The sequence below is a fragment of the Anticarsia gemmatalis genome, chromosome W (genome assembly GCF_050436995.1).
Source record: "Anticarsia gemmatalis isolate Benzon Research Colony breed Stoneville strain chromosome W, ilAntGemm2 primary, whole genome shotgun sequence".
Taxonomy (NCBI): domain Eukaryota; kingdom Metazoa; phylum Arthropoda; class Insecta; order Lepidoptera; family Erebidae; genus Anticarsia; species Anticarsia gemmatalis.
The window spans coordinates 9,534,194-9,678,372 of NC_134775.1; positions in this window are offsets into that span (position 1 = coordinate 9,534,194).

Below are 144,179 nucleotides of genomic sequence, written 5' to 3' on the forward strand. Positions count from 1 at the left end.
TTTTCGGTCATGTCTGGATGAAGACATGACGCTGTATAAAATTTCGAGTGAACTAAGATCTGGTAGATGATTAGCTATAGGGTAGATAGCGAATGTGAATGACAAGGACTCGCATGGATTGATTGTCTGTTTGTTAACGTGTGTGAGTGAGTGTGTTTGTTACACGTGGGCCACTACTTATATTTTGAGCCTAACTATGAAAAACGGTAAATATGTGAGTGAAAACTACTTTATCGTGTTCTCGGGTATTCTTATGCATGATCTAGATAGATTTTTATCCGATCGAAATATTTTTTTTTTCTTTCCCGAAGACTCCTCAAAAACAGGGTGTTTAAAAGCATAACCTGTTTCTTGTACCGATGAAAAATCAAGGTTAATGCTATTTATTCTTGACGTTTTGGAACTAATAAAGTCATTTGATGTCAAACTGTAGCGTATGGGGAGAAACTAATTTATTCGATTATTTTCGTGCACATAACAACCGGTTGTTTAACAAGACGTGTTAGGGCGGGCATTGTTATTATGGCACTCGACCTGTAGGATTTTGTAGTTTTTCCATATTTTAAACCAGTCTTTCGGTAAACTTTTGATTGTAAATCAATAAGAATTAACCATTCTACATTTTTCTAAAGACATTTTGCGCCGTGACAAAGTTTTTATAAAACATCAAGGGACTATTTGTTTCGAAGTGTTCGAGCGCGAAAAACTTTTTCTGGATTTGGTTCATCTTAAAGCATCCATAAAGTCGACTGACGTTTACTTTTCGACTCATGCGCATAGATCCTAGATCTGTGGTCTATCACGATTGATATGATACATGTATTTTGAAGCAAAACAATAGAATTTTCAAGCATTTGTTCGCACTAATCGGCGCGAGTACCTTTGCGAATTCTTGTAGAAAAAAAATTGGCTCATTTAGAAAAAAAACTTCTAAACGGAAATGTTCTCCCCAAATATTTTATATCTAAGAGTGGAAATAAGTTATAGGATTGTATCGATCTATTGATGTGTCAGGAAACGAAAATGCATAATTAATTTTCGCACAGCATCGATTTTTCCGGATACAACTGGTGACCTTGGACGACCTTCAGGAATTTCATTGGTGAGGGAAAAATAATCATGATAGAACTCTACATATTAGCGTTTTAAATTTTCAAAAGATCGGACTTTATCACCAAAATAATAAATAAATCGATATAGACACGACTGTTTCTATAAGTCACGTCGAAAGTCGTAAAAATATTTGCACAAAAATTTTAACATCCATACCATTTTCCCGCACACTTGCAATTTTCGATCGACGATATTGAAAATATTTTCAGCGCAGATTTCAAAACTTTCATAGGAATGTAGTAGTCAAAGAGGTCAAACTTTACGATGAAAAAACCAAATGGGGTCTCAAACAATCAGATTCGTCAAGGCTCAAAATATTAGTGACCTAAGTAGTATGTAAGTAGATAATTTTGCAATACATTACTAATTTTATATAAAATTTATACCTTTCCAAAAGATGTCCAGGCTGCAGCCAGCTTCTTATTTTTGACATGTAGCCATGCCGTGTAGAATATTTTTCAAGCTCGGTTTGTGAGGGATTCAGAAATAAATATAGTGCGCAGTTCGCCAGGTAATTTTATAAGCGTTGTATTCAACTGTGGCTCCTTATTTTGTCGTTTTAATTTGTTGTACGTCCTTGTTGTGGAGATAAAAGAATCCTTCCTTCTTGATGTATTAAAGTCAACAATTATTGTTTCAGATTTATGTATATATCTTTGATTTCAGATTCACAAATTGACGGTTGTAACGCTAATGTTGACCCAATATTTTGAATTATATCGATGAGTGATTTCTTAGTTTCGAACTTCAATAGTTGTGGAGAGTAGATTTCTTTCTTGAAGGTCTAATTGATTCTCTAGGGTGTCTAATCGGTTCTTGTATTCCTTGTTTTCAAGTTCTAGGTTATTGATTTTAAGCAATAACTCATTGTGGTGTCAAGACATAGTATCCACCGTTTTTTGGATTTCTTCGTTTTGAGCGGTGATGGTACTTTTTATCTTGTTGTGCCAAAAGCTCGGTAAACATTGCTTTCAACTCGGAGGTAGAGGAAGGTGGCGTAACGTCACCAAAGTTACGTTTTTGACGTTTAGTTATGTTGAAATAGTTCCCTGCCTCCGTCATACAAGTTTCATTTATTGCTGTGTCGGAGTTATAGTGTATCGTAGGGTTTGGTGATTTTAAGTTAGATTCAGTGGAGGGCGGCGAGCGCTGTGCAGACATCCTGCAACACTACGTAGCCAAATAAGTCGTTGGTACCAGGATTGCAGTGACGAGAAGAGGTAACGCACACGCCGACAAATCGAACTGGCGACACCACACTGTTTACGACTACGTATGACACTAGAGATACCAGGATCGCACAAACTAGTAAAGGGTATACACTTGTCCACGTTGCGTGAGTCATAGGGGCGGGGTCACCTTACGCTGGTTACGAATCGCGCTGTAGAAAGGCGGAGACACTTGCTTACGTGCTGCAGATGGGCGGAAACACGCGCAGGCTGGGTGGAGTAGTCTTCATCCAATGCGCTGCGCCCGGGTACCAGGATCTCACAGATACGAAGAAGATGTACGGTTGACTTGGTCAGAGGTAGTTCGATTTGCGGACCTCTTTACTATTTATGCACTCCTATTTTTTTTCGGTGAATAAAACTGTTTAAATTTATTATTTATATTTTTGCAATAAAAAATAGAAGGGTTTGAGAACACGTTAGCACCTTGCGGCGGTCCGAGGGGAAGGGCGGGCATGGAAGATACTAAAGTCACCGTGGTGGCTTTGGTTGATTTCTCGAACGCCTTCAATACCGTCAGTCATGATATCCTTCTTTCCATCCTTTTTCACCTTAACATATCTTCTGGTGCACTGAATTGGTTTTCCTCATATCTCAAAGGACGCCAACAGTCGGTTCACATCGGTGACTTATCATCGAGCTGGCGTGAACTCGATTCTGGCGTCCCACAAGGCGGCATCCTCTCTCCTTTATTGATCTCTATTTTCATCAATCTTCTAACCGAAAATCTTCAGGGTGCGTATCATCTGTACGCTGATGACTTGCGACTCTACGCGCAAGGAACAGTGGATTGTATAGCGTCAGTTGTCGGCATTATTAACGGTGACCTTGAGCACATTAAGTGTTGGTCTAGCAAGTTCGGTTTGGCTGTTAACCCTGACAAATGTCAGGCTATAGTCGTAGGCAGTCATCGCAGCATCAGTAGGCTAGGTCACATATCAGTACCACCGGTCGTATTTAATGGCTCAACCGTAGAACTGACTCCTACTGTAAAAGATCTTGGCCTTTACTTGGACTCAACTCTGAGCTGGAGAGCTCATGTATCTAGCGTTTGCAAGAGGGTCACTGGTATACTGCGGGTATCGTCTCAAAAACTTTCTTCCAACCACGACTAAAGCAATGCTTGTGCAGACCTTAATCTTTTCACCGATCGACAATGGTGATGTATGTTACTTCGACCTGAATGCAGATCTCCTCAACAAACTTTACCGCCTTCTCAACAACTGCATTCAATTCATCTTCAACCTCCGCAAGTATGATCATATATCTACTTATGCTCCCAGCTTAGGTGGCTGCCTATTCGTGAGCGTCGTAATTTACGTGCACTCACGACTCTCTTTTCTTTTCTCTAATAATCTTCTTCTTCTCTGTCCATCACACACTTCTGGGTCTGTCAACTCTTCTTTTCCTGTCCAATCTGTCTTATTATGGAACGTGCTCCCTCTTAAAATCGGGATGTCCACTAACCGTCTTACGTTTAAGAGCAAAGTTCGGGATCTCTTGCTAAAACAAGTTGCAGAATCGTCACACTTATCTTAGTTTGTATTTATGAATTATTGTATACTAGCTGACCCGTGCGGCTCCGCTCGCGTGAATGTCGTGTTGTTGCATTCGTTGCAGCTCACTCAGACCAAGATACTTTCAAAATAATTTATCTACCTACATGCAAATGCTTTAACAACTTTTTCGCTTTGACCTATCCTTCTGTCCGAACCCGTCTTCTCTCATGTTCCTGTCGGCGCCCGCGTACCTACCTGCTATGTAGCGTACGCGTATGGAACCGCGCTAAAGTTCTTCACCCGCGAAATCATGTAGGTATCTACGATGATACGGCCGGCGCGAGCGCCGCGTTAACCATAATTTTATATTCATAAGACATTGTAGATAATTTAATTTTACCTGTCATCCCGTCATATGATACATAATGCATAAAAAATTTGATGGACATTAAAATTTTAAAAAAATAAAACAAAAACAAATAAGTTTGATGCATGTTGTAAAATGGATTGCAACGCCATCTATGATGTGTATGTGTAAACTCAGGTTCTTATGAAATAATGCACTTTGAAATAAAATGAATTGCAACGCCATCTATTATATGTACCTATATGTAAACTCAGGTTCATATGAAATAATGCACTATGAAAAAAAAAAATTAATTATACAAAAATGTTTAAAAAATGCTAAAAAAGTATTTTGAATCGTAAAACAGTCACAAAAAGTCATTGTATCCGATGATGTTTGATCCCAAATAAAATAATGCACTATGAAATAAAATTTATATCAATTTCCACAAAAATCTAAGCTAAATCCATAGAAAATGTTTACAAAAACGTAAAACAGTCACAAAAAGTACTGTCTCCGATGAGGTTCGATCCCACACCAAAATGATTGTATATGGAACAATAAACCAATGCGCCACAGCGACGCTTAAGAAAAAACCTAAATTATCGCTTATATTTTTATGTTACCTGTGTACGATTTTTACTACAAATTTGCAATTTTCTAGAAAATTAAACAATTTTATGAGATAAAAAGTATCCTATAAGTTACTCCACTACTTATTCTATGCATATACCAAATTTCAGTGCATTCTATCCGGTAGTTTTTACGTGATAGCGACACACACAGACGGAGGACAGACAGACAGACAGACAGAAAAGAAAATTATAAATTGCAGATTCGGTATCAGTATCCGTTACTAAACATCCCCCATTGTTTTTTTTTTAAATATATTCAATGTATAGAATTGACCTCTCTACAGATTTATTATAAGTATAGATATATAGATATATGTCGGAGCGCCAGCATCGAGGCGCTATATCTTCGAACAATGTAATTAAAATTAGCTTGATTTGATTGTTAAGAAATAATTTAATGTAACGGAAACGTCAAATGTTTACACTTGGGTGTGGTCGGTACAATGTTGGTAACACAGGCAGATGACGGTTGGCATGTGACAATAGACAGCTGTCATTCGGAGGTATGATGGTTGGAACGTTAAGTGCGGTTAGAGGATTCAACTTTCGAACTCAAGGGAAAACGGTTGTTGCCACGTTGTACCGAACTCACCGCGTTTCTGCCTTGCATCCAGCTAGATCGGTTAAATCCTAGTCTATTTTTGTAATGTGATCATTGTAACGGACAAATACACCAGTGAGCTTAGTCTAGTGCGTATTATTTTGGACTATTCGCCATGACTGACTAATCTGATAGCGAGGTATCCCATATGCCTTCGATATCAGAAGTTAAATGTCAGGATACAAGCCCCACACAACACACCTTGCCCGTATATCAGAACTGGGATGAGAAGACCACGCACCACGTGCTTCGAACTTTAATGCACCACGTACTATGGGATGAGAAGACCACGCACCACGTGCTTCGAACTTTAATGCACCACGTACTATGGGAATTGAAGACCACGTACCACGTACTGTGGTATATGAAGACCACGCACCACGTGCTATAAACATAAACGCACCACGTGCTATGGACATCAACGCACCACGTGCTATGACATTAACGCACCACGTGCTATGGGCATCAAAGAACCATGTGCTATGGACCTTAACGAACCACGTACTTCGAACGTTACCACACCACGTGCTCCGAACCATGACATTAGTGATGACATGCTTGTACGTGCTATGAAGACATCAGACATCTTTATCGGCTGAGCTACGACTACCCCATCTTGATCCCGATAAATCCGATGTGGATGCACGATCATGGTTTTCTACCGCAGCCCTGTGTATCAACGATGAACATGATTATGGTGCGAAGCTAATGGATGCTTTGAGCCGTGCTTTGAAGGGACAAGCTTCCACGTGGCTGTCGACGATATCTTTTCCTGGAATGACGTTTAGTGACTTTAAGGAGCTGTTTATACAAAGGAAACCACAGGAAGAAGATGTCAACACCCTGGGCAAAGCCTGCTGTCACCTGCTTCCGCTGCCAGGAACAAGCCACTACGCATCTAATTGCCCGCAACTACGCAGTCACGAGGGAAGAAGCAACGTAAGCAGTGACGCCGGTGCAGCCAAGGAGAGACGGGTTGACCTGTGCATTATGAATGCACCTACTGGAATCCTACGCCATAACGGTGAGCAGTTTTCATTATGATTCTGGCACAGAATGTTCTTTAGTGAAGGAGTCATAAGCTTCCAAGCTTTGTGGTAATAGATTTGATAACAATGTAGCTATGATAATGTATAAGGTTGCGAGACCATTAGACATTATGTTGGCTGGTGATGCTGAACCTGAGGCTGAAAATTTTGCGATTGGGCGACAGCAGGTATTTATAAAAGTAGAGCTAGGTTGTATGAGCTTTATTCCATGAAACAGTTCAATTTTAATCCTAAATTTCTTGAATACGTTAGGAACTATTCAAAAATTTTTAAGAGAACTTGTGTTGCTGCTAAATCCTTACACTTAAGCAACAAAATTAAAAGCTCAGACAATACGATCAAAACCACATGGAATATCATTAACAACGAAACAGGTCGTGCTATCCAGCGCGAAAATAATTTTGAAAGTAAATGACACGATTATCACCAACAACTTAGAGGTTGCTCAGGCGTTCAATACTTTCTTCGCTAATATTCCCACAGCTACAACTAGCTCCTTGAATTCCTGTCCTGCCAAGGCAGAATGTTTACTTCGAAATAGTGTAGAAGAGTGTGGTAGTGTTTTTTTCTTCAAACATATCAACTCTAATGATGTAGTTAAGGCTTTTAGGTCGCTCAACTCCAAAAAAACACCTGACCTCTGGGGCATCTCTGTTAAATTAGTAGAAAGTATCATCCTGGAAATAGCCCCCCATTTGGCTTTAATATTTAATAGGTGCGTAGATGCTGGTGTGTTTCCGGACTTAATGAAACACAGTAAAGTAGTACCACTCTTTAAGAAGGGATCTAAGAGTGAGCCCAGCAATTTCAGGCCCATTTCCATCTTGCCTGCGGTTAGCAAAATCTTCGAAAAGGTCATATTAGAGCAGCTCGAAAGTCACTTTAACTCGAATCAGCTATTTCATGGTAAACAGTATGGTTTCACAAAGGGTAGGTCAACAATCGATGCAGGTATTTCGCTCGTCAAGCATATCTATGATGCTTGGGAGACATCCCAGGACGCCATTGGGGTGTTCTGCGATCTCTCCAAAGCATTTGACTGTGTCCAACATAATACGCTCCTTAGGAAACTAAACCACTACGGAATTAGGGATACAGCGCTCGATTTACTTGCGTCATATTTGAGTAATAGGATTCAAAGAGTAGATATCAATGGTGTAAGGTCTTCAGGTTCAGTTGTTTCTCTCGGCGTGCCTCAGGGTTCGATACTCGGTCCGTTTCTTTTTCTCGTATATATAAACGATCTCCCCTTTCAGGTGCAGGACTTATGTGATATTATATTATTTGCAGATGACACTTCACTCATTTTTAAAGTAGATCGTTCGAAGTCTTGTTTTATTGATATCAATAGTATTCTTGAACAGGCCCACAACTGGTTCACTTGTAATAATCTGTTATTAAATTCTAACAAAACTAAGTGCATTAGGTTCACTATGCCCAACGCGAGGAATTTAGGTACTAACATAGTCGTAAATGGGCAAACTATCGATTTGGTAGATTCGGCAACTTTTTTAGGTATCAGTCTGGATAGCAAGCTCCAATGGGGCACTCAAATAGCGCATCTCTCGGGGAGACTCAGCTCCGCCGCGTACGCAATCAGAAAAGTAAGACAGTTTGCTGGTGTGGATGCGGCAAGACTGGTTTACTTTAGTTATTTTCACAGCGTCATGTCTTACGGTATATTACTGTGGGGTAAGGCTGCTGATATAGATGTTATTTTTGTCTTTCAAAAAAGAGCTATCCGTGCAATTTATAGTTTAGGAGCGCGAGACTCCTTGAGAGAGCTTTTTGGGCAGATAGGGATACTGACGGTGTCATCACAGTATGTGCTTGCAAACTTGTTGTATATAAAACAAAATTTAGGGACTTTCGCAACAAATAGCGATAGACACAATTACAACACTAGAAACAGACACAAATTAGTAGGTCCCCATCATCGTTTACACAAGGTGCACAATTCGTTTGTAGGTCTCGGCATTCGTTTCTTCAACAAGCTTCCAAAGCACATCATGGATTTACCCCTGCCAAAATTCAAAGTTGCTGTTAAGGAACATCTCGTTAGGAAAACTTATTACAGAATTGATGAGTATCTAAACGACAATAGCTCTTGGGATTAGTCGCTCGCTTGATTAGGATTCTTTGAAATTAGGGAACTTTGCTATAAATTGTATAAACTCAGTAGCAGTAGGTCTAAATATTGTAAAATATGGGCAATTAATGATGCAAATAGGTGATGTTACGTACAATTTGATGTTATTCATAAAACTGTCACTTTTTTCTTTTATAATGTTCACAACCAGTGTGCTCACTTGCTGCCCATATTCTTATTATCACATGCTAGTAGGTGCTCCCAACATACGGTATGATCAGAGACTAATAAATAACCTAGCTATGTTCATTTAACTTAATTGACGTTTAGTCTATATCGCTGATTGTTGGCAGCTCCTCGCATGATCAATTATTGTATCAACCACATTGTAAAACTTTTTGGCGATTGAAAAGAGTGGCCGTGAGTTTCTCGCTAGCTCTTCTCATAAGGCTCTACCCCCTTTCCGAGCTAGTGGTAGATTCAGTAATTGTAACGACTATCATAAGTGTCAATATTTGACCTAAATGAATAAATGATTTGATTTTGATTTTGATTTTGATTTTGATTTTGACATTTATCAGATGATCAAGCAATTCAGAACATCAAGCGAGCTGCAGAGTTCGACAAGGTTCGTTTCGATAGGATTAAAGCTAGCTTGAAGCCTTTCTCTGTTGGAAGTTACGTTCTTTAGCAAAACGCAGAACGTAATCAGACCAAACTTGACCCCACGTACAAAGGTCCGTTTAAAGTCGTAGAAATCTTAAAAGCTACCAGTCTCTGGTATGTTTCGAAAGCCTTAAACTTAAATCGCACATACGAATACGCTCTCAACCGTTTTAGGAGAATGCCCCACAGTATTTGCGAAATTGACGATACTGACTGTGACAAGTAAAGGTATTTTAGGTATAGACTATAGAGCATTAATCTCCCTTGGTCATTTCAAGTAACCCACCTATTTAAAGATCTTAGCCTTTTAACCCAATGTGAGAGACTTAATCAGACGCTGAGTGTAGAGGTTGTCTTGAAAAGTCATTAACACCATCAGACGCCAGTTGGGCTGTCTTGAAGTGTAATATTGGATAGGAGGCGAAGCTTTCTTAATGTCTGCTGATAATTTAGTTTTTGTGAATGCTTGCGATATCCAGTCGTGTGAGATTCGCTCTGGCGAGAGGATCGACTTTGATGCTGTTGATACTGACGTGCCGTTGGCGAGTAAAGGTTTGTTGGTGGATATCTTGATATCTTTTAAGAGTTCCTTTACTAATGGTGTTCCTATTAAACGTGATGTAGAGTAACACTATTCAACCAATTTACATGAAAACGTTGCGTGATAACTGTGTTGAGATATCGTCACTTGGTGCAAGTGGCATGAGTTACTATCGCTTGATTTAGGTGATAGTGACGCCTAGTTGTGAGATATCGTCGCTCAATATAGTGGCATGAGGTACTATCGCTCGATTTAGGTGATAGTGACGCCTAGTTGTGAGATATCGTCGCTCAATAGAGTGGCATGAGTCACTATTGCTCGATTTAGGTGATAGTGACGCCTCTTTGTGAGATATCGTCGCTCAATAGAGTGGCATGAGTTACTTTCACTCGTTTAAGGTGATAGTAACGACTGAGGCCCGTGAATTGATGATAGGCGGTGGAAGAGTTGATTTTAGCGTATAGACTAATTGGTTTTCAAGTTTGGTTATGTGTGGTGTGTGAATACTGGTCAATGGTCTGTGTATTGTTAGATGATAGTTTATTGTGATGTAAGATTAATCATGTGAGAATAAAGATTCGCCCTGTAAGATTTGTTTTGTGTGAAGACTCGTACCCAAGTGAGTTAATCAGGATAGGCCGAATGGAGATACTCTGGTATTGCAAATGACTTTACTTTTTCAGGAGCATCACACAAGGACGTGTGACATGTCAAGAAGCGCCAGCATCGAGGCGCTATACCTTCGAACAATCTAATTAAAATTAGCTTGATTTCATTTATTCATTTAGGTCAAATATTGACACTTATGATAGTCGTTACAATTACTGAATCTACCACTAGAGTAGAGGTAGAGCCTTGTGAGAAGAGCTAGCAAGAAACTCACAGCCACTCTTTTCAATCGCCAAAAGTTTTACATTGTGGTTGATACAATAAATTGATCATGCGAGGAGCTGCCAACAATCAGCGATATAGACTAAACGTCAATTAAGGAAAATGAATATAGCTAGGTTATTTATTAGTTTCTCATCATACCGTATGTTGGGAGCACCTTCTAGCATGTGATAATAAGAATATGGGCAGCAAGTGAGCACATTGGTTGTGAACATTATAGAAGAAAAAAGTGACAGTTTTATGGTTAATATCAAGTTGTGCATAACATCACCTATTTGCATCATTAATTGCCCATATTTTACAATATTTAGACCTACTGCTTCTGAGTTTATACAATTTATAGCCAAGTTCCCTAATTTCAAAGAATCCTAATTAAGCGAGCGACTAATCCCAAGAGCTATTGTCGTTTAGATACTCATCAATTCTGTAATAAGTTTTCCTAACGAGATGTTCCTTAACAGCAACTTTTAATTTAATAAATTTTACCCATTACTGTCCCACTGCTGGGCAAGGGTCTCCTCCCGTAATGAGGGAGGGGTTAGGCCTTGAGTCCACCACGCTGGCCGAGTGCGGGTCGGCGACTTTGCATGCCCTCAATTAATGTATTAAACAAATTTCTTAGGCATGCAAGGTTTCCTCACGATGTTTTCCTTCACCGTTGGAGCATGTGATAATTATTTCTAATACACACATAACTTCGAAAAGTCATTGGTGTGTTGCCTCGGGTTCGAACCTGCGACCACTTGAGTGGGAGGTGTCAACTTATACCACTCGGCTATTACTGCTCTATATGTATATATAACTTTGAATTTAGGCAGGGGTAAATCCATGATGTGCTTTGGAAGCTTGTTGAAGAAACGAATGCCGAGACCTACAAACGAATTGTGCACCTTGTGTAAACGATGATGGGGACCTACTAATTTGTGTCAGTTTCTAGTGTTGAAATTGTGTCTATCGCTATTTGTTCTGAATGTCCTTAAATTTTGTTTTATATACAACAAGTTTGCAAGGACATACTGTGATGACACCGTCAGTATCGCTATCTGCCCAAAAAGCTCTCTCAAGGAGTCTCGCGCTCCTAAACTATACATTGCGCGAATAGCTCTTTTTCGAAGGACAAAAATAACATCTATATCAGCAGCCTTACCCCACAGTAATATACCGTAAGACATGACGCTGTGAAAATAACTAAAGTAAACCAGTCTTGCCGCATCCACACCAGCAAACTGTCTTACTTTTCTGATTGCGTACGCGGCGGAGCTGAGTCTCACCGATAGATGCGCTATTTGAGTGCCCCATTGGAGCTTGCTATCCAGACCGATACCTAAAAAAGTTGCCAAATCTACCAAATCAATAGTTAGCCCATTTACAACTATGTTTGTACCTAAATTCCTCGCGTTTGGCATAGTGAACCTAATGCACTTAGTTTTGTTAGAATTTAATAACAGATTATTACAAGTGAACCAGTTGTGGACCTGTTCTAGAATACTATTGATATCACTAAAACAGGACTTCGAACGATCTACTTTAAAAATGAGAGAAGTGTCATCTGCAAATAATATAATATCACATAAATCCTGCACCTGAAAGGGGAGATCGTTTATATATACGAGAAAAAGAAACGGACCGAGTATCGAGCCCTGAGGCGCGCCTAGAGAAACAGCTGAACCTGAAAACCTTACACCATTGATATCTACTCGTTGAAACCTATTACTCAAATATGACGCAAGTAAATCGAGCGCTGTATCCCTAATTCCATAGTGGTTGAGCTTCCTAAGGAGCGTATTATGTTGGACACAGTCAAATGCTTTGGAGAGATCGCAGAACAGCCCAATGGCGTCCTGGGATGTCTCCCAAGCATCATAGATATGCTTGACGAGCGAAATACCTGCATCGATAGTTGACCTACCAATTGTGAAACCATACTGTTTACCATGAAATAGCTGATTTGAGTTAAAATTACTTTCGAGCTGCTCTAAGATGGCCTTTTCGAAGATTTTGCTAACCGCAAGCAAGATAGAAATGGGCCTGAAATTGCTGGGCTCACTCTTAGATCCCTTCTTAAAGAGTGGTACTACTTTACTGTGTTTCATTTAGTCCGGAAACACACCAGCATCTACGCACCTATTAAATATTAAAGCCAAATGGGGGGCTATTTCCAAGATGATACTTTCTACTAATTTAACAGAAATGCCCCAGGTGTTTTTTTGGAGTTGAGCGACCTAAAAGCCTTAACTACATCATAAAAGTTGATATGTTTGAAGAAAAAAACACTACCACACTCTTCTACACTATTTCGAAGTAAACATTCTGCCTTGGCAGGACAGGAATTCAAGGAGCTAGTTGTAGCTGTGGGAATATCAGCGAAGAAAGTATTGAACGTCTGAGCAACCTCTAAGTTGTTGGTGATAATCGTGTCATTAACTTTCAGTTCAAAATCATTTTCGCGTTGGATAGCACGACCTGTTTCGTTGTTAATGATATTCCATGTGGTTTTGATCGTATTGTCTGAGCTTTTAATTGTTGCTTAAGTGTAAGGATTTAGCAGCAACACAAGTTCTCTTAAAAACTTTTGAATAGTTCCTAACGTATTGAAGAAATTTAGGATTAAAATTGAACTGTTTCATGGAATAAAGCTCATACAACCTAGCTCTACTTTTATAAATACCTACTGTCACCCAATCGCGAAGTTTGAGTTTCCTATTGTTATATAGTATGGTTTTCTCTTTGAAGATAGTTTTGAACTTGGATTCAATAATGTTGAATAACGATGTGTAAAGGTTATCCGGGTGTTCTTCGGTGTCGTCTAACTTCGTCATAGTACTAGCTATCTCACTTTTAAATAATACTAAACGATCCCTAGTAATGGGCCTACAAGTAATTTTCTTTAACCTATTATCTACCCTAACAGGAAATATAGCCTTCTGTCCACAATGGTCCGATGTTAATTCACTTAAGATTTCCCTACCTAAGCATTCGCAGTTGCAGAATATATTGTCCAAGCATGTAGCAGAATGTGCAGTGATTCTAGTGGGCTCATTAAACAAAAAAACTGAATTAAATGATTTAAACGCTATATACATACGTATATATATATATACGTTTGGCGCAGTGGTTTAAGCGGTCACCTCGCCGCAACAACCGTAGCGCCGCGTGTGGTGGGTTCGAATCCTACCCGGGACAAATCTTTGTGTGATGAGCACGAGTATTTGTTCTGAGCCTGGTTGTCAATTTATCTATATAAGTATGTATTTAGAAGTATATAAGTATGTTTATCAGTTATTTGGTTACCATAGTACAAGCTCTGCTTAGTTTGGAATCAAATGACCGTGTGTGAGTTGTCCAACAATATTTAATATTTAATAAATAATGACTTAAGTCTCGTACTAGTCGATGATTGCTCAAGTAAATTTACATTAAAATCACCACACACTACTACATACTTGTTGCTTATACTTAAACGTTTTAATATGTCCTCCATTATCGACAAGTAATTTAACAATTACTTTAATTAGACAGTTACGTTAATCACGTAGTTGCTAGCCAGTCCAAGACTGAAAGTATTATGGGAAATCAGTATCAATTTGTATTTATTATTGTTACTAAGACAGAACGTCCCGCGCGCGGTCACCCCCCCTCGCGGCGTCAGCTGACAGCGCTCGGTCGCGGTCGCACACATAGAAACGCCGCCGCTTCACGACGCCGTGTAACGACGAGCCGCTTCTATGTGTTCGTGCACGAGCGGTCACTCACACTACAAAAAAGCAAAAAAATAAGTTGTCCAAAAAAAAATTTTTTTTCGGATTCGTGATCAGATTCATGGGCAGTATCGCCTCCCAAAATATCACCAGCTATTTTGAGAAGACCCTATATATACAAACTACTATGTGTCGCTCTAGCTCGACACAGGAAACCTCAGCAGTGCGTTCTATTGACAAATTAACTATGTCCCTACGTTCTTTACATTTAATACTGTTAGCTACCATAATCAGTGAACCACCATGTCTAGCTTTGTTCCTAATATACGCACTAATAATTGTATAAAACTCATTGTTTATTGCTATTTGTTCCGTGTGTAGCCAATGCTCAGTTACACAGAAAATACCTACATTATGTTTTTGTAAAAACAATTCTACTTCTAATTCCTTGCTGGATAAACCTTGTATGTTTTGATGTACTAAATTTAATGAGCCTAGTTGTTTATCTATTGTCCTAACTCTCAGTTTAAAGAATCGGATACATTATTCGTAACCTTGTCGCTAACTACACTACCTATACATTTAATCACAGTATTGTTAGAATAACTACACAATACTGGGTCGTCCCTTAACCTAAACTGCGTTATAGCACCTATAACTGTGTTAATATTATAAACTAACAATGTAGCAATTTGTCGTTTGTCCGATCTATTAAGAAACATAATAATAATAATAATAAGCCCGCAGGGCACCTTGAGGCGAGGTGACGGGGAGTAGCGACCCCGCGGTACCTGAGTGCTCCAGGGGGAAGTCACCCTTCCTCATCTCCGGCTTGCCTTAGTTGGCTGGTCGGAGTGAAAACTTACGAGGAAGCGGTCCCCCGCCTCTGGCTTGCCTTCATTGGCCGTCCAGAGTGGAGTCGCGAGAGCAGAGCTCCCACTCTGTTCGGAGGACGGATGCTGAGCGTAAGTGGCTAGTGGGCCAGTGAAGCCGGACCCTCAGGGAGCAAATGATCTGAGTTTAACGTCCAGCGAGGCCTCTCCGTCCTTCAGCCGCTTACGTCCCTGTTGCCCCCTTGTTGCTACTAATGCGACTTGTTTAGGGTGGCCCAGTTTGTGAGTTGGCAAGTCTCCACCTGCCATTTTTACATGTTTTCAACATTGTTATCGGCAGGCGCCATAGTCCCTATAGATCCCCTGGTTTCCAGTTCATAAACACCCCATCCCAATAGCCCAAGTAGATTTTTTCCATTCGTTTTTCCATAGTTCCGCACAGTCCGGTAATTGTCCTTGGGTGCATTTTGTAGTGTAAACAGGGATAATCACCGGATTGCGACACCACACATTATTGAAAGATTAAAGCCGTCTAAAAAGGGCCTCTACGTGTTGGCTTCGGCCCCACGCACGCCTTCCAAATGTCCGGGACTCTCTAGTCCCGAGATAAAAAAGAGACGTACATAATTATAATAATAATAAGCCCGCAGGGCACCTTGAAGCGAGGTGACGGGGAGTAGCGACCCCGCGGTACCTGAGTGCTCCAGGGGGAAGTCACCCTTCCTCATCTCCGGCTTGCCTTAGTTGGCTGGTCGGAGTGAAAACTGACGAGGAAGCGGTCCCCCGCCTCTGGCTTGCCTTCATTGGCCGTCCAGAGTGGAGTCGCAAGAGCAGAGCTCCCACTCTGTTCGGAGGACGGATGCTGAGCGTAAGATGGCTAGTGGGCCAGTGATGCCTGAGCCTAGCAAAGGCGCGTGAGCTGAGTTTAACGTCCAGCGAGGCCTCTCCGTCCTTCAGCCGCTCACGTCCCTGTTGCCCCCTTGTTGCATTCTGAGCGACTAGTTTGGGGGGCCCAGTTTGTGAGTTGGCGAGTCTCCGCCTGCCATTTATACGTGTTTTACATTGTTATAGGCAGGCGCCATAGTCCCCGTAGATACATAGTTTTCCAGTCCATCAGCACCCCATCCCAATAGCTCGAGTAGTTTTTTCCCATTAGTTTTGCCATAGTTCCACACAGTCCGGTGATTGTCCTTGGGTGCATTTTATAGTGTGAACAGGGATTATCACGGGATTGTGTAACCATACATTTGAGAGATTAAAGCCGTCTAAAAAGGCCTCTACGTGTTGGCTTCGGCCCCACGCACGCCTTCCAAATGTCCGGGACTCTGTAGTCCCGAGATAAAAATAAGACGTACAAATAAAAATAATAATAATAATAACACTCCACGGACGCCACCCACACGATCTGGAACAGGCACACATAGACACTATATCATCCAATAAATGGCTCCAAACCGGCAACCTTTTCCCTGAAACAGAGGGCTTCATGATAGCCATACAAGACCAAATAATCAATACAAGGAATTATAGGAAATATATCATAAAAGACCCCACAATTACAAACGATAAATGTCGTAGATGTCATAGCCAACCAGAAACTATACAACATATAACAGGAGCTTGCACAACACTCACACAAACAGACTACACACACAGACACAATCAAATAGTCAACATCATACATCAAAACCTCGCACTCAAATATAACCTCATACAAAACACAAACACACCATACTACAAATACACACCTGAAACTGTTCTAGAAAATGCATCATACAAAATATACTACGACAGAGCAATACTTACCGACAGAACCATACACTTTAACAGGCCCGATATAACACTACAAGATAAAATAACAAAAACCACTTACCTGATAGATGTAGCAGTCCCCAACACTTACAATATACAGAAGACCATCACTGAAAAAATCAGTAAATATGTAGCGACTTGCTACATACAGCGACATCTACTGGGACCAGCGCGCAACCAACCACCACGCGCAGTGTGACTGACGTCACAAGTCCTAGATCGCGCTATCGAAGTTTGCACTGCAACTGACTATATATACAAGTTCCCGACTACAACAGTCGGGCACGATCACCTCGCCTGGTCGGAGGATTCTCCCTTTGGTTGGGGGAACATGATCACCTCGTTCCTCCACAGTGGTGACCCCGACGTGATCACGCGGCACATCATGAGCGGTTCCGGAAGTGATTCGGCAGCCACGGCGATGTCACAAGATGGCGAACATGTAACCATGCGCCGAAAGCGGAAATTGCGGAAATGGACACTACTCGTAGATGACGAATCATCGCCCAACCCAATGAAGACGAGGTTGAAGGTGCCTTCCTTTTCCCCTGAGGATCCAGAAATATGGTCATATTAATTTAATTTTAAATATAGGTTTGCGTCGCGACTTTCCTTGGCGATTTATTGTAGCCGATGTTACAAAGGCGATAATAGGTGTGAATTTTTTATCCCACTACAACTTAATGGTGGACGTGCGCAGTAAACAGCGGGTCGTAGGGTGAGATTTCCTACTTATTATCGCCCGTAGGAACGGTCTCACGCGGGGAGTGATGTAGCGTAGCTACTTTGTTACTTACATTTTAAACTTATAACTAACTCAAATTATAACTTAAATTGTATTACATTAAATTAAACTTATAACTAGACTATGTACAGAAACCTAAAACTAATATAAACAACTATTGTATAATCTATATAAGTACAGCACATTTTAATCATAACACTAGAGATGTCCGCACGGAACCTGAATTTCACGGAGGCCGAATTAGCGGCCGAAGCCGAATTCAGTTTCCCTGCACGGCACTAATATCCACAAAACATATTTCGCGCTAATTTTACTTTTCATTAATATTCATAAAAATAATGTTCTACAAACACAATGACATCTTCATTTTTTTGCATATGTTTAATGACATTGTTGTTTTGAACGAATGTCCACGCGCCGGCCGCCTGCCGACCCTTGTGACGTCACGCGGCTACCTGCGCGGGCGCCTTGCACCGAGATGTACCTCGGGGCGCGAGCCGCCGCTAGTCGACCGTTAACACCATTCGATGCGACACGCATGCCGAACGTTGCTCACTTGTCCGCGCGCTAAGTCTTTCGCGATCTAAATTTAACGCTGATGAACTTTCTTAGCTTAATCCATCGCTCATGTTATTTCTCTCCTTCTGTGCTGTGCTTCTTAATTACTTTTGTGTGCTGTACGCTCTTACTTAGAACTTTATTTAAGCTAAGTTGCAAATAAACTATTATTTACCAGAAAGCGCAGTTTATTTAGTGGTTGGTCTGGAACAATCCCTCCAACGCCACATTGGTTATTGTATAGCTACATCACACCGCAGACAACAAGCACCTCGCCCCGACTCACTGGGGACACTTCACCGCACACCGCACACCGCACACCGCACCTCTCCGACTCACTGGAGTTAGCGGCATACAGTTCCGACTCACTGGGACTAGCGGCATACAGTTCCGACGCACTGGGACTAGCGGAATTCGAGTTCCGACTCACTGGAACTCATCAATGCATGGCACTGGAGAGACTGACTGACATGAAGAGAAGATCGACCTACGGTCTGAGGGGGAGTGATGTAGCGGCTTGCTACATACAGCGACATCTACTGGGACCAGCGCGCAACCAACCACCACGCGCAGTGTGACTGACGTCACAAGTCCTAGATCGCGCTATCGAAGTTTGCATTGCAACTGACTATATATACAAGTTCCCGACTACAACAGTCGGGCAGCCTAGGCCCACCAGGCACGATCACCTCGCCTGGTCGGAGGATCCTCCCTTTGTGATGGAGGAACATGATCACCTAGTTCCTCCACAGTGGTGACCCCGACGTGATTAAAAGCAACCTTCACGAAAGAGCAGACCAGCAGCAGCAAACCTTCACACCCTCATCACTCCTCACTCCTACAGCAGCAGTTGAACGACTCCAGCCAGCATCTTCGGCCACACCAGGGCACTCCACGAACATGTCGCTCACGCACATGACTGGCATACCCTACGGCCTCAGCGGCATCCAACCTGGGCATCATCGTCACGCTACTCTGACGCACCCAGGGCACCGCAACGCTTCGTCTCGACTCACCGCAGACAACAAGCACCTCGCCCCGACTCACTGGGGACACTTCACCGCACACCGCACCTCTCCGACTCACTGGAGTTAGCGGCATACAGTTCCGACTCACTGGGACTAGCGGCATACAGTTCCGACGCACTGGGACTAGCGGAATTCGAGTTCCGACTCACTGGAACTCATTAATGCATGGCACTGGAGAGACTGACTGACATGAAGAGAAGATCGACCTACGGTCTGAGGGGGAGTGATGTAGCGGCTTGCTACATACAGCGACATCTACTGGGACCAGCGCGCAACCAACCACCACGCGCAGTGTGACTGACGTCACAAGTCCTAGATCGCGCTATCGAAGTTTGCATTGCAACTGACTATATATACAAGTTCCCGACTACAACAGTCGGGCACGATCACCTCGCCTGGTCGGAGGATTCTCCCTTTGGTTGGGGGAACATGATCACCTCGTTCCTCCACAAATATGCAGAGCTCAAAGACGAAGTCGCGAGGATCTGGAAACAAAATAAAGTTTATGTTGTTCCCATAGTTGTCTCTACCACTGGCGTCATCCCTAAATACCTCCATCAATGCCTGAAAATTATTGACCTTAAACCATCTACTTATATAATTATCCAAAAAGCCGCTATCTTAAAAACCTGTAGAATAGTTAGAAAGTTCCTGCAAATAGAAGAAAATGACATCACACCACATCACACGACAACACAAACATAAACTCACACACCCAGCATTCACTTGGTGTACACCCGTAAATGCAGGTTATACCAGCTCATGAGCTGAGATTAAAAAACCTTTACTCAAAATAATAATAATAATAAGCCCGCAGGGCACCTTGAGGCGAGGTGACGGGGAGTAGCGACCCCGCGGTACCTGAGTGCTCCAGGGGGAAGTCACCCTTCCTTATCTCCGGCTTGCCTTAGTTGGCTGGTCAGAGTGAAAACTGACGAGGAAGCGGTCCCCCGCCTCTGGCTTGCCTTCATTGGCCGTCCAGAGTGGAGTCGCAAGAGCAGAGCTCCCACTCTGCTCGGAGGACGGATGCTGAGCGTAAGTGGCTAGTGGGCCAGTGATGCCGGACCCTCAGGGAGCAAGTGATCTGAGTTTAACGTCCAGCGAGGCCTCTCCGTCCTTCAGCTGCTCACGTCCCTGTTGCCCCCTTGTTGCTATTTATGCGACTTGTTTAGGGTGGCCCAGTTTGTGAGTTGGCAAGTCTCCGCCTGCCATTTTTACGTGTTATTAACATTGTTTTCGGCAGGCGCCATAGTTCCCGTAAATTCCTAGTTTCCCGGTCCATAAGCACCCCATCCCAATAGCCCAAGTAGCTTTTCCCTTTAGTTTTGCCATAGTTCCACACAGTCCGGTGACTGTCCTTGGGTGCATTTTATAGTGCAGACAGGGAGAGTCACCGGATTGTGTTACCATACATTATTTAAAGATTAAAGTCGTCTAAAAAGGGCCTCTACGTGTTGGCTTCGGACAGACTTATAGAGACTTATAGACTTATAGAGTCCCGGACATTTGGAAGGCGTGCGTGGGGACGCACGCCTTCCAAATGTCCGGGACTCTATAGTTCCGAGATATGAAAGAGACGTACATAATAATAATAATAATAATACAAACTTTAGAAATGTACAAAATTAACCCCACAATTATAAAATTTTTAGAATCCTCCATGAAAAACTGGAAAACTGTACTAAAATTAAATCAACACGCCACATCAATAACCACCGAACCAATTTGTATCCGTCGAGGTATCTATCAGGGGGACGCTCTAAGCCCACTTTGGTTCTGCCTAGCCTTAAACCCTCTCTCTAGTCTATTAAACAATAGTAATGCCGGATATAACTTAAACTCTATCAATAGCCAATTTTCTCTAACTCATTTGTTATATATTATATGGATGACATAAAACTCTTTTCGAGCAATAAGGACGATATTTTCAAATTAGCAGACATAACCCAAGAATTCTCCAAAGACATTTGTATGGAGTTTGGAGTGGACAAATGTAAAATTTTATCAATCACAAATGGCCAAATAGAGAACAATACATACGCCCTAGAAACCGGACAAAATATTGAACCCATGGATAACCACAGTACATACAAATATTTAGGATTTAAACAGTCTACAAAAATACACCAAAAAGAAACCAAAGCAGAGCTCACAGCCAAATTTAAACAACGTCTTAACCTAATTCTTAAATCTCACTTGAATTCGAGAAATATTGTTAAAGCAATCAACACTTTTGCTATCCCTATACTCACTTACTCATTCGGAATTATCAATTGGTCACAAACAGATCTTAAAAACCTCCAACGCACTATTAACACACACATGACCAAACATCGCAAACATCACCCTAAATTATCAGTTAAGAGACTCACACTACCACGTAAAGAGGGCGGCAGAGGACTGATTGACATTCAAAACCTACACAACAAACAAATAACATTACTCAGAACATACTTTCACACTAAATCACAAAACACACCCCTTCATAAACACATCACAGACATAGACATCAAACTCACACCACTTAACCTACAGAACAGAAGCACGCAATCAAACGAAACACTCATCACCACAGAACATAAAATTGCCAAATGGGCTGGAAAGTCTCTCCACGGAAGACACCGAACCGACCTTAGCCAAAGCTACGTCGACAAAGAGAAGTCGAACGAATGGCTTAAGAAAGGGGAACTGTTTCCGGAGACCGAAGGCTTTATGCTAGCCATACAGGACCAAATTATTTTAACTCGGAACTATAAGAAATTTATTATAAAAGACCCTAACCAAGTATCAGACCATTGCAGACACTGTAATTCCGCCCGGGAAACAATCCAACACATCACCGGTGCTTGCAAGTCCCTAGTACAGTCTGATAACAAGCACCGGCACGATCAGGTAGCAGCAATAGTCCATCAACATTTAGCTCATAAATACAATTTTATTCCTCAGAAAATACCTTATTACAAATATAAACCTAATACTATCTTAGAGAACCAAACATGCAAAATTTACTAGGAATGAACTATAATCACGGATAAAACAATACATTACAACAGACCAGACATCACACTACACGATAAGAACAATAACACTATATACATCATTGACATAGCCATCCCCAACAGCCACAACATACAAACTACAATATCCGATAAACTCGCTAAATACCAAGATCCTAGCAATTGAACTTAAAACACAATGGAGAGCAGACACAGTCCATATTGTCCCAATAGTACTTTCATCAACTAGTATTATACCTAAATCTCTTACACAAAGCCTTAACATTCTTGACATCCCCAAACACTCACTAATAATGTCCTCCTAGCCGATATACGGCTACGGCGGTCAGTTTCATTGAACCTGGCCATCTGTGCAGGACTTTGTTTATAGTGCACAAGTGTGTGCACAATACACAGGTACACTCTCTATTCCACCACTCTCATAGTTTGGTGGGACGGATAACCGACACGACCAGTGAGAGGTCAGGCGCAGGACCGACGGCTTTACGTGCTCTCCGTGGCACGGAGGTCTTCGACCTCAACTTCCTAACTCCGGGCAATCTCTAAGAAATTCTTAACAGAAAATCTCAGAAAAGACTTTTTAGCCCGACCCAGGATTCGAACCCGAGACCTCTCGCACCGCAGTCGCATATACTACCGACCGCGCCACAGAGGCAGTTAAAACACTCACTACATCTACTACAAAAAGCCACTATTCTTAACACCTGTCGTATCACTCGCAAATTCCTCACATCCTCATCAATTTCATCTACTTTTGCTATTAAGCGTGTCATGCTTGGCTTTGTACATGTAACCTACGCCTTCCAAAGAGGGAGATAAAAAACGTAATTTTAAAATAATAATAATAGCTCACACAAGGATGTACTTACCTTAAGCCTAAAGAGTCCGACACTCAAAATCCAGCTAAATATCGCCCAATTACATGCCTTCCTACATTATACAAACTACTTACATCCATCATCTCACACAAAATTAACTCACATCTCACACACAATAACATCATTGCAGAAGAACAGAAAGGTTGTAGTACAGGATCCAGAGGATGTAAAGAACAATTAGTAATAGATACAGAAATACACAATCAAGTAAAACAAGCACATAAAAATCTATACTTTGTTTATATCGATTACCAAAAGGCATTCGATAGTGTCCCTCACTCGTGGCTAGTTCAGATTCTTAAAATGTACAAAATTGATAGCAAATTAATAGATTTCCTTCACCATACCATGGATAAATGGACAACTAACTGTATTACACCTGAACACAGCCGCCGGAACTGTTAGGTCCAATCCAATTAAAATAGCACGCGGTATATTTCAGGGAGACTCTTTAAGCCCGCTATGGTTTTGCATAGCTTTGAATCCCCTTTCTCGCATATTAAATAAAACAGAACAAGGTTACACAATACATAAAGACACTAACACTAAAATAACACATCTACTTTATATGGATGATATAAAACTATACGCATCTACTAAACAACAAATTAATAACCTTTTAGAAGCTACAGAAAAGTTTAGCGCAGATATAAAAAATGAACTTTGGAATCGATAAATGTAAATTAAACAGTATAGTACGAGGAAAACACCATAGCACCGACCCATATATATTACTAACACAACATAACTTACTTATAGATAAAATGGAAATTACAGATACATATAAATATTTAGGATATTCACAAAGCATAGGATTAGAACACACTAAAATAAAGGAGGAGCTAACTAAAAAATATACAGATAGATTAAATAGGATACTAAAAACAGAACTATCAGGAAGAAACACAATCAAAGCGATAAATTCATACGCGGTACCTATTCTAACATACTCGTTTGGAATAGTCAAATGGTCAGCTACAGATTTGGATAGATTAAATAGACTAACATGGACAACTTGTAACAAGCACAATATACATCATATACACTCAGCAACTGAAAGATTCAATCTTAAAAGAAAACTAGGAGGTAGGGGACTAGTCGATATTAAAGCACTACATAATAATCAGGTAAACAATATTTACTCATACATGCAGAATAAAGCTAGCACTAGTTCTATACACAAAGCGCTCACATTAATAAATACATCAGGGACACCTTTAAAACTTAATGATAGTAATAGAATAACAGAAGAAATAGTTACAGAGGACCATAAAATTAATAGTTGGAAACAAAAGTCGCTTCATGGGAAACACCCTCATCAATTACAGCAAGATCATATAGATAAAGAGGCATCAAATGCCTGGCTCTGTAGGGGAAATATATTATATATAAAGAAACAGAAGGTTTTATGGTAGCCATACAAGACCAGATAATAAAAACTAGGAATTATCAGAAATATATAATTAAAGATCCAACTATAGTTTCAGATAAATGTAGATTATGCCACAATAACCAAGAAACTATAGATCACATTACAGGAGGATGCCCTTTTCTAGCAAACAAACAATACACCGAAAGACACAATAATGTAGCAAAACAAATACATACATTGTGAGCACTAAAATATAAACTAATTGATAAAGCTGATCCATATTATAAATATAAGCCTAAAAGCGTACTGAATAATGAACACACTAAACTCTACTGGGATCGTGATATTATTACTGATAAGACTACTACAAATAATAGACCGGACATAACATTAACACTAAAAGAAGAAAAAATTACATACTTGATTGATATAGCTATACCAAACTCTGAAAATATACGAAAAAAATACACCGAAAAAATTCAAAAATACATTCCACTCGCAGACGAGATCCGCCAAATGTGGCACCAACACACAGTCAAAATCATTCCTATCATTCTTTCATCTACCGGACTCATTCCAAAATCATTGCACACTTCACTCAGAGAACTCGGCTTGCACAAAAACACATTCATTCCATTACAACGATCAGTCATCATCGACACATGCTCCATAGTCAGGCGATTCCTCACATCCACCACACAAACACCCACAACATTACACAATGAACCGAACCACTTGGCGTACCCCGTGATAGGTTCTCACTACCAGCATCATGCTGAGATTAAAAATAATTTACCCCAACATAATAATAATAATAATAATAATAATAAGCCCCCTAAAATCCTACCTTACGTCCGAGCCGAACACCAGGCCACGTGGGGGGCGGACATGCGTACAAATTAAACTTACGTAGCTAACAAGGCCAAGGTAACCCTTTAAAATGGAGAATGAGTAAAAGAATATATGATTTACGGTCGCTGCCCGGGGGTCGCCGGGGCACACCTGGGGCTGGTGCTGGATGTAGCAGCATGAGAACCATCGGCGGTCTGGAGTTGAGCAGGCGGGCTCCCACCGATAAAAATACGACAGCCGTCATCATCACTCATCCCAATAGCCCATCAGAAATCTCGTCACCATCAAGTAGTCTTTTTCCTTCACCTAGCTCATCCCCCAATCCATTCCAAAATCATTCTCACTCTGATCAATCGTCATCACCCTCATCATCACCACTGACAGTAGATGTTGTCCAAGAAGCACACGCTTCTCATGATGGACCCACTACTGCCAAATTACGCGCGAGAAGAAAATGGACAACTGATATGAACATGTTCATATGGCGCACCTACCTCATCACATCCAGACTTGAAACGCACACTAGAGGATACTTAGACCCGCTCCATAAAGCTTTCACAGAAAAATATCCAGAAATGAATGCATCCAAACAAAGTGTAGGAGACCAACGCAGAGCAATAATTAATAACAAATTACTACTCATAGACACACTAAAAGAAATAAAAGATGAAGTAGCCAATTATTTACAACACAACGACCAACCTCTCCCCACACTCACACAGGCTTCAACTAGAATGCGATGGTCGGATGACATAAACGAAACAATAATCCGACTCTATTATGAAACATCCGAACTCGAAACCAACATGACAGGACTCCGTAAAAAGCTTCACGATAAACTATCGAAACCTACCCACATTTGTCCCATATATCTGAGCAGAGAATTTCTGACCAAAGAAGAGTCATTGTCAATAACAAAATGTTGTCTGAAGACAGAATACTCCAAATTCGCCATGATGTCGAAACACAATTACGATCTAACACTCTCAATCACCCAAATACAATCCATAAACAACATACAGCCACCCAGTCATCTACTGAAGTCAAACAAACAGACTCTGAACATGCAAACCATCACTCTCGCAGGATATCCCTCACACAAATATTGAAACACAACACAGTCATGCAAATATTAACCTCTCTATAGACTACGCTAAAATTGATCAGCAATTCCGAACTACACTTGATACATTCAAAGAATCTGAACCAACCTCAAGACCATTAATACCCAAGCAAAAACCATCGAAAAAGTTTGCTTTAATAGTTGAACATCTTGACAAGAATATCCTCCCTAATTATTTAAATACTGAACAAGATTTTGTAACTTTCCAAACAATATTATATTCAGCAGCCCATACAGCCGTCACCTGTAATGGTACTAAACTAAAGTCTAATAGTAATCGGCCAAGAGTGTTCAAACCACCGTGGCAGAGAAGACTTGAAAGCAGAATAGATACATATAGATTAGAAGTAGCTCGATTATCTTATATTATATCTTCACGCTGACTCTCAAAAATCTCCAAACGATCTGAATTTAAAAGAAAACTATCTAAACTATAGAAACTTATGTACTAAATTAATAAAAGCTCAAAAAAAAACAATACTATCAGGATAAGCTAGAAAAAAGTAGCAACAATATTAAGGAAACTTGGAAAGCTATAAAGGAAATATGTAACATTAATAAAAGTAGAGATTCACCACAGGAGCTTTTGAAAACGTCACATACACCAGTAGATTCACTAAATAATGTAAATTCCTATTTCACAACGGTTGGAAGTACTTTAGCAAACAATATCCTTCTCAAAATGAACAAAAGTGACAAGGAATTAGCATCACAGGCAAGGTCTAGTCACGCGCCTACACACTCTATGTCGTTTTATCCTACAGATGCCGAGGAAATTTCTAATATAATTCTTGGTTTAAAGCCACACATTGCACCGGGTTGGGACAAAATAACATCTGATATACTAAAACAAAATATATTATCTATTATACACCCCGTTGCATTTTTATGTAATTTAAGTTTGGAAACTGGCGTTTTTCCATCTCTTTTTAAAAAAGCTGTAGTTTGTCCAATTTATAAAGCAGGTCAGAGAGATTTGCCTACAAATTATAGACCTATTTCACTTCTTTCAACGCTGGCCAAAGTATTAGAAAAGGTAGTTAATAAAAGGACAACATCATTTCTCGAAAGTAATAACATCTTACATAGTAATCAGTTTGGATTTAGAAGGGGAAAGTCTACGGAAGATGCTGTGCTCAAATTAGTAGAACAAGTGACTACGAACATGGATAAGGGTCTGAAGTGTTTGGGTGTGTTTCTAGATTTACAAAAAGCCTTTGATACGGTTTCGATTCCAATCCTTTTGACTAGACTTGAGAACATCGGGATACGTGGTATAGTTCTAGAATGGTTTAAAAATTACCTGTCTGGCAGAAATCAAGTCGTCCGGGTAGACTGCTACGTTAATAATAATGCCTAATGCACCTATGGAGTACCTCAGGGCAGTATACTTGGACCAACGCTTTTTCTGTGCTATATAAATGACCTCGCAAATGTTAACTTACCTGGCATGAATCTTATGATGTTTGCTGATGATACAGTGTTACTATTTCATGATAAAACTTGGAACACCGTAATAAAACTAGCTGAAATAGGACTATCAACTGTAACTACATGGTTAGAAGATAGTCTCCTATCGCTTAATGTTAGTAAAACAAAATATATGTATTTTAATAAATCACGCATCACCAAGCCAGAGAACCTAGAACTAAAAATCCATACCTTTCCTTGTAACCGCATAATTAGTAACACCAACTGCAGCTGTTCCACTTTGTCCCAAGTATCCAACATTAAATACCTAGGCGTAATAATAGATAATGAACTTACCTGGTTACCCCACTTGACCACACTTGCCTCTAGAATTAAGAAACTTATCTATATACTAAAAAATCTACGGGATGTAGCCAACATCAAAACACTAATACAGACCTATCGTGCGTTATGCGAGTGCTTGATTAGATACTGCATATGTGCATGGGGCGGTGCTGGCAAGACACATTTACTAATTGTAGAAAGAGCACAACGCGTCGTGCTAAAAGTCCTAATGCGCCTACCATATCGGCACCCGACAACTGACCTATATGAAGTGACTAGCGTTTTATCAGTAAGAAAAACATTTATTTATGAAAGCCTTAGAAGATATCATAAAGTTACTGTACCACATCTACCACCCTCCACAAAACGAGTCGATCGTTGTCCTGTGCCTTCTGTTAGCACCTCCTTTGCACAAAAACAGTACTCTTTCCTAGCTCCTACAATATATAATAAAATTGCTAAGTACTATAAAAGCAATAACATAAAAACAATTAACAATAATAAATTTAAAAAAATCGTTATACAATGGTTGGAAAAAATGAATTACATAGATGCTGAGAAAATATTAATTTCTCAATATCACAATACTTAAACTACAGATTAGATATTATACCTATATATATATCTATGTATATATTTCACATTACATACACAAACACACACACACACACACACACACAGATATGCCCACATACACATGCACGGACGCACACAAACGGACACGTACACACACACACATACACTCACACACACGCACACACACACAAACACACGCACACACACACACATAATAATGTTTTTGATTAAGTTAATAGTTATAGTTTTATGTTCACATTTTCTTAATACTCTTTCTGTTTTATGACAAAACATTGTCATGTTAATAAATAAGGGTGAAGACACTGGCATCTGTAACACAGCTTCGGCTAGCATAGATGTCAGGACAATGTATGGAATTATGGATATTGTAACAGATTTTATGTCAATAAAATATTTTTGATTTTTTTTTTTGAGTATTCAAAATAGTTTCATTAACTACAGTCAGCGTGAGTCATGTACCAAAGCCGTTCGAATCAACCTTTACAGCTACATACAAATACTTAGTTGACAGTTATCCCCGAGTAAAGTTTCTAACACCACGGCTCTCCAGCTGACGAGCAATCACATTGCTCACACGTGCATCCCTCTTGGACTACACTACGGTCTCCACAGACCACGACTTTCTCCAAAGTCGTGGTCAAATAAATAAATAAATAAATAATAATAAATAAATAAATAAATAAAGTCGAACCACTCAATACGGTCTCTCAAGACCACGACTTTCTCCAAAGTCGAACCACTTTATACTGTCTCTCTTGACCCCGACCTTCGTCAGTGTTAAACGCTCACCGCGCACCCACGGACTACTTGAGTTGCCTCAAGAGATACCGATTTCCACCGGGCTACGAATACGTATTAACAACTGATACGGTCGAACACAATACGGCCGAAAGAAACCTTCACTCGTTTGAATGCCTTCACCACAAACTCATCAATCTCATTATCATCAAAATCTATATCGACTGGTACACGACCTCTGACCAACATCTATCCACAATTTCAATAATTTCAAAAGCCTCTTTGAACTTGTTGTTACTACACTTTCAAATGCAACCGCACATAATTCTACGCTCAACTTAATCAACATAATCTTTAGTTTATCTGTGGTCAAACATGTCGTTAACCCGTAACGAAAAACTCAAAATGCGCTCAACATTTGTTGTAGTCTAGACCTGTACTTTCCACTACTATCCAGTTACGTCAGTCACAATAGAAGTTAAATCTTATTGAAGTGCCTCACTACTATGACTGTCCGAATTAACACATAAGACTTTTGTTTAATGACTACACGACATAAAATCTGTTCTGTACTAAACACTCGTCCAAATTCTTTGACCAATATCAGTCATTGCAACAACATTATTAGAACGTTTACCACTAAACGTAACAATACTTTATATTACCAACAAGCGTTCAGCACAAGAATCTTAAGGAAAGCGTAACGATTCACCTTTATGGTCATATGTACTCGATGCTGGTTGTACGACTCATACATCAATGCGCCGCTCGCTCGGCTCCCCGTCGTCACCTGGCCTGCCGCCGCCGCTACTGCCGCTACCACCGCCACTCGTTCCGCTTCCCGTCCTCATCCGGCTGCCGCCTCCGCCGTCGCCGCTGTCACCTCTAGCGTTGCTACCGCCATCGCCGTGGCCGTCGCCACAGCCGCTGCCGCAGCCGCCGCCGCAGCCACCGCCGCCGCCGCCGCCGACGCCGCCGCCGCCGACGCCACCGCTGCCGGTGCCTTGCCTTGCCTTGCGAATTTGATGTTCATGAAAAAAAACATCAATTCGTTTGCTAAGAATAGTAGCATTCATAACATTAATACCAGAAATAAGCACACATTAGTAGGTCCCTGCAATAGATTGCAAAAAGTATACAACTCATTTGCAGGTCTTGGTGTTCGGTTGTATAACAAACTCCCTAGCAGTGTTATGGATCTTCCCCAACAAAAATTCAAAGTAGTTGTTAAAGATCATCTTATTAAAAGGGGTTATTATAAGGTTGACGATTACTTAATGGATAAGAAAACATGGGATTAGTTAGTTACGCGTTCTACACAAATCGAGATTAAATATCTATATATTTATATATACATCTTTGCATTGTATAAACATTAATCAGTCATTTTAACTCTGTAACAGAGAGGTATTGCACGAGTCCCAGTGGTATTCATTATCTTTTTTTCATTGAAATGGTGGGCTCCCATGCCAAGGTTCGTCATGCTCACTAAAATGTCATTGCTTGCGGCGGCGTCGTGTGCCGGGTCACCCCCTTCCCTCTAATATGTGCGAAGGGGGTGACGGCTGGTCCACGCGTCATACTCGTGAACGGATGCTGCTTGGGGTGACTGGTCGTCCTGGGTTACCATTCATGAATGGGTGAAGCATTCATGGTTACTACCATAATTTTAAAGCAACTACGTTTCACTAACTGTACTTCCTTTACCACAGTATGCTCTTGAAATGTCTCTTATGATTTCATTACTTATATTATTATGTGGGTAGATGCTCCCATCATGCTTGCAATACTATTTATATCTTGTTAATTAGCACCTTAATATATTGATTTAATTTATGTTATGACCAAAGTGTATTCGGTAGTGTTGGTAGGTAGCAGCTACTTACATCATCAATGTTTTATACCAGCATAAATATTGTTAAAATCATTTGGCGATTAAAAAGAGTGGCCTGGAGTTTCCTGCCAGCTCTTCTCATTGGCCCTACATTCCGAACTGGTGGTAAATTCACTATCTGTATCATTGACTATCATTAGTGTTAGCACTTGACCTAAATTAATAAATGATTTGATTTTGATTTTGATTTTGCCCTAGCCGCCGCCACCACCGACACCGCAGCCACCACCGCAGCCCCCGCCGCAACCGCCGCTGTAGCCGCCACTGACGCCGCTACCGCGCGCCGCCTTCGCTGCAGCCGCCGCGCCGCCCCGCTCGTTCACCGGACGGCTATGTGGCCAGCACATTTGTAGCACACCATGGCCGCTAGTTGTTGTGGTGCTTGCTCCAACGATGAAGTATATCGTCTTGCTCGCTGTTAGTTCATAGGTTTCTTCATTTAGCGTCTGTTTTTTGCTTCTCCGGGTCAATCGTAGGCAGATCTTAATTTGTTTTTTTTCGTTGTTTTTGAGTTTATTTTGTTTTTCTTCTTATATTGCAGCTTATATTGCTCGAACATAGCTCATCAGTCTTCCGTTTCTTCACTTTTACTATCTGACACTGATCCCACTTCTGATGTCGGCGTTGCGGGTTTTTAATTGATATGATATGATCATTATGATGTGACGGAGGGGTGTGGGTTCTCTGGGTTGTCTTCCTCCATCATCATAGGTACTCATTGTGATAAACCTATTCATCGACTGTGGGCGTCGTGGGGTAGTGTCAGATAGATAATAAGTCACACTCTGCAATTGAACACTGTATAATTACAAATACACAGGTACACTAAACAACAGTTCTATCGTAATTATTCGTAATACAGAATGCGCGATGGTTCAGTGTCATCCACGCGCCATTCCTACCAAAACAAAAAAAAAATCATATCTGTCAAATCCGAACAACGCGCGCCACTAACTCCATCGAACGCCACTAGATGGCGTTGGCATCCTGCATACGACCTCATTCCGACTAAAGAGTCTTTATAACTCTTTTCATATTCCGACATATACAGGGTGTAACAGACGGTCTACCGAAAATTAAAAAAAATGATTCTAGTCATGATTCTGGTGCTTATGGCGTTGAAAATTTTCATCGCTTTTTTCTCGAATTTTCCGATTTTTTATGCGTTTTTTTTATTTTTCTGGTATTATTTCGTTAACACTACACAATGCAACATGAATATGAAAAAATAACCCTCATATTACTGTTTTTCACAAAAAACCGCGATGGAATAAAACAACGTATAAATTCGCTATCAGCTGTTCGCGCGCGGTCAACGACACCGCACGGGCGGCGGCCGGCCGCGACGGTCGACGTCACGCCGCAAGTACCTACGCGCGCTACACAGACACGATTACGCACACAGCGTCGCACTCACTAGTGTGCATAGTAGTGGAGGCGGGCGTGGCGTAGGCACATTTTATGCTGGGGCCACACTACCGGGAAATGCCATTAATTATCGCGTTAAAGGACGTTAACCGTAGATGTAGCCACGACTTAACGCAATAATTTGACAACGGCATTTACATTGTCGTTTGACATTAGGCGATAACTCAAGTGGCGGTACATCAAAGAGAATAACGCGAGAATTAATGCGATAAAGCGGTCACACTACGCCAGTCAGTGTGCGTCGGGAGCTCGACGGGATCGCACGTGTTTTGTATTTGCAATACATACTATGGAGTGGAGTAACGAGAAAGTAATTGCGTTTCTGGAGCTTCTGCAAACAGAACCATGTTTGTGGGATCCAAAACTGAAAAGATACAAGAATCGAGGATCGCAAAGTGATGCTTGGCGTCGACTGATGGAATTAGTACCTTTTGAAACAACTATTGAAAAAATAAAAAAAAGAAGGAAAGCCTGATGGGTTACTATAGAACCTATTTAAACAAAATTAAAAAATCTTTGAAAGTAAATTTTACGCCGTTTTATCGCCAAACGTCAAATCACGTTGGCCGTATTAAGTGTAGCCACCTACTTTAGCGCGTTAAAAATTATCGCGATAATTACCGCGATAATGGGCATTGGACGTTGGCCGCTAATGTGGCCCCAGCATTAGGTTTTGTCTTTAATTATTTATTGGGTTATACTTACATTTTAATGGATACTATTCAAAACAAGGCAGTCTTTCGAATTTGCGTACTTCGGATTCAATGAAGTAAATACTTGACTTAATACTATGGCTATAATTCGCCAAATAAGTATTTACTCAAAATAGTTAGGTACTTATTCACTTATTGTTTACTTAGTATTTGTTCTGTTAAAAATGAAAATGACATAATTATCCCGCTCTCCGATAAAAGGTACATTCATAAGTTTTAAAATGTGTGATATCTAATTATAACACGTGCAAATACGTACAGAACGACAATAAATCCTATTAACATTCTTTAGCGCAGTAAAAAATCTCAACGAAACAATTCAACATGTATCGCAGTATCGCACAACACGGCCATACTGACGCCGCGCGCGTGCATACCTACAGCCTTGGCCAAAAGTATTAGGCACCCCCAATAAAGTTACTACACTACCTGTGCTATTTGAACAATGAATAAATTAATCATCTGTTGAAAAGACAGTGATCCTGGTGTCTTAAATCACTATTCAGAACAATAAGCGGTACATTTTAGTGGCATACGTTACATCTGATGTAACAATATCAAAATATTATAATTTCTTAAATCTTTGTTTTTAATATTTTGTCATTCTGCATTTGGAAGTTTTAACGTAAAGCTAGAACATTTGTGGTTTTGTGATAACATCAAAAATCGCGATAACATCAAAAACTGCTTTAAAAAACGCGTTTATGCAAGAATGGAATGCATTTTCTCCAGAGTAATTTAAGAAATTTGTACGTAATAGGCCGACAAAGTTGCTTCTGTGATAAAATCAAAGGGTGGCCAAACAAAATATTGATGTTTTTATAGTATTCTAATGGAAATAAAGTACTTTAATTTTCATTACAATTACAATTAGTTTTATTTCTCTGCAATCTTGAAATATGCAGTAATTTAAAGGGTGCCTAATACTTTTGGCCAAGGCTGTTTGTAACAAAGATGGGATAGGCCAATATGGATGCTTCGTACTTTTTTCCGTGGACTATGATAGTTATGACTTATGATGAGCTAGTTTCTCTGATAAGAATATTGATGGATATTGATTGTTATCACTAAGTACTTTTTTTATGGATAAGTTATAAAAATGTTTCGTATTTATTTTATTAGCTTTAATTTGGTTTTATGTACTAAATATCAAAGTATTCGTACCTAATAAAGATTATTTTTGTGTGAAACAGTTACTGCAAAGTAATTTAAACATATATCAATATTTTTTGTAATGTTATTCGGTATTTAAATAAAACTACAATGCAAAGAGTAACAACTGTCACAAGTAAAACTAGTAACTCGTCGCAGTCATAGGTCAAAGTTTGTCATATAATTTTATTGAATCTACGTAAATTGTAATGCACTCGCTGGGTACCTAACTCGTCACCGAGTCGGTAGCGTGGGCGCCTGCGCGGGGTGGCAGCGGCGGCGAGGGCACAAGGCGGCACGTGCGCCTGCGCTGTGCGGTTTGTCGGCTCTCTTTGATTGCGGACGTTATTTGAAATTTGTATGATTGATGCAGTTCGTGCTTTTCGCTCGCGGAAGACGGATGTTATCCAAATAGTCCGTAAGCCAGGCGCTAATTTTCGTTAGTCATTTCCTCTCAGTCGATAATTCGTAAAATGCCTCAGAGAGTCGCATTATGACGCGTTGTAAGCGTCAGCTGCGGCTCCGAGGGTGGGTTGAGCAGTAGCAGCCGCCCAAACACGTAAAAAAAAAATTTTTAGTCATTTCCTCCCGATTAAAAACTTGATCAAATTAAAGTTAAACCAATATTTCGAAGAAATAAAATCGTCAGCTGGTTATACAGTGGTGGATTATACGTCAGCTGGTCACGCAAAGATGAAAAAAAAAAAAAAAGTTTTGTGATTTCCTCTCAAACGAAAATTTATCAGATGATAGCTTATGTATTGTTTTTAATAAAAAAATTAGTCAGCTGGCTGTATGTAGGTGGAATGTTTGTCAGCTGATGACCTTAAGGTGTAACGTAGGAGCAAAATAAATGTATCAGCTGACGTGTTTTCCCCCAACATACTGCCAGCTGATTGTTTTAATTACTTACAGGATCATGTCAACAATTAGTACAACTATTTTTTTTCGGGATGACGTACTTAAAATTATTCAACATTATATTTATCTTATCTTATCTTAGGGGTGGGGGTGCCAGTTAATGACTGGCTGACACTTCGACCATTTCTGATCCTTTGTGTCACCCCCTCCTTTGCTGCTCTAGACGTTGGGGGGCAGGGCAAAACTTATCAGTTTTGCTATGCACCCCACCGGAAGCAGCCTGTAGTCTTCTGGTTTAGGGTAACCGCATCCTAGAAGATCCATTCTTTTCCTTCCTAAAGCATCACACTCGCACAGTATGTGTTTCATGGTTTCTGCTTCTTCATTGCAGTGCCTGCATTTGGGGTCATCTATGGCACCTATTTTGTTTAACATGTAGTTCGTGCCGTAGTGTCCTGTGAAAGCACCAAGTATTTTCTTGATGCTGTCTTTGCTGAGGTTTATTAGGTTATTACTCCAGCTTTTGTTGACGTTATTTATGAACAGTTTCGAATGGGTTAGTCCAGATATGGCTTTCCATTCTTTCAGATGCTGGTCCCTGGTGAAGTTGGTTATTGCCAGTTTGACTGTCGCATCAGGTAGTCCAATTATTGGTTCTGGACCTATTGGGAGTGATTCTGATCCTTTCCGTGCAAGTTCATCAGCTTTCTCATTCCCATCTATGCCCGCATGGCCTGGTACCCAAACTAGCCTAACGTTGTTTGTACGACCTACCTTGTTCAGGTTCTTTATGCAATTCAGTACAAGTCCCGAATTGACCTTAAAACAGCAGAGAGCTTTAATAGCTGCTTGACTGTCGCTGAGTATATAAATGTCGCGATTTTTTGTATCTCGTTTTATAATCTCTTGGGTGCATTCGATGATTGCGTGTACTTCTGCTTGGAAGACTGAAGCATATCTGCCTAGGCTAGTGCTTATGCTGCAGTCCTCCGAGTGAACGCCTGCTCCTGTGCCGTTCTGCATTTTGGAGCCATCGGTGTACCATATCTGTCTCGATTTGGTTTGTGTGTAGAGACCTTGACTCCATTCTTCTCTCGTCGGAATCGTCATCTTAAAGTTTCTGTGAGTGACTAGTATTGTCTGTATTTTGTCAGAGTTCATATCTAGCATCTCTTTTAGATGAGGTTTTATGCCCATGTTTGTATGGTTGCACGTCATCATCTTCCTTGTCCCGAGGTTTGCATCTTTGAGTCTTTTCAACGCATTGATTGCCTCTCTTTGGACTGTAAGGTGCAATGGAGTGATTCCAAGTAAGGTTTCCATTGCCGCCGTTGGTGTTGTTCTGAAGGCACCTGTTATAGACATGCAGGCAACCCTTTGGATTGTGCTGAGCGCTTTCTTGCATGTCTCTTTATTGGTTCTTGGCCACCATACTACACTTCCATACTTGATGATGGGTAGGATCATCATTGTGTAGATCCAGTATAGTACCTTTGGTTGGAGTCCCCATGTTTTGCCATAGGCCCTCCTGAGCATGCCAAAAATTCTTAAGGATTTATTGGTTATATGCTCCTGGTGTTTTTCCAGGTCAGATCTTTGTCCAGTATGAGTCCTAAGTATTTGACCTGTGTCGACCATTGTAATTCTTCTCCTGCCATCTTTAGGCTTTTGAAGTTTTTGAGGTCTCTTTTCCTAGTAAAGTACATCGTGGTGGTTTTACTAGGGTTGATGGATAGGTGGTTTTCTCTGCTCCATCTTTCTGCTATTTTGATCGCTTCTTGTGACAACTGCGAGACGATCGTCGGAATTTTTCCGTTGACCATAATGGCTAGGTCATCTGCGTAACCTACCGTGTAGAATGGTCCTGTGTTCAGTTCTTTCATTAGCGAATCGACCACTAGGCTCCACAGCAGAGGCGACAGCACCCCTCCCTGTGGGCAGCCTCTGGTTGTTTTGATGTGGATTGTATCGCCAGCTAACGTGGAACTGATAACTCTGTTTTGCAGCATATTCCCGATCCATCTGCAGATGGTTGGGTTCACGCCATGTTTTAAAGCAGCATCTTGGATAGCTTCGAAGGTGGTTCTGTCAAAGGCCCCTTCTATATCTATGAAGGTGGCCACGCATATTTCTTTGCTTTCCAGTGCTGCCTCTGCTCGTTCTATCACTAGATGAAGAGCTGTTTCGGTCGATTTCCCTTGTTGATAAGCACATTGCTTATCGTGGAGTGGATTGTTTCTTAAAGGTCCGTCTCTTATATGTTTGTCAATCAGCTTTTCGATCGTTTTAAGTAGAAACGATGTAAGGCTGATGGGTCGATATGACCTAACATCTTCGTAGTTTGTTTTTCCCGGTTTAGGCAGGTATACTACTTTCACTTTTGACCATAGTTTTGGTATATGGCCATAGGCTAGGCATGCTCTGTAAATACGCACCAAGTGTGGTATTAACACATTGCTGCCTTTTTGTAGGAGTATGGGGTATATACCATCTGGTCCTGGTGATTTGTAGGGCTTAAAGCTGTCAATTGCCCATTTCAGAAGGTTCCCATCTACTATTTTCCTGGCTGTGTTCCATTCAGCCCTTGACGTCTTGATGAGATTTTCTTCGCTATGCGTTATATCTTCATCTGTCATTATGTTGATGATAGTTGAGCCTGGGAAATGTTCGGTAGCCATAATGCGTAGCGTTTCTTCCCCAGATTCTGTGAGTTTCCCGTCTTTGTTTTTGATACTGGTGAGCGGGCTCTCTTTGGCCAGCGATAGTGCTTTGGTCAGTCTCATGCTTTCTGGAAGCGAGCTAATTAGGCCGCAATGATCGGTCCAGGATTTGCGCTTGCTTTTCCTTACAGCTTTGTGATATTCAGTTAGCTTTTTTGAATAGTCACTGTAGTCATTTCGGGCCTTAGCTCTATTAAAGGCGATTCTGGTTTCGCGTTTTAGAGCCTCCAGTTCCTTGTTCCACCAAGGGACTTTTTTGGGTTTGATTTCTTTTGCCGGGCAGTTATCCGTCCAGGCCTGTGTGATCGTTTTCGATAACCGGTCTGCTTCAAGTTCTATATCCAGGGTAGAATTGAGCTTGCACTTCGGGTCACCTAGCAAGATCTTTAGATCTTTGCTATAGTTAACCCAGTCCGTGTGTTTGGGATTCCTTCTGATCGTAGCTGTGTCTACGCGAGTCGTCCCATAGTTAAAGCATATATATCTATGATCTGAAAGCGAGATTTCATTTGATACATGCCAGTTAGCGATATGATTGCTAGCAGTGTTAGTGGCTAGGGTTATATCTATTACCTCACCTCTCCGCGCATTGACGAAGGTAGGGCTGTTTCCTCGGTTGAGTAATTGTAAAGGAGAACTTACCAGATATTCCAGTACTTTTTCTCCCCTTCTATTGGTGTCCGAGCTGCCCCAGATCACGTGGTGAGCATTTGCATCGCATCCAATAATGATGTCCATCTTGTGCTGGATGCTGTGGTTAACCAGACCTTCAAGTTGTGTTGGGATCGGGTTAGGTTCCTCATAGGGAAGGTAGACAGCGGCAGAGATGATGGTCTTGCTGCTATCTTTTCCCCCTGTGTTGATCTTGACTGCCGTCAGATCCCTGTAGCAGAAGTCGTGCAGAGGCCATGCATTTACGCCATTCCTGGTGTATATGCACGTTCTCACACCGTTATTAGTGTTTCTGGAGTTCCATATTGTTCCTCCAGTGTCGTCTAATCCTTTGATTTCCCCTTTATATATGTAGGGTTCTTGTATGAGAGCAATGTCGAATTTGCCTCCTTTTAGGGCTCGTGCCAGAAGGGCCGTAGCCGCCTTGTTGTGCTGTAGGTTGATTTGAACGTACCTTAAACCCTCCATGTTGATGGTTGATTGGGGGCTCATTTGGTGGTGGAGGTGGGGGGGGCAACTATAGGTCGCCGCCCGCCTCGCTGTCTGGAGACGGCTCTAGGAGAGCGTCCTCCTCAAGCGCCAGGTTCCGCATTTCCCCAAAAAGGTCCTCAGTGCCAATGGTTGACACTGGGGATGGCGGGGCTCCAGGGGTCATGGGGCGCTGAGGTGGGTTCGCAGGCTCCGTCATTGTCGTTGAGGCGGGAGGGTCGCCTTCCTCAGGCGGCTCTCGTTGCTCCTCCCCTGACGTACTGGCCACCGGGGAGGCATCCTCTAGCAGTTTAAAAATGCTGAAATCGATGCCGGTGGGTAGCCTGTAGTCCCGGGCTTTGATGAACTCGGCCGAGTCCTTGTCCATCATGACGATTCTCCGCACCGTGAACTCGTCATTCTGGGTGTCGATGACTCGCCATTCCTGTGTTTTCAGGCCCGGGTTCATCTTCTCCACCAGCATCAGCACCCGCCTGTTGTCCTTTTCGGACGCGGCGCGCGACTTCCAGGCCATTTTGACCGGCTTCGGTAGGTCTTTGGCTGCCACTACTCTAATAATTTTATCCTCACCTACCTTTGAGCCGGTGAGCTCCTTCAGCCATTTCGCTGAGGTCTCATCGGCGCAGGTGAAGAACAGTGCCCCGGACACAATGTTGCCCATGTTGACGAGGGGCGGCGGACCGGTCATCGCCATCAGCCGGTCGAACATCAGGTCCTGCACTTTGTGTCCTTCCTTGATGGTCATCTTCCTTTCAGGATACCCTTCAAGGATGACCGCCATCCTGAGGCTGGCCGCAACGACGTCTCGGTAGGAGCCCTGGGTTTTTGGCTTTTTGGCCTCCCGGGCTTGCTCTTGTGACCCGTCGCTTACCTCCCTTGCACGTTTGGTAGGTGCATCGTTGTTGCTCTGGAGTGCCTGCAGCTTCCTCAGCCGACGATTACGCCTTTGTGCTGATGCGCTAGGGCCCTCCTGCGTGCCTTTGGGTTTGGTATTGGGGTCAGAGGTCGGTGGCCCACAGGGGCCCCTAGAGGCCACCCCGGTCCTTCCGCTCTGGAATCTCCCGCCACTGCTCCCTGGGGCACTTTCGTTCGCCGGAGGTTGGGTCGCCTTATCGACACCGTTCGGGCCTGTTGTGGCCCGTTCGGTTTGCCTTTCGGGCTTCCCCTCCGCTTTTGACCCAACTTTGGGGTTGGCTTTGGCTCCAGCTTGTCGTGGCAGCCCACAGGTTCTCTTGCGAGACACCTCGGTCCAGCTACACGAGTCGCTGTCGCCTCCGCTGACGCCCTCAGTAGTCTTTGCGCTTAGCGCGGTAGGTGCTTTCGCACTGGATTGGGTTTGGTTATTTGATAATTTATCCATACCTTTCTTTTATATGTGATTCGTCAGTCCGGCTCCTCACCCTCCTCGGAGCCCTCATGTGGGGATGCTCTATAGCACCAAGGCTACCGGACTGATATAGCTCCCCGAAGTGCGTCGCCGACGAGACTAAACGGTGCAAAAACAACTCACCTGTTACCACAACCTGCGAGAGGTCCTGCTCCGCCGTCTGCCGACTCCATCACTCCAGGAAGCTCGCCAGCATCCGTCTGACCGGATGCTTCAGCCGCTTGATCGCAGGTGGCTAGCCCTTGACCGCCCGTTTCGGAGGAAATCCAGACCAAAGAGGCGTGTTGCCTCCTGCCAGCCGCAGCTGACATTCAGCTCAACCCCCAGGATTCTTTCATCCACTCCTTACGGGTTCCCGCGCACGGCACAAACACGCAGGAGGTCAATTCTATCCACCATCTTGTCTGTAAGATGATGAACTCGCAAAGGTGTGACCTCAGCATCCTTGCGATAGGCGCCCAGTAGTTTCGGTTATATCCATTTCTGAGGGAACTGGACCAATAACAGGGCAAGCAACCACGGGAAGGATAACTACTGGACTTGCCTTAGGGATCTTCACGACTGTTGCGCTCTCCCCTAAGACCTCGCTCTCACAGTGCTTCTGATGGAGGCACTATGAGGGGTTTGTACTTATGCTACCATGCGTCTGTGCAGGCAAGCGTGTGAAAAGCAAGCGAGAAGCATGTCGTGATTATTCAAACTGCAAAAGCATATGCACATCCCCACCCCTTAACATTATATTTAATGTGCAAACTAAAATGTGAGGTTCTCAAATAGAGGCCACGCTGAAAAATATTTCGCTGCATTTTCAGGCTCATATTTCAGAACGTCTGGATAAGACCAGAACGCTGAAAATTCAGTTATCTAGTAAGCAACAACATACATAATTGTAATCCAAAATTTCAAGCCCGTAGGTCATTTAGTTCCGAAGTTAAGCGAAAGCAAAGTTTCGCATTTATGACACTTACTCATGATCTGAAAAACATTCATTTTAACTATTTCGGAGTGCGATGCTCGAAAACTGTTGAGAATTTCGATAAAGTGTGTAAACAAAAGTTGTAGACAATTTTATCATCTTTCATTATGTAGAAGACATTTTTTCTCTACGACGAACCGTTTTAAAGATACTAGTGAAAAACTAAAAAATGGGAACTTTAACCCCCTCCCCCCGCTCCGGCGCCCCCCCTAGAGGCGGGGATTTTTAGTATGTTTATTCTCTAAGCATCCTGAACCAATTTCTGAAGAAATTTCTTAGGATCCCTCTCACGCACTCTACACTTGCTTTTTTGAGCGGACTAATAGCCATGTCAGTAAAATTCTACAATAAATTACCTACTTGTTTAAAATCTTTAAATTCAATGGCATTTAAGAAAAAATTGTATAAATTGTTACTCAGCAACAACTTTTATGATGTTAAAAGTTTTCTAGAATTCAAGACATCGAATTAAATGTTAGTTTTTAAGTTTTTGCATGCCAATAATGGCAAAATGTGATTGTTCTTCAAGATAATTAACACCTGCATACCTGTATACCACCACATTTTTTGCAAATAAAATATATTATTATTATTATTATTATTATTTGTATGTCTGTCCATTATCTCGGGACTATAGAGTCCCGGACTTTTGGAAGGCGTGCGTGGGGCCGAAGCCAACACGTAGAGGCCCATTTTAGACAACTTTAATCTTTCAAAATATGTATGGTTACACACTCCGGTGACTATCCCTGTCTACACTAAAATGCACCCAAGGACAGTCACCGGACTGTGTTGAACTATGGCAAAACTATAGGGAAAAACTACTTGGGCTATTGGGATGGGGTGCTGATGGACTGGAAAACTATGTATCTACGGGGACTATGGCGCCTGCCTGTAACAATGTAAAACACGTATAAATGGCAGGCGGAGACTTGCCAACTCACAAACTGGGCCCCCCAAACTAGTCGCTCAAAATGCAACAAGGGGGCAACAGGGACGTGAGCGGCTGAAGGACAGAGAGCCCTCGCTGGACGTTAAACTCAGATCACTTGCTCCCTGAGGGTCCAGCATCACTGGCCCACTAGCCACTTACGCTCAGCATCCGTCCTCCGAACAGAGTGGGAGCTCTGCTCTCGCGACTCCACTCTGGACGGCCAATGAAGGCAAGCCAGAGGCGGGGGACCGCTTCCTCGTCAGTTTTCACTCCGACCAGCCAACTAAGGCAAGCCAGAGATGAGGAAGGGTGACTTCCCCCTGGAGCACTCAGGTACCGCGGGGTCGCTACTCCCCGTCACCTCGCCTCGAGGTGCCCTGCGGGCTTATTATTATTATTAATCACAGTATAAGAAAAAATAGGAAGCAATCAAGAATGGAAACAATAGAAAGACATCATAACTTTTAAACTCTCGCGTTGCAAGTTTAATGTATAATAGAATAGGTACGGGAAATAACGCGAACATGCAATTTACCTTAAAATGCCTAACGTTTCGGCGTAGGTTGCACTCGCCGCACAGTGGGCTGAAACGGTAAAGTTGGGACTTTAGGACTAAAATTAGTATTTTTGAATTCTATGTACTAATACAAATATTTTATGTTATTACAGTTTTTTTATATACTCAGTATTTTTCGAGTTATTGAGCCCTAAACTTTCTATGAAATATTAAGGGTTTTTGGTTTAATCTTGCATGTTTTAATATCGTTTTACAAAATGTAGTGATAAATATTGGTTAACATTTTACACCATTCTTATGACATCATTTGTTTATAAAGAAAATCAGCAGCGCGGTGACCCTCATTATCATGTCGTCCAATCAGAGCGCAGCAAAATGATGACGTGTCATTATGTGATTAGGTAATGAATAGCAGGTAAAAAAAATATACTGTTACATTTGAAATACCACCATTTCCAATACGCTGTTACACACGTCCTGCACTACAAGTGAACATGAATCTACAGCAAAAGTGTCTACTGCCACGTCAACTAATGTAAGTCCAAGAAAACCGTCTGGTGAATTAGAACCTAAGCAAAAAAAGAGACGTACAGGACATATTCATACAACTATGACTACAGAGGAAATATCTCATGCATGTATTATGAAATTGTGGTAATCAAGGAATAACTGAAATCCTCAGACACCTACATAAGTACTTCAAAATCTACAGGATATTCAGGACGACAAAAATAGTCTTTTGGGTTAAAATTAACATCCTAAATTTACTCCAGATGAAGCTATGGAATAGTTTTTTTGTGTCAAAACTAAAGCCAAATTAACAAAGAGGCAACATAATTTTAAGAAAAAGCATCAAAGAGAAAATGACAATATGTTTCCTTCGTACTACAAGGTGCAAGATGCAAAACAAGGATGTTACCCGCCAAAGGATGACATCACCTTAACAGATACAGCTGCTAGAATAAAATTGCAGCCTCTATTAGATAAAGCCGCCAAAAGGATATTCAAGCAATAGATATTAATAGCACAGAAAGTAAGTAGTTGACAATGATAAGCAAATGATGGTGGATGGTGTCTCAAATCAAACAAACTAAGCAAAAAATCACAACGGAAGACAGTGCTTTGACAGCTGATTCAAGTATTTTTATGGGTACTTTGGTACTAATAAAAAATAGAGTCATCCTATATTCTTTAAGTTTCAAAAGGAGAATAAGCCAACGATTTTAGAGTGAAAAACTAAATTGAAATGAATTGTTTGTGTTTGTGTGAGTGTATGTGTGTAAGTGGGTTTATATGCATAAGTGAGCGCATAAAGTCTACGGGTACGTCCAGGGTACATGGGTAATTTTATGTGTATGGAAGTGTTTGAGAGTGTCTGTGTATCTAATATATATGTGTGTGTATGAGAGCGCGTGTGTGAATATGGGTAGATTAGGCCTCTAGGGAACCCCACTAATAAAAAAAAAGTTCTTAGCTTCTCTACTTCAAGTATGTCGTGAAAAAGGGAATAAAAATTAATTACCTCGAAAATCGGAGAAAATGTGTGGGATGTATATCCCACACATTTCCCATAATTTGCCTAAAAAATAGCACAATCAAATACCGAAAACCGTTTTTTGAGAAATCTTGAGAATAGGAGTTATTCATGAAAAACCAATTTTCTCCATACAAAAATAAATTCAAAACGTCATAACTTTAAAAATATTAAGTTTATGCAAAAAAAAATCACAAAGAGTAGAAATGTCTTGTATTTAGTGGTAGATTCCAAAAACGTAATTAGTTTTCATAAAATCGCTCATCAATTTTCATGCATCCCTAAGTCCACTAGAGCTTGATTTCGTTCCAACGTGCGCCGTGGTCGCAGGCTGACTGGAGCAGCGATGCAGGACTTCGTGTATATGAGGCGGACGAATGTCCATCCACCCTCATAACTTCTGTTATGAGGGTATAATACTGTGAGCTAATCGATTACACAACCTCGCTATGTTTCGTAATCGGTTAGCTCACAAAATAGGGACACGGATAGTGTAGTGTGTGATGGCCGTTCCGTTTGTCATGGCCTTAGTTTTGTCGGCGTTTAGTTCGAGTCCCATCTTTTCGCTTTCTAGTGTGATGTCATTTAGCATTGTACTTAGTTCCTGTGGTGATTTGGCAAATAAAACAATATCATCAACGAATCGTAGGTGCGTCAAGAGGTCTCCATTTATGTTTATACCATAATCATTCCAGCAAAGGCTTTTAAACATTTGTTCCAATACCGATGAAAACAGTTTTGGTGACAATGGATCTCCCTGCCGTACCCCTCTTTGAATTTTAAATGTTTCGCCTTTTGTTTACAGCTGTACACAAGCCATGCTTTTCTTATAGATGTCCTTGAGTAGGTTTAAGTATACATAATTTTGAAATTAATGGTGATATGACATTATGTTATTTCAATTGATTTATAAGACAAAAGAGGCAATCTCTTGCAAAATAAATAATTCAATTGAAAGACACCCTAATATAATTAAGAAACCTAAAAATGTAATTAACCTAAACACAGGGTGTAAACGACGGTTAACCGAAAACTTCAGTGTTAATTTTGTGACACTACATGCGCGAAATTTACTTCAACCATTGTTCTCGGTAATGATTGGTTCCCGAGTTGTTCATTTTTGAGCGCTCAATGTATCATGAACAACGCGCACGCCTATGAAATTGCTTATTGTATTGTAGTTGCACAGTAGGTAGTTAGTTCACAACGGCGGCGCCGCGTGGCGCGCCGAGCGTCGACATACCGCGTCATGTCGTAGGTGGGCGGATTTTTTAAAACGTGTACCCTTTTTAAAACTAGCAGTTTAATTTTTTTGTTACATTTTTAAATATTTCTTTCGAAAATGTTATTGTTTAATAAATAAACTTTATTGAATAACTAATGGTTTTTACAAATATTATTTAGTTAATGAAATATAAGCGATTAAATATTCTTGTAGACGATTTTCAGTTCCACTGAGTAACATATTCAAAACCTTCCTATGAAATACATAACATAATTTACTGAATAATCACACTTTTATTCACTTACATGAAGGCCAATGAATTAAAAAAAGTGCAGTAATATCATCTACAAGAATGATTAACTATTGTAATCGACCTATTGTCTCCCCTGACTAACATTGTGACAAAGTGATAACCTATTTTTCTTTGTAACTATTTTAATTTCAACTGTTTATCTTTAATAAGTCCATATTAAAACGACCAACAAATTTAGTTTTATTATAATAAATGATATTAGTACCTAACTAATATAATGTCCTCCTAGCCGATATACGGCTACGGCGGTCAGTTTCATTGAAACTGGCCATCTGTGCAGGACTTTGTTTATAGTGTCCAAGTGTGTGCACAATACACAGGTACACTCTCTATTCCATCACTCTCATAGTTTGGTGGGACGGATAACCGACACGACCAGTGAGAGGTCAGGCGCAGGACCGACGGCTTTACGTGCTCTCCGAGGCACGGAGGTCTTCGACCTCAATTTCCTAACTCCGGGCAATCTCTGAGAAATTCTTAACAGAAAATCTCAGAAAAGACTTTTTGGCCCGACCCAGGATTCGAACCCGAGACCTCCCGCACCGCAGTCGCATATACTACCGACCGCGCCACAGAGGCAGTTAACTAACCTTTTTTTTTTTTTTTTACTTGGTTAATGCATGAAATTGCATCCCCAGCGCCCGGGGGAGCATTGGGGTATGTGGGGCTCTCCGAACCAGAAGGGCTAGGCCTACCCACTAAACCACCAAGGTGTTGCCTCCTCCTCGCCGCATAGTGCCGAGGCCACGGGAACGCCTTTAGGCACACATCCGCGACCCCGACGCGGCCGTCCACAATGTGGACTCCTCCACAGTGTGGGACGACACCCGAACACACGGGTGCCGTCCCCCCACTATGCCCCCTTGTGCAATGGCCGGAAAACTCCCCCGAGTTCGCCAGCCAGGGGGCCTTCGGAAGCCGGGACAGGCCACGCGCAGATGCGCAGCATGTCCCGGCCGCCGGCGGCGGAAAGGTGTGTAGGCCGCCGCAACCTTCCCTCCGACCAACGAGCCCGAGAGCGAGATCCCAACGCTCCCGGGCCCTACGGTCCCACCACCAGCCGCCATGGGTTAAGAGCCGGGTCCGACCGCCCGACCCCCGGCTCCCCACGGCAGCCCCACCGTTGCCGCATCTCACGGTGCGGCCCCGCCCAGTCGCGGAGATAGGATACATCCCTTCCTCCGCGACCAGCCCCTCCAAAACCGGCCAGACTGAGTCCACTCAGCCCAGCCGGCCGGCCGCTTTTGGTTCCCCGGGCTACAACGGTACCACCCAGACGGGGAAGCGGCCTCTCCTCCACCAGCCGCCATGGGTTAAGAGCCGGGTCCGACCGCCCGACCCCCGGCTCCCCACGGCAGCCCCACCGTTGCCGCATCTCGCGGTACGGCCCCGCCCAGTCGCGGAGGATGAGATACATCCCTTCCTCCGCGACTAGCCTCTCCTAAACCGGCCAGGCTTACGTCGCCTAGGCCCAGCCGGCCGGCCGCTTTGGTCCCCCGGGCTACAGCGGTACCACCCAGACGGGGAAGCGGCCTCTCCACTGGGTCCCTCTTGGTTCACCGCAACCGAATCCGCGGACTCAAGGTTGCGGCTACTAAGCCCCCCCACCACAGCAAGGTGGAGACCCGTCGGGGGGGGCAGTTAACTAACCTAACCTAACCTAACCTAACTAATATAAATGAGTAATTAAACCTTTTTTTTGTATTCTCAAAGTAATGGACACTCACATCAGTGGAATGCAAAAATTACTCAGTGGAAAAGTAAGGCTCTGATTAATATGGGCACTTTTTTTGGCAAATTCTACAGAATTCGAAAAATCAATAGACTCAATAGGTTAGGGAAAATAACTCAACCCGGTTTAAAAAAATATATAATTTGGAAAAAGGGAAAAGGAGGCTTTTCGAAAAGGCATACTTAATAGAAAAAAAACAAATTTGAAATTGTTCAAATGTTTATGTTTGAATAAATAACCTAGAGTTTAAATCACATACTATATCGTAAGCCTCATAGTTATTGCTTGTATTATTACCTGGATTTTTGCAATACTCTCTCGTTCTATCGAAATACAATCAAATTAATTTGGAAGATAAAATAAATTATTAAAAACACCGGTTTCGTGTGATTGACAAAATATTCACTGTGCATGCAGTTTTAGCGTTCCACTGAGTTACTATTCATTCCGATGACTAACGTTTTTCAAAAAGTTTATCAGTGGAACGTTACGATTTCGCACCAACGACATTAGTTTTTTATTTTTTTACATAATTTCACATTAAAAGCAACGAAACTTTGATACAAATTAGTAAAATATTAATTAGTTTATCGTATATTAAGTGCAAATTACTTGAAATATTGTTCATTTACCCAAAATCCGCCGTTGATCAATGGAAATATTTTTAGCACTTGACAAACCGCCCATTTTCATTGATATTTCTTTTGAGAATGATCCACGAAACAATGACGAAAAGTATTCCAGGGAGTGCACAATAATGTTGGCATATATTAGAAAGACTACTGGTGTAGTAGATTTTTAATATATCGCTTTTATGAAGCAGTTTCTCAGTGGAATTCCACCCAGGTCAAAAATTAAGACTTTCATTTAAAAAAATATTAAAATTCACTGAGTTGTTTTGTACGTATAGTATTTTGAATATAGATAATATAATTAATAAGCTATCAAATGTTAGGAGATTCGCTATCAATATATTTGTAATTATCTCGTAATTTTAATTTGTTGGTGACAAAACATCGGTAGGACAGGGTAAATATCGACATCTGCAAAACAATATTCATGAAAAAAATATTGAAATATTTAAGTAATTAGGACAATTTTAGTAGAAAAATATAGTTAAGTATATGTTTTTACTGAGGACATATAAAATAAATAAAATACTATCATGGTTATCGTTTAAAAAAAATGTAAAGTCGTAGGACATAGCAAAAATCGATGGTACACGTTTTAAAAAATCCGCCCAGGTACGTATGCATACAAACGCGTCTATGTGCTCACTTGTATGCAACGCTATCACATAGATAACAGTTTTACGTATCGTTTATTGTATTGTAGGCAGGCCTATATATTACAAAAGCTGTAACGTGAAATCAAACAATACTAGCAAAAAGTAACCAATAACAAGAAAGTGCTAAAACATTTGTTTTAGCACTTTCTTGTTATTGGTTACTTGTAGACAATTTTATCATCTTTCATTATGTAGAAGACACTTTTTCTCTACGACGAACCGTTTTAAAGATATTAGTGAAAAACTAAGAAATGGGAACTTTAACCCCCTCCCCCCACTCCGGCGCCCCCCCTAGAGGCGGGGATTTTTAGTATGTTTATTCTCTAAGCATCCTGAACCAATTTCTGAAGAAATTTCTTAGGATCCCTCTCACGCACTCTACACTTGCTTTTTTGAGCGGACTAATAGCCATGTCAGTAAAATTGTACAATAAATTACCTACTTGTTTAAAATCTTTAAATTCAATGACATTTAAGAAAAAATTGTATAAATTGTTACTCAGCAACAACTTTTATGATGTTAAAAGTTTTCTAGAATTTAAGACATCGAATTAAATGTTAGTGACCCAACTCTACAATTACTGGGTCCATCTCATAACTCTACTAAGAGCTTTACTTGGATTTTTAATTAAATCTGAATTTAAGAACAAACACAGGGAAACAGTATTCAAAATAGTTTCATTAACTACAGTCAGCGTGAGTCATGTACCAAATCCGTTCGAATCAACCTTTACAACTACTGTACAAATACTTAGTTGACAGTTATCCCCGAGTAAAGTTTCTAACACCACGGCTCTCCAGCCGACGAGCAATCACATTGCTCACACGTGCATCCCTCTTGGACTACACTACGGTCTCCACAGACCACGACTTTCTCCAAAGTCGAACCACTCAATACGGTCTCCACAGACCACGACTTTCTCCAAAGTCGAACCACTCAATACGGTCTCTCAAGACCACGACTTTCTCCAAAGTCGAACCACTCAATACGGTCTCTCAAGACCACGACTTTCTCCAAAGTCGAACCACTCAATACGGTCTCTCAAGACCACGACTTACTCCAAAGTCGAACCACTCAATACGGTCTCTCAAGACCACGACCTCCGTCAGTGTTAAACGCTAACCGCGCACCCACGGACTACTTGAGTTGCCTCAAGAGATACCGATTTCCACCGGGCTACGAATACGTATTAACAACTGATACGGTCGAACACAATACGGCCGAAAGAAACCTTCACTCGTTTGAATACGTTCACCACAAACTCATCAATCTCATTATCATCAAAATCTAGGTATATCGACTGGTACATGACTTCTGACCAACATCTATCCACAATCTAAATAATTTCAAAAGGCTCTTTGAACTTGTTATCTAATACTTTTCTAATACAACCGCGCATAATTCTATGTTCAACTTAATCAACATAATCTTTAGTTCATCTGTGGTCAAACATGTCGTTAAACCGTAATGAAAAACTCAAAATTCGCTCAACATTGAAATGCATTTGTACTATCATTATGACTGACCAAATTAACACGTTAGACTCTCGTTTAATAAAATTCACTGGCAGTCATTACCAAAACATAGACTACACAATTATTTTGTAAGTAATTATCGTTCAAAACAGGGGATAAATTTCAAAAGGATCGACCTCTTAATAACCACACAACATAAAATATGTTCTGTACTGAACACTCGTCTAACATCTTTGATCAATATCAGTCATTGCAACAACATAAAAACTTTAACCAGTAAATTTTGATGCATATCTTTGTTTTACTATTGAGCATTCAGCCACGGAACCATAAGTAAAATGTAACGATTCACCTTTATGGTCATATGTACTCGATGGTGGTTGCACGACTCGTACATCAATGCGCTGCTCACTCGGCTCCCCGTCGCCAATCGGCCTGCCGCCGCTGCCGCGCCGCTATTGCCGCTACCACCGTCGCTCGTACCGCTTCCCGTCGTCACCCGGCCGCCGCGTTCACCGTCGCCGCCGCTACGACCGCTAGCGTTGCTACCGCCGCCGCAGCCGCCATTGCAGCTGTCAGCGCAGCCGTCACCGCAGCCGCCAGCGCAGCCGCCAGAGCAGCCGCCAGCGCAACCGCCAGCGCAGCCACCAACGCAGGCACCGGACGGCTATGTGGCGAGGCTTGCCACATTTGTAGCACATCACGGCTGCTGGCTGTTGCGGTGCTTGATCCGACGATGATGTAGATGCTCGATGCTCGCTGGTCCATAGGTTTACTTCATGATCTTGCGTCTGTTTCTCGCTTCTCCGAGTCAATCGTAGGCAGATCTTCATTTGTTCTTGAGGTTATTGTTGTTTTTCTTCTTATTTTGCAGCTCAAACATAGCTCGCCATATTATGTTCGTTTCTTTTCTCTTACTATCTGACACCGATCCCACTTCTGATGTCGTCGTCGTCGTTGCGGGTTCATAATTGATATGATGTGACGGAGGAGTGTGGGTTCTCTGGGTTTTCTTCCTCCGTCATCATAGGTACTCATTGTGATTAACCTATTAATCGACTGTGGGCGTCGTGGGGTAGTGTCAGATAGTTAATAAGTCACACTCGTACAATTGAACACTTTATAATTACAAGTAGGTACAGTAAACAACAGTTATAACGTTATTATTCGTAATACAGAATGCGCGATGGTTCAGTGTCGTCCACGCGCCATTCCCGCCAAAACAGAAGAGAATCACATCTGTCAAATTCGAACAACGCGCGCCACTAACTCCATCGAACGCCACTAGATGGCGTTGGCTTCCTGTATACGACCTCATTTCGACCAAAGAGTTTTTATACTCTTTTCATATTCCGACATATAGAATAAAAAGTATAGGTCCAAGGACACTTCCTTGCGGAACGCCATATTTATTACATTAAAATTCAGATGAATACGGTACCATTATCTCGATTTTCGTTCATTTTATTGATTGAAAGCAGTGATAGCCGAGTGGTATAAGTTGACACCTCCCACGCAAGTGGTCGCAGGTTCGAACCCGAGGCAACACACCAATGACTTTTCGAAGTTATGTGTGTATTAGAAATTAGAAATAATTATCACACGCTCCAACGGTGAAGGAAAACATCGTGAGGAAACCTTGCATGCCTAAAATTTGTTTAGAACATTTCGCTCCTTCAATGCAAAAGGGCCACAACTAAAAAAAAAATGAAAATCGTTTTATTGCAAAAATGACACCTGAACCGGCTATATTTTATAGTAAAAAAAAAACACCCATCATTTTAGCTTATATTATGGCTGCACTGACTTACTGCCCTTTTTGCATTAGCTCACTTTGACAGGTAATGTCAGTGCAAAACAGCCACTTTGTGAGTTGCGCCCGGAGATTCAACGCAAATGCTCGTCAGTTGCGTGAAAAAAAGCCACAATCCAAAATACGTCTGTGTTGGGTGCCAAATTTCAAATTAATGTGATTATATTTTACAATACAAAACTGCCATATTTTGGAAAACGTCCTTTTTGCATTCTAACTATAGTATTTGTTACCATATTTTGTAATACAAAAGTGCCATTTTTCTGAAAACTACCGTTTTGCATTCAAACACTAGTATTTGTTATTATATTTTGTAATATAACAGTAGCATATTTTGAAATACGTCCCTTTTGCATTAAATTATTGTGGAATAAATAATTATTTTTAGCATGCTAGAATGGGAAGGCCATAAATATGGCCGTTTGGCATGATAATAATTTAAGTTTTCGTTAAAATTTTCAAAACAAAATTTAACATTTTGATGCAGGGAAAGGCAAGGAGCGACCCTGCCCTTTCAAATCGCCCTTTTAGCGGCAAGATCCGACTAGACCTTTTCAAATGCGTCTAGGTCATCCCGCCATCTCCGTTTAGGTCTCCCGCGTCTGCGATGACCATCCTCTGGCATTTAGTTGGTAAATATGCGGGCCCACGTTTCCGGATACATGCGGATAATGTGGCCGGCCCAGTTCCATTTCAACCTGGCGGTCTTCTTCCCTAAATCGGCTATGCGAGTTTGGGAGCGCAGTATAGAATTTTGGACGTGATCTGTTCTTCTTACATCTGATATACTACGCTCCATCGCTCTCTGGCTAACCTTCGGTTTCTACTTTCCGTAAGGGACCATGCTTGGGCACCGTAGGTTAGGACGGGTAGTATAAACATTTTGACGAGCTTCCGCTTTAGTGACAGTAGAAGGTTACCTTTCATTAGCTCTTTCATGGACCAGGAGCTCTTCCAGGCACTTGTGACACGTTTGTCCAACTCTTTGTCCCGTCGGTTGTTAAAAGAGGTTATCTGGCTCAAGTAAGTGTACTCGTCGACATAGTGTATGACGTGCCCGCCTACCTCGACCCTACGTTTTGTGTTGTTGGTCATAACCTGGGTTTTTGTCCGGTTCTTACTTAGTCCAATCTGAAGGCTTGCCGTGCTCAGATCTTTGAGCATTGATTCGAGTTCCAATGCAAAGGAAGAGAAGAGAACAATGTCGTCTGCAAAACGAAGGTTTGTTAACTGTTTGCCACTAACAACAATGCCTTTTGATTGCCGCCAGGCTCCTGAAAAATTTTTCGAGGGTGCTGGTAAGTAATTTGGGAGATAGCAGGTCTTCCTGTTTCACGCTTCTTTGGATTTAGAGAGATTGTTGTATATTGCTTTGATGAGTTTGATGTATGTAGCTTCGATTCTACATAGTATCTTCTTAAGGTCTTGGTTATGGAGTGATGATTCTGTGGCGGAATGACTGATGCTGCCAAAAGCTTTGGAATAATCCACGAATGCTAAATATAAAGGTTTATTAAAGTCATAAAACTTTTCTATTATCTTATTTCTTTAATACTCCTGCTGCACTCAGTCTGCCCGTCACGTTACCCATTGATTGATGATGATGATTGATGTTTAATTTTACTGAATAATGAAAGTTACGCACAAAGTTGATCTCTATTATATTACTTATTTAATAATAAGTAAAGATTTTTAATTTAGATTGTTTAATACAATGTTTTCCTGGTGTCTATTCACTTATGGTTTTATTTACTAATAAGATTTTACTTTTTGATACGGTTTTTTACCAAAAAATGTACAATAAACCATTTTTATTTGCAAAACTGTGTTTAATTTTTGACATATTTCTCATGATATTGGTTCAAATTTTGAATGCAAAACGGACTTATATGTTTTTTTTTCTTAATAGGTAACAGCTATTACAAAGTTTATATCGTAGATAGATAAAGCTAAAAAATACGCATCTAATGATATATTAATATCTTATATTTAATTAATAAATATATAAAATATTATAAAAAAACAGTTTCAAAAATTTGTTTTGGCTCTCCTGTAAAATTTATAGTTTTCGATTTGTGACCCTTTTGTATTCAAGGAGCGATTTATTGAGGGCATGCAAAGTCCCCAACCCGCACTTGGCCAGCGTGGTGGACTCAAGGCCTAACCCTTCCCTCATCACGGGAGGAGACCCTTGCCCAGCAGTGGGACATTAATGGGTTAAATTTAATTTTTTTTTTAAATTTAAATTTAAATTTTATTGATTGTAACACATTGTTGTCTATTGCTGAGATATGAAGAAATCCACTGAAGTGTCGGTCCTCGAATGCCAATCGATTGAAGTTTTTGTAGCAGCAGGTCATGAGAAACAAGATCGAAAGACTTGGAAAGATCAAAAAATAAGCCTGTTGTTATATTGTTATTATTGCTATTAACTATAATATCCTTGATTAATGAGAAAGTAGCTAACGTTGTTGATTTTTGTTTCTGAAAACCACATTGCTCATCTTTAATAATATTAAATTTATTGTAGAAATCTATAATTCTTTTATACATGCACTTTGCATATATTTTAGATATAATAGGTATAAGTGTAATAGGACGGTAGTTATTAAGATCAGATCTATCTCCTTTTTTAAAAAGTGGCTTAATTATAGGAAGTTTCAAAGCGTCAGGAAAAGTTCCACACGAGAATGACTGATTAATTAGATGCGTTAATATCTTAGATAATTCCACAGAAGACGCCTTTATTATTTTTGTATTTATTTCATCATATCCCTCAGATGATGTGTTATTTAGTGCTTTAATTTCCATTAGTACTTCATTTTCTGACATAGGTATTAGAAACATTGAGTTTGCACTGTATTTTTGATTCGTATTATGTGTACTTTGTTTTTCTGATGATTTATATATGGAGTTAATATAATAATTATTAAAAGCTGTGGCCATATCTGTTGGATTTGATACAACTGTATTATTTATTTTAATATTATCTATATTATCCCTAATATTACAGTTATTAATTTCGTCTTTAATCACAGCCCACGTAGCTTTACATTTGTTATCATTTTTATTTATAAATCTAATGTAGTCACTTCGTTATAGAACTTCATCTCTTCTTATTTTGCTTAAGCCCAAGATATCCCATTTTATATCTCTGAGAGCGTTTGTTAATTCTGCTAAGTTGTCGTCTGCTTTTAGTGTGAGGACATTTAATGAAGCAAATTGGACTGTAGTTTGGGCACTGTCTTTGTAGTTGTTGTCGTCGTTGATTTGGTTGTGGTAGCTATTTTCTTGCTTTGGAGGGTGATAGTCTCTTACTCCCACGGTGACCGGCCGGCTTGGGAGAGTATTTGGTTTTGGTGTATAATTTTGTTATTTGTTGTGCTCTGGTTTTCGGGGGCTGAGTGATGTTGGTTACTATTGTTGATTTTTGTCTGTATAAGAATTGGGGAGAGCTAGATCTGGGCTTGATCAGGTGTTCATATGCATGAATTTTATCTAGTTTATTTGGGCCCCTTTCTTCTCTTTCCTTATTATTTCCTTATAAAGGAGATTTAGAAGGGGAACGCTTCCTTTTGTCGTTTTTTTCTTCCTTTTCCTTTCCCTGTTTTGCCTTTTCCTTTATTACAATTTTATCATAGTGAAAGTGAGCTATGTTCCCTTTTTTAATCTCCTCTTTTTGCTGTTCTTTTAGTTATTTTCTCTTTACTAATACATCCTTTGGGAAGTTTTTTGTAGCATAGCTGTTTGTAGGGAAATACTTGTTGTTCTTCAGAATTTCAATTTTCCTCCAAACCAAGGTAAACTTTACCAATATGGGCTTTCGTTTCATGCTCCCTCTTTTCCCTAGTCTATATACTTCACTAATTTCTTACCTATCAAAGTTTTCCATTCTACCATTGCTGCCTACTTCATTAAGAGTTTTTAGAACAAGTTACATGTGTTGTGTATTGTTTTCCTATGTTTCCTCTAATTAGGGTTGCCATCTCTTAAATATGGAAACCGGACAAGACGCGTGAAAACCCCGGATTTAAGAGTCCGAAAGCCGGACATGTCAACAAGAAGAGCAACCGCGACGGGAGGAGTAGGGGAACGGTGAATAAACTTGGTTCGTCGGTTGATCGTGGTGTGCGAGCATAGTGCGTGTCTCGCGGGCAGCCCAATTTTTTTTTAATTATTAATTTTTTGAAACCCGGTCTACAAATGAAATCTTCCCCGGACGCTCCCCGGATGCCCTCTAAACTAGGACAAATCTGGGGAAACCCGGATGGATGGCAACCCTACCTCTAATCCATGTTATATCACATTGTTTTTCCTTACTACCCTCTCTCATTCGTAAGTATTTCTCTTAAGTGTAGATACTTCCTTTTTAAGTTTCAAATTTTCTTCAACTAGCGGAGTGAGTTTTTCCTCTATAGTTGAAGTTACGCTTTTAGTGAATGTCTGTGTCAGATCTTCAACTTGTATGCTAAACTGATACTTCACATTGCTTATTTTCTCGTCCATCTTCTCTAAAAACCTTTGTAGCTGATGCTCCATTTCCAGACTTAATAATTTTGGTACAATTTTTAATTTTGGTACGATTGTATATTATTCAGTTTTTGCTGGTATCATTTGTAAATGGCAACACTCATTAATGTTTTTAAACTCTCGCGACTAGTACACATAATATTATAATGCAACGGGTCTTATACGCGATTGAAAATTTAAAGGTTTGGATACCTTATTTGCTGCCCGACGTTTCGTAGTAAAAACCAAGTGAGGGTAGGCGTCGAAACTCGCGCCGCAAGAAGACGACGCTTAGCAGCCACATCAGTCAGCTCGTGACCACGGCAACACTCATGTCGAAATGTCGAACTGTCAATTGGCGTAAACACTAAGCTGACAAGGTTATTTGTTCAATTTAGTAAATCTTTTAAGGATAATGTTGTAATCAAAGTCGAAGTCGAATTATAACATCAAATAACGTTTGATGTTATAATTCGACTCACATATTTGTAATATCTTCCACAGGAATATAAGATATCGTTTTCTGCGCTTCTCCTTCATTGTCTATGGAAATAATACTTTGCATCACGTCGTTATCGATCTCATTATTATCAGGTGTCTTTTTTTGTGAATCTTTAGGAGTTGAAATATCATCACAAGATTCGCAATCAGTTTCTGAATTCTCTGTTGTATTATTAATATTCTTTGCCGTTACATCAGGGTATTCTACAACCTCAATATCATCTCTATCATCAAAGTCTAATTCTTGTTCATTTAATACATCGAACAATTCTTTCGTTTCTGGTGACATTACCCGAACCGGAGATGATGATTGATCTTCATTTTCCAATTTTTTTAGTAATGGAGATGATCGTACAACTACTGAAGTGTCAATTCTTGCATCAGAATTAGCCTCGTCTAAAATAATATAAATTGGAAATAAGTATGACATATCCAGCTAATTTAATATATTTAAAAAACAAGCAAAAATACCTTGTCTTAAGTCCTGCATTAAAGGAGTCAATGGAGAAAATGGGGGAGGAGAGATGGATGGTGGCTCATTTGTAAATAGAATTTCAGAACAGCATTCATCTGAAAAAAAATAAATATAGATACTTTTCTGATTTTTACTAACCTTACTTTTAGAATACCTACCTTTCATATTTAGGTACTTAGTTTAAAACAATAAAGAGTATCTAACGTAAATAGTTATGATAATTTCACTATATTGAAATAGTAAAGTTGAAGTGGTGTTAAAAAACATTTTTTTGTATAAAAACAACATGTATCTCGTATCGTATGTAAGGATTGGAGTAAATCGGAAAATATATATTATTTTTTATTATAATAACTTATATTAACCTAACATTACATACATAAAAATGAAAGTTTCTTACCTTTTGCACCCACCAGTCGATTGCCAGGAGATTTTAACATTATAACTTCTCGAAGTTCTAGTAATTTGCGTTTTTTAGATAACAAACTCATGAAAACTTTCTGCAATAGAATAATAAACATATTTATAAAAATCTAATTAGTTATGTCGAATATTCTCTTATAACTTACATAGCATTCCGTGTAACGAGCACAACAGTTCAATTTTATTATTTAATAACCTAACTATAAGCAAATTGATACATTTCTGCGTACTTACTTTTTCCTCATCATCACTCATTATAACGAACCACAATTTTACACCTGATACTAGTACACTATAATAAAAAACACACACGTTATGACTAACGTACAACAAGTAAACCGACTCAATCTACGAAACACACGAGCGAGACTGACGAGTTCCGACACGATCTGTTGAAAGAACGAATGTTCCGATTTTTAGTAACTACCTACAGATCAGCTTTGGTTCGACGAATTTTATGCTTTATGTCATTTATAGTAGAATACAAATTACCCTGCGCTTAAAGTTGATTTTAAAGTTTATTGTTAATAATTATTATTAAGTAATAATTTTTAACAAATAATGATAGTTGATAGTACCTAATTATTAGGCTTATCCTTCCGCTTTCTATTTGATATTTTGTAGATATTAAATTAGTTTCATAACTATTGACAAAACAATATTATTCTACATTCACACTTAACATACCTACGCATTTTGACTTCTATGGGCTGGATAACTCAACATATTCGATAACATTATTATCTTGAGATAGCGTGCATAACTAGACAACTGCAAATATAAAGCTTGTGCTTTATACTTAACGAACGGTCATAACTTGATAACTGTTTTTATCAATTTAGACATGAAAGTCCATAAATGTATATGTCGAGGTATTAATACAGACATGTTCTAACTTATATTAACAATTAATTGATAATTCGAAATGTAATAGTTCATATACAGTAACTTAAAAATTATTTATTAATTGAATATATAATTTTGTAGAATATTTTAATGCCTCAATTTGAGATACATACTTGTGAACAAGAACTATTTTAACAACTGCTTATGACTCGCTTATAAGTGCGACTTTACGATGTAAGAACTAATACATAACTCAAAATATTCTATATCATTAACTCTTGAGAGCGTGCATAACTAGACAACTCTAAATCTAAAGTTCGCACTTTATGCTTAACGAACGGTCATAACTTGATAACTGTTTTTATCAAATTAGACACGAGAGTCTATAAATGTATATGTCCAGGTATTAACATACACATATTCAAAACAACATTAGCAATAAATTGATAAATCGAAATATAATATTATTTATGCAATGACGTAAATATTATTAATTGAATATATCCTTTTGTCAAATATTTGCTGCTTAAATTGGAGTTATTTACTTATGAACAAGACCTCTATTTTAAGATTTTTTGGACATCTCGAGTTAAGTTTTTTTTAACAATAAGGTTTAAGGTAAAGGAAGCGTATAAGCTAAAAAAAAAAAAACATCATCTCGATTTGTCAACTTATTCACGCCCGGTACGGATATATCTGTTCTCAAAACCAAGGCAACTCATTAATGGAACAACTAGCTAACTTCTCGAATAGCATATCTAATACTGTTCTTAGGAACCCAGCGGATACATTTCTAATATTGGGCGATTTTAACCAGCCAAACATAATCTGGGAACCTTCGGACGATGGTTATCTTCGTCCAAACAACATGCAGGGGCATGTACAGACCAGTTTTATAGATAATATTACAGTCTGCAACTTGCGCCAATACAACCATCTCTGCAACATTAATAATAGGATATTGGACCTGGTTCTATCAAACAGCGATGTAACGGTTACTCATTGCACAGATCCTTTGGTGCAAGAGGATCCACACCACAAAGCACTTTGTGTTTCTGCCGATTTCGTTCAGCTGAATAACTTACCTATTTGCCCACGTGTCATATTCATGTATGGTCAGGGTAATTATGGCGCGATTAGTGATGAAATGGATCTTATCGACTGGGATCTGGAATTAAACTGTAGGTCGCTTGAAGATGCTGTAACATACTTTTATGATACCCTTAATAAGCTACGGAATCAATTTATACCCACTAAAACCGTCGTGCAACATCGCAAATATCCCCCATGGTATAAAAGTCCACTATTAAAAATTATCAAAGAAAAATCTAAATTTCATAATAAATACAAAGAATATGGAAATCTTGCAGATTATCAGGCATTCATTACCTTGCGTAAAAGGGCCAAAGAGTTAGAAAAAGACATGTTCAAAAATTACATATCAAAAATTGAGTCCGACATAACCAAGGATCCCCGAGCATTTTGGAGATTTGTCAAGTCCAAGAACCACTCAAACTCATATCCATCAACTTTAAAATGGCAGTCTATCAACTAACAATGGTGAGGATATCTGTAATATGTTCGGGGACTATTTTTATTCAAATTTCAATGAACAAAGAGACAACGGCGGCATGAGCCAGGCGTATCACGCTGACGGAACCAGCGGGCTCGCACAAGATACTGTCTCAGATATCAGTTCCGTTGAGATACAACAAGCCCAGGTGTGCAGGCTTCTAAAACTGGTGGATTTAAACAAATCTGCAGGGCCTGATAACATCCCGCCCGTTTTCATTGCAAATTGTGCTGATTGTCTTGCTGTCCCACTCTCTATACTATTTAAAATATCTCTTGACTCAGGTGAAATGCCTACGATTTGGAAGTCGGCGTATATAACGCCAATTCATAAAAAAGGCCCTAAGGAGGTGGTGGAGAATTACAGACCAATATCTAAGCTATGTGTGTTCGCTAAAAGTGCTCGAAAAAATTGTATATAAACAACTGTATCCCTCAATTAAATGCAGTTTTAGCGAGCACCAGCATGGATTTCTTAGAGGTCGCTCCACTACATCAAATTTTATTGTGAGCAGTGATTATATATCGGCACATATGTCGCAACGGTCTCAAGTTGACGTTGTTTACACCGACTACAGGAAATGTTTTGACCGTATCGATCATAGAATACTCTTAAGAAAATTGACACAGATAGGAATTCGAGGAAATTTGTTCAGATGGTTTTCGTCGTACATTGTTAATAGAAGCCAAATAGTTGTGCTGAATGGGTACTCATCCAGAGCTTCGTGTGTCCCCTCAGGAGTGCCACAAGGATCTTTGCTTGGTCCACTCCTGTTTAACATTTTCAGCAATGACATCGCTACATGTTTTCAGGGATCAAAGATTGTTTTATATGCGGACGATATGAAAATATTACGGCCAGTTAATACTACTTAGGACGCCGTCTGTCTGCAGAACGATTTGAAACGTTTCCAAGCTTACTGTACAACAAATAAGCTGGACCTTAACGTCTCTAAATGTTATGCTTGCTCTTTTACACGTAAACCAAGCGCTATCATCTATCAATATGAGCTTTCGGACACTGTAATAACAAGAGTCAATTCCATTAGAGACTTAGGGGTTACTTTCGACTCAAAACTTCTATTCGATGTACACATAGATAACATCTTACATCATAGATAAATCTTCCAGAGCGCTAGGGTTTATTTTCAGGATTTCCTCTGAGTTTAATAACGTCAAAACAATGAAAATTCTCTATTGTGCTTATGTCCGTAGTCATCTCGAATATGCCTCAAAAGTTTGGAATCCGAATTACCAAATTTATATTAATCGTTTGGAAAGCATACAAAGAAAATTCCTTAGATACATTCAATATCGATCAAACACATTCTCACCCAATTACTACTCTCGTTGTAAAAAATTTCATATACTTCCATTGCAAGAAAGAAGGAGAATAGCAGATGTTTCTCTCTTAAGGAATATTATGAGTGGATATATTGATGTCCCTGAGTTGGTGAGCGCTATAGGCCTGCGAGTACCTTCTGCATTTCTGAGAAGATCTCATCTTCTACATACACCTGCAGTCAGAACCACTTACAGGCAGAATTCTTATCTAATCAGAGCGAGCCGCACTTACAATGCAGCATGCCAGAGCGTTGACATTGATCTTTTCAATATGAGTAGCAAAAAATTTCTTAAATTAAATAATGCGAAATATCTTTTCGTTCTTGTTGCTATTTAATATTGAAACTTTTTACTTATATAGTATTTATGTACTTTGTGTTTTGTTTATGTTGTAGTCAGTATATATCGTATCAGTGAAAACTTTTAATTGGCCTTAATCCTTTATATTTTATTTACTGTATATAATAGCTAGCTGTAAGTTTTCTTAAATTGTAAAATAAAATAAATAAAAATAGTATGTTATTATCATGCCAATTTAAAAAAAAATACCTCTAAAATAAATAGACCGACCTGGCCATCGCATGATTTGATGATTAGTACATATGTATCACACTACACAGCACGACGAGAAGTTAATGCTCCTGAAATGTTAATGGCGAATTTGTGTTTTCTTGCGATGACCAAGTCGATCTATTTGTTTTAAAGGTATTTTTTTTTTATTGGCATGATAATAACATACGTAATAACTTAAGACAGAAGGTCCTTTAAGTAGAGACTGAATAGATTAATCGACTTGGTATTATATAGATCTCACAACTTTTTACGGCGAGACTTGAGGTTTTTACAGAATGTTTTTGATGGCATCTCACTTCTTTTTGTAGAGCGAACATAAGTCCAATTTGTATGGAAAGACGTTTTTTTTTCAAAATTCAACATATTTTCCTATGGGAATGTTGTTCAGTTTCATGGGCTAAACACCCTTACCCACCCTATACCCCCTCCCGTTATGCCTCATATAGTAGGTACCTATCTACACCTATTTATTTTATTTTCTACAGTAATAAAGATTCATTAACTGCAAATGTAACCTTGTAATCCTATACATTTATATGGAATTACAAAGTTATTGTTGCAGTTAGTGTATTTAGAAAACTGGACCGAAATTAGAAAATATTTAATTTTTCCCATGATTAAGACACTAAACCCTATTTGTATTCTAAATTTTAAGCTTCTAAGTCTGCTAGAAGTACCTTAGACTTTTGATGATCGGTGAGTCAGTGAGTCAGTGAGTCAGTGAATCAGTGAATCAGTGAATCAGTGAATCAGTGAGTGACAAAATTCAAAATTTTATACATAATTCAACTCAGTTGTGCGCGCGGCCCTATGTGTGGGTAAACCTTGTACATATTACAGTGACTTTGTGTGCGTGACAAAAGGTACAGTCGGGTACAAATACAAATACAGTATTTACGGGTTATACACGGGTTCTTAAAAAAAACAATAATTTGCTAATTCAATGTTTATTATTCTGAATCGCTACTTGAAAAAACGAATGATGAATTTTCGGATCCGCTGCTGTCACCTAAGTTAATTATGAATTCTGACTCCATGTCAAAATGTCTAAGGTATTCTTCTTCTTTCTTTTGTACATGTCGACAAGTATTACCCCACATCCCTTCATCAATTTGATTCAAACGTTCATTTATTAGTTTCATTATTCCCGTCACATTTTGGTCGATATTATGCGAAGCAATATAATTTTTTAAAATTCCCCACACATTTTCTATGGGGTTAAGTTCAGGATGATATGGTGGCAGTCGAAGAACTTTTATGCCATATGGCTGCAGCATGTCGTCAATCTTGTAACAGATATGGTTTTCTTTATTTTTTTTAATCAAATCATACAGTTCAATTTTTTTCATATCTTGATTAAAAGCTATATTTTTTTCTGTCAGCCATCTCTGCATTTCTATTTTTTTGGAATTAGAATTTGGAGCTCTGTCATTTTGAACATTATGGTATGAGGCATTATCAAGCACAACCACAGAGTTAGGTGGAAGATTCGGTACTAGACGTTCTTTTAGCCACTTTTCATAGTTTTCTGCGTTCATGTTTGAATGGTAATCACCGGAAACACTGTTTGCTTTGTATGTCAATAGTGCGTTAGGTACAAAACCTTGTTCTGAACCAGCATGCACAATGATAATTCTTTGCCCTTTCGACAGGTTTCTCTTTAAAGTTGGTCCATCTTTATTACCCCATCCTTTGTTTTGCACATGATTAGTTAAGATATAGCTCTCATCTGTATATACGATACACCGATTTTCTTGACGATATCTAAGTAAGTTGTTCAGGTAAGAAAATCGTAGTTTTTGCATGTCATGCCGCTCTATAATAACACGTCTGTTATCCACAGTTTTTCGCCATTTGTATCCCAACTTTAACAAAGCTGTACGCAGAGTCGAAATACTTCCCTCATAATTAAGTTTCTCTTGAAATATTCTTTTCAACTTTAGCAAGGTAGGTAACTCGCGATATTCTAAATGGTAATTTTGAATAGTGGAACGTATAACATCAACGTTAAAGTTGTCTAATTCTAACTTCTTTAAACGTTTTTTACGGTCTTTATGCGGAGATTTAAATTTAGAGTCAGATTCCTTTCCTTCAGCCAATATATTAGTTATTGTTCTCTCTGATACCCCCACTGCCACTGCTGTTCTTTTCCGTACGCTATTTAAATGTTCACTTAGTTTCGATATTAAAATTGGACTTGCACTGTAAACTGGATCACTTACTAGTTCCAATATATCTCTCGCATCTTTTTTCAAAAAATCGTATACCTTAGCAATGGTTTCTCGAGTCTAAAACAATAATACGTAAACATCAACAAGGACATAATTTTTCTTATATAGAATCATAATAAATATAAATTATATCTAAATTTAAAACTAACAAATATTTACCTGACTCCTTAAACACTTTCTCCGTGAAGAACTGGACATTTTTGTAACGACTGTACCCGTAAGAAAAAGCGTTATGGACACGTCTTGCTCGGACGACGACTGGCGCGTCACTGTCACACAAATGACAGTTGTATATTTACAAGCGCACGCACACAAAGTGCTGCGCGCACAACTGAGTTGATATAACTATAACTAGTTGTCATTCTTAAACTACTGGTTCAAATTGACTGAAATTTTACATATACCGTGTTTATACAATGACTGATTAGTTGCTGAAAATCCAGGCTTCTTGTTTTATCCACAACGAAATTATAGGGGTGTCAAAAATAACCCGAATTGCTTCGAGAAAAGGATGTTACGGCCGTGCCGCTTTTTTTTTTGCTCGACTTGCGGGGGCACTTCCGTGCCCCCAGATAATAGCTATTTAATCACTATGACTGTAACATATATACATAAATAGATATTTAATCATAATTTGTGTAGAACGCGCAACTAATTCCAGGATTGCTTATCCATTAAATAATCGTCAACTTTATAATAATCCCTTTTAATGAGATGATCTTTAACAACAACTTTGAATTTTTGTTGGGGAAAATCCATAACACTACTGGGAAGTTTGTTATACAACCGAACACCAAGACCTGCAAATGAGTTGTGTACTTTTTGCAATCTATTGCAAGGACCTACTAATTTGTGCTTATTTCTGGTATTAATGTTATGAATGTCACTATTCTTAGCAAACGAATTGATGTTTTGTTTGAATAACATCAAATTCACAAAAATATACCGTGATGCCACCGTCAGTATTCCTATTTTCCCAAATACCTGCCTGTTTATCCGTTGTCGTGCTTAAGCGTTTAAATTATTTGTGTTCTTTGTTACATTATACGTAACAGTGTCCTTACAATCTAAATTATCAATAATATTAATCACAGTATTGTTAGAAAAACGACTAGACAATACTGATTCGTCCCTAAACCTAGGTTGTGTTATATTACCTATAACAGAGTTAATATTATATGCTAACAAAGTAGCAATTGAATGTCGATGTTTATAAGAAAAAAACATTCTTTCTTTTGCTAAATAAAAATTACTAATAATTTTATTAGTGTCAAAAAATAGTAGTCTATCACTATGATGACTTGTTATTAAATGTAAAATAGCATTCAACTTGTGAATTTGTCGGTTCTCATTCTCAGATAGTGCGTCAGAGTTGTGAAACGCACATAATATTAATTTTCCTAAATTAATAAACTACTTATACTATGAATAACATCAGCCTTTCTTAAATCTATACTATTACCAATCATAAGAATAATTGGGGTGTCTTTGTCTTAATTCATAGTTTGGATTTTTTCCACTATTCTGCCTAACTTAAGGTTTTGGTAGCGGTGGTTGGTCACTTTACAATAAATGATGTTATTTAAAAGTGATCCAAAACCTAAACCTATCCTATCTGAGAAGATTAATACTCTGCAATAATTAGTGCAATGCGTTCTCAATGTCCTATTCTATCATTATAAAAAATAATTTTATAAAGGAGAATGCTCAAAAAAAAAACCCAGGCTGTACACAAAAGTTATGTAACTCAAAAAATAAGTTATACTGTGTAATTGAATTCCCAATGTTTACCTCTATCAAATTCGATGGCTGAACATACTATTTTGCTATAACTTTTCAGTAGGGGTTTTCAATATATTTTTATATTTTTTAAATAAGTTACCTATATAAATGTTTAATCTTTTTTGAGTCACGCATTTTTAATATAGGTTTAGTGATAGGGACTAGGAATCTATTTAGAACTATCACTATAATTAGTTACGTGTGTTCACGGTGTGTAGGCGAGTAAAAGAAATAAGCAGTTGGTACTCACAACATATATTCACGAACACACAGAAGAAGGTATAAGAAGGGTTCACAGGCACACAGAAACACAGAAGAAAGTACAGCATAGAAGTAAGGCACAGAAAGTCAAGCACAGGATATAGAATAGAAAAAGCACAGCGATATAAATTACAGATAACAATTAAATAGTGCGTGGGTAGCGGAGGCAAGCGGTGCGTGCAATGAGCGTGCGCTTCGCGTCGGACAGTAGGATCTCGACTGGCGACTCTCGAAGGTCAGCGCGCGGGCGCATCCTAAGCTCCGCCCCAAGGACGACGTCACAATGCGCTGGCGATGCGCGCGGTTCCGTAATACAATTCGACCAGCTGGCACGTCATTTATCCGGCGTTCGGATAGATGCAATTTATGACGTGTGATAATGATGGTGATTGTATTAATGAGGTGTAAATAAATATTTTTGTTATTGTTTTAGTTATTATATTAGTAAAGTATTGTAAATAATTATAAGTGTGTTATTGTATTGTGTTACTGTTAATTTATGTAAAGTGTAATATAATTATTAGTACTTGTTAATATAAAGTTAGTAAATGTAGTTAGGCAGGTCGCCACATAGGTATCATGTAACTAAGTTACAAATTAAAAATATTAAAAAATATATTTTTGAAAAATGAGTCATCATCACCAGGTCATTTATGTCCCCACCGAGGGGCACGAGCCTCCCCTCTTAACAAAGAGGGGGATCAGACCTTAGTCCACCACACTGGTCTAATGCGGGTTGGCAGACAATTGGAGGGCTATTATAAGGTAGAAAAGTGTTGTCATGGTGGTAGATTGCTAGCCTATAGCCTATGAAGCACCAAACCCTTCCATCCCTCTACTGACTTTTGCAGTATGCACGGGAAGAAATGCAGCTGGCACCTTCTATGTTTTTTTTTCGCTCTCAATCCAGCATGGGAGAAATGAGTGATACTGTGTAATTAATTCCAGATATTTACCTCTATCAAATTCAATGGCTAAACATATTATATTGCTACTAGCTGACCCGCGCAACTTCGCTTGCGTCACGTAAGAGAAAATGGGTCAAAATTTTCCCCGTTTTTGTAACATTTTTTACTGGTACTCTGCTCCTTCTATTCGTAGCGTGATGATATATAGCCTATAACCTTCCTCGATAAATGTACTATCTAACACTGAAAGAATTTTTCAAATTGGATCAGTAGTTCCTGAGATTAGCGCGTTCAAACAAACAAACAATCAAACAAACAAACTCTTCAGCTTTATTATATTAGTATAGATTACTTTTACTTATTATAGATAGAATATAATTATTTTATTGTTAATTATTTTTTTTAAATCACAGTTCCATTCAAAGTAATTATTTATTAGTATTAGATATTTACTTATACAATTATATTATTCAAAAAATAATCATTGTGATGAATGTTTGAAAAATATTTATTTTTTAAATTCACCTTTTAAATAGTAGATAATAGCAAAAAATAGTATTTAGCCATCGAATTTGATAGAGGCGAATATCTGGAATTGAATCACTCAGTATCACTAAAATTCTGAGTTACACACCGTTTGTGTACGGCCTGGGTTTTTTTCCCATACATTTCGAGCATTCTCCTTTTTGTAATAGTTCAAAAGTTATAAATTAGGCAAAAAGGCGAATGTGCACATGAAAGTAGCGTAAATAGGCGAATACAACAGTTGGCCTTTATACGGTGCGTAGCGAACTCCGCGGTAGCGAATCTGTCGATCGATATGATATTTAGATCATATTAATAAAAATAAGTTTTTATGTGTTTTTTGATAATTTGATCCGACAAACTATGTAAAAAGATGAAATAGCACGTTCGCCTCTTTACTTGGTACATTTTATACACCAATGCCTTCGCCAGCTATGTCACTTCGGCTTCTTCTATTGATAATGATCTTTATTAACAACCAGATTTCTTAATTTCTACACCAAAATAAACACAAAATGAGGAATACCCGGTAATACGAGCTGAAAGTCCTATTGTATCTAGCGATAACAAATCGAATACAATGAGCGAATCAGCTCATAATCAAAATCAAATTATTTATTCATTTAGGTCAAATGTTAACACTTATGATAGTCATAACAATTACTGAATCTTTAACTAGCTCAGAAAGGGGGTAGAGCCTTATGAGAAGAGCTAGCAAGAAACTCACGGCCACTCTTTTCAATCGCCAAAAGTTTTACAATGTGGTTGATACAATAATTGATCATGCGAGGCGCTGCCAATAATCTATACTAATCTATACTTATCTATACTATAATATTATAAAGCTGAAGAGTTTGTTTGTTTGTTTGTTTGAACGCGCTAATCTCAGGAACTACTGGTCTGATTAGAAAAATTCTTTCAGTGTTAGATAGCCCATTTATCGAGGAAGGCTATAGGCTATATATCATCACGCTACGACCAATAGGAGCAGAATACCAAATGTTACAAAAACGGGGAAATTTTTGACCCATTCTCTCTTATGTGACGCAAGCGAAGTTGCATGGGTCAGGTAGTCAATAATATAGACTAAACGTCAATTAAGGAAAATGCATATAGTAAGGATATTTATTAGTCTCTGATCATACTTAACTGGGAGCACCTACTATCATGTGACAATAAAAAAAATTGTTACTTCACAATGATCGAATAGTGAACTATCTTTCAATTTATTCTTTTTTCTATTAGTTTGTAAGCAAACAATGACATGTCTGGGCTTTTCCAATTGTGAAGCTGTTTTAACTGACCAAGAATGCTTTGTCGTTTTAGGCAGTAATGTATACTCATACAAATCCCAATTCCTTGAAAGCCATCTGAATAGATTCATCTTTTTCTAAGTGTTTTAAAAGTGTCAGTCGTTCTCGATCTGAAACTTTTATATGTGGTACCCTCCACTGAACTCTTTGTATATCTATTTGAAAATGAGCGATATCATCAGTAGAGGGAAAGGTACCAATTATGGAATATGTCCTTAATATGGAATACCGTAAAGCCTGCACTACACTACTCGCGAAGTTGATCGAAGTTGAACGGATACGATAGTGTAGAAGGGCACTTCGGTTCGCTTCGTGCAACTTCGCCTCGCCTCGGACGACTTCCATTCGTTGTCGGTTTTTGCGCCCGAGTCAAAGGACTCGAAGTGTCCCGAAGTTCGAACACGAAGTGTCTTACTACACTACTCGGCTCACTTCAGTTCGCATCGAGACGTCATGAGCACATGTTGTATTCAACGTTCCGTAGCCAGTTCACAGGACACGCTTAACAGAATTTTTATAATGAGCTATATACAATGGACACAAGAACAAACTCTCTTGTTCTTGCGTCCATTGTATATAGCTGTCCAACTGTCTCCTAGTTCTGTTGCGGTGCATTGCAATCATCCACCATCTTCTTTTTCTCCATTTCTTTTTAATTTTCGTTGAATTATGAACACTCACGTAGTTATAATACGCGAGAGTACACATTGCAACGGCAGCTGCCACTAGAACGTCATCCATGATGCCTATCGTGCGGACGCCGGGCGACTGAGCTCCTCGCGAAGTTGCCCGAGTGTGTAGGCACATACTTCGAACTTCGATCAACTTCGAATAGTACTTCGTCGAGGTAACTTCGCGAGTAGTGTAGTGCAGGCTTTATATTGCTAAAACTAAACGCCACAAGTTTTCCAAACGTGTGTCATGTTACACCTCCCGCTACCCGTGTTCGACGGCCAGTGCGCTTGCGGCTTTCGGCGGCAACAGACGCGAGGGAGAGCGTGCGACACTGCTAACGCAACATTGATTGAATATTTACGTAAGTTTTACCTAAATGTTATCTTATTATTTTTACATGAATATTTACAAATAAATTGATAAGTATGTAACAAAAGTATGTAGTTTTTGAATGGAAGTGTTATTGAGCGAAGATTTAATATTGAAAAGTATTTACTTTTATTTTCTTTCTGCCTATATGTTGTTCGTAATATGGAATATCGACTATATCTATCGATGCCCCCAAGCTAAGTCGGTAATCGAAAAATCTCAATTTTACAGGAGAAAAGATTTACTGATTTTATTAAATATCTTTTGAACGAGTAGAGCTATAGCTGTCATTGATGTGTTAACAGAAAACTAATTTTTGGCGGAATATAACAATAACATTAAAATTAAATGCCTTTTATTAAATACCTTGTAATTAATAAAAATAAATAATATCTAAAAAAAGAAATATAAAAGATCACAGTTAAAGTTTTTGCGGGGTTATTGCCGTAATTTTACCACAAGAATAACTCGTAACTTCATATTATGGACTTCTACTGCGTTATTTTTTATCGTAAGGCTGATGCGTAACATACTTTTACGGAGTTATTGCGGTAATATCCAATCATTGCAGATATGGCATTGATATACAGTATGACTGGTGAGATACCTTCAATAGTTATGGAAAGTACTCGGTACTCGATTCTCGTTAACTTGATATAAAAAAATATAAATTTCTCTAAAAATAAGTGAAATTTGGATATTATACTCCCTGAGGCAGTTGTCCCACCAACAGCGAGTAAAAGATTAACTATCGACTATTTTCTCGCTCAAGAAACGTACAATAGATATAACATTCCGTGTAAATCCAATTATTCCGCAGTAAAATACTGGACTCTCGGTGTACTGTGTACGAAGTTTACTAAGAAGTTATTTAATATTTAGTTTTTATGTTATTTTATTTCATGATATATGTTCGCATACTATTACGTCCTCAAATATTGAAGGTATCTCACCAGTCATACTGTATAACATAATTATTATGAGGAAAATTAGAATAACATTGTTGTTGTTACCAATTGATACCGACTTTTTTTCAATAATAAAAATGTAATGGTAGAAGGCGGAAAAGATAAAAAAAATAATGATTTCTATTAAAATATAAGTAATATTTAATAAAACCACAATTGTATTTGGCACTTTAAATAAACTAACATTTTTTTCTAAAAATAATACTTGGACTCAACTTTAAGCTGAAGAGCCTAAGTTTCTAATGTTTGTAAAAGGGTCGGCATACTGAGGGCTCTTTATCGTCTTAAGAACTTTTTACCTTCTAGGACTAAAGCTATGCTTGTGCAGACCTTAATCTTCCCTCTGATCGACTATGGTGATGTGTGCTACTTTGACCTGAATGCAGATCTCCTCAACAAACTAGACCGTCTTCTTAACAACTGCATTCGATTCATCTTCAACCTCCGCAAGTATGATCATATATCTACTTATCGCTCCCAACTTAGGTGGCTGCCTATTCGTGAGCGTCGTCACTTACGTGCACTCACGACTCTCTTCTCTTTTCTCTCTTCTTCTACTCCCCCAGCCTACCTAACTCCCTACTTTCAATATCTGTGCGACAATCACAACCGTAACCTCCGTTCCTCAAACAATCTTCTTCTTCTATGTCCATCTCACACTTCTGGGTTTATCAACTCTTCCTTTCCTGTCCAATCGGTTTTATTATGGAATGCGCTCCCTCTTGAAATCAGGATGTCCACTAACCGTCATACGTTTAAGAGCAAAGTGCGGAATCTCTTGTTAAAACAAGTAGCAGAATCGTCACACTCGTCTTAGTTTTTATTTATGTATATTTATTATTCATAATATACGAGTATATATATTGTATAATTCAGTATATAGTTTATTTTATTATTTATTTATGTATATGGGTATATGTATTTAATATTTCTTATTTGTTAATCATAATGTATGTATAAAACTATCTATATTTAAGTACACGTACATACATGACCTTATTTTTATTTATTGGTAAACCTGGTTCTTAACGTCCTTTATTTTTATTTTTTTAAACACCTACTTCTTTCAATCTCTGCATCACCCTAAGGTAGACTGGTAGATAATGCCTTTGGCATTAAGTCCGCCTATATACACATGTATATGAAGTTTAAAATAAATAAATAAATCAAATTTTATAATCAACTTTGAGGTACATAAACTCTCCCATTCAATCTTCTTCAGGAGTATTTTCATTCCCAGTTTCTGAATGAGACAGGGATTGATAGAATGAGTGGTAACTCTGAGGAATAGCTCCACTTTTATATAGACTCATAAGGTCTGTATGCAAAGCTTTACTTATTGGTATAGGTTGGTGATAAGGGCGTTGCAACTGCACATTATCGCAACATACAGTTGCATCTTGAAAACACGCATGTGTGTTTTCTTCCTCGTCGTCTAGCTGAGGTAATGTGAAGCTCTGAATGCTTCAAAGTTACATTTAAAAAATAACTTTCTTTCTAGGGAATCGACCACGCTTACCAACTTCCATAACGTCCGCCCAGCGGATTACATTTCCATCGTTATTGCACCGTCAATGCTTGTCTTCTACTCCCTCGTTTTGACTGTGTCCGGTTTCAAAAAAGCGATGCGTTATAGAAATGCCAAAAAATTTGGCAGCATACATAGTGAAAATGTACCGTTTTTTTTTCTATTTTAAAAAAAGATAATAAAGCACTCCCGATCTCTGAACTGCCTCTTAGCTATTTGGTAATGCCACACATAACAATATCCTATTTTACGTACGGCATCAAAAACAGTAAAATTGTAACATGGGTATTCCCTTTTGTAATGAAATATGCCTACTTCTGACTGAGGCACATTTAACACTTTCTGCAGGTCAAACACTGCTACTGTGACGTTATTTTTGTCAGTAGCTGTCTCTATTTCTGTTTTTTTTTTTATAGCTCTTATTTTCTCTTTTTTGTATCAATGGAGTCTTTGTTTTTCTTCCAGGCTGGCTTAAGAAGCGTTATCTGCTAGTTCATAAATGGAGCATGTGAAGCACTGGTCTTTTTTGAGTTGGAAAAATGAGTAGTTATATTGAGTTAAAAACTGTTTCGTAATGTTTTTTGTTGCCATTACCACCATCAGTGTAGTTTTGTTGCGTAAACCATTCAGAATAAAATACATTTTGGAATTATTCAAGATTCCGGAAAGATATTCCTGATTTAAAGTCGCCCTCACATATTGCGGCTCAACTTTAGGATATTATTCAATACGACATGTGTTTTAACACAAGTTTCTGTCGCACTGTCTATTTTGTTAGGTCTATTGTTATGTCTTTCCCGTTTATCTTAAGTCCTTCATCTGCTTTCATAGCTTTTTCAATTGCCGTATAAACGACATATTCTCCAATTATAGTCTTTAAAAAATGTGTTTTACATACAGGAATTGTTTCATTATTTGAATCAGGCAAAAATAAATAATTGTAAGTTTACGTGCGGTTGTTTAGCGTCATTTTTGTCATATCTACTTATATACAACCATTGATGTTCGCGATTAGTTAGACTATAAAATTAATCAAATATAGCTTGTCGTTCTGATGAACTAAGTTTTTGGCTACAACCCTTTTTACACGCGCATCGGGACCACCTGTAGATTTTTCTGGATAGTTTTTTTTGGAATTACACCCACCCTTCGTTAGCTTTGTTGGAATTTTAAAAGATTTTATTTTTCTTACTACGCCACTCACTTCTGACATGCTTGCGTTTTTTAGCTAGTTATGGAATATGTATGTTAAACTGTATTCAACAATAACTGTGTACTCACTCTTACTTAAAACGTCATGAAAATTATTTACGCCAATAACCCGGTAAATGTACATATATTGCCTAAATAAAATAGGAATTGTTTTTTTGTATGAAAATATAACAGGTTTTTTCCCAATGTATATTTTTATCTAAATTCCGCACAATAAACACGTGTGTCATGATATTTTTGTAAATATCATTAGGAAAAAATTGCCAAGGTGTATCCTAACCCATAGATGCCGAAAATGACATAAAAGCATAAAGCCCATAATAGTAGGGGGAAGATCGTTACCCCACGTACGGTTTTCACATTTTATTTTATTACATTTTTATCTTTTGATGAATAAATTAATGGGCATCTTTAATTCATAGTCTAACTATGTGAGATTCATTAAAAAAAAATACAGATAGTTTCATTTAATGTTTCATCCACAATTATGATTTTAACTAAACCCGGAATATGTACGAAGGTGCCCCAATCATGGGATACCTTCGTACACTCTGGTGTACTTGCGAATAAAACGACAAATATAAATCAAAATACTTTTATCAGTCCAATACTCCTTGCATAACATCCTTTATTGCTGACTGCATGGATTCTTCACCTACAGCCTGTCCACTTGTCTTTTCTGGTTTATAAGTTCGGCCACGTTGCAGTGGAAAAAATAAATAAGTTGATATTAAAATATATACGTACGAACATCAACTATAGCAAAACATAGGTAAAAAATAGCAATTAGCACACTAATACACTAAATCGTTACAACTTATCAGTTACATGGGTACATATGTACGCGTTCAAATGTGCCCCATCTAGTTCTGTCCGAATGTACCCCACTAATCAAATAACTACAAAATATATCCTTTTTCAATATTAATAGAAAAAAGTTATAATTAAAATGTAGGAAACGTATCTTGAGTATATTTTGCTACTTACTGAAATAATACTCTACACAAAAATTTCTTTTATCTACTGTAACAAAAACCAAAAACATTGATAAAAAAAATTACTCACCGAGCACGAAAACATGTTTGTGCCTGTGATTTCACTTTCACTGGTGCAAATGGCGCGAAACTACATTGAAGTGAAGATGGTACCGCGACTCACGCAAACATACAAAAACAAGATCCTACGTTGTTCTATTCGAATATTATTTTGACTGTATGTATGTATGTGCCTCGCGTACGAGGGGCAACGATCTTCCCCTACATTACCTAGTTATTGTTTGAGGGCGTCGATATGGAATCTCGAGTTTTAATGAGGTGACTGAATATTTTTCTCTATTTTACAGATATATTTGTGATCAACATGGTCCCGCCAGTGAAGAAACGAAAAGCATGGGATAAAACCAATATGAAAAATGCAATCAAAGCAGTGAAAACTAAAAAAATGGGTTATAAGAAAGCTGCACAGCTGTTTAACGTACCTCGGACTACCCTCTTTAGGTTTTGTAATTCCTATGAACCAAACATTGACTGCCGCCCTGGTCGTAGCACAGTTTTGGGACCTAATATTGAACATATGTTGGTACAGAATGTAAAACAAATGTAAAAGCGATATTTTGGGCTTACTCGAAACGATGTGAAGAAAAATGGCGTATCAATTAGCGGTTAGAAATAACATAAAACATCCTTTCAACAATAGAACAGCTGGTCGTAAATGGTTGAAAGGGTTTTTGGCAAGGCTAAAGAGCTTTCTCTGCGTCAACCTACTGGTACATCATTTGCTCGAATTAAAAGCTTACAAAAGAAAATGTTAAATCCTTCTTTGATTTACTGGAAAAGGAATTTGAGTCATTTAAATTTCCACCAACGAGGATCTACAATGTTGACGAGACTGGGCTCAGCATAGTGCAATCGAAGACACTAAAGGTTTTAGCAACTAGGGGTAAAAAACAAATTTGTGTCCTAACTTCTGCTGAAAGAGGGTCCTTCATGACAGTTTGCCTTGCAATGAGTGCAGCTGGTGACTTTGTTCCCCCCCTGATCATATTTCCGAGCAAGAAAATGAATGTTTTACTCATGATGGGAGCACCCATTGGTGCTATTGCGCGTTGCCATCCGTCAAGTTGGATCCAGGCGGACACTTTTCTTGATTGGTTTAAGCATTTTATCCAGCACACAAAACCCTCAAAAGAAAACTCTATTTTGTTAATTTTAGATGGCCACTACAGCCACACACGGAATATAAATTTTATAGACTTGGCACGTGAGAGTTTTGTTACTGTTATTTGCTTACCGCCGCACTCAACACATAAGATGCAACCATTGGATATAACAATTATGGGTCCTTTAAAATCATACTACAGCAAAAAAATACGTCAATGGCTTTTAATTCACCAAAGGCCTCTTAGCCCTTTCGATATAGTGGAAATATTTGGTAAGGCTTATTTGAAAATACAAAATGCTGAGTTAGCTGTGAACGGATTTAGATCAACAGGCATTTATCTCATCAACAGAAACATTTTCACAGATGCCGACTTTATAACTGAAGAGGATGAATGTAAAATTGACGAGACGTCTACACCCGGAGAGCCAAACCTTGTCATAGAAGATGTATCACCCAAAAGCCCAATAGCCCGTTCGACCACGCCCACCAATAATGAAAATATTGCCCAAAAAATGCTTATTACTTCTGAAGATATTTTACCTTACCCTCAATTAAAAAGAAAAGTGTCTAATCGTGGCAGAAAAGCTGGCAAGGCATGCAAAATTACAGCATCTCCTTATAAAGCTCAATTGGAAGATAGCTTGTCATCAAAACGGCACAAGCAGCAAAAAAAAGTATTCCCGAGCCACAGCCATCAACAAGCGGCAGTCAGAAATATAAGCGCAAGAGGAAACCTATCGTGGAGTTAGTAACATCTTCAGAAGAATCTTCAGAAGAAGATACCATATCTTTGTCCAGTGATTCTAGTGACGATAAGCCACCTGTTCTACAACCTAATGATCCAAATGCCGACGCTGAGTGCGTGTATTGCTCTGGGGTTTTCAGTGAAGACAAAAAGGGAGAAGAATGGATTCAATGCATCGCCTGTAGACAGTGGTGTCACGTTATATGTTCCGGAGCAGAATCTGCAGATTTTATCTGTGATTTTTGTTTGCAAGGTTAATTTTAATATTTTGTTTTGATTAACTATACGTGATCCTTATGGAATACCCTATTCCATATTAAGGTCACATTTTTAGGATGCGTGATTTTAGTTGATTTATTTTACATGATTATTTTAGAGAAAGTGTTGATTGTTTGTTGATTTTATTATTATTTTTCAACAGTGATTATGACTGCATTTATTTGTAACCCATGAGACTGATAAAAATAAAACGTTATTACTGTTTTTTTTTTTTGGAGTTTGTTTAAGTATTCCATATTTGGTCCGTTTCCTCTAAAAATAACACTGTTTAGGTTAGAGTTACTTCTATTCCATATAAGTTCATGTTTGCAGTTTATCACAATTTATTTAATGGTATTACAGCACAAAAATGATCACTTTGAAATCCACCTAAATTCCAACCCCATAAACCAGCAACTTTATTTTCTGCTTCATTTAATGAGATATATGACTTTATTGTTGACGTTATTCCCGATTTTTTATACGGTCTATTTCTATACCATTTGTTTCATATCTGATGTCTTGAAACAAAAACATAACAGGATTGTTAGTGAACGTAACAGTTTTCGTGATCGGATTCCCATCTTTGCCGAAGAACTTTGCTTGACCTTCGATGTAAATTGAACTGGCTGATGCACATAGCGGTGTAGTGTAACTTCTTAAATCTGAAGGATTTATTATTGTATATTAAAATGTATATTTATAGAACTTAAAACTAGAACTTAAAACTAGAACTTAAAACTAGAACTTAAAACTAGAACTTAAAACTAGAACTTAAAACTAGAACTTAAAACTAAAACTTAAAACTATTAAAAATTTATTACAGATAAAATTATTCTAACTTAACCTATTGTACTTATAACTAAATTACATAAAAAATAAAATCAAAATTATTATAACATTAAATATTACATGTCGACAAACATACCTATTCTGTTATTAGTTAGCGAGATCGCTAGTGGGCGGAGTCAACGCAGCCGAACTTACCCGAACTATCCCGAGCGCCGGCCAATGCCCATGCGCCGCGCAATCGTTCGTTGACCTCAGCAGTCCGCTCTGAATACTGTTTGACGCGAGACGCATGCCGCTTTAATAACCGCGACTATATGTTCTATGTTGTATGTTCCGGCCTATCGTAAATCTAATGTTAGCATCCTTCTGTGCTGAGACTATTATATTGTGTACAAGCCATCAATAAACTTTATAAAAACTTTTACTTCCGAGTGAAATCATTATTCCTCACTTCCTACCACGTACACTAAATTGGTGACCCCGACGTGATCAGTAACAACAGGTCCTTCAATTCTAATCCAAGAAAATCGAGAAGAGACAACGTTACATCAATCAAACAGGAAAATACGTGACTTGATCTGCCTTCCAAAATGAGTAAGGTTGCACAAGGGTCTAGTACCACCGATCCAGTTGTAAAGATGGACACTGGGGTGGAAGTACAAAGAAAAGGGACAAAGAGGCTAATAGACCCTGATGATGTAACCCAAGTGTTACCTGATCCCAAGAGGCCAAGAATAGCTCTGAACAAGCCTCTCAAGGCAAAGTGTCTCAAAGCCATCCTGGAAATGTACGCCTCGCTTGTTACATATGTATGTACACCAAAAGGAGGCGTTGCTGCAGATAAAACAATGGTCTCTGCAGTGATCGCTTCTATCAATAGTTCAAACAACTTCATGAATATTATCTTTGCCTGTCACAATTTGCGTAGGCAATCATCAAGATTATCTTCCTCCAACCTGATAGTGAAGTCTTCTCAGACTGATTTCAAAGTGTCTTTAGATGAGGGGGAAACAGTAGTGCTGCGGACTGAAGCCCTTGACCTGTGGGACTCTATAATAGCAAAATATGGGCTTAAGTACACAGAATCTGATGAAGAAAACAAAGATTGGATAGGGACAATTGGGCCATTTATGGATTTCTTTTGTGGTTTCCAGTTGAGATGGACAGAGCTGAGACTCGGACATTCCACTTTCCCAGTCAAAAAGGATGGGGACACCATTGTCTGCTTCCCTGTCTCAAAATACGGTCTTAATGGTGCTCACCATGTACTCCTTGAAGGGTGCAGCTTTCCACCTGAGAAGAGGTCAAGCATGGTACAGTCTCTGGGTCCCATGACAGCAATGATTGCTATGCTCAGGTCCGAAGATAAATTTAGGAACAAGTACGAGGCAGCGGTGAAGAGGGCTATGGCTCACATCCCATGCATAGATGATATTATTAGTGTCACTAAGAACCAAAGGAGGACCGTAGACACCGCACAACTGTGCAATATAATCGCAGAAATTCTATTGATAACCACTGCGAGACAAGCTACGCGCATGTTCTTTCCTATCAATTTTCTATATAGAGCCCATCATTTGGTCCCCGATAGTGACAAAGACGCTTTTCTTGATTTCTTCAGTTTGACAGGGTCAGGGGGATACTACGCATATAAGCTACTCTGTGAAGATCAAGAGAAAAACAGGTACAAATTCACAATGAAAACTAAAATGACTTCAGAGGTCCTGTCTCAAGTCACTTTCCATGCCATGTTTGGGACCTACAAGGAAGACCTTGGGGTGTTGTCTGAGATCACCTATCTCAAGAATTGGTTTACCAGGGAGCAGATGGGCAGGAGTTTCCAGGACCCAATAAAGAACGGTACCCCAAAGACCTTCGATCTCATAAAATTCAACAAATATTCTAAGATGAGCTGCGCTAATCACGTCGGGGTCAACAATTTAGTGTACGTGGTAGGAAGTGAGGAATAATGATTTCACTCGGAAGTAAAAGTTTTTATAAAGTTTATTGATGGCATGTACACAACATAATAGTCTCAGCACAGAAGGATGATAACATTAGATTTACGTTAGGCCGGAACATACAACATAGAACATATAGTCGCGGTTATTAAAGCGGCATGCGTCTCGCGTCAAACAGTATTAAGAGCGGACTGGTGAGGTCAACGAACGATTGCGCGGCGCATGGGCATTGGCCGGCGCTCGGGATAGTTCGGGTAAGTTCGGCTGCGTTGACTCCGCCCACTAGCGATCTCGCTAACTAATAACAGAATAGGTATGTTTGTCGACATGTAATATTTAATGTTATAATAATTTTGATTTTATTTTTTATGTAATTTAGTTATAAGTACAATAGGTTAAGTTAGAATAATTTTATCTGTAATTAATTTTTAATAGTTTTAAGTTCTAGTTTTAAGTTCTATAAATATATATTTTAATATACAATAATAAATCCTTCAGATTTAAGAAGTTACACTACATCTGTATATCCTTTTTGAAAAGTGCCCTTGTACTTACTTATACGTACATAATCGTCTACTTTAAACTTACTTTTCATACTTTTCACGTTTTTCGACAAACTTATATATCTTTCCAGTAGGCGTTTTTTTATTTTTATTACCTACATCTGCAGGCATTTGATCAATTGTTCTATGTTTAGTATGATTATATTTATAGACAACATTATCAAGAGTATGATATATCCATTTATAGTTTCCTTTTAAACTAAATTCTTTATACAGCTTGGATTTCAGGGTACGGATAAACCTCTCAACTATTGAAGCCTTTTTGTTGAAAATGTTGAATAATGATATGTTATCATAAGATTTTGAAATGTTAATATTGTTATAAAATTCAGTCCCATTATCCGTTTGCAGATTTTTAGGCACACGTCCTTTGTTTAGCAACAACTTGAAAGTGTTACTTATAACAAATATGTTCTTAGATTTCAAAGGAAAAGCCCATGCGTATTTCGAAAATGTATCAATAAATCTAAAATTTTTGTTTTTCTCAGAAATTGATTGCATGTCAATTAAATCCATAGATCGTCTATATCTTTCATGATAACGTGTCTTCGTGAAAAGTTCACTCTTGCATTTTTATGAATTTCGTTGACCACATCGGCTTTACTCATGTTTCTTTTTGTCTCAGTTTAATTATGCCTCTTAGCAAGTTCTATGTAATACTGAATAAACGCCACATTATTCTTACTATTTATTCTTTAATAATACCAGCTTCCTTTAATTCTTCGATTATTGATAAAATTTCGTTATCGTGATTTGAATCGCCAGCATCTTGACGCAACTAATAATTGCAATCTCTCAACCAATTCATTAGGGTCATCCCAATATACTAAATCAGTTTTATTTTTGTATTCCTTAAGCTTTGGTAAGTTTTCTCCAAAGGAGAATGGGCAAAATAGTATGGAGCCTGGGCGATCCGCGGCCAAACTTGATTTTTTGTTTTTTTAATGTAGTTTAGTCCTATAATTACCGTGTAGAAGTTTTATTGCCGCGACGCACTTATATGACGAACAAAATACATTTTTGTTTTTGAGCACTTTTAATAGTATAAAAACATATTTTTGGCTCATATTCGGAGATTAAATAAAAAGTACTATTTATATTATTGCATACAAATGTAGACATTATTAATATTCGAACAATCATAACATGTAAATATATAAATATCGTAACAAGTAAACATCTTGCTTTTCTATAATATATTCACTGAGACGACTTATCTGTCTTGAATGCTCAGCTTAAAAACGAGGCGTTCATAGCCAGTTGCGGTCACTGGTCGGTAAACGATCTGTTGGTAAAGCAACCGTTGGCGCGGTCATTCTATAGATGGGTGACCACATTGTGGTATTTGAACTGAGCTTCTCCGTGCTTCCGAGGGCACGTAAAAAGTCGGTCCCGGTTGTTGTCAACTAAGATAACATTCGGGCGGCTTGAACAACTTTGAAACTAGGTGAACCATATGATAGATAGATACGAGTTACGATTATTGTTCATTTTGATGGCATTGCAATCGTTATAAGAAGATGTAACGTTATTACACAACATTAAATGCATTACAGACACGAAATAATTGTATTTGTTCTATGAAATTCCATTATATTTACATGTCAATATATTGTTTCCTGAAAGGATTGCAGCGAAACGTTCTTAGTAAAAGTTGTTCCTAGTTATCATTACTTTAATTTGACACTACTTTCATTAATGGCCGCCGACCGCCCAGGAGTGCCCATTCTCCTTTAGTGGGAACTTTGTCATTGAATATTTCTGAATACAATGGCCTGATGATTGCACGGTATTGTGTTCCTTTATCACCTCTTATTTGACCATGAGGATTAAAGTCTCTTTTATGCGCATTTGTAAAATGTAGCATATCCTTATAGACTAGTTTGTCTTTGTTAGATATTAATTTTAAATCAGGTTTTCTTCGAAGTAACAGTTCTTTAAGTCCAGGGGTTAAATTATAGGTTCTGTCACCGATTTTAACTAAAATGACATTATCCCTATTCAAGTTGTCTATTTTAGAAAAGGATACTGCTAAATTACTCATCCATAACCTCTTATTTTCACTTCTTATCCCAAACGGTATATTTACACCACCATAAATGTAATGGATATCATAACCTTTAATGATATTCCTAGGTCAGCGGGTAAATCAACTTAAGGTGACTTTTCAACTAGTTAACATTGCATTTGAGCTAGTGTTGATGTCATCAGATTCAGTGTTTTTCGTATTGTTGAGAGATGTGTTTGCCACATTCGTATTCTTCATAATGGGAGTATTCGAGTCAACTAGCATTTTAAGAGGATCAGCGACAGGTTTTAGCATTTTATCGAGTGATAAGTTCATGGTATATTCCTGAGTCTTCATTTGTTTTATTTTATTCTTTATGGAGTCTACGGACTTCATTATTTCTTTTTTAATATCTTTATCCATCTTACATTCAACGACCGGATTCACATAAAGAAGAACTAATACTAATTTACTTTGTATGTTATTCATAATTATATTAGTTTGTATTCCATACTTCCATCAAATTTAAAAAATATATCAATTTTTTCTGTGTCTGCCATTATTTAATGAACATTTTTTTTTCTTTATTTATTTAAAGTCGCTTTTAACCAAGGTGAGCAGCGATAGCCGAGTGGTATAAGTTGACACCTCCCACGCAAGTGGTCGCAGGTTCAAACCCGAGGCAACACACCAATGACTTTTCGAAGTTATGTGTGTACTAGCTGACCCGCGCAACTTCGCTTGCGTCACAAAATTTTCCCCGTTTTTGTAACATTTTGCACTGGTACTCTGCTCCTATTGGTCGTAGCGTGATGATATATAGTCTAAAGCCTTCCTCGAAAAATGTACTATCCAACACTGAAAGAATTTTTCAAATCGGGCCAGTAGTTCTTGAGATTAGCGCGTTCAAACAAGGAAACAAACAAACTCTTCAGCTTTGTAATATTAGTATAGACTAGCTGACCCGCGCAACTTCGCTTGCGTCACTGAAGAGAATGGGTCAAAATTTTCCCCGTTTTCGTAACATTTTTCGTTGCTACTCCGCTCCTAATGACCGTAGCGTGATGTTATATAGCCTATAGCCTTCCTCGATAAATAGGCTATCTAACACTGAAAGAATTTTTCAAATCGGACCAGTATTTCCTAAGATTAGCGCGTTCAAACAAACAAACAAACAAACAAACAAACTCTTCAGCTTTATAATATTAGTATAGATTAGAAATAATATACGATCAATTGAACTTCTGGAAGTTCGATCATTATTATATGAGTTGCATCATTCGAAGATACAATTTACTAGGTAGTCCTTTAACCTACAAGGCATAATTCGCACGTTTTAGAGAATCGATTTTTAAATCGTTTTTTTTTTTTTTATGTTGCCACACTATCCCCACTTCCCGTTAGGTGACCGTTGTAACTTCATTCTGTTTAGAGACAAAGTTTTTTACTTCGGTTATTGGGTAGGGTGGGACCTTGTATCTTCGAATGATGCAACTCATATAATAATGATCGAACTTCCAGAAGTTCAATTGATCGTATATTATATGTTCGTTGCATCATTCTTCAGATACAATTTACTAGGTAGATGTTGAAAGACATTTAAAGGGGTTATGTTTTAAAAAAGAACACACATTGTTGTTATAGAAGTAAGGAACGTTTATTTGTGGTAAATAATACATTGTATAATGATAGTTAGTGAAATAGCGACATGTATCGTGAATTGTAACTACGTGTTAGGTAGTTATTACTAAACATTGAATTAATCGGCTTTATTTAATACATTGTCTTTTGATTTAATTGTTAATTCTACAGACTGATCTAGCGTATGCTCCTTCGTCTGTAATAGGGCGATTGTAAAATCGAGCAAATATTAATGATGAGCTGGTCCAACCAGCAGTCTTCCTAATGGTATCAATGCAAACGCCTGCGGAGGCGGCCGCCGAGGTGGATGCGTGTCGGGTGCTGTGTGCTGTGAATATGGAAATGTCCACACCACATTCAGCGAGAGTTTGTTTAATCCAGCTACTGATTGTTTGGAACGAAACAACTTTATGTGGTTTTTTATAGCTTATTAATAGGTTGTTGTTACTTTCCGTCCGTAGCTGTGATGTAACTGATAGATAATCATCGAGAGTTTTTGCAGGACAAATGCGTGGGTTTTCCGAAAAATAGGGTAGGTAGAGCACTGTTTGCTCTCTACCTGGTGCCGAGGTCTTTATTATGTCGGATATTGGTATTCTTATACCGGAAGATGTTTTAGTTATATTGTTAAGCTTTATTAATGATAATGTTTGTACGCGATGAGAGGTACACAAGGCTAATAAGATGGTTAGTTTTTGTGATAATTTGACAAGACTTAAGTCTTCGTTAGGATACCATAAAGAGATACGGTCTAGGACAAGTTTTGTATCCCAAGTCATTGCATATTTAGGACGTGAAGGTTTTTGTCTATAAAAGGTTTTCAGTAAGCGCTTGACTCGTTCATCTGAACCCACATTACTTCCGAGGAGTAAGGAAAGGGCAGACCTATGAGTATTGAGGGTACCATAAGAGGCGCCTTTGTTGAATAAATCAACAAGAAATGTAATGACTGATGATAATGGGGCGTCATAAACGTTAACTGAGTTCTCAGTACAAAACGACCACCATAATTTGTATGTGACTGTATGGGACAACTTTAAATAATAGTCTGATAATGATCTGATAACTGATTTATTGGTGATTAGGTACACAAAGTATAACTGATATAAAATAATAATTGATGATGATTGATTGATATAATATAAAATGATTGCTAATGAGCACACGCGACAAGTGCTGAACGTGAACTAACTAAGTATACAATTAATTAATGTGAATGAAGTAATAAAATGCGCACGCGTTGCAATAATGCTTAGTAGGCTAAATATTGTATGGTTGCACCATACATGCTCCCGGACAGGAGATGAGGAGAGAATTTAACTACAAAATAAATGAAAGGAGTATGGGCGCTGATGTATGAAGATTGGTTTCACATTATTCTTTATTGTGTCGTCATGAAACTTACCTAATTTATAGTGCTTATAGTGTTCATCAAATAACAAAAAGAATTACGTCCATAGTTCGCCGGATTTCCGAATAAAAGGCTAGCGAAGATCAAAGTAGGTTATGTTCTACATATGCAAATACTACATATTTTTAGTCATTGTCTTGATTTTAAATAACTAATTTATTTGTATTGCATTGATGTACAATGCTAGAACTACTTGTTTTAATTATCTGTCAGTTTCCTGTGGCACCAGCCGCCAAGTGACCCGCTACCACTAGACCAATTACTGTTGTCACATATTATATTTGAAACAAAATGTACCTATTTATAGAAAAATATTCGTCGTCTCCAAACTGACTAGTGCCTGCCAATATCCATGAGTCCTCATATTGCGCAGGATGGTCAACAACAATCTTGACAGTCAGGATATTGAGGTGCATAAAATAAAAATACAAATATAAACAAAATATCTTTATTGATTTTCATAAACATATTCATCAAATATATCATCAAGATAACTGGCTGGGGCAAATATATCATTGTATCTACCCCAACCTAGATACCATGTCACGGCCATCACATGAGCACAACAACCTATGGTTCTATTTCCTACCAGACAGCTGCAGCAATAGCCCTTGATAGCGTCAATGCTATTAGACACATTTTCGTCTCTACTAATTAATAAATATGTGTGATAAGTTCTGCCGCCAATATGCCTGGACTTAATTCTGCCTCTTAAAAGATAATTATTGATACCTAGGATGAGTGGAACATCATCTTCAATTTCATTATTGATTTCTAATGTGTAGGTGCCATTTGATCGCACATGCTCACCATAGTATGAACGAGCTTGCTTTAGTTGGTAGGTTCCCAAAGCAAGCCTTTTTAAATCATCTATGGTGAGCCTCGGGAACTGATTCAAATGTGGGTGGTGAGCATCAATGGTCTCAAAAGTAGCACGTCGCCTATTAAGATTTTCAAGCCTTATTGTGTTCGCATTGCGAACTTGCGAACTTCGCAAGTATGTTATCTACATTTAACCTTTGTCTAGCAATGGCTAAGTACGTGGCTGCCTCAGGGTTGTCATTAATTACCGGGTGGAATTTATTAATTAAGGCACAACCATTGCGGAAGTCTGACATTAAATGTTTCGCAGCCTTATTAAAAAAATCTTGTCGAAATAATTTAAAGTCCCTTTTTAAGCGACCATTGACTACCTCAACCACCCACCTCCACATTGTAACACATCTTGATTTATTTGCTTGCAGTGTTGTAAGTTGATGTTCACCCTCAGACAAATTCTCAGGCATATGGACTTGATAGCCATATTCTAGAAGTTGTGGTGCCACATCCCTAAACCCTCTATCTAGAATAAACACATCTCCCTCCCGGAAATAGCTCCTCATAGCACCACTACTATCTTGAAACTCTCTGCTCATAATAGTAGCATCATTTACTGTGGCTTTGTAGGGACCTAAACAATCTAGAATATGGCCATCACAACAAACTATCATAAAAGGTTTAACCAAGTTTTGGTATTTATGTAGGCTGTAAGTGTCTTTTTGAAATAAATAGTTACTACTACTTTGCACATATACATATGTACCATCACATATAACGATTGCCGGTTTATTGACAGCATCAGCGTTCCCAAAAAGACCCTCTGGAATTAATCTATTTCTAGAGGCAACATCTGCTATAGTCATATGGTTTAAACCTAAATGTAATGGCGTCATGTGTTGGCTCATGCAATCTCGGGCCTTTGACATATTGTTTTTTTCTAATGTTCTATGTGACATTCCAAATAAACTGCTTAATCGCTCATTGCTATCACCAGTCCTCAATTTCACTAAATAAATACTTAATGCCACACTTGCAGAAGGTACTTCAGTTTCCAGACTTCCCATTTCAGCTAGAAGTTCTTGGAACTGAGTAGCTGTCAGGCCTAGCCAATAATGGCACAGATGTGGTGACATCATATTGATATTGTTGAAGTCCAGTGGTCTCAAACTAACTCTCTCCATCATGTTGAGCATTTGATCCATTTGCACTGCAGTAAAATCTCTGAGATTTGAGTCCAGTTGATCCCAGCTATTGGTTTCCAAATGGTATCTGCAAATCCGTGCTGCAGGTGGGATATAGAACCTATAGCGGCTCAGTAACATTTCTTTGATTGCAAGAGGAATCAATAAACGTTCTATATTTTGGCACCCAGAAAATATACAATGTCTAGAGGTCGACAAAGCACGTCTATGTGTTTGTGAAATTATCCGGGTAGGTTCTTGTACTAGAGGCTGTGCAATAACAGCTTGTGGCAGCGGAGGAGGCACTGGCACATGAGGTGCATTTGGCTCATCAATTTCCACATGTGGATTAAAATCTTGTTCAATTTGCCTTTGAACATTTCTCCTTGCAGCAGTCCAACATGCTATGCACACTGAAGTCAGACGAGGGACCTGGAATAAAATATAATATTTGTACTATTTATTTCCAATTTCTACACATAACCTCACCCCTACACTACTCTGGGATGCATTATGTTACATCATAAATGTCAATAACATGGTTACCATTAATTAATGGTAACGAAATATGGTTACAGACTGGATTGGTAGTTCCTGAGATTAATAATTGTGTTCAAAGCAACACAATATATGAAATACTCTTTAACTTCACAATATTATTGTAAATATATCTGAACAGCTTACTAGTACTAAGTTCATTTTACATAAACTAGGTAACATAAATATTTCAAACTATTTATTCAATGTTTCTAACACATTTTCTAACAACACATTACCATGTATATTATAAAAAAATAAGATTATTATAAAATATGTCATATGGCTACTTACCAAGTGAGGTACAGTCTGTGTTATTAAAATGCTTCTTTCTGGGGAATTATGCTGTACTAGGTGAGTACGGGCTCGTAGAATAGATACACCACAAGCAAGGCACACACTCCAAGCATAGGTGGTGGTGATGCTACTCCTTCTGGTACTTGTTGCAGTATTCTGTAGCACTCCAAGCAAAGGCTGTTGTCAGGAGACACCTAATAAACAATATTACTACATATAATTTCACAAATCACATTGGAGAAGTAACTTGATTAGTGTATTATAAAAAAAACATATTATTTGCAATTATTTAGTGGTTTTGTTATTGACTTTGGTTAGTAAGTAGGTACCTACACTAGTACAATATAATATGGTATATTTTTAATAGTATAGTGTATTTCTACGTTTTAGTTTTAGATCATATGCTTTAAATGAGCAAAAACTGGAAGAGTACTAAAGACACATAAATTGCTAAATAAGTACTTACCGGTGTTGGTGATATCCAGGCACGTAAAACATTCACCATTTGCTCAGTTGCATCTTGCAACGTACGCCGGCGTTGGTGAGACAGCCTCATAGAACAATTAACACACCGTGATCGAATATCATTCATATTGGTTTCGGTTTTGTTCACAAACAAAATACACGGAAAGTCTCTATCTTGAATATTATCGATTTCTTTAGTTACGGAGGAACTCGAAGATCGCTCGACGTAAGGTAAGAAACGATAAATATCACAGAAATCACAACGAACGAACTCAAGCGCACGATAACGTAAACGCAGGAAACGTTAGTAAACAAATTATTGTTTTTGATTAGTGTTGTCAATCTCGGTGTTGCCAGTTATTTTTTGTTATAAATCGATAATCGATAATGATCTAAAAAAGGTCGCTGGGACTAACTGGGCTCGGAAGGCGGAGGGCCGTGTACTGTCGCGCGTATTGGGAGAGGCCCATGTCCAGCTGGACTGCGATAGACTGATTGATTGATTGATGTGTTTGATTAGATTTTAATAATAAATATAACGTTCTAAGCGGCTGTGCCTGTGCACAATTGCTTTCATAGCTAAACTCACAGTCGCCATTAAGTTTGCATCGACCTATATCAATGATAAAGGGCCTTACTTAATATATTAGCAACACTAGAGATTTTTTACCAGTTGTGTTAATATATTATTTTGTGTGTATTTTGTATAATAACCTCAATCAAATGAATCAAGAATCTTAGTAATCTATAATCGATTTTTAATTTCCAAAATAAATCGTTATTTGAAAATGGTAATCGATTTTCTGTAACCGTTTTTTATTTTTTATTTTGGCAACTATGCTAGACTCTGACAGAAGTAAATCTAATTGAAAAATAATTTGAAAACTTATTAATGTAGCTTTCTATACCCGGCGAAGTTATAATTGACTATTAATTGGAAAAATCATTAAAATCAAAACCATATTTTTTGATATCAGTTTGATTTCAACGCAAGTTGAAACCATGAACGCCCATACTCCTTTAACAAAATAGTGATTGAATCTACACATTTATAGAAGTTTCAATATTAATGATTGCTTAGAATGATTATTACTATGATTTCTTAAAAGTCTCTATTAAAGTCCTTTTGATCACGAGATACCGATTTAGGGAATACAGGTGACGTAGCCCTGTTCTGTTTACGCGCACTTAGGCTACCCGAAATTGTCTTTAATTCCACTTCACTGGGTCCCGGTTGTTCATGAATACACGAAACACTGATAACACTAGCACTTGCACTCGTCGGATGATTCCGGCGCGCTACCAAGGACGCGCCGCGCGCACGCCGCACGCGCCGCCACACGTACACAGCAGCTGCTATGGCCACTGCGCTCACCACTAGGTAGATGACCGTATAGTGATGCACGTCGTGATAGGACAAGTTATCTGCTAGGTCTTCCTTTGATTTCATCTGAGCCAGCTGATCATCAACCTGTTTCATCAAAGCTTGTCGCTCGTGGTTCTCTTGATCCGTCGGGTCATCTGCTGCACTTATCGGTATCGTCAAATTGATAATGTTATTGATGGGTGGTATCTCAATCTTGATAATATCTGCTTCAATATTCAAAGTATTGTGCAGTTTTTTATGCGAATAAATAGTATATGTTGCACCTTTGATGACACATGCACTTCCGAGCGTGATGATACCTGCCTTTGTTAATTGTTCGGCTGTAACTTGATTCTCGCATATCACTCGCACGGTGCATTGACCACAACAAATGTATAAGTAGGTGTTTATGTTATTAAGTTCCGTCCAACTGTTAGTACACAGCTTCGATTCCGTTTTGCATTGATCTGTCAGCTGATCTTTGATACACAGATTTTCGTCTGATCTCATTTGATATATCGGACGTTTTAGAGGACAAATCAATGTGTCTGTATCGTACTGGACGCAGTTATGTACTTCGTTCTCTGACATTGGTACATATGAATCTTTTTGTATATTGCTAGCCAGGCGATCTGCGATGGGAATTATGTTGATCATATTGATTCCAATTTGCTGAGGTATTGGTATGATTTGATACAAATCGTAGCTATCCCTACTCACCAAAGGAATTTTGACTTCAAATATAAGAAACTGTTTCATGACTCTTGCTTTGGTTTTCAGTAAATAATACATTTTTGGTAAATCAGACTGGATGTTATCAAATGGTAGGGCCAAATCTTTTGCTAATTGACCCGTTATAATATTAAGTTCATTTTTAAGCTGTTCAGGTGTCAATAAATGGAAATTTAACCTTCTGTAGTGAATATTCATGATAGTATCCACCAGGGTTTCCTGAATGGTTTTCAAACTCATCAGTACATTATTAGCGATGATTGCTGAAATACTGAAGCTGGTTAGGAGATGGGCCTCTTGGACTTCCTTGTTCAGAGTATTCAGTCCCTTCTCTAAACTCATTAAATGCTGATTAAATGTTTTTTGATGTCTATTCATCGCACTTTCAAGCCTTTTAATAATGTTGTTCTCCGCTTCAATAATAGACGTATGATTTTTCCATAAAGATACTAGGTACTTCTGATTGTGCCTAATGACTTCGATATCTTTTTGGTATTGCTGTGCAAACTCGTCGTCTCACACGCCAAACAAACTGTGCGTGATGGTACCAACGGCATTGAAGGCCACGCTTATGCCGCGTATTCTGTGTGAACTGCTGATCGAGCAGCATGCCATTGTAGTGTTCAAGTTCAGCGCACCCGTGACGTAACTGCATAAGTATTGTGTTACATTGCGATATGTTATTCGAGTTTGAGCATATGCTATCTAAATGATTGACATATTTGTTTAATAAATCCGTGCCTTGCCAATAGGGATTCATGTCATAGTAAACAATTAATTTCCATTCGTCTCTTTCCAGTTTCATGTTTGAAATTTTGTCGAAATAGAGACTTTGATTGCTATTTAAACTTGCTAATTTATATTCACATCTGGCGGGTGATATAATAAGCATGAATAACATGAGGGCCAGGTATATAATATTACAAACTTTTCTTGGCTTGAATGTTTTGTCACCTGATGCTTGTGACCTATTCACTGACGTATTATTATGAACAGGTTGATTTGTTGATTCACTATGGGTGACGGGTAGTAATGATACTTTATTGATTGGTCTCTTTATAAAGCCATTTTTTGTTTTTATTGATATCACCCGAACACAACCATCCTTTCCTGGATGCAACTCGACGATTCTACCGAGAGCCCAATTCCCAGATGGTAGATTCACGTCATTGATTATGACTATGTCGTTGATTTGTAGGTTTGATTGCTGTTGTTGCCACTTGCTGCGGGCTGATAGTTGACAAAGGTATTCCGTTTTCCACCTTTTCCAAATATCATCGAATATTCTCTGGGTGAGTTGCCACCGTGTTCTGGCATCTCTTTCTGTTTCAACTATTGTAAGAGTGTGGCCGCTTGCTAGGAAATGCGATGGAGTCAGATAATCCATGTCTTCCGGATCATCACTCAAAGCGCATAGAGGTCTAGAGTTGAGACAAGCCTCTATCTGTGATAATAGTGTAGAGTACTCCTCATAGGTCAGTTTTTGCTCGCCTATGACTCTTTTTAAATGGTGTTTTAAGCTTTTCACAGCGGCTTCCCACAACCCTCCAGCGTGCGGCCAGGAAGGCGCATTGAAGTGCCACTGAATTTGCATATCAGTTATAGCGGAGTAGAAGTCATTCTAGTGTATTTTGAAGATTGATATATTCTTGATTTAATATTCTGCTAGCTCCGACAAAATTTGTCCCGTTGTCACTATAGATATGACTCGGGGCTCCTCTCCTGGCTGCCATTCTTCTTAGGGCCGCTAAGAATGAAGCTGAACTTAGATCAGAGACCAGCTCCAGGTGCACAGCCTTTGTTGCCATGCACACAAATACTGCGATATAGCCCTTTGTCGACTTGATACCGCGATACCTTTGCTTGATTTCACGTCCACGAAGCCAGTGAAGTCGACTCCAGTGTGATTAAAGGAGCGCGTTGGGTTGCTGCGTGATGCAGGCAAGTCTCCCATTATTTGTGTGTGCTTGATAGGGTTATGTCTTCTACATGTAACACAATTGCGAAGGCGTTTTTTGACGGCTCGATTTCCGCCTATAACCCAAAATTCTTGACGAAGCCAGGCCAGAGTTAGCCGAGTTCCTCCATGATAAGTCATTTTATGACCTTGATCTATTAATAAATCTGTCAGATGTCCGCTATGGGGTATGATTATGGGATGTTGCATGTTCCGATTGATTCTTGCGTTGCTTATTCTGCCACCAACCCTTAATAATCCGTTGTTATCTAAGTACGGATTTAGATTAAGTAGATTGCTTTTGGAGTCTACTTTGTTTTGCTTTTGGAGATTAATAATATCCTCCGCGAACTCACTATGCTGGGTTTGCTTGATGAAAAGGATCTTTGCTTTTCTTAACTCGGTAGTCGGATAGTAAGATATGTGGGTTTTAACGACGCTTTTGATAATGCCCGTAGTATCCACCCAAGTACACGAGTCGCCTTCGTAAAACTGCTATACTTGCGTATTATAGTGCTAATTACGCAATCTTGTTCACTTTGTGTTGCAACGTTGATTTGTGCATGTTTTTTCGACTCTTCATTTGTATAGTACAGACATTGGTTCGATTCCTGATTTATGTTAAACGATGATAACCACTTTGGTCCAGCCCACCAAAGGGAATGTTTTTCGAGCTGTTCGGCAGATATGCCTCGACTAGCACAGTCTGCAGGGTTATCAGCAGACTTGACATATCGCCAGCTATCTGTTGGTATGATTTCGGTCACTAGCTTGACTCTATTAGCCACAAATGGCTTCCAACGGCTGGGGTCTCCCTGTAGCCATCCTAGGACTGCTGTAGAATCCGACCATGCGAAAATAGTGATTTGGTGTCCTGTTAGACACTGTAAAACTGATTTCATTAATTCTGATAATAAGAGAGCTGCGCTTAATTCCAATCTTGGCAGCGATATATTTTTGCTGACTGGTACTAATCTTGCTTTTGCTGCTACCAGTATGATAGATGATTTTTGATCGTTTTCGTTGTGATGTTTGATTCTACAATAAATCACACACGCATAGGCCTTTGTGGATGAATCACAGAACCCATGCATTTCAATGTTTGCATTTTTGCGAGTCTCTAACCATCTGGGCAATTTGATGTTATTGATATGTTGTATGTCTTGAGTAATTAAATGCCATTCTCTGATTATTTCATCGGGAACTTGATCGTCCCACTGAAGCTGTAATTGCCAGACTCTTTGGAATAGTAACTTAAGTTTGGTGGTAACTGGGGACCACCACCCCAACGGGTCAAATATCTTTGATATATCTGACAAAAGTGATCTTTTAGTTACTGTTTTAGATGATAACATTGTGATTTTGCTGATAAACGTAAATTGATCTTCATTCGGGTTCCATCGCAAACCGAGAGTCTTTGTTGACTCTTGGTGTCGAAAATCGAACACTTCATTTGATACGCTGACGTTATTCAATAGCTCGGTCTTATTTGATGACCATTTTCTGAGATTGAAACCGCCTGATTTTAGTAATTCAATCAAATCTGCTGTAATTGGTTACTTTCTGATAAACTGAACTGGCCACTTAAAAGGTCATCCATGTAAAAATCTTCTTCCAAGACTTTCGCTGGTGCTGGGTACTTGGACCGTTCGTCATTTGCTAATTGTTTGAGCGTCATCATTGCTAGGAATGGCGCTGCTTTCGTGCCATATGTGACGGTCATAAGCTCATATTCGCATAAATGCTGATCGGGAGAGTCTCGCCAAATAATCTTCTGATATTGTGTATCATCTTTATGACAATAAATCTGCCTGAACATCTTTTCTATATCTGCTGTAAAAGCAAATTCATATTGCCTCCATTTTAAAATCAATCCGAATAGATCTTGTTGTAAATTAGGACCACGATACATTAAATCGTTCAAACTGAACCCTGATGACGTTTTTGCTGACGCGTTAAATACCACGCGCAACGCCGTAGTACTGGAATCGGCTTTTATTACACAGTGATGTGGTAAATAATAACTCAGCGAGTTTTGGGTAGAAATGCTCCTTTGCATGTGGCCTAATTCAATATATTCATTTATAAATGCTTTATAGTCGTGATGTATGTTTTTATTTTTAGAAAATCTGCTCTCTAATTGATGAAATTGTGCTATGGCCCTGTGTCTTGACTCTCCTAATTGCTCCTTGATATTTGGTTTTAATGGTAATCTGACGACGTAACGACCATCTTCTCTTCTCGATGTTTCCGACTTGTACTTCTGCACACATTCATTATCTTCTGCTGATAAAGTATTATTTTCGACGATATCCTCAATCGCCCAAAATTGCTGAATGTCATCTATGTTGTTTAAAACGACATTACACTGAAATGATCTTACATTCCCGCTCAGAATCCAGCCAAAGCGCGTTTGCTGTGCCACCAAATGGGATTCGTTTTGTTTGATTAAGCCATCCATTATGATTAGTGAGTAAACGTCTGCTCCAAGTAGTATATCGATGGGACGACTGACGTTATACTCTGGATCGGCCAGATGAATGTTTTCAAGGCAGTTCCATGCGGGTTGGTTGAATGATTGATTCGGTAAATTGCTTATTAAATGTTTCATGATGAATGCTTCAACTTTTAAAACACCTTTACAGTTATTTTTCTGTGTTCCGAGACCAAAGATGACACCCTTACATGCTTGACGGGGAAGCCCTAATCTTTGAGCAGCATTCTCGGAAATAAGGGACAGTTGCGACCCCTGATCTATTAAAGCTCGCATGAGATGCCATGTACCATTAGCGGCTTTTACTTTTATTTGCGCTGTTGCTAAAAGTGTTTCCACGATGTTTTCATTTGATACATGTGTCACATTTTTTCGCTGTTCTTTCAAATTCGATGCGCTCGGGCCGGAATTTGCGCAACTGGAAGTTGAACTAAAAGTTTCATGTAACAAGGTATTATGATTACCTTGGCACGTGCGACACCTTTTTTCAGAAAAGTATGTTTTACCTTTATGATCATAAAGACAGTTTTTGCATATATTTAACTTTTGTATTGTTTTATGTTTCATATCCGGCGATGATTCTAAAAATGTTGTGCAATTAAATAAGCGATGATTTTCACTGCAAAGTGGGCACTTTGTTGACCTTGATTGTTCATTTTTAGTTGTAGAATATTTTTTAAATGATTTGTTAGAATGGTGTGAATTTGATTTGTTAAAATTATTCCTGTTGGAGTAATGTTCCATCGATGGTTTGTTTTGATCTTGCTTCGGCGAGTCCTGTTTACGCCGAGATGATTCTAAAGATGTAAATTTGTTTTCCAGGAAGTCCATGAAATCGCTTAATTTGGGCAAATCTCTGGGATTTTTCAATGAGTCCATATAATCACAATGAGTCTGAGAATCTAGTTTTTGGGACAATATATATAGAATCATTGGGTCCCACGTTGTTACATCGACTCCTAGGTTCTTGATTGCATTCAAACATTCGTTAGTTGTGTCGTACATCTTCTTGATAGGCATAGCTGATTGCTGATGCAGTGTTGGTAATGATAAAAGTATATGCATGTGGGAGCTAAATATTAACTTGATATTATTGTACCTATGATTAAGTATATCCCAGCATACTTGGTAGTTTTCCGTACTAATACGAAGATGTTGAACGAGTCTCTCTGCTTCTCCTCTCAGTTTCCCCTTTAAAAACTGCATTTTTTGGGCATTCGATATTGATCGATTGCAGTGGATAGACTCGGTAAACAAGTCCTTAAAGGGTACCCATTGATGATAGTTACCACTGAAGGTTGGTATTTCCATTTTTGGTGTGCTTTTTTCACGGTGAGATACGGACCACATCTTTGTGTTGATTGATTTCTTGATGTTCACATAGAGTTTTTCGTATTTGCTATACGAATGATCATACTCTTCATTTTCCTCGAATAATTCGCTATCGATTTCCCAATGTAATGAGTCAATAGTCGACCATCTCGTTTGAACTGTTTGTAAAATATCCTCAAATTCCCATTTTTCGGTCATTCCTTCGAGGTCTATGTTGGTGATAGTACGCGAAAACGCCTTGAAATTACTATTCTGCTTACGCAGCATCTCCTCTAACTTGCTCTTATTGCCTTGCGAGACATGATAACTCGGAGACTTGAAGCTGGTAGTAGATTGATTTTGACTACCTTCTTGATCCTTACTCTGCTCCGGCTCAGATGTTCTAGCGTCCGGTTTTTCGATCGAAGGGTTGATAGTAGAGCCTGTATATTGTTGAATGTAGGCCCGCGCTTCATTGTAAAAATTCTTAGTTCTCTGATACTGATTTTCATAGAAATAAGTGTAATCACGTTCATCAAACTGTGATAATTGCACATGATTCGACTGAAATTCCTCCCAATATGTATCTAGAGTCTGTAGACGCTTTTTGATATAAACAGGAGTCTTACGCTCGGGCCCATCCTTCTTGAAATTGCGCAACAACTGCTCCATGCCTTGCATGAGCTGATTTTGAGTTTCAAGAAGATTTTCCATTTTGATAAGGCGGTATCTGCTGCTTTGTTACCTGGTGACGACTGATACCTCCACGTGGCTGATACAGGAGAACACCGACACACACACGATACACTGCTTAACCGCGCGCGATGGGTCCCACCTCACGGAAGGCTCGAAGGACCATAAAGTTGTATGGGACAACTTTAAATGATAGTCTGATAATGATCTGATAACTGATTTATTGGTGATTACACAAAGTATAACTGATATAAAATAATAATTGATGATGATTGATTGCCTCCGTGGCGCAGTGGTATAGGTCACCACGCCGATACCACTGCATCGGGAGGTCGTGGGTTCGATTTCCACACGGAGCAGTTATTTGTGCGATCCACAAATAATTGTTTCGGGTCTGGTTGTGCTTTGTGTCCGTTGTTTGTATGTTTGTAAAAGTCCCCGCGACACAAGAGCAATTCTTAGTGCGGGAGTTGTCTTTTAAAAAAGAAAAAAAAGAAAAAAGATGATATAATATAAAATGATTGCTAATGAGCACACGCGACAAGTGCTGAACGTGAACTAACTATACAATTAATTAATGTGAATGAAGTAATAAAATGCGCACGCGTTGCAATAATGCTTAGTAGGCTAAATATTGTATGGTTGCACCATACAGTGACCGAATATTGTTTCATAGTATTTTCTGATATTGATGTCAACATCAGATCTAGAGCTACTTCAGGAGTTCCTAGTATTGCAAATGCCGTCCTGAGAGCTTCGCGGCCCCCAGAGAAAGGCTGCGATAAAGGCGATGGCGTGATCTGTAATTTGAATACAAAAGATCTCTATTAGATTGAAATAATACAATTTCTGAGGTAAGCATTCTTTTAAGAAGCGGGAACCAAGCTTGCCCTGGCCAGTAAGAAAATACTAAAATCCCAGTTGCTTTGTCATTTATGATTTTTCTTAGGCATTTTAAAATGAGAGCGAATGGTGGAAATGCGTAAAAAAAAATATGTCATGCCAATTGATGGTGAAAGTATCTACTGTTATTGCGTTAGGGTCCGGTTTCCATGAAATGTATTTATTACATTTGGCATTGATGCGAGACGTGAATAAATCGATTTGAGGTTCTCCCAAAGTTCGAACTATCTTTTGGTATGCCCAGTCGGATAGTTTCCACTCTGTGTCATTAATTTTCCGCGATTCTTAGTCCGCTTCTACGTTTTCATGAGTGTTTATATATGATGCGAAAAGTGAAATGTTACGCATCTCACACCATTGCCATATTTCTTCAGCCAAATTGTTCAAATGTGGGAATCGGATTCCACCCATACGATTAATATAGCATAGAGCTGTTGTGTTATCGACCCGTAGCAATATGTTGCAATTGGAAAACGAGCTAGCAAAGCATTTTAGTCCAAAGGAAACGACTAATAATTCCAAATGATTAATGTGGAGAGATGATTCTTCATCTTTCCATCCGCCATTTGTTCTTTCACCATTACAATAACTACCCCAGCCTGATTTCGAAGCATCCGTAAATATTTCCAAACTGTATTGCTCATCTCTTCTTAACGCATTATTTGTAGACATTGTGTGTTGTCCCCACCAATGTAAGTCAGGTAAGATTTCATTTGTCAATTTTATTTTTGCTTCGTAGTTTTTGTACTTTTGAAGCGCCAAAAATTTTACACGTTCGAGATTTTTAGTGTATAGCCAACCATACTTTACTGCTGGGCAAGCAGCAGTTAACACCCCGATAAATTGTGATAGTTCTCTAATAGAACATCTAGGCAAAGTACTAAATTTTTTATCTAACCGCATGATACTTTCGCGTTTTTCATATGGTAAGCCTAGCGTCATATTTACGGTGTCATATATGAAACCCAGAAATTTACAAATTTGTCGAGGTTCGAGGTTGCTTTTATCGAAGTTTATGACAAATCCAAGACATTGTAGTACATTAAGGGTCTTATTGACATTTTTTTGACAAACAATGTACGAATCACCGATGCATAATATGTCATCTAGATATATTTCTGACACGTAGCCATTGTTACGTAAATAATTCATAACCTCTCTCAAAAGTTTTGTGAAAATTCGCGGCGCCACTGATAACCCGTAGGGCATTGAATTAAATTCATAGTGATTACCATCAAATTCAAAACGTAAATATTTGCGGTGATTTTTTGCAATTGGTACTAATAAATAGGCTTCTTTTAAATCAATATTGGCTAAGTAACCGTATTTTGGTACTAATTTAGCCGCGGTTCGATAATCTTCCATTTTAAAGTGGGTAGTATCGATAAAATTATTTAAAGATTTAAGATTTAGAATGAATCTTTTGGTACCGTCGGATTTTGGGGCTAAAAATATACTTGAACAAAAGTCGTTTGGTGACCTACTACATGGTGATATTGCACCTAGTTGTAACAAATTGTCAATAGCAGTTAACATATCCGCATGATCTTGATTACTAACTAAATTACTCGGTTTTGATACTTGATTTACTTCCTTGCAAAACGGTATCACGTAGCCTTTCAATATCCAACTAAGTACCTCGGGATTCTCAGTAATTTTTAGCCAACAATTGTAAAAGTGGTGGATTCTTCCAGCGTGTACCGTTATTGTTGACCCGTCGCACGCGGTTGCTTGCTCTGGGTTGACGACGATTTCTGCTGGGGTCCCACGTCCTCTCTGCCCTCCCCACCCCCCCCTGTTCGACGAGAAGCGAGGAGGGCCCATCCAGTTTCTCTGCTGTCGGGGTCGGCTAGTAGATGGGACGTTCGGTGGTGTCTTAGGCAAGGGAGGAGGTTTTTGATCTGCAATCCTTGCTTTTCGATAACTTTTGTGGCTTTAATTTTGTCGGACAACTTATTCCCGAAGAGTAATTTGTCGCGATCTACATCTTATACGATGTTTAAGAAGGCTTTATCCAACCCTGGGGTGATAAGTTTTCTTCTTGCCTCAGTTTCCGTGTGGTGTAAGTCACACAGGATACGACTGGCATCGCTGATGAATTTTATAGCTTGAAGCCTTTCTTTATTATCTATGAGTAGCTCTAAACCCTTGTTAAGGGCTGCGATACCTTGGCCAAGCTGTTGTTGTATTGCCTCCACTCTTTTTGTCTCGGGTACGAGTACTCTCGGCTATAGCTGCTGAGATTTCTGGGTTAAGTTTCGGTGCTTGAAGTAGCTGACAATTCTCTGGTATTGGATATTCTTTTACCAGTTTCTCTTTGGTTTCCTTGTTAATACCCTTCCTAAGAATGGGTAACCACAAGTTTGTCAGTTTTTCGTATATTTTTGGGCCATATTTAGGAACCTCTTCGATGGCCTCGCCCAATGCCGTGAGGATATCCGGGTCTAGTTCCGGTTCTGGAAGCGACGGCTCGGGATCCTCGGCCTTATTTCCTTCGTTTTGGTCAATGGGTTCTAGAGGTCCTGATGCCGAACCAGGGTCGATGACATTTTCGACGTCTCCATCTACAAAAAGCCACAATTGATGTTACTATGATGACCAAAAGCATTTTTGCAAATGGCGGGTACAACGAAATAATTTGTATAAATTAATGAAATTATTTTGAGGATAACCTCACTTTAATTGATTTATAGAGAAATTGCCTTTGTGAGAATACACGATTCACCTCTAGGCTTTTCGTACTCGGCTCAGTTTGTCATTGTATTAGCTATTTGACTAATACAAAAAATTCCATGTGTTAACACTCGGTTAACCTCTAGGAACAGGTTTTTTGCCGTCGTGATGACACTCGGTCAACCTCCAGGCGTATCGGGCAACAACAACTATAATATTACTGATTAATTATACTTATATTCACTATAAGTGTAATATATACTGTATTTGCGGCGACCTTCCAGTTTTTGAAGTTTGCGTCGATATCGCTAATTTTTTTCTTCTTCACTGCGTCTTTTCGGCATATTTAAATAAGCACTATTTGTTTGTAGTTAGGCACGTGCGAACGCTGCCTCGTTCGGAAAAAGAATGAAGTTACAACGGTCACCTAACGGGACAGTGTGGCAACATAAAAAAAAAAAAAAACGATTTAAAAATCGATTCTCTAAAACGTGCGAATTATGCCTTGTAGGTTAAAGGACTACCTAGTAAATAATACTATCACATGCTCAAATGGTGAAAGAAAACATCGTGAGGAAATCTTGCATGCCTAAAATTTGTTTAATACATTTATTGAGGGCATGCAAAGTCCCCAACCCGCACTTGGCCAGCGTGGTAGACTCAAGGCCTAAACCCTCCCTCATTACGGGAGGAGACCCTTGCCCAGCAGTGGGACAGTAATGGGTTAAATTTATTAATATTTATTTTAACAACTAAGGTACAATACAACGACCACGAGAGTTATTTATTTGTTACAATATATTATCTACAGTTAAATTAAAATTTGTTTGTAAACATTAATCTTTTTAAGAAAATACAAAGTTTAACTTGAACCTTCTTGGTTTAAACAATCTATTAAATTAACAGGGAGTTTACATACACTTTTCTCGCAGTTATACGCCGTACATTCTACCAAAAGGTGGTAAACTGATAGTTCTTGTCCACATTTGCATTTGTTTTTTTCAGATTTGGTAATTCAATGGATATGAGTCATATTAGTATGACCAATGCGTAATCTAGTTATTATTACTTGGTCTTTTCTATAGGCAAACATTAAAGGGGATTTTTCGAAGATAGACTTCCTGACATTAAATAATTTTGTGGTGTTGTCCTTGTTCCAAAGTTGATCCCAGGAGGTTCTAATTTTATGCTTGATATGTTTCCGTACGTCTGTTGTTGTTGATTTTATTATAGTATTTATATCATTTCCATTTGCGGCGTTTCTAGCTGCTTTATCAGCTTTTTCGTTGCCTTTTATTGCTTGATGACGTGGAATCCATATAATTTCAAAACTGTAGTTATGTTTTAAAAGGTCAATTATTTTCTGTTTGATTTTAATTATAAGCGGTGTTAAATTTTTGCTATTTATGAATGCGGATAAACATGATTTAGAATCAGAATAAATTACATAAGGAGTTAAGTTCGATTTATTTTCAATTATTGTCAAGGCTTTTAGAATAGCTAAAGCTTCACAACTAAAAATTGTAGTATAGTCCCACAGCTTATAGTGGTAACAACTATCTTCAAATATTACGGAACATCCGGCTTTACCATTCATTACCGAGCCATCCGTGTATAAGGATTTGCAGTAGGTATGTCGATTGCTTATTTCATTAAATAGTATTTTATACCTACATGTTTTGTGGTGTTTTGTCTTTGAAGTTTTCTGTTAGTTCTAAGTTAATTGGAAATTGAAAATCCTCCCATGGTCCATAGGTCAATTATCTTTTTGTTATAATTGTTGGAATTTCGCATTCTATCTCATTTAGGTATTTTGATGCCCGAGTTCGTAATGGTTGATGTAGATTAGGTCTGAGTTCTTATTCTGAGTTAACAGCTGTGGTTTTTGTGTAATAATCATAAACAGGATTTTCAGGTTGACATAAAATGTTTACAGCGTACAAAATTACAAGTTCTTTTCTTCTTAATTCTAAGGGAATTTCTGCAGTTTCAGCCAAGATACTTTTTATTGGACTAGTTTTAAAAGCCCCTTAACCAAGACTGATAGCTGTATTATGAATACTTTCTAATCTATCCAGTGTACTTTATTTGCACTATCATAAATAACCGAGCCATAATCAATTTTTTGTCGAATAAAGGCGTGGTAGGTGTTAATATATATAGGTATTTTCTGTCTGCTCCCCATTTTGTAGATGGTAACTTTTACTATATTTAATATTTTGTTACATTCGGATTTAAGTTTATCTATGTGAGTATTCCAAGACATTTTGCTATCAAAAATTAGACCTAGAATTTTGAGACTCTGTACCTCCTTAATATTGTATCCATTTAATGTTAATTGGCAATTTATAGGTTTATTTCTTTTTTAAGTTAAAATCATATATTCAGTTTTAGTTATTGAGAATTTAAAACCCGACAATTTAGACCATTCTTGTAGACTATTGAGTGTATTTTGAAGAAGTTTCAAGGTAGGTTTTAATGTAATTCCACTACACATTATAGTAAGATCATCTGCAAATAAAAATCCCTTTACTGGTTTTTACACACGAAAGAACGTTATTTGTTAATCATTATGTACATATGTATAAACCTATCTATATTTAAATACACGTACATACATGACCTTATTTTTATTTATTGGTAAAACTTGTTCTTAACGTCCTTTATTTTTATTTTTTTAAACACCTACTTCTTTCAATCTCTGCATCACCCTAAGGTAGACTGGTAGATAATGCCTTTGGCATTAAGTCCGCCTGTATACACATGTATATGAAGTTTAAAATAAATAAATATAGCAATTAAAAATAAGATTACGCTGAGAACAGAACCTTGAGGTAAGCCATTTTCTCCTTTTTTAATCCTAACTCTAATTGATCGTTTTGATAGAAAATTACTTATGAATGCTAAAGTGTTTCCCTATATGTCCATATCTTGCAACTGATTGCAAACCCTGTCTTTCCAAACCATTTTATAGGCTTTCTCGATATCTAAAGCTACAACAACTGTATAATTATCGTTTGCAAAGCTGTCAAGCACTTCATTTTCAATATTCATTAAATGGTCAGTTGTTGATCGAGACTGGCGAAATCCATATTGGAACGGTGAAAGGTAATATTTAGACTCTATATACCATCTTATTCTTCTACTAATAATATTTTTTTGAATTTTAGAAAGATTTCAGGTTAGCGATATGGGTCTATAACTGTTTTGTGAGCTTGGAAGCCTTCCTGGTTTTAGTATTGGGACCACTAGCGCTTCTTTCCACCTATCTATCTTTTTTTTCGTGTGGCAACCCTACGGTTAACAGCTGATTTGAATAGCTCCGTGTAATTTTTAATTTAATTTTTGTATTTTAACAATTTAAAGTATCAAAATACCAATTTCACACTAATTTATTATCGATATATATATATTTCAACATAATTAGCTAACTTTTACAGTACTTATTGTGTAAAAATTGTGTAGTGCAAATTTGGAGAGTAACAACTACCGGCAACCGGTAAAAAGTTTTTAAATACTTTTATTTTGTGCATTTACCGGGATTCATTGTCGTCTTTTTAAAGGTAACGTAATATTTTAAATTATTTACTTACATTAAACAGTTCTGTGGTGTAGTTGCACTTGCTACTGCACTTTAATATCTCACAGAACAACATAACCTCCCATTGTTTGTTTGTGCCTCTTTAGGTGTAGGTACCTATTATTTTTTAGTTTTGTTAGTTTAAATAGATATATTTTCACTATGATCATGACTCGCAAGGCCTTGGCTCGCCAGGAGGAGACCAAACTCCAAATGGCTTTGAGGGAATTGAAGGCCACCAAAGAGAGGTACAATCAACTTAGTGGTGAAAGAGACGACAATGAAAAAGAATTGTTAGAAGTACTTAGTAAAAACGACAAAATTAAGAAAGAAATGTCAAAGTTGCACTCACAGTACAATCATGCTATAGACGAGCGGGACAGGCTCCAACTCATTGTTGACAACTTTGATGAGTGCCGGAATGAATACGTTTGCGCTTTAAATAAGATAACTACTCTGGAACAACAACTACATATAGCTAATAATAAAATATCTGATTTAGAGGACTTCAATACCACAGTTGTAGCAACCACAAATCAAAGCTTGTTCGATGAGTTGGTGACCCCCGGACTGGACTGTGCTACAGTAAATAATCTTCATCCTTCAGTGATAATAGATTTGACAAGAGATGATGAGCCCATTAAGAATTGTAGATCTGTGAGGGTTATTAGCTGTAGCAACAAAAAGCTTAAGAAATACATAAAAATTAAGAAATATATTACAAAGGTGAAGAAACAAATAAAAAAACATAAGTTCTTCATCAATTGTATATCTCTAAACAGACAAAGATTGCAACTTATTGACCAATTACACATGTATTCATTGGAGTTGGACAATGTTTCACTGCAATATAAGAAAGACACAAGGGCTCTGCGGTGTGAAATTGACCGCCTCCATGAATCCCTCAGTGCCATAACTAACAAATATGAAATGGCAGAAAAACAGAGTAGGGAGCAGGTATTGGCGATTGGCAGGCTTGTTAACTCCTGTGAGTGCAACAACGACCACAACACCTCATTGCCAAAACAATTAGTCAATTCTAGGCCGTCGTTACCCTGTCAGCCAATGCCTGCTCTTTCCTCCGTCACAATAACAAACACACCTCCAACTCCTAGTTCACTCAAACTAAACAAAAATGATAAAATAGTTATGTTTAGTGATGAAATTGGTAAGGATTTGAGTTCTTATATACTAAACACAAACACGGAGCATTCAATAACAAATTATTGTACACCTAACTTATCATATGGTCATATTTTAGATAGAGTTATTAAATCTGACTTCAAACAAGACACAACGTTAGTAATTTTTATTGGTAATAGGGGAAATGTAAACAGAAAGAAGTTTATTGACTATTTTGAATGTTTATCAAAATTGAATGTAAACAAAATTGTATTGTTTGCACTTCCTCTTAGTAAAGGCTTGCCACAGGAAGAACTTAATATTAGGTCGAATTTAAATATTATTATGCATAATCTGACATGTCAAATTAATGGTAATTATTATAATAAATTTCATTTTATTGACACTAACAGGATTGTTAGTAACTGTTTATATACGACAAAAGATAGTTATTATCTTTCTTATTATTGTAAAAGACAAATAGCAATTTCGCTATCATATTTTATTTCTATAACAGCCAAGAACTTGGCTAAACAAGTTGCTTCTATTGAGCAACATAATATTGACATTTCAAATAACTTAGCCAGTAATTTGGCTAGTAATTTTGACATTCCAAATAAAAATTTTGACATGAATGTTGACATGACATGTAATTTAAATTAATTCATGAGACAAAAGAGGTAACCTCTTGCAAAATAGATCTATCAATTGAAAAGTGCCCTAATATAATTAAGAAAAATAGAAATGTAATTAACCTGGTGCATCAGAACATTAGAGGAATTATGGGCAAAGAGCTAGAAATTGAATTGTTCATGAATTGTAATTGTATTGATATATTTTGCATAACTGAACATTGGCTAAAAAGCAATCAATTCATGTTCAACTTTAATAATCACCAGGTTGGCAGTTCGTTCAGCAGGGAACATTCCATACATGGCGGTTCACTCATTTTAATTAATAAACAGTTAAAGTACAAGGAACGCCATGATATTGTTTCTCTCTCTGTTGAACGGACTACCGAAATAGCTTGTGTAGAAGTAGAACAGTTTATTGTATTGAGTGTATACCGGCCTCCTTCAGCATTGTATGATAGTTTTGAGAGTATTATGGAAGATGTTTTAAATAAAGTAACTAAGTTGAACAAAAACCTAATTATTTCAGGTGATTTTAATATTAATTTATTGGAAGAATCTAGTTTATCTATTAAATTTAAAGCTCTTTTTCAATCATACAATCTGAAGTACTTGTTTCTGGAGCCAACAAGAATAACTGCCACTACAGCCACATGTTTGGATAATGTTTTTACTGATATGATAGTTAATGATAAGAAAGTAATAAATCAATTAGATTCAGATCACTGTGGTCAATTTATTTCATTTACCTATAAGAATAAACACGTGGCTAAAAGTAAAATCACAATTGTACCCAAAACCGCAAATCGTTTTGAAAGTTTTAGAAATAAACTTGCTTGTAGTATACCATTTTTAAATCACCACAGTAATCCTAATGAGATATATAATAATTTTTTTAAAATATTTTGTACTGAATTTGATTCAGTATTTACTTCCAGAACGGTTACGGTCCAAGATAACGCTACCTTTAGTGAATGGGCTACTATAGGTATATATAAGAGTAGAAGAAAACTTTTTGAGCTCTATGAGGAGAGGCATTACAACAGATGTGAACAATTTCAAGAATATGTGAAAAATTACGCAAAGTTATTTAGACACGTCTGTAAATTAGCTAAGTCTCGTTACTTGAGTTCAAAGATTAAAAATAGTAATAACAAAATTAAAACGACTTGGAGAATAATAAATAGTGAGACTGGAAATGTAAAGGGCCAAGATCGTGAGTTCCGCTTGAATGTTGGTGACAAAACCATCTCGACGGACTCCGATGTGGCCACAGCTTTTGAAGCGTTTTTCACTGACATTCCAGTCTCGACTACCAAATCTTTGAACTCGTCACCTACTGTTGCTGAATCAATATTAAAAGAAAATGTTAATCCCTGTAACGCTATTTTTAGGTTTGACTATGTCTCGCATGTAGACATTATAAAAGTTTTTAATGCTATAAATGTAAAAAATACTGCAGATCTTTGGGGAAATTCCGTAGTTATTACAAAATCGATTATTGACATAGTTGCACCCCAATTAGCTGTAGTATTTAACGCGTGTATAGATAGCGGTGTGTTTCCTGATCTAATAAAGAATAGTAAAGTGATACCATTATTCAAGTCAGGCAGTACATCAGATCCCACTAACTTTAGACCTATTTCTGTGCTGCCAACATTCAGTAAAATTTTTGAAAAATTAATGTTTGATCAGTTGCTTTATTTCTTCAGTAAACACAAGTTATTACACAGCAAACAATTTGGTTTTACTAGGGGTCGCTCCACTATCGATGCCGGTGTTGAGCTTGTAAACCATATCTTCAATGCCTGGGAAAACTCACATGATGCTCTAGGCATATTCTGTGATTTATCCAAGGCGTTTGATTGTGTCCCGCATGAAACTCTAATCAGGAAACTACGTCACTATGGTGTCAAAAATACGGCTCTGAATCTTCTTATCTCCTATTTAGATAATAGGATTCAGAAAGTCGAAGTGAATGGCAAACGATCGGCGGGGTCGGTAGTCAAAATGGGGGTGCCACAAGGTTCAATACTTGGTCCTTTTTTATTTTTAATTTACATTAATGATCTGCCTCATCTAGTTAAAAATAGCCACGAGATAGTACTATTCGCAGATGATACTTCACTCTTATTCAAACTAAAACGCCAACAAATCAATCTTGACGATGTGAATAGTGCTATCTTTAAAGTGGTACATTGGTTTGACGTTAACAATCTGCTTTTAAACGAGCAAAAAACTAAATGTATTAAATTTGTAACACCTAATGTCAAACCAGTGAAAACTTTGATAAAGATTAAGGAAGATGAGCTGGACCTTGTGGACACAGCCAAATTTCTAGGTATAACAATAGACTCGAAATTACAGTGGGGACCACATATATCACAATTGTCGAATAGACTTAGTTCTGCAGCCTTTGCGGTTAGAAAAATTCGCCAACTCACTGACATTGAAACAGCTAGGTTAGTTTACTTCAGTTACTTCCATAGTGTCATGTCCTATGGAATTTTGCTCTGGGGTAACGCTGCCGACATCCAAACCATCTTTGTGCTGCAGAAGAGGGCTATTCGTGCAATTTATGAATTAGGCAGTAGACATTCACTAAGGGAAAAATTTAAGGAAATTAATATATTGACGGTGGCAGGTCAATATATTTATGAAAACCTAATTTATGTACACAAAAATATCGCACTTTTCAAGAAACATAGCGATATACATGACATTAATACACGAAACAAAAATAAACTCGTTATTCCAACCACTAGGCTTCAAAAAATAAACAAATCCTTTAGAGGTCAATGTGTGCGTTTCTACAATAAAATCCCAAGCGAAATTCAAAATTTAAGTTTCAATAAATTTAAATTAGTGATTAAACGAAATTTATGCCTAAAAGGCTATTATACTGTTAAAGATTATTTGGACGATAATAAAGCTTGGGACTGTGCTGCTTCTACCAAGCTTGTTTCAAAACTGTTATAATACTCTAATGTACGATGTTTTACTGTGTCCTACCTATAAATATCCTCTTTACTTTTTTTTATTATTACAACTAGTTTTGTTTTAGGATATGTGACTGTTTTATTAACTGCACACAGTAAATCATCAATAGAAAATCTGATAATTATATTGACATTTTAAAAGAGCAAGCCGTGAGTTTCTTGCCGTTTCTTCTCACGAGCAACCAGCTTTCTCGAAACGGACAAAAAAACTACTGACTGTTTCAAATACTTTGTGAAAAGTTTACGAAATAAAGAATATTTTGAATTTGAATTTGAATATCAGGGAATAGCTGTTTCCTCCAAATCTATACTAATATTATAAAGCTGAAGAGTTTGTTTGTTTGAACGCGCTAATCTCAGGCACTACTGGTCCGATTTGAAAAATTCTTTCAGTGTTAGATAACCTATTTATCGAGGAAGGCTATACGCTATATAACATCACGCCACGGTCACAAGGAGCGGAGTAGCAACGAAAAATGTTACAAAAACGGGGAAAATTTTGACCCATTCTCTTAGATGACGCAAGCGAGGTTGCGCGGGTCAGCTAGTGTAGGTATAAATTTGGAGCAGGTAATCTAGCCCAATAGTTGGTAACTGTTTAATTATAGTATTCGGAGTATTATTAGGCCCAGGGCTAAAATTTCCTAATTGGGAGAGGACTAGAATTAATTCGTGTTTAAAAATGTTTTTATTAATTGAGTTAGAATTGTTCGTAGAGTCAAAATTTGATTGTGATTCCTGATGGGACTTATATGTATAAAACTGTTCATCGTAATTTTCAGAGCTAGAATTACTTGCAAAAGTATCAGCCAGTGTATTTGAAACTTCAGTAGGATTAGAAGTGAACGGGCCAGGGGACTTTTCGAGTATAATATTGTTGAACTTAATATTGCGTTGATTAAGTTTTTGTATCTTTTGCCACGTGTCCCTAATAGGAGTTTTATTATTGATGGAGGAAACCCATTTCTGCCAACTTTCTTTTTTGTTTTCTTTAAGTAGTCTTCTGTAAAACGCCCTTTTTTTCTGATATTCTATTTTATATACCGAGTTTGGATCATTTCTAGCGTATTTTTTAAATAGTTTTAGTGCCTTATTTTTTTTCTTTGAGAGCAGTTTCACACTCATCGTTCCACCATGGTAAATTGTTGTGTATAAGGGTTCCGGATGTTTTAGGTATTGATTTGTTAGCTGCTTCTAATATTAAGTCCGTGAATTTTTCCAGTAAGTATGTCATTGATTGAAAGGTCGGATGAGTCATCCAAAGGTGGTAGTTGAGGAATATATTGGTTGATCTCATTTCTATACAATAACCAATCAGCCTTTTCAAAAATCCATTTTTTTGGTACTTTCAAGGATTTAGGGATGTCTTGTGAAATTTGAGGCGTAATTAACATAGGGAAGTGATCGCTGTCATATAAATCGTCTAAGGCGTTCCATTCAAAATATGAAGCTATATTTTGTGAAGCCAAAGCTAAATATATTACTAGTTAGACATGTTCCTCATAAATATGTTTTAAGTTCACATCATCTTGTTTAAATACTATAAGAAAATTTGCATTATCACGTAACAATTGCTTCGGGATTTTTGAATAAGTTTGAGGTAAATAGAAACAATCGATTTCTTTAAGTCGTCCCATACAGAAATAATCTATACTAATCTATACTAATATTATAAAGCTGAAGAGTTTGTTTGTTTGATTGCTTGTTTGTTTGTTTGTTTGTTTGTTTGAACGCGCTAATCTCAGAAATTAGGTACTGGTCCGATTTGAAAAATTCTTTCAGTGTTAGATACTCCATTTATCGAGGAAGGTTATAGGCTATATATCATCACGCTACGACCAAAAGGAGCAGAGAACCAGTAATTAATGTTACAAAAACGGGGAAAAATTTCACCCATTCTCTTTTACTAGACGCAAGCGAAGTTGCGCGGGTCAGCTAGTTATGAATATTTGTCTGCTTCTCAGTTGCAACGTCGCCAAGCTTCACTTGGAGCCATAACATCTTTGTCATCATTAAATTCATAGAATTCAATCTGTGGAATTCTTCTTATTACTTCACTTAAAAAGCGATATTTTGGTCGAAAAGAGGTTTTAGAGTAAAGATATAAATTTTTGAATTTCAGTCCATTTCATGTAGCCCTAAACTGATCATAACATTTGTTTTTCCGCAGTTGGATGGCCCACATATTATACAACGTATTGTATTTGGTAATAAAGGGCTATGCCTTACGTAGTGAGGAGAGTCATTAAAGCATATATTATTAACATTCAAGGATATGGGCTGCTTGATCAACTTCATCTTGCCTATTAATATTATCACTAATAAACATACCAATGTATACCCGCACAAAGTCTTACATTTTTGTTCCTTAAAATCAATATTCTTTATCCCCTCAATAACATTTATTTTGATTAAATGACGGTGTGAGGTAAATTAAGTAAATTACTCGTAAGGTGATTCGCATAAAGATATAAATAAAATTCTGAGTAAAGTATGTTCTTTATTAAGCTTACAAGAATCATTACAAAATTTAATGTTTATAAAATCATGGCATACATCGTACAAATATAATATTTATTATTCTAACATATGCGGTCACAATGGCCCCAAGGTAAAGTGTCTATTTGATTAGTTTGAACAAGTCTTTTATCATCTATTCTATTTAAAATTACTTTATTAACTTCCTGTGAATGCAATACATGTTTGCTGGATTTTATCATATTCATATATAATAAAATTCCAAAAGGTTGGAAGGATCTCAACTTGTCCTTATTTAAAAAAAAAACGAAACTTTTTAGCAGATAAAGCTTATTATAACATATCTAAGTTCTTAGCAGAAACGGAATTTGTTTAACGTACTTAATTATTAAGCCTAATAACATTTTTATTACTGTTTTACTTACCTAATTCTTTGCCATTTATTTACGGATTGTTTAATAGTTTATAACTGTACTACTGTTTTACTTACATTGTGTTTATAGTTTTTGTTTCTAGATCTTTACTTATTGTTTTGAATTCTGTAAATATATTTTTAACCACCCAGTAGGAGGAGCCCCGCGAAGCGGGGCTCCGGCGACATCTCGACATCATCAAGTGAATATAGGTAAAAGTTCGAAATAAAAGAATTGTTCGGACTTTTACCATTGCGAGTTGGTAAATCTTAGGTTATACCGAAAAATCTTATGATTTACTACCGTTCGGGCTTTTACAGTAACATATATAAAGTACTAGCTGACCCGCGCAACTTCGCTTGCGTCACTTAAGAGAATGAGTCAAAATTTTCCCCGTTTTTGTAACATTTTTCGTTGCTACTCCGCTCCTAATGACCGTAGCATGATGTTATATAGCCTATAGCCTTCCTCGATAAATAGGCTATCTAACACTGAAAGAATTTTTCAAATCGGATCAGTAGTTCCCGAGATTAGCGCGTTCAAACAAACAAACAAACAAACAAACAAACAAACAAACAATCAAACAAACAAACTCTTCAGCTTTATAATATTAGTATAGTATAGCACAAACGTCGGACATGAGTTCTATAAATTAAAAATGTTACCAATATTCTAAAAGTGACATGTATCGCAATTTATTTGAACTGGTTACTTTAGAAATTAAAATAAACGTATTATTCCTTAACATTGGCAATCACTGTATGATGGGCAATGACTATAGTGGTTACCCTAATCGTTTCACAGATTTCTAAATGACGTGCTATTTGATATTTGACACAAATAGGTTTTTTCGTAGTGAAAAGAGTTTAGACTACTTACATTCTAGATTCAAATTTAGAGTGATTTATCGAAAACGTATCTACGTACTGTAATAACAAAGGTCAAAGTTGACTGTAGTCGTAATACATCATAACACGTCGTATGCGTGTTTAAAATGTCCTAAGTGCAATTTTGACGATAAAGATGAAATTCTTACTGTTTTGACGGTGTCATGCGAATTATCGGCAAAATGGGTCATGATTCAGTTGGTTCGATAGTACCTATAATAATATTCTGAATCCAGACGGGTAAGCAATGGTCAGTCTATAATAAGGTATTATATTTTACACTGTAAACTGGTACGGATACAGACGAGAGCGGAAAAAAAGGTAACCACAGGAAATCAGGCCTGCCTGAGCCTGTGTCACATTGTGTGCTCTTCGGGTCCCTTTCGTAAATAACCATTTTTATGTGTAGGTGTGTAGGTAGTGCTTCGCAATTCGTGTGCTCAAACGAATAAGCAACAGTACGAAATTCACGCGAGCAGAGCCGCACGGGTCAGCTAGTAGTAAATATTAGTCACCTCGCCGCAATAACCGTAGCGCTGCGTATGGTGCGTTTGAATCCCATCCGGGACAAAACTTTGTGTGATGAGCACGAGTATTTGTTATGGTTGTCAATTTATCTATATTGTCAATTTATCTATGTCGGAGCGGTTTAGATGATAGTGACGCCTAGTTGTGAGATATCGTCGCTCAATAGAGCGGCATGAGTCACTATCGCTCGATTTAGGTGATAGTGACGCCTAGTTGTGAAATATCGTCGCTCAATAGAGTGGCATGAGTCACTATCGCTCGATTTAGGTGATAGTGACGCCTCGTTGTGAGATATCGTCGCTCAATAGAGTGGCATGAGTCGCTATCGCTCGATTTAGGTGATAGTGACGCCCCGTTGTGAGATATCGTCGCTCAGTAGAGTGGCATGAGTCACTATCGCTCGATTTAGGTGGTAGTGACGCCTTGTTGTGAGATATCGTCGCTCAGTGGAGTGGCATGAGTCACTATCGCTCGATTTAGGTGACTCATGTTCGCGTTAATTCCCGTATTCTATTATACATTAATAACCTTCATGGTCGCAAATTCTTGGTGGTAACGGACTGCAGTTCCCTACAGATGACACGCAAACACCTAGATCTGACACCACGTGTCCATAGATGGTGAGCCTTTTTTCAGGGCTTCGACTTTGTTATTATTCGTCGTTGAGGTAAGCTTATGTCTCATGCTGATACGCATCCGAAGCAGATACGTCTGAAAGACGTGTTTCGCTATTCGGCGCACTAACGAGGGTTATCGCAGACCAGGGACGATGTTTTGCTAGTGTCGAGACTTCAAAGATTACTGTGAGTCGGTAAATATAAAGCTCCACTTGTTTACGACTGGTAGCTCGAAAGCTAACGGTCAGGTCGAGCGCACGATGAGTAGAATTAAAAATCTACTTACGGCTGCTGAAACAGGTAACCGTTCATGACAGGATGCTCTACCTGATGTGCAGCTTGCACTTAACTGCACTCAGAACCGAGAGACAAGAGCCAGCCCATTGGAGTTCTTAATTAGTAAGGCACTTCAGGCACTTCAGGCACTTAACGCAGTTCAGAACATCAAGCGAGATGCAGAGTTCGACAAGGTTTGTTTCAATAGGATTAAAGCTAGCTTGAAGCCTTTCGCTGTTGGAGGTTACATTGTTTAGCAAAACGCAGAACGCCCAACTAGCACACAAGCGCTATAACAAGCTGCACAATGGCCGGTTAAAGGATTTTTATAACGCCTTAGGCTCCTTTAGTAAGAATTATAGTAGTTATATAAGCGGCTACAGATCTCTTGTAGCGTCAAATAGGCCCATACTGTCCAGCTTATAGCTCTAAATTGGATCTACAGTAGTCGTAAATAGTAATTATAATAGTACGTAGTATAGTAGTTATACAGGAGCGCTAAAATAAGATGAAGGTGGATAATCGCGCTACAAGAGCTTTTTCGAAGTCTCGTGGCGCTAACCGGCTCTTGTACGGAGGTGGTTAGCGCACGAGCGTTCGAAAAAGCTCTTGGAGCGCGATTATACCACCTTTATCTTATTTTAGCGCTACTGTGTAACGGTTATAAATGCTAACGCTCTAAATTAGTAATATGGTCGGTTTATTATGGTGTAAACTAAATATATTGTATTAAAATGAATCATCAGTGACAAATGAGGAGACATTTTATTTTTACGGATTGGATTATTAAAATAACAAGTAGTCTATCGCTTTTATTTCTTTGTGTACGTGATATGAAAGTGCGAGTTCGTTTGCTGTCAATATATATGTATATTATCGTCAATATTTTCATGTGCCCTCAAAATATTCAGTTTTAAATGCAAAAATTATATAGATATGTGGATTTGGAAATTGTATTTTGAACATAAATAAGACTTTGAGGGTTGCAGATGATTTAATTAGGGTTATAGGTAATAAAACATGATTTTAATTATGTTAACGTTACCAGGCTATAGATTTATATGATCTTCAAAAGATCGTAATAACCTCAAAAAATATGTTTACCAAATGCTATAATGGCGTCTCGATCAAGCAGCTCTCAGAGTTGGTTACATCTGCTCTAGCGCCTTAAGCTGTACAAAGGCTCTAGTGTTTGCTGTTGTAGACTTCAAGGTTTTGCAGTTGTGGCATAGGAGTGCTTCAATATAACTGTTTTGGTCGCACACCAGTGTTTTACTCGTACTTTAAGGGGTCAGTCGTTGAATATTAAAATGGTTTGATAGTCAATTTATAGTATGATTCTTTGAAAACAGTTGACAGACTGAACCACCACCAAAATAAATAAATAAATAAAAATAAAAAATAAAATAAATAACAAAATAAAATAAATAAAATAAATAAAATAAATAAAATAAATAAAATAAATAAAATAAATAAAATAAATAAAATAAATAAAATAAATAAAATAAGATAAAATAAGATAAAATAAGATAAAATAAGATAAAATAAAATAAAATAGAATAGAATAGAATAGAATAGAATAGAATAGAATAGAATAGAATAGAATAGAATAGAATAGAATAGAATAGAATAGAATAGAATAGAATAGAATAGAATAGAATAGAATAGAATAGAATAGAATAGAATAGAATAGAATAGAATAGAATAGAATAGAATAGAATAGAATAGAATAGAATAGAATAGAATAGAATAGAATAGAATAGAATAGAATAGAATAGAATAGAATAGAATAGAATAGAATAGAATAGAATAGAATAGAATAGAATAGAATAGAATAGAATAGAATAGAATAGAATAGAATAGAATAGAATAGAATAGAATAGAATAGAATAGAATAGAATAGAATAGAATAGAATAGAATAGAATAGAATAGAATAGAATAGAATAGAATAGAATAGAATAGAATAGAATAGAATAGAATAGAATAGAATAGAATAGAATAGAATAGAATAGAATAGAATAGAATAGAATAGAATAGAATAGAATAGAATAGAATAGAATAGAATAGAATAGAATAGAATAGAATAGAATAGAATAGAATAGAATAGAATAGAATAGAATAGAATAGAATAGAATAGAATAGAATAGAATAGAATAGAATAGAATAGAATAGAATAGAATAGAATAGAATAGAATAGAATAGAATAGAATAGAATAGAATAGAATAGAATAGAATAGAATAGAATAGAATAGAATAGAATAGAATAGAATAGAATAGAATAGAATAGAATAGAATAGAATAGAATAGAATAGAATAGAATAGAATAGAATAGAATAGAATAGAATAGAATAGAATAGAATAGAATAGAATAGAATAGAATAGAATAGAATAGAATAGAATAGAATAGAATAGAATAGAATAGAATAGAATAGAATAGAATAGAATAGAATAGAATAGAATAGAATAGAATAGAATAGAATAGAATAGAATAGAATAGAATAGAATAGAATAGAATAGAATAGAATAGAATAGAATAGAATAGAATAGAATAGAATAGAATAGAATAGAATAGAATAGAATAAAATAAAATAAAATAAAATAAAATAAAATAAAATAAAATAAAATAAAATAAATTAAAATAAATATAAAAAAAAAATCTGTAAATTATTATTTAATTTTTTTTTTATATAATTTTCAGTAAATATATTATGATAATAATTTTAAGCTTTAGTATAAAGGTATATTACTCGGTTATAGCGCTTTAGGTGCTTTAACACGTTGCCTGTCCGTGCATTATATGTAATGCATTTTTGTTTTAGCTGTGACGTCCGTGCATTACATGTAATGCACAGGCCTATACTTTTTAAATGGGGTTTTATAGACTGGACGTAGAAGCTACATCTTTAATATTTTGCAGACGTATGAGCAGTGAATTGAGAATAATAAAACACCAATGTCCCGTGAATTTTTTTTTATTATATGGTAACATGAACTGGCTTACTAAATAACATAAAATCTACTTGCAACTAGTGAGATTCGTTATAACATTTTAAGCAAAATGGTTTTTTGCATAAAATGCACTCGGTTGTTACTTGTGGAGTCTTCTTCCTTGCTTCAGTGGCTGTGAATCCTGATTCTTTTAGCTTCTTATAGCAACTGGCACAACGTTTTTGCCAAATTTTTCCATTACCTTTCTTGGGTATTTTCGTAAACTTGTGACGGGTATTACGTAAAGAACTCGCAGAACTGGAACTTGAAGGGTTCTCATTTTCCATCATCAGTAATTTTTTTACAATGACTTGATGGCCATCTAGAACCTTCAGTTTTGACTGTGGGTGTAACTCATTATAAATAAGTATGGCATTCACTACACTTATGGAAACAAGGTCCGCAGCAATCTTTTTATACCAAACAGAGGTTTTCCTCGCCGGTGAATTGTAGCTTGCTAACTGATCTGCTAAGTCTATGCCTTTCTTCCCTTCATTGTACGTCAATACCATTGCAGGCTTCAAAACACTTCGAAAACCTCCTGACATTCGCATTTCATGGTCGTGACACGTCGACAACATAAGCACATCCCTTTTATCATGCCATTTTAGGATGGTTGCAAAATTATTCTGCTGCTGTACAGATATATGCCCTCTTTCCAAGCGTTGCTGAACAACTTCTCGAGGCAGTTCTCGTCGGTTTTTGCGTACTGTTCCACATAAATCAGTAGCTTGTCCTTTCAGGTACCTTGCTAAGGGTAAACTAGTGTAGTAGTTGTCCGTTATCATAATTCTTCCTTCTCTAAGCAATTCTTGGCACAAACTAACAACAACTGATCCCGGCTTATCTAATCCAGCTATTTGGTTGTCTTGACCAGAATAAACACGGTAGCTCCAAGTATAACCACTGTCAGTACATAGTTTATAGATTTTTATACCATACTTATGAGATTTTTGTGGATTGTAGGTACGAAAAGAGAGTCTTCCCCTAAAACCAACCATTGACTCGTCGACTACTATACACTCTCCGGGGGTAAATATTTTTCGCCAGTTTTTTGTTAGTTTGTCGATGAGTGGCTGTATTTTATATAAACGGTCACCTTCAGTACGTGGCGCTTCGTTATCAACAAAATGCCAGCACTTCAGTATTAGCGCGAATTTATTATATGACATATTTATCTCGTGAAGGAGAGGGTGGTAGTATAGTTTATCCTTCTTCCAGTAATTTTCAAGCATGGGAAAACTGATGAGTCCTGTCAGTAAATAAACACCTAAAAACTTTCTCATTTCATGTCCCGTTATTGGTTTCCATCTCCTTATGCGACTGTTGGGGCTCAAATCATTCGTCCTGGTTTGTGCAGCGTATCTATTGGTTTCGACTACCATAAATTCAATAATGTCGTCATCGAAAATGTGGCTGAAAATCGTCCATAAGTCTGAATGCTCAGAAAATAAGCGTTCGTGGCGTTTGCCTTCATTATAACCAGTAAAAACTTGCCGTGGCAAATTCCGTATTTCATTTTGCCATTCAGTACCAAGCTGCGGGATAGGTGGAGCAGGAGACATAGGCAAATCATCAGCAGCAGACATACCAGAAATACTATCATTTACTTCCTCTGGCTGAGAAAATGGCCTAGCAGCAATGGATTCAAGCTCGACATCATCAAAAGCAGAAGCGGTTATGTTTTGAGATGGTGTAATGGTGTTATTTACATTCTGAGTATTAGTGCTATCAATAAATTGCTGAATACTAATCACATCCTCCTCCACCGAAAGCAAAGGTGCATCATGTACATATATACCTGATTGCAAATCGTCTTCATCTTGTGAGTCTTCTTCTATGTCCAAATCTTCTAATTGGCGTGCGAATTCGTCTTCGCCATCACTATCTTCTAAAATACGTCGCATTTGTTTGTCAGTTAGAGGTTTTAGAGGCATTTTCACTCCACAATAACAACCAACGAAAAAATTTTAGTTTATCGGCGTTTTAGCGGTAAAAATGACATCTATGACATGACAATGACATTATAGAAATCACAATATCCATAGACAAAATATCCACAGAAACAAAAAACACATTTTTATGGACGAATTGTGTTTATTTTGTCTATGGATATTACGAAAATTTATGTGTAACGTCCATGCATTATTTGTAATCCACGATGATCTTGCTACTACGTCTGTGCATTATAAGTAATGCACGACATTCTAGCTGTCACGTCCGTGCATTAAAACTAATGCACACTGAAATACAGCTTTTTTGTTTGTTTTTAAGAAGTTTATTTGAAACCCACTTAAATGTTTTTAATTATTACATAAAATTAAACAAATTTGGCGAAAAAAAAAATTGGACGTCAGTGCTACCTTAACCAAAAAACTCTGGACAGGCAACGTGTTAACATAATTCTGTAATACCCATGGCTGTAAAAATGTTTCGAATTATACCTTATACATCTATTTGCCGTACAGAAGCCATATAAATATCTGATATAACGTTCAAGGCGCTATTAAAGACCTACACAACTCTTTTATAGATGAGTAATACACTAGCCCTAAAAAAATCTGTTATAGAACCTAAGGCATTACAAAAAGCTTATTTACGCTCTTGAGCGCTATAAGCGCAACGCATAGCTCCGTTTAAACTCCTTTATCTCCTAAAGTCCCCTTATACAGTTAACGGTGTTATAGAAGATTCCATTAACTCAATTATACTTCCCTAGGCTGTATAGCGATGCAATTACATGCTCATATATCACTAAAAGTCATTAGTTTCCTACTAAACGGCTACTGTCCCGCCTAGCTGTTAAAGGATTTTTTAAATAGCTAGTATACAACTTATAGAGAATTGTACAGCATTTGAACGACTCTTATGCAACTATCAGGCTGTATAACGACTGTATAAGCAGCTTGTGTGCTAGTTGGGCAAGGTTCTGCAGTTGTGGCATAAGAGTGCTTGAATATAATTGTTTTGGTCGCACACCAGCATTTTACTCGTACTTTTAGGGGTTTTTTATTTTTTATTTATTTATAGCCTCTTTTCGGACATGACAGTATTTTCTTAATTTTCATATATTGTTTCTTTGTTCCACTTCTGCGTGTCCGTTTGCCAGGTGGCAAAGGCCTCCTCCAATCTTCTCCATTCTGGCCTTTCTATGGCCACTCTACCCCACGTTGTTCCCGCTACTTGTCTAATATCGTCGTCCCACCTTTTTTGTGGTCTACCTCTCTTTCTCTTTCCATCTCTTGGGTACCACTGAGTAGTTATTTTACTCCATTTATCCTTTCCCCTGATCATGTGTCCTGCCCATTTCCACTTTTGTCTTCTTATTTTCAAAGTTATATCCTGTACCTTAGTCTTTTTTCTGATGTTGCTACTCTTTACTTTGTCTTTTATTTTGATCCCAGTCATGCTCCTTTCCATGGCATGTTGACATACGGAGAGTTTATTTGTTATATTTTTTGTTAAAGCCCATGTTTCGCTCCCGTATGCCAGCACTGGCAGAATGCATGTGTCAAATAATTTGCTTTTCGTTGTATTGTGTAGGGTCTTGTCTTTCATTATTTCTTTTAGGCTCCAATATTTTTTCCAGCCGTTCGCAACTCTTCTTTCGACTTCTTTATTATCGTTGTCCTCTGGAGACATCAGTTGACCGAGGTATACATATTCTTCAACGTAGGAGATTTGGTTCTCTTCCACTGTTACAGGTTCTTTGTTGCCATTGGTCATTATTTTTGTTTTTTCTGGGTTTAGCTTAAATCCGACCTTTGCACTTTCCGATGCTAGATCATTGATCATCTTACTGAGATCAGCTGGTGTTTTTGCAAATAATATGATATCATCAGCGAATCGTAGGTGCGTTAGCGTGCGGCCATTAATATTTATGCCAGTGTCTCTCCATTCTAAATTCCTGAAGATCATATTTTCTAATACGGCCGTAAAAAGTGTTGGTGAGAGGGGGTCACCTTGTCTCACGCCTTTTTGTATTTGAAATTTATTTCCTTCTTTTTCTGAGCGGATACAAGCCGAACCATGTTGATAAATATTTTTTATAATTCTTATATATTTGTGCTCTATGCCCATTTCCTTTAAGGCTTCCCAGATTTTTGAGTGTATCAAAGAATCGAAAGCCTTGCTGTAATCAATGAAAGCTATGTAGTATACAAGCTGGTACTCATTATATTTTTCTATAATTTGTTTTACAGTGTGGATGTGGTCTAGTACCGAGAAATCTTTTCGGAATCCTGCCTGTTCTATGGGTTGTTGCTCATCTAATTTCCTTCTTATTCTTCCCAAAATAATCTTTGCAAAAATCTTATAAATGTTAGACATTAGACTAATGGGTCTATAGTTTCCAATATCGCAGTGATTCCCTTTCTTGAATATAAGGATTATGATGGATTCAGTCCACTGTTTTGGGATGATTTCTGTGTTGATCACGTCGTTGAAAATTTCTGTAAGTATCGGTGCCACTGCTAGTTTCGTTTGCTTTAGTATCTCATTGCTTATGCCGTCTGGCCCTGGAGCTTTATCGTTTTTCTGTGTATCAATAGCTTTTTCAGTTTCTTCCTGCATGATATTAGGTACTGTTTCGTTGTTTGGTAAGTCTATTTCGCTTTTATTTGTGTTATTTTTGTATAGTTCAGTGTAGTAGTCCGTAGCAATCTTGAGTATTTCTTGTCTACCAGTTTTCTTCACTCCATTTATATCTTCCATCTTAACAATCCATTCTTTCTTGTTAGTTAATTCTTTGTACGCCTTCTTTATTCCTCCTGTCTGTATAACATGTCTCTCTATTGTTTCCGTACGATGTTGTCTCCTGTCTTTCCTTATGCTTTCTTTTATTTCTTTGCTAATTCTTGCAATTTCTTTTCTATTTTTACCTGTATTTTTCGCACTTATTAGAACTGCTCTTTGGTTAAGGAGGTTGACGGTTTTTTCTGTCATCATGTTGTTAAGGTTCTCTTTCCTTTTGCTATGTTCTTTAGTAATGGTTGTAATTTTATTTTCCAACCAATTGTATTTCTCCTGTGTGTGTCGGCGTCTTTTGTTTCATTTTTGTAGTTTTTGAGTTTTGAGTTTAGTGAGTTGGCTATTTCTCCTATCAAATGCTTGTTAAGTTTAATATTTTCAAGACTTGTTTTAGGTCTGGGGTTTTTGAGTTGGGATGAGTTTAATTCAGCCCTGACCATGCGGTGGTTGGTGTTAAAATTTAGGTTATTGATGACATTTACGCTTTGAAAGAATTTAGGTTTGTTGGTCAGTATAAAGTCGATTTGGTTTTTAGATTTTCCATCGGGTGACAACCAGGTCCACATTCTGTTTTTCTTTTTCTTGAAGAGGGTGTTTAATATGATCATGTTATTTTCCATTGCAAAGTCCGTGAGCATTTTTCCATTCCTGCTTCTAGATTTTGAGCTGTATGTATATGGCCCTATAATTGCATCCTCGTCCCGTTGTCGTTCACCAATTTGACCATTAAAGTCACCCATAACAATGACATTTTTATGGGCATATGTCTGCAAAGTTTTATTCAAATCTTGATAAAACCTGCCAATTGTTTCAATATCTGCTTGCTCTGTAGGTGAATATATCTGGATAATGGTCCATGGCTCCTTGTAGTCTGGTAGTTTTAAATTTAATAATGCTATGCGCTCTGATACACCATAAAAGCCATCTATTTGCTTTGCTAGGTATTTTTTTACTAAAAATCCCACACCATGTTTTCCTGGGGTTTCCCCTATGTGATATAGTATAAAGTCTGGGTGTGCGACAATATTTTCTCCCATTCTTCTCACTTCACTCATGCCGAGAATGTCCCAGTTAGTGTTTTGTAGTGCTATTGACAATTCCGATAAGCTTTCTTCTGATTTTAGTGTTAATACGTTTAGGGTAGCAATGTATATTCTTGTGTGCCTGGATCTTGGAATCTGCGTGTTAACGTTTTGCTTGGGTAGAGTTTGTTTAATGTTTTCTTCATTATGTTGTTGTTTATTTATTATTGGAGGGTTGTGGTCTAATTCCCCACGGGGACCAGCCGGGTTGGGGAATGTGTTTTTGTTTTGCTGTTGTTGTTGTTTTATTATTTCCTGTGTGATATTCCGTTTCCGGTTAGTAATTGAGGTAGGTATTTCTTTCAGACATGGAGTAGGCTCTCTCACGCATGAGTTGGAAAGCGTCTGTTCGTTGGATTTTCTTGTTAGTGCTGTTGCTTGGTTCCTTCGGACTTGGTGTCTCTGGGGTTCTTTTCCTTTTTTCATTTTCACGAAAATTATTTGTTCTTTTTGCTTTGCGTTTCTCCATGGTTTCCTTAGAATAGTCATTGTGTATAGGCAAGAGCCTATACACACTATGTTAAATGTTAATGTTTTGAAATAAAAGGAAATGTTCGAAATAATGTTAAATGTTTAATTAAAACTGCACTAAGTTAATGTTACTTAAACCAAGTTAAACTAAACTATAAAATGTTATAAAAAATGTAATTAAAATGTAATAATAAAAATGTTATAAAAATGTTAAATGTTGTTCGCGCCCGACCTAACCCGAACTATACTTAATTCTATGCCTACGTGACGACTTGACCCTCTTATTTATTATTACAATAAAAATTATAATCTAGGTCAATGTGCAAAGTACAATGTGCGGTTGCTGACCGTACATCTTGGCGGGCGCACGAACTAAATCAAAGTAAAATGAAATGACTCTTAGAACATGTAAAAATATTAAAGTGAACTATTATTAACTACTTAAGTATTCTGTAATTTAAATATTAAATGAATGGGGTTTCGCGTATGTGCTCATTTCAATGTTTTCAGTAGACGCGGCCCTCGGTGGCTTCGGCGGTGGTGATCTGGCCATCGGCATCCGTCCGGTGTTGGCGGTAATGTTGTGACTACATTTCCAGTATACGTAGATGCCTCCCGCGACAGCAGAGAATAACACCAGAAGTCCCAGTGTAGTATATGAGACAACGTATAGGTGTAAGTCGTTTTGCGACATTTCAGTCTGCTCAGTTTGCTTCCTTAATTTCTTCAATGAATGTTCAAGTTGTCCATAATCGTTTCTTACAGTCTGCGTGTTAAGTTGCATGGTTGATAGTTGAATGGACTGTAGAGATGTTAGGTTGTTGATGTCTCCAAGATCGATTAACGATATTTCAGGATTGGTATACATTTTATTCGTGTAATATACTTGCGTGTAGTAAGTATCTTCGCCGTTTCTAATTATACATCCTTCGGTTGCTTCTATAATTCCTGCTGAATATATTGTCTTAGTAGTCATACGCCTTTCACATATAATTTGTAACTGACAACTGTTGCAACAAACATGAAGCCAAGTGTTGGGTCTTTGTAGTGGTGTCCATGTATTGTTACAGCTTTCCGAAGTGTACACACAATTTGATAAGGTGACATTTGTTATCATACCAATTTCGCATGGGATTTGATGGTTTCTCATATTACGCGTTGGCTTATTTAACGAACAGATGTATGTGCTAGGCTCAATTTTAATACAATGTTCGAGATCTCTGCTGGTGAGCTGCATATACGTTTCCTTTCTAATATTGACTGCAATATATTCTGAGCTTGTCTTCACTATATGTGCCTGCCCGTTGTTAGATAGCATGGGAATAGGAATTGTTTGATAAACAGTGAACTGATTGTCACTTGTCAACGGTAATGTGATTTCTATAATGAAATAATTATCAATTAACCGTGATCTCACCTCCAGAAGTTTGTAGACATCAGGTAATTGAGTTTGGATGTTTTCGACGGGAATAGATAGATGTGGGGGTAGCTGTCCCGAAATGATGTTGAGTTCCTGCATGAGCTGACTCTGCGGTAAAAGTCGTGTATCAACGTGCCCGTGATGAATGTTAATCGCTGTTTCTAAAAGCATACCTTGAATGTGGCGCAATTTAGATAAGATAATTGAAGTGGTGACTGCCAGGATATTAAAGTAGTTCATAGCTTGCTCCTCCTTAAGAGCAGTTTTCATCTGCTGCAGAAACGTAGTTGTGTTGTTAAGATGTTTAGATAATAGATTAAATTGCGTATTCATCGCCTCTTCGTTTCTCTTTAGAATGTTATTTTGCGCTTCAATTATTGATGTTTGTCCCTTAATTAGGTTTAATAAATGATCTCTGTTATGATGTAATTTTTCTATATCCTGTTTATATTGTCTGGCAAAACTTTCGTCCAACACGCCGAATAAGCTATTGGCAATATAGCCTATTCCGTTAATGAGTCCTCGGGTGACACGCCCGTTTGTCTGTCCGTGATGTGTTTGCAACAAGTAATTGTTATGTTCAAGTTCATTAAGCTCCTGTTGGAATTCTGTTCCAATGGTCTTGCACATCGTTTGATAGTCAAATTGCTCACACCTTTCCCCTAGGTGTTTTACAACCCGGTGTATGTTTTCTACGCCTCGCCAATAGGATGTCATATTGTAGTAAGTGACGATCTTCCAGCTATCATGTACGCTTTGCAAATTCCCGATTCTGTCAAAATATACAGCTCTGTTTGGCTCAAATGGTGTGACCTTCATGACGTCACTAGCCTGTACAGTCGGGCGAAATAATGTAAGTAATGTTACAAGCACACATAACAGGCTAGAGTTCACATTCTTCCGTTTGCGGTGTTGTTTTTGTTTCGTGGTGTTCGTCGGTTGATTTTCTGGCTTGACAGGAGTGGTGTCAGGTTTTTCTGTTTCTAAATCTGATATCGGCAGTTTAACTAATTTAGTTATAGGCCTTTTGAGTACTCCTTTTTGTGTTTTTAATGTTACGACTCTGACCAGGTTATCTTTTCCCGGATGAACATCCTGTATTTTACCCAGTGGCCACTTAGAAGGTGGTATATTATCCTCCTTAATCAGTACGACGTCGCCCGTAGACAAATTATTTGTCTTATATAACCATTTACTTCGAACTTGAAGTTGTTGCAAGTATTCGCTGGACCATCTCCTCCAAAAACTTTGTTGCATTTTTTGTAGTAGCTGCCATCTGTTATGAATTTTAATAGTTCGATCTTCGATATATTCTTGAGGTAGGAATGTTGTTGGTCGCCCGATTAAGAAGTGCGAGGGTGTTAAATAATCGATATCCTCAGCGTCCTCAGTTAGAGGGCACAGTGGTCTGGAATTCATACATGCTTCAATCTGTGTAAGCAGTGTTGAAAATTCTTCGTATGTTAGCTTTTGTTCCCCTAACACGCGTTTAAGGTGGTACTTCATGGACTTAACTGCGGCCTCCCAAAGTCCGCCAGCAGTCGGCCAGCTTGGGGCGTTGAAATGCCACTCCACTCCTAGCTCCGTTGTACTCCGTGCAAAACTGTCTGTACTGAATGTTTGAGCAATATGTAGTTGTCTAGCCAATTCCCTTTCGGCTCCAACAAAGTTCGTTCCATTATCGGAGTAAATATGTTTAGGGCAGCCTCGTCGCGCAATCATGCGGTTAAGGGCAAGTAAAAATGTTTGTGTTGATAAATCGGATGCGAGCTCTAAATGCACAGCCTTTGTTGTCATGCATACGAAAACCGCGACGTATCCCTTACTTGTCCTTACACCTCGACCTTTGTTCAATTTTACTTCAACAAATCCTGTGAAATCTACTCCTGTATGATAAAAGGGCGGCGATTGAGCTATTCTCTCACTGGGTAAGTCAGCCATCAATTGATACTGTGTTGACGGTTTAAAACGGCAGCACTTTACACAGTTTCGCAGATGTTTTTTGACAGTTCTGTTGCCTCCTACTATCCAATATTTTTGCCTCAATGTGGCCAAAGTTAATCTAGCCCCACCGTGCAAGGTTGTAGAATGCGCTCGATCAATTAGAAGAGATGTCAGCTTACTGTTTTGCGGTATTATAATTGGGTGTTTCGTCTCTTCAGATAAGTTTGAGTTTTGTAGTCTGCCTCCGACGCGCAATATGTCATTTTTATCAAGGTAAGGATTGAGTTTTAGAAGGCCACTGTTTTTATTTACAATCCCCTTTGTTTTTAAATCGTTTATTTCTTGTTTATAATGTTCGTTCTGAACGTGCTTTACAATAATGTTGGTGGCGCGTCGAATTTCAGCTAACGTCAAATTACCTTTCCTATAAATAAACTCGCCATTCACCTGTGTGTTGTCTGTCTGGCGTATGTCTCGTGACGCGTTTGTTATGAAACGCGACACCCAAGCGATGACTCGTATTATAGTCATTAAACAGCTGTATTTGATAAGGAGTTCTGTTATTGTGTTTTTGTTCACGGGTGACGTAACCACATGTACTGTTTTTATTTCAATGTTAGGTAACTCATAATCGACTTCAGACGATTCCGGTGCGCTCTCTGTTCGAATGCATTCGGGTCCATCAAACCACAAGGAAAAGTTTTGTAATTGGGAAGGTAGTAATCCTCGAGTCGCGCAGTCAGCTGGGTTCTGATCTGACCTCACATGTCTCCAATCGTTAGGGGACACAATAGATGTAATTTCTTGCACCCTGTTGGCGACATAGGCCTTCCACCGTGATATATCTCCCTTTAACCAACCAAGTACGATCATAGAGTCTGTCCACGCGGTCACTTTGATGTTCGGTTTGTTGAAGCAATGTTTTATTTTATTTATTAACTGGGCAAGCAACTGAGCACCACATAACTCAAGCCTTGGTAGACTCTGCCTTTTTTGTATTGGAGCCACCTTTGTTTTGGCTGCGACTAATGTGATTTGGGGTTCCTGTGATCCTTTTCGAGTCTTGCAATATACCACACAAGAAAATGCCTTTTCCGACGCATCACAGAAGGCGTGCAGCTCGCAGTCCATGTTTGTTTCAACTCCAAGCCATCGGTTAAACTTTAAATGTTGCATGTTTCTTAAATCGTTACAAAGTATCCTCCATTCCCTTTCTATTTCATCTGGAACAGTATCATCCCATTCAAGTTTGTGTTTCCAAATTTGTTGGAATAAGATTTTTGCCTTGATTGTGATGGGTGATAGCCACCCCAGTGGGTCAAAAAACATTGCAGATATGTCGCTCAGAATTTGACGTTTTGTAGGTTTTTTAGTGGAGGTATTATTTTTCTTTAATGTTGGTGAAAATATAAATTTATCTTGTTTCGGATCCCAGGTTAATCCTAACGCCTTTGACGTTTGCTCTTCCGTGAAATTGAAGCTAACCGGGCTAATCATGTGCTCTGGCAGGTCTGCTATAAGCTGTTGTTTATTACTAGACCACTTCCTAAGGTTAAAACCTCCCTTAGCCAATAGTTGAATAAGTTGGTCTCTTATTTTACGGGCTTCGTCCAAATTATCGCTGCCGAATAACGCATCATCCACGAAAAATTGATTTAGTAATATGTTTTTAGCTTCCGGGTATCCGTCACCTTCGTCCGCCGCTAACTGTTGAAGTGTTCTGAGCGCTAAAAACGGGGCAGCCTTAGTACCGTAAGTAACAGTACACAATTGATATTCCCGTAGAAGTTGACGAGGGCAGGTCCGCCAAACAATTTTTTGTAAGGTTTGATGTTCTGGATGTATAACAATAAAACGGTACATTTTCTCTATGTCCGATGTGAATACATACTTGTACTGTCTCCACCTCAGTAGAATGCTAAGAATGTCCTTTTGTAGGTTTGGCCCTGCTTCCATCAAGTCATTAAGGCTATGTTTAGTACTCGTTTTGGCCGAAGCGTTAAATACGACTCTCAATTTCGTCGTAATTGCACCTGGACGCGCAACTCCGTGATGTGGTAAAAAATATTCCATGTTGTTATGGTTTATGTTAACCTGTTTCATGTGACCCATTTTCTCGTATTCCTCCATAAAAGACTTGTAGTCTGTTGCAAATGCAGGATTTCTTGCCAATTTTCGTTCTAATTGCTGAAACTGAGCGATAGCTTGCGGTTTGGATGTTCCCAGTTTTTCTAAAAAATCGTCCTTGAGAGGAAGTCGGACCTGGTATCTCCCGTCAGGCAGGCGCGTTGTTGTTTCCTTATATAACCGCTCGCATTTGTCGTCAGGTTCAGCTTCTTCCTTGTTGTCCTGCAAGGACTCCTGTTCCCAGAACTGCGCAAGGTCTTGAATGTTATTGACTATGACATGACAGTTAAATGTTTTGTAATTACCGCAAACTATCCATCCTAAGTGTGTTTGCTGGGCTATGATGGAGGACGTTCTTGTTTTGATGAGACCTTCCAACAATATCTCAGAGTATACATCGGCTCCCAGGAGCAAGTCAATGTCCTGAGATACATTGAAATCAGGATCAGCAAGTTGCAAATGTTGTATGTGTTCAACGCTAGCTTTATCAATGGTTTTACTTGGCAGTTTATTAGTTATTGAATTCATAATAAGTGCCTTGATGTTAAAGCTAAAATTGTTGTATAAGGCCTGGCATTTAAGGTGAAGCACTCCCTTACACCTGGTAGTGGCTGAAGCTCCAATTCCCGACACAACAGCGCTCAGCTTGTCCCGCTTCAACTGTAGTCGTTGGGCAGCATTCTCTGTGATGAGACTGACTTGAGATCCTTGGTCTAATAAGGCGCGTAAAATAATTGTAGTTCCATCATTAGTCATCGCTTTAACTTGCGCTGTGGCTAAAATAACCTCATTTGTGCTGTCATTTGCTACGTATGTATTTAAACGTTGACCCACATTAGGCTCTCTAGGCTGCGATTTTACAGTGGTCATCGCTTCATGTAAAATGCTGCTATGTGACTCATTGCAATGCTTGCATTTTTTGTTTGACGTACAAACTTCGTCTTTGTGGCGAAATAAACAATTTATACACACATGTAGGTTATTAGCGGTTTTCAACCTCTCTTCTGGCGACAAAGTTAAGAATTCCTTGCAATTATAGAGGCCGTGTTGTTTATGACATTTTGGACAAGTTATAGCGTAATTATGAAACGACTTATTATGAAATGTTTTAGGTACGCTTCTTAATTCGAAGTGGTGTTTTTGCTGTTGTACCTTAGGCTTACTGTACACTGCATTATGGCTTGTTTTCGGTTGAGCGGTTTGGTGTTGACTGTTAATGTTATTCCTAAAGCGGTTCGGGTTCGAGTTCGATTCCATTGACATAAATCTGTTCTCAATGAAATTCAAAAACTCCTTCAATGTTGGCATAAGTCTAGGATCTTCTAAAGATTCCTTAAAAGATTGACTCGTTTCCGAATCAAGCTTTTGCATTATAATGTGGACCACTAACGGATCCCATGTCGACGTATCGAACTGCAAGTTTTTAATCGCGTTAATGCACTCGATAGTTGTGTCATGTAACCGTTTCAGCTGGGACGCAGTCGGTACCTGTATGTTGGGTTGATTTAACAAGATGTTAGCTTGATAGGTAAATAGAAGCCTCTTGTTGTCGTATCTATGCTGAAGTATGTTCCAACTAGTCTCGTAATTATCAGCGCTAATGTTCAAATGCTGTATTAATCGCTCGGCCTCTCCCTTCAATTTGGATTTCAAATGTTGCATTTTTTGGGCATCCGATATAAACGAGTTACGATGTACGATTTCTATAAATAAATCTTTAAATGTAGTCCACTGCGCGTAACTTCCATTAAAAACGGGCAGTTCAATTTTAGGCGTAGACTTTTCCTGGTGTTTATTATCCCATATTCTCTTGCTAATTTGCTCCTTGCTGAATTCGTAGAGCCTCTCTAACCTGTTGTAATCACTTTCAAATGCTTGCATATCGTCTACCATGTTGTCAAGCTTCCAGTATGTACTATCGACCTTCTCCCAACGTTGTGTAATTGTTTTCAATTTGTCTTCCAACTGCCATTTCTCTTTCAAATGTTCAATATCCATGTTTCGCACTGCTCTCTCAAACGCCTTGATGTTCGATCGCTGTTCGTTCATTGTGTCCCTCGTACGCTGGTCTACGACACTTCCATCACTTGACGTATTCTTGATATCTTCTGCGACCTCATTTCCGCCACGCCCTAGCGAGTCCTCATGATCGCTCGACGTGCTACTTTCTCCCTGCGTTTGAAACTGAGTAAAAGACTTCAGCTTTTCTTCCTCCATCTGTGTTAATAATCTTTGCCTCGATTTACCTATCATACTCCTCGCTTCTTCGTATAATTGCTCCAGGCGATCGAATACCCGTTTTTCATAGTAGGGTCCTGTTTTATCCCCTTGTAACAATTCTAACTGAGCGTCGTTCTTCTTAAAATCGCTCCACAAATCGCGTAACTTGGTCAATCTTTCATCATGATACTCAAGACTTGTTTTACGAGAGGGACTATCTTTCTTAAAGTTCTCATAGATTTTTTTAATAGCGTCAAGAATTGCAGATTGCGAGTTCAGTAATACAGAATGAGAAGACATGTTTGTTTCTGGTATGTGGCAAACACAACAAAATCCAAAAAACGCAGCAGGTAATAAAATGGAACGTGCTCACCGGTTTTGCAGCTTCCGCCCAGATGATGTTGATGTATGATTACACAAACCTATGTTCACACTCACACAATGTTTTTAATGTTCAAAATGTCAAATGTTCAAAATCTACGAACGCTCCGATTTTATTGTTCACTCGAAGGACCAAAATGTATAGGCAAGAGCCTATACACACTATGTTAAATGTTAATGTTTTGAAATAAAAGGAAATGTTCGAAATAATGTTAAATGTTTAATTAAAACTGCACTAAGTTAATGTTACTTAAACCAAGTTAAACTAAACTATAAAATGTTATAAAAAATGTAATTAAAATGTAATAATAAAAATGTTATAAAAATGTTAAATGTTGTTCGCGCCCGACCTAACCCGAACTATACTTAATTCTATGCCTACGTGACGACTTGACCCTCTTATTTATTATTACAATAAAAATTATAATCTAGGTCAATGTGCAAAGTACAATGTGCGGTTGCTGACCGTACACATTGGTTATATACCTGTCTTCTTTCATTTTCTTCTTATTCCTAAGAATTTGGATTTTTTTCTGTAGAGTTGTTAATTTAAGCAGAATAGGTCTTACTTTCCCATTTTCCTCTTTTTTACCAAGACGTTGTATTTTATCTATTTCGCTATTATCGAGTGACACTTCCAAATCTGTCATATTTTTATTACCGAAGCGTTTAGTTCCTCGTATCTTTCGGTACTAGGTTCTTTGATTCCATGTATAATGATGTTGTTTTTCCTAGCGTTTATGTCTATGGTCTGGAGCTTCTTGTTCAGTGTTTCGACTTCACGTGATAGTCTTTCGTTTTCCGCTATTATTGGCTGTATCTTCTCGTCCACCGCCTTTAGTACTGTTTTTGTAACATTTTCTGTTATTTGTTTTGTTTGTTAATTCAGTTCTTCTTTCATCATATCTAGGAGCAATGACATTTCATCTGACAGTTGAGTACTCATGATGACAAATTGGTAACTACAGATCAGGTAGGAGATGTGATTAGAGGAATGTATTATGCGCATACACTTGAAGTGGAACGGAACGTGCCGACACGCAATGTACTGCGAATTCTGGCGAGCAATGTACGTCGAAACGTCAATATGTCACTGTTGGTACCCCTGAGTCGTATTTTCCTTAGCAGAACACGCAATGTACCTCGGATATATAACGAGCAGTGTACATCGAAACGTAATTATGTCACTGTTGGTACACTTGATTTCTGTTGTCTTTAAACTGGCTTTGTATAACCTCAAAATTAGTTTTGTTTATTTGGTACTATCTAATTGCACTTTATTTTATAATTTTCGCGTAGATTTTTAGCGACTATTACTTGTAAATGTTTTTACACTATAGTTGATGTGTTTTTAGCACTGATGCACTTATTTTTATCACTTTTATTCAATAAAATCCAGGAGCGATTGACAGTACGTCTTTGCGAATTCAATACCGGAAACGGAACTTTTAGGGGTTAGTCGTTGAGTATTTAAATAGTTTGAAAGTCAATTTATAGTATGATTCTTTAAAACAGTTGACAGACTGAACCACCACTGCACCTATGTCAATTTATTATGATAATAATTTTAAGCTTTAGTATAAAGGTATATTACTCGGTTATAGCGCTTTAGATGCTTTAAAATAATTCTGTAATACCCATGGCTGTAAAAATGTTTCGAATGATACCTTATACATCTATTTGCCGTACAGAAGCCATATAAATATCTGATATAACGCCCAAGGCGCTATTAAAGACCTACGCAACTCTTTTATAGATGAGTAATACACTAGCCCTAAAAAAATCTGTTATAGAACCTAAGGCATTACAAAAAGCTTATTGTCGCTCTTGAGCGCTATAAACGCAACGCATAACTCCGTTTAAACTCCTTTATCTCCTAAAGTCCCCTTATACAGTTACCGGTGTTATAGAAGATTCCATTAACTCAATTATACTTCTTTAGGCTGTCTAGCGATGCAATTAGATGCTCATATATCACTATAAGTCATTAGTTTCCTCCTAAACGGCTATTGTCCCGCCTAGCTGTTAAAGGGTTTTTTAAATAGCTAGTATACAACTTATAGAAAATTGTACAGCATTTGAACGACTCTTATGCAACTATCAGGCTGTATAACGACTGTATAAGCAGCTTGTGTGCTAGTTGGGCGTAATGCTTGCGATGTCCAGTCGTGTGAGATTCGCTCTGGCGAGAGGATCGACTTTGATGCTGTTGATACTGACGTGCCGTTGGCGAGTAAAGGTTTGTTAGTGGATATCTTGATATCTTTTAAGAGTTCCTTTACTAATGGTGTTCCTATTAAACGCGATGTAGAGTAACTTTTTTATGGGTACATACCATGGACCACTATTCAACCAATTTAAATGAAAACTTTGCGTGATAACTGTGTTGAGATATCGTCACTTGGTGCAAGTGGCATGAGTTGCTATCGCTCGATTTTGGTGATAGTGACGCCCAGTTGTGAGATATCGTCGCTCAATAGAGTGTCATGAGTCACTATCGCTCGATTTAGGTGATAGTGACGCCCCATTGTGAGATATCGTCGCTCAATAGAGTGGCATGAGTTACTTTCATTCGTTTAAGGTGATAGTAACGACTGAGGCCCGTGAATTGATGATAGGCGGTGGTAGAGTTGATTTTAGCGTATAGAGTAATTGGTTTTCAAGTTTGGTTATGTATGGTGTGTGAATACTGGTCAATGGTCTTTGTTTTGTTAGATGATAGTTTATTGTGATGTAAGATTAATCATGTGAGAAAAAAAGATTCGCCCTGTAAGATTTGTTTTGTGTGAAAACTCTTACTCAAGTGAGTTAATCAGGATAGGCCAAACGGAGATACCCTGGTACTGCAGATGACTTTACTTTTTCAGGAGCATCACACAGGGATGTGTGACATGTCAAGATGGCCGTGTCGGAGCGCTAGCATCGAGGCTTCGAACAATCTAATTAAAATTAGCTTGATTTGATTGTTAAGAAATAATTTAATGTAACGATAACGTCAAGTGTTTACACTTGGGTGTGGTCGGTACAATGTTGGCAACACAGGCAGGTGACGGTTGGCATGTCACAATAGACAGCTGTCACTCAGAGGTATGATGGTTGGAATGTTAGTGTGGTTAGATTATTCAACATTCGAACTCAAGGGAAGACGGTCGTTGCCACGTTGTACCGAACTCACCGCGTTTCTGTCTTGCATCCAGCTAGATCGGTTAAATCCTAGTCTATTTTTGTGATGTGATCATTGTAATGGACAAATACACTAGTGAGCTAAGTTTAGTTTGTTTGTTTGTTTGAACGCGCTAATCTCAGGAACTATTGGTCCAATTTAAAAAAAACTTTCACTGTTAGATAGTCCATTTATCTAGAAAGGCTATAGGCTATATATCATCACGCTACAACCAATAGGAGCAGAGTACCAATAAAAAATGTTACTAAAGCGGGGAAAATTTTGACCCATTCTCTCTTATGTGACGCTAGCGAAGTTGCGCGAGTCAGCTAGTGTTAGACATTCACGATCACGCATATTATAAAAAAACACTTTTTAATCGAAATAATCGCGTACTCATTGATTTTACATTTTTCCTGCCACAGTAAAATCAATAAACTCGCGATCAATCCGGTTAGAAATTGTTTCGTTATAAGATAAAGTTAATTATTATTACTTGTATACTTACCTACATAAAATTTAATTACATTTAGGCACAATATATGATTTCCTAGTATTTGAATTGAAGATTTTTAAAAGTATTTAGGTATAATTTCAACGCACCGAGCGCGCGACCGCAAGCAGACTGTGTGAGCCAGACTGAGCGTAGTGTATAGTGACGTCACACCGTCACCGAGAGCAAGCGTCGTGCGGTTACAACTTGTTTTACTTATAAATCGGAAAGTAATTGACGTATCGAAGTAATTCTTTCACTAGTATTTTTATTTTTAACAAAGAATAAGGTTGTGCTAAAAATCAAAATTTGTTAACATTCTCCATTGAACGCCAGTGTAAAGGAGCATAGCGTCCCAACTTAAACCGGGGGAACCTACATAGTAAGCTGGATCAAGATTATAATATTGTAAACATATACATATTTCTAAAGTTTTCAAAAATATCGCACAGCAATAAAACATCGCACTTCAAATATAAATCAGTATATTCACCAAGACTTCTAATATTAAAGAATTATATAGCTATTAGTTTAATGTTTCATTTGCAAGCTGTTGTAAAAATAACGCTTTGGAGGTAGCTGTGTCTCATTATATTTGTCCCATTAATCAATATATTCGTAGGGATATATACCTTTCCTTCGAATCAAATCAAATTTTTCGTCAGCAGGAGATCTTGGATTAGAAAAAACTCTGTCTGCCAAGCTTTTACTCAAATTATCTAGGCTTGTACTAAGAAACTGGAATGAATCTATGAATTTAATTTGCAAAGGTTTTTTTATATTTATCGGTTTCAATAAGTTTAGTAATACTTAAATATTTTTCTTTTGTCTTGGGAATTATTTTTATTTCTCCATCGTATTTTGCCAATTCTTTGATAAATAAATGGGAATCGTAACCGGATAGATTATGAAAAACGATAGATATGAATGAACATACTCTATAAATTAAATTACAGTGTGAATGTGCTGCGCCTCTATACTCTGATGAAAAATGATCATGATCTCGCACTTTTTAATCAAACAACATTTTTTTACAAATATGACATGTACTGGCATTGTGATAACTATTAATTTGCTCTTTAGTCATTGGTTTCATGGCGTTATCAGTTGTCAAGATCTCATGTATTGATTAAGTTTCTTCAATGATTTTTTGAACAAAAACTTGTACACAGTCTTCTCCTCGATAAGTTACAAATTTATTTAATTTTCTATCATGTGAGCAACATACATAGTATGCAAAACATGAAGGCTGGTGCAATTTATTCTTTATAGTATTTTTATCAGTATTTGTTTCATTAAAATCGCATAACAGGCTTTCAAAATCGGCATATATAACAAAAAATTTTGTTGTCTCTCAAAGTGTTTAAACTGTAACGTACTGTTTTTATCATATTATAATCTTAGAACATGCATGAGAATGAAATTTTGCTGGACTTGTAAAAAATTGTAAACATATCTCACATAAATACATTTGACCTTTATGTCGTGAAACTTGGCGTCTCACTAAGCTTAATAAGTTTTTTATTAAACAATAATGACCTCTGTTATTTTTCTCGTAGTATAATAAATTTACATGTTAATCTCTCCTGAAATTTGTTACATAAAGGGGACTAGTTACATTTTAATGTTTATCCAGTCCATACCCAACTAGCACACAAGCTGCTTATACAGTCGTTATACAGCCTGATAGTTACATAAGAGTCGTTCAAATGCTGTACAATTCTCTATAAGTTGTATGGTAGCTATTTAAAAAACCCTTTAACAGCTAGGCGGGACAGTAGCCGTTTAGTAGGAATCAAATGACTTATAGTGATATATGAACATGTAATATGCGTCGCTAGACAGCCTAGGGAAATATAATTGAGTTAATGGGGTCTTCTATAACACCTTTAAATATATATTATAAGGGTACTTTAGGAGATAAAGGTGTTTAAACGGAGTTATGCGTTGCTTTTATAGCTCTTAAGAGCGTAACTGAGCTTTTTGTAATGCCCTAGGTTCTATAACAGATTTTTTTTAAGGGCTATGTGTATTACTCATCTATAAAAGAGTTGCGTAGGTCTTTAATAGCGCCTTGAGCGTGATATCAGATATTTATATGGCTTCTGTACAGCAAATAATTGTATAAGGTATCATTCGAAACATTTTTACAGCCATGGGGGTTACAGAATTACGTTAAAGCACCCAAAGCGTTTTAATAGCATGAACTAACGCTCTTGTAACTATACATCTATAACCGAGTAATATACCTTTATAATAGAGCTCAAAGTTATTATCTTTAATATTTACATAGGTGAAGTGGTGGTTCAGTCTGTCAACTGTTTTCAAAGAATCATACTATAAATTGACTTTCAAACTATTTTAATATTGAACGACTGACCCCTAAAAGTACAAGTAAAACGCTAGTGTGCGACCAAAACAGTTATATTGCACTCCTATGCCACAACTACAAAACCTTGAAGTCTACAACAGCAAACACTAGAGCCTTTGTACAGTTTAAGCCGCTAGAGCAGATATAACCAACTCTGAGTACTGCTTGATCGAGACGCCATTACAGTATTTGGTAAACATATTTTTTGAGGTTATTAAGATCTTTTGAAGATCATAATTATAAATCTATAGTCTGGTAACGTTAACATAATTAAAATCATTTTTTATTACCTATAACCCTAATTAAATTATCTGCAACCCTCAAAGTCTTATTTATGTTCAAAATACAATTTCCAAATCCACATATCTATTTAATTTTTGCATTTAAAACTGAATATTTTGAGGGCGCATGAAAATATTGACGATAATCTATACTAATATTATAAAGCTGAAGAGTTTGTTTGTTTGTTTGGTTGTTTGTTTGTTTGAACGCGCTAATCTCAGGAACTACTGGTCTGATTTGAAAAATTCTTTCAGTGTTAGATAGTCCATTTATCGAGGAAGGTTATAGGCTATATATCATCACGCTACTACCAATAGGAGCAGAGTACCAATGAAAAATGTTACTAAAACGGGGAAAATTTTTAACGCTTATGTAACGCAAGCGAAGTTGCGCGGGTCAGCTAGTATACATATATATTGACAGCAAACTGGAACTCGCACTTCCATATCTCGTACACAAAGAAATAAAAGCGATAGACTACTTGTTATTTTAATAATCCAATCCGTAAAAATAAAATGTCTCCTCATTTGTCACTGATGATTCATTTTAATACAATATATTTAGTTTACACCATAATAAACCGACCATATTACTAATTTAGAGCGTTAGCATTTATAACCGTTATACAGTAGCGTTAAAATAAGAAAAAGGTAGTATAATCGCACTACAAAAGCTTTTTCGAAGTCTCGTGGCGCTAACCACCTCTGTACAAGAGCCGGTTAGCGCCACGAGACTTCGAAAAAGCTCTTGTAGCGCGATTATCCACCTTCATCTTATTTTAGCGCTCCTGTATAACTACTATACTACGTACTATTATAATTACTATTTACGACTACTGTAGATCCAATTTAGAGCTATAAGCTGGACAGTATGGGCCTATTTGACGCTACAAGAGATCTGTAGCCGCTTATATAACTACTATAATTCTTACTAAAGGAGCCTAAGGCGTTATAAAAATCCTTTAACCGGCCATTGTGCAGCTTGTTATAGCGCTTGTGTGCTAGTTGGGTAAATATTAATACTTAAATCACAATTCTGGGAATGTAAGTCCAGTTATATTAAATATCGTGCTTCTTCTTCTGTCTGGTCAACAACTCACCATAATGCATGAATACATTTATTTATATACATATTATTATAATAATATATTTATTTACGTAGTTATACAGTTGTTGACCAGAACTTGGCGACTTCAATTGCGTTATCTGCCGCCAAGTTAAGGTCCTCAGTTGTGCAGGTTGTGGGACACAGAGGGCACTGGATCAAATGTGCCATGGTTTATGATGGGGCACCGCAGTCACAGCTGCTTCGACTAGCCAAACCCCATTTACACATTGTGTCTCGACAGCGGTCCGTCTCGGCTCGCAACCGGTTGAGGGTCTTCCAGACAGCCCACTGACGGTCGTGTCCAGGTGGAAGGTGCTCCGCTGGCTGGATGAAATCAGATGGAGGTGTATGCCCTTTGCGCCAGAGTCTCAACCGCGCTTCCCTTGGATGGGAGTTGATAGGTTCGGTGAAACGTAGAAAACTTTAGCGGCTCTTAAGACGTACTTCGGGCATAATATGATTATGAAGCGGATGGCGTAGGTCACTTTCCTGCATTGATTTTTCCACCGCACAGGCAACCTCCCGTCTAACGCGAGGTGGAGCTATACCCGCCAGTGGGTATATTTTGTTTAACGGGGTTGGCTTAAGACACCCCGTAATTATGCGGCAAGTCTCGTTCAACGCAGTATCGACTTCTTTAGAGTAGGCAGATCGGTGCCACACTGAGCAGGCGTACTCGCCTGCTGAGAAGGATAGTGCAAGCCCTGTCGAACGTAGAACTTGCGGGGCTGCTCCCCATGCGTTAGTTGTAAACCGGCGGAGTATGTGGTTTCTTGTGTTCACTTTTTGCTTGCGCGTTAGTTTCAGAGTCTGATTAGTAAAGGATTTTCCGGGTCTAAAACCGGCCTGTTCTGCAATTATTTTAAGTTCTATTATTGGTGAAGTATAAGAAGAAGATTTAACTTTTAATAACTACTATTTGATCATTCAACTATTTCAAAAACTCTTCTAGGTATTCAATCTTTAATAATATAATAATTTATTTAAAATAAAGCAATCTATTGTCCATTGGGGAGCTCTACCATTAAGTTACTATTGCCACTTACTTACTTATTATTTTCAGGTCTAAGCAAATGGCTGACCAATTGTTCCTATCATCCGACGAGTCAACACTTGACGTTCCAACAAAGTCAAGCAAGAAGAAGCGAAAGATTCCTGAGAAGACATCAGATAGCCAGCCTTCTACTACAAAGAAGACGAAGGCGAAAGCTACGGCGCGTGATCTCTTCGGCACCGATAGCGACGACGACGACGAACTACATCGTAGCAACACCACCGGTAAAAAAATAGCACCCATTTATTCCTACGTAACAAGGCGATTAGCAAACGGTTTCTCGCGTCAAATAGATGAAGACAAAACTGGAAATTAATTGATGGTATTATATTGAATTGAAAATTTATAATACTGATGAAATTGAGCGAGTGCCACCAGTCAATCGATGGCGGCATTCCGTAATAACTGTAAAAAATAAAACAAATTCAAACACAGAGCCCTGGAAACATCTAAATGAATTTATAAAGGAGACGAGGAAAGAATTTAAAAATCGTACACCTACTTTTATAAGCTCGTACCAGTAGAATACTGAATACTATTTAATCTAATCTCCAATAATATGTATAATCGTATTACTTTTATAGAAAAAATGTTAATTTAACGCAAGAGATCAAAAACAGATCAAACATTTTTTCAGTATATAAAGAAACCCGTCACTCGAGGAACAAAAATAATAAAGATAAAAATTTACGACACCGACAATTTCCTAAAATCTGAACAACCGATATGCAACTGTGAAGCTGATGTGTGTCTTGAACATGACGTGAGAACTACATTATTTGATGACATTTATACCAGTACGAGAGAATTAATATCCAAAATTCAAGATGATATTTAGGAATTGCAATCCGGTCGGGCGGTTCCGGCGTGTTTGTATTTGAAATATGAAATTATTTTGGTCAAGTGAAATAATAATTAGTATGCTCTCTTCTAATAGGTAGGTACTTACAGATAATTACATTAATAACTAGGACTGAGTATTTTTTATTATTTAGAATTATTTTATCTTAATTTAATTAGCTGCAAAAAAAGACGAAAGAATACTTATCATTTATAACCCAAATTGTTTTTTTCTTCATAAAAAGTGTTTTAGTTGTATTATTTTTTTTTAAATCAAAATACTTTTATCCTTAAATATCGATGCCCCCAAGCAATAAGTCGGTAATCGACGGTAAATCTAAATTTTACAGGAGAAAAGATTTACTGATTTTATTAAATATCTTTTCAACGAGTAGGACTATTGCAGTCATTGATGTGTTAACAGAAAGCTAATTTTTTGCGGCATATAACAATGACAATAAAATTAAATGCCTTTAATTAAATACCTTGTAATTAATAAAAATAAATAATACCTTAAAAAATCATATAAAAGATCACAGTAAAAGTTTTTACGGGGTTATGCAGTAATTTTACCACAAGAATAACTCGTAACTACATATTATGGACTTCTACGGCGATATTTTGTATCGTTGGGCTGATGCATAACAGACTTTTACGGAGTTATTGCGGTAATATCCAATCATTGCAGATATGGTATTGATACACTCAGCGGCAGAAAAAGTGGCCCAAAGTAAAACTACGATAAAACTTTTTATCATAACAATACATGGTTATTATTTTGGCTATAACTATTAGTTAAACAGTTTATACACAAGTTTAGTTATAATAAACACTAAATAGTCGAAATTGTTTATCAAAAATGGGAAAAATTAAAAAATACAGGTTTTTTCGTAATCGTTTATTAAAAGTTTTCGCAAAAATATAATTCTGCACCAAAGAAAAAATCTAGTTTATACCGCGTGTTAACTTCTCTAGCATTTATGGTGACCTGCATGCGTTCTGGCATGCTTTGGAGGATGTTTTAATTACTTCTTGAAGAATTTTATCCCACACTCTGACTAGAGCGGATCTTAGCTCACCAAGTGATTCTGGTGGGTTGGGCAATGCACGTACACTGTTTTTTAGCATGTGTCAGACATGTTCTACGGGACTGATGTCTGGACTGCGAGCAGGCTAAGCCAGTTTTTGAATCCCGATATCAGCAAGGTACGACTCCACAACGCGGGCGCTACGAGCGCGCGCATAAACTGCATTAGAGTTAATCCTCCCGACCAATGAAATCCATAAGTGGTACAACATGGTCTTGGAGGATTTCTTCAATGTACTCGGCTGCTGTTAGGCGCTGATCTACGATGACAAGCTCCGTACGTGCCTCCAAACATACACCTCCCCACACCATAACAGACCCACCTTTGTAACTGACCGTCTGACGTGTTGTGTTGGGAAGAAACCGTTCTTAGTGGCGTTTGTACACTCTCTCACGACCATTTGGTGCTCTTAATGCTATTCAGCACTCATAGGTAAACAAGAACTTGCTCCATTGGTCGATGGACCAATTCACATGTTTACGAGCAAATCGTTATCGCGCAACTTGATGGTGTCTCTCGAGTTCTGGTACTCGGGCTGGTCTTCCTGCCCGTAAATTACGTTCTCTTATCCTTTGCCTTATCTTCCGTTCACTAAGAATGACTCCGCGTTCCGCTTGAAGCCTCTAGTGAATCTCAAACGCTGTCGGAAAGCTGTTTCTCAGCACCTCGAGGTTAACAAATCGGTCATCTCTTGCGGATGTACATCGTGTTCGTCCACTTCCTGGTCGCCGCGTGTAGAGAACAGTCTCACGATACCTCCTAATCGCAGACCTTAAAGTGGTACGCGATACATTGAAAAATGCAGCCACCTCTCAATGGTAATGGCCCTGATCGGACAACAAGACTACCTAAGCCACTTGTTCAGCAGTAAGTGGCATCTTCAAATCTTTTCTAAAATCTAAATAGACCAGTAATCAATAAAAATCATTAAAAAAATCGTTTCCGTGCAGCAATATTTCAAAATACAGAATTCAACTGACCTCTCGAATCATCACCGAATTCAGTTCTAACACACATTGTTAGAAAAAGTCATCCGTCACTTAAATTAATCTCAAATTAAACACTTCATAACACTAAACAGATCACTTCGCAACTA